Genomic DNA, 144,179 nt, shown 5'->3' with positions numbered 1-144,179 from the left:
TGTAAACAATTCCCTATTGTCAAAATGTGTGCATAAATTGGTTAAATGTGCAAAAATGCGTGTCGGCAAAAAAGTGGGCACAAATCGGATTTTACAATGTGAAATATTTATTGCACTCATTTCTGATAAGAGTGATATGGTCATTTCCAAAATCTGTAAGAACAACCACAGTCATCGACTATAACTAAAAATTTGGTCGAAAACCCAGACGCTACAGAGAGGAGTATCAATCAAATACCAGAGTATAACCAAAAACCAAACTATATTTGGTCGATAGTTTGGTTTTGGTCGGGCGTAATTTAAGACTACGCCCGACATCAGGCGCAAATATTAGTTGCGTTTCGAGCGAGGCGTAATTTTAATTTGCGCTTGGTAGTCAGGCGCAAAATAAGCTAGCTCGTATGTTTCAAACGTAACTTTAATCTACACCCGATAGGACGTAGTTTACATTTGCGCCTGATATCGGGCGGTATGCAATTTCATGCAACCAGGCGGTATGTTTCAATTGCGCCTCAATTGCGCCTCAAGTTACGCCTCTCCATCGGCGGTTTTTATATATTATGCCCCACACCAAACGCAATTTTAGGCTCCGCCCGACATCAGGCGTAAATTAAAGTTACGTCCCACCCCACCCAAGCGCATTTTATACCTATGCCCCATATCAGACGAACTCTTATACCTCGCTCCACCAAATTTACTCCAGCAGCGTAACTTCTCACCACGGACTAAAAGCATTCTTTTAGTTTTCATCTGGAATTTAGTCTTTATTAATATCTTTATAATAAAAATAAAACGAAAATTTCAAAACAAATTAATTTACAAATATATTAAGTGATTTTTTTATTTTTTTATTAGTTAACAGTATTATTAGAATAAACTAGTTGAAAGCCTAACAAGCTAAGCTCCAACAGCGCACTACGTACTACATTAATTGAACAAGTTGTCGTGCTAGCCTACAAGCGAGTCTCGTAAGAACGATGAATCACACCATTTACCGGTAAGATTCCATGGGAATATTCTCAGAAACCTTAAACATACACCAATTCGTCAACTTCGAGAAAGAAACTGGCTCCGAGATCGAAACTTAACCATATTTATCTAACACTTCTAGATCAAATATGATTATCAGTCAATCATGAAAGATAATCAGATGAATCTAATTGTGTCTCCAACTTTGCATTAAGCCATGGTTTGCAAACTTTCCATTCCTTAGATCAAAAATGTTTTAGTTCATGAGTATGAGAATCATACAATACCGGAGACAAACTCAGGTGCGAAATTTAATTCAGTTGCATTCAATTCAGTTGCATTCAATTCAGGTGCAAAATCTTTTTATTTTTCAAACTGGGATGTTCAAATCTAACAAATTTCATCTTCAGTTCATCCGAGTGAAAAACTATATTCCAACTCTAATAATCTTTGAACCTGGGATGTTTAACTCTGATAAATCTCTACCATCGAAAAGTGATGCATGTGACAAGGCATCCATCGAAAAGAAGTTTTCTCTCACCGGGATCTGTTATTTTACTAACCTCAATTTTTGATGTTAAATCCGTAGTTTTTTCGAAACAAGAAGAAACAAGATCAAATTCTTCAATCCATGCAAAAGCAAACCAGTTTTGTAGAAGAACGAAGCAGCTTTAAAGGGAAAATATTTGCGCCTGATGTCGGACGTAGTCTTAAATTACGCCCGACCAAAACCAAACTATCGATCAAATATGGTCTGGTTTTTGGATATAGTTTGGTATTTTGGGGGAAACACAATCTATATGAGCTTATCTGTAGCCATTAGATCAAAGTTTAGACAATCCCATTGGTTTAAAAAGTGCATACGGATTGAGAAATTTAGTTAAACCAAACACAACTTCAAACCGTTAGATTGGCCATGATTTGATTTCTTTAAATTTGGTTCGTTGGATTAGAAATAATTACCATAAAACCATTGTAACACACAATCTCTATGCGTTTTTTCCTCCTCTTTTGATTTCTTCGACTTTCTTCTAACTGTCGAGAGGAAAAAGAAAAACCCTTGGATCTCCTCTTCTATCCTCTCTTAGATTGTTTCTCCAGCACAAACACTTTTAATCTTAAGATCCATCTTCTTATTTTCACAATCTCAAGATTCCAGTGAAGATATCGATCTCCACGAAGACGAGATTTAGGGCAGCAAGATCGAAATGAAGAAGTTCTATTCCTGATTAGTTCGTATTTAGCTGTAGTAGAACAAAATTTTGTACGGTAAGAACCCCAATTTTGTTTGGTTTTACCTTAATTTTGCATTTGACACTTCAAACTTATAGATTCAAGCTTAGACATTCTGTAAAAAATAACCCTAGATTTGTTTCTCGTCGGTGATATTTAGGTGTTTCAATTTGATCTGTTTCCAAGTTAAATTCTATTGCTTTCTTCATATTTCTTGTTTCATTTGCAATTTATTTAGCTATATTTTCATACATTCGTAAGGGCATTGTTAATTGTGTTTATTCGTAGTTCAATATTATCCATGTAGTTTTTGTAACTTACATCAGTTTCGGCATTTCAACTTAATTATGCGTGTTTAGTACAGATATTATAGCATCGATGGATAAGAGTTGGATTAAAATGCATAGGAATGAGGAGGCGTTCCGCAAGGGAGTCAAAAGCTTCCTAGACTTTGCGTTTGAGCGTATACAACCTGGGATGGAGTCAATTCGTTGTCCTTGTGTTTACTGCAATAACAATTGCTATTTTTCTCGAGATGAAGTGCATCTACATATATTGCGTCATGGGTTCACGAAAGGATATACTAATTGGATATACCATGGGGAGGCAGAGGGAAGGGAACCTTTGGGTACTGCTAGAATAATTGAAGATGACTTGCCGGAAAACGACGATTGGGATGAGTTGCTAGGTGTTATTGGAGAATCTTCAAACTCCGATCCTGCTAATTTTTACCGGTTGTTGGAGGAGTCCGAGCAACCCCTTTATCCTGATTGTAAGAATTATTCAAGGTTATCCTTTACTGTGCACTTACTTCGTATTAAGACCCGTGGTGGATTGGCTAACAAATGGTTCGACGAGCTGTTGAGTCTTCTGATCAAGGCATTTCCAATTGCCCTAATACCGAAGAACTGTTATGAGGCTCTAAAATCCATAAGGGACTTGGGTCTTACCTATCAGAAGATCGATGCTTGCCCAAATGATTTCATATTGTTTCGGAAAGACTATTCTCTATTGGATAAGTGCCCGGTCTGTCATGCTTGTAGATGGAAAAATGATGGGTCATTGGGAGGCAATGAATTAGATATTAGTGCAAAAACAAAACCTAAGAAGAAAGTTGTTGAAAAGATAGTACGATATTTTTCTTTAAAGGCAAGAATTCAGAGGTGGTTTATGTGTCCTAAGACCGCTCCTCACATGATATGGCATAAAGAACGTATTGATGATGGACTTTTGAGGCACCCGACAGATTCTCAGAACTGGAAGAGCTTTGATGAGATGCACCCCACATTTGCAGCCGAGCCTCGTAATCTGAGACTTACATTAGCTACCAATGGGATGAATCCTTTTGGAAATATGACGAATCCTCATAGCACATGGCCAGTTGTTCTAATCAACAACAACATACCACCATGGATGTGTACGAAAGATTCTAATTTCATTTTGTCTATGATAATTTCAGGACCCAAATCACCAGGAAATGATATTGATGTGTATCTGCAATTATTAATAGAGGAATTGAAGGATTTATGGGAGCGCGGTATTCGAATTTTTGATGCTTCAAAGAAAGAGTTCTTTCTATGTCGTGCAGCACTATTAGGTACTATTAGCGATTTCCCTGCCCTAGCCATGCTTTCTGGATGGAGTACCAAGGGAAAATATGCATGTCCATGCTGCAATAATGACCCATGTTCACTTCGATTAAGCAATGGAGGTAAAAACTGAACTATTACTTTTTTTGGATTACTTTCCTTTTATGCCCAACTCTTATCATTTTGTCCAAATTTTATTTGTAGGTAAGTGGTGTTACATGTCCCACCGCCGCTTTTTGCCAATGGATCATAAATGGCGCGGTCACAAGGCAGCCTTCAATGGAGAAAAGGAGAAACGACCACCACCAAAGATATTAAATGGGGCCGAAATACTTGAGCAGTTGGATCATCTAGAGCAAGTTGAGTTTGGTAAGAACGCCAATCAACAAAGTCTAGTAGAAAAGATACCCTTTGATCACAATTGGAAGAAAATTAGCATTTTCCAGCTGGAATTACCCTACGTGAGCACGATTTTATTGTTCCACAGTCTAGATGTGATGCATATCGAAAAGAATGTTTGTGATATCGTGATGGGGACTATATTGAAGGTCAATGGGAAGACAAAAGATAACATAAAAGCTCGATTGGACCTACAGGGGATGGGTATACGGAAGGACTTATGGGCGACGAGAACAGGGGATAAGTATAGGGTGCCAAACGCTTCATATGTGATGTTGAACAAGGAGAAGGATTCATTTTGTAAACTTTTGAAGGAAATTAAGGTTCCTGACGGGTACGCATCAAACATTTCTCGATGTGTGAATCTTAAAGAGCGGAGGCTTATTGGTCTAAAGAGTCATGATTGCCATGTTCTATTGGAACATTTGTTACCTATAGCAATTCGTGGAAATTTGCCAGATGATGTGTGTGAAGCAGTGACTGAGTTATGTATGTTTTTCAAAGTTCTGTGTGCTACTGTCCTTAATATGGCTGACTTAGACAAACTGCAAGACAGTATTGCAATCACATTGTGCAAGTTAGAAAGGATATTCCCACCATCTTTTTTTGTTGTGATGATGCACTTGCCCATTCATCTAGTAGAACAAGCAAAGGTTGGTGGTCCGGTGCAGTATCGTTGGATGTATCCAGTTGAGAGGTACGAATATATATATCAATGTCATTTTACTTGGAAATTTTACCTTTTCTGTGATCTGATGGTATTGGTAAAGATTTTTTATTACGGTTAATGTATATATATACACACTATTAAGATACTTTGGAATTTATTAATGTATGCTATTTGGAATATACTATCGAACATGTAAATAGCTTGTGAATGGTTGTTACTTTAGTCAGGATCATATACGATTTGTCTAAGTGATATCACAGATTTTAGCTATGGATGAATTTCCAAATGAGGCTTTATATATGTCATAGTTACCCTGATATCAAAGATTGATTGATTTTCACTTGTTCATTTTGGTTACTGTCAATTTAGTTGAACTTTGTTTATCCTATGTATCAGGTACTTTCGGAAGTTAAAGTGTTATGTGCGGAATAAAGCTCATCCCGAGGGCTCGATGGCGAAAGGGCAAATAATAGAAGAATCCCTCGTATTAATTGAGCGCCATATGAATAGTGTAGTTACGAAGTTTAATCAACTTGGTAGAAACGAGGATAACACTCGATTTGAATCAACAGATAATAAGTTTTTTGTTTTCAGACAATCCGGTGAATTTCAAGGTAAGAAACGTGTGGCCTCGTTTTCAGAGGAAGAGTTCCAACAAATGAAAATGGCCGTTCTCAAGAATTGTGATGACGTGCACCAATATGAGGAGTACGTGTTCTCTACTTGCTATTTCTCCTTATGTACAGTGAATAATGCTAGAATGTGACATTGTTTTCGTGCACATGTAATTTGAATGATTTTCTTATGGCAATATACAGTGAACACAAAGATATGCTTGAAGGAACTAGCCACGCACATAGAAAACACACCCAAGAATTTCCTAGCTGGTTTGAACGTAAAGTTAGTCTCAATTCCAGACTATTAACATGCATGTTTTGTTCGCCGCAAAGGCTTCTTATGATTTTTGACTTCGGTGGGATTTTTTCTATAACAAACATATTTACCAACAGCACAAAGACACCGGTCAGGTGAGTGAAGAACTATTATCATTGGCCGGAGGTCCTTGTCGTGAAGCTCTGTCTTTCAACATTTACACGGTCAACGGGTACCGCTTTCAGACAAAACTTTGGGAGCAGGGAAGAATGACACAAAACGCTGGAGTATGTGTAACTATCGAGAAGGATTATTTTGGAGTGCTAACTGATATTATAGAGTTGAGGTATGTGGGTGGATTCCGTGTTGTTCTTTTCAAATGTGATTGGAGGGATGTAGATAGTGATAGGGGATGCAGGAAAGATAGACATGGAGTTGTTACTGCTGTTAATAAAACCGTAAGTTGTTGGAAGGATGACCCTTATGTGTTACCATCTCAAGTATCCCAAGTTATGTATGTGAATGAAGGAGAGGAGTCCCAATGGCATACGGTGATAAAACTAAAACCTCGGAACTGTTATGATATGCCGGTGCGTGATATTAATCCGGAGTTGAGTCCTAGTGAAGCAGCACAGGATTTGTACTCGGCTTTTTCTATGGAAGATGTACAACGTGAACCGCATCAGGATGATGATGACAATTTTGTTTGGGGTAGGTGTGATGTTCCGGAAGAAACCGTCACTTATGTTGCGCCAGAACAAGGTCGAGGGAAAGCTGTCGATGAAGATGATGCTGATATAGAAAGTGTTTATACTACTAGCGATGACGATGATTTGCTCGAATTTGAAGATTCTGACAACGAGATGAACTTGGATTAATTTTAGTTTGTTTCCTTTCATACTGCGGTGAAACTGTAAAAGAAGCTTTTTAGCTTTGTAAAAGAAATTGGTATCTTTTTTTTAATGAACAAAAGAAGACTGATATCGTTAAAATCACGCAGACAATATTACTTTTACTTCTTTAATATGATGAAAAGAGAATTCCATTTGAAAAATGCTCATTACATTGGACCCATTTTCAAATCAATATCTGAGAAAGGAACAAGAAATTTAACAAACCCATCCTATTGCATTCATTTATGCGTCCATTACAGAATTTACTGGCACTATTCACTGGCCGGAGATCTGAATTGTGGATAATTGTTTACACCGATGAGTGTTGATTGATCACGTTTCTCATTCGATCAGTTGTTTTAATTGGGGGTTTTTCTTTCTTAATAATCTGCAAAACAAGACAATTCAACTAAATGAAGCTAATTTTAAAGAAAAAGTCATTTAATCACGGGTATGGGTAATCATGGAAAATCAAAATTGAAAATTGATCAACATCGCTTACTACTGCTAATCGTGGAAGACTCCTTTTCATTACAACTCCAGTTTGTGATTTTTCCGTAACCCTTCTAGTCGATGTTGGAGTTTCCATTGACAAAGAGAAGTTTTAATTTTGAATTTGGCCATTCATGTTTTACATCAATTGCTTCGGGCTTGAAGAAAAAGTGAAATTATTTCGAGATTTTGGTAACACATTGTTGGATAAATATTAAAATCTCATATAATCTCTCTAATGAACGGGTGGTGGCTAAACTTAGTCGCTCATATAGGTTTGACCAACCAAATACTTATTGAATCGCTGGTCATCCAAGCTCGAAGTAAATAGCTACCAAACCTACAACGGCGGTTGCTCTATTCTTACCGGGAAAAGCATTTGACCGACTAAACTACTCTATGTGGTCGCTCAAATTAGTGGATATATATTAGTACCGAGTCGCTAGTTTGATGGTCGCAAGTTTAGTAGCTTTATCCTTAAACCGACCAAAATTTTGGGTGCTCGCTAACATTTTAGTTGCTTAAGCCATGTTTTCTTGTAGTGATTTTTCTCACTAACTTCTCAAACAAAATATAAAATTTATTAAGAATCTATAAATATATCATTTTTCGAAGATGAATAACCATTCATATGATAGTAATATAAATTATGATGTAATGCTATTCATCTAAAATCATATGTTGCAGCACCCAATGGTTATGGCATAAACTCCTATCAGTGCCATGATAACTTATGTAGCAAGAAGTCTATTGCAACACCTAATCTTTATTGCTGCAATAAGAGATTATACATTTTTTCTACAATCTTTTTATATTGTTGTTACAGTTGTGTGGTAAAAGTTTCATTTTGTAACAGTAAATTATAACTTTTAGCTGTAGTAGAAAAGTATTGTGACTAGAACTTTGTTTTTGCAACACCTATATTGTGGCAATATATAGTGTAGGTAATTTTCTTGTAGTTACTTATAATTGTTTTGAAAATTTATTTAGTTATTCGTTGCGCAAATATATTACTTGAGATACATTCTTGGTGGGAAAAAGAAAAGAAGAAAAATAAGTAAAATTGACTAATGTGGTTTTGATGTTAATCTAAAACCAAATCCCGTGGAAGGTAGCTTAATTTGTATCAAACATGCTAGCTTACAGTGGCCATATGCATGACCGTGCCAGACAGCACAGCACAACCCTAATCCAAATAACCACATGGTAACCAAATCTTGACGATAATGGTGCCTTAATAGAATACACCTTAATGGTGCTTTTTTAACTCTTTAAACAGCTAAGAGGTATAATACACTTTAATGGTGTTTTTTCTAGCTCTTTAAACAGCTAGGAGATAGAATACATTTTACCTACTATAGGGTTATTTTACATACTTGTATTAGACATTTAGCGGATGTGGTTAAAGAATCTTTTATCTTGCTTGGTCCAGATGAACATGTAGTGGTGTTAGTAACTAGTGCTCTAGCATTAAGGAATTGTTGGATCAGTTTAACGTGGAACTAGGAGATTTATCTGTAACAGGTTAGTAGAAAATGTTTTATGTTATTGAGAACAACCACAAAGCAATCTGATTACTTAAAATAGTTTTTATCAACCTAATTGTTCATGAGGAAGTTGCGTAAGATCTCTCTCTCTTTCGCTCCTCTCCTCCCTTTATGATGGAGATCTGACATTATTTACCCTTATTTCACATGAGCATATCTCTTTTTTAAGAAGAACATCAAAAGGTCTTAGATTTAATTCCTAATGTGTTCCTTTCTCAGTTTTTCTACCCTTAAAAGAAGAATTTGGTATAGTCGTATCTCGATATTTTTCTTCTTGTTTTACATGATATGTTTCTTTGTAATTAGTTTTTGTATCTTTCTTTGTAATTAGTTTTTGAGTTTTTTATGGTATGATGTGCTTGCCCTTGTAGACCACCATGTAACCACTCTGTTAGTATAAATGAATTGGTTAGTTTGAAATATAAAAAACATTACAAAAAATTAAATACATATAAGTTAACAATTTTCATAATTTTCTTCCCTGTATGCGAGGTTGTAATCTATCAATACTAACAAATTGCAATTTTAATTTCTTAACCGGTAAAAAAATCAGTATTGTCGAGTTTTGAACTCAGGTAATGGATATCATCAGCTATTAATTTTACCACGATATTAAATTGCCATATATAGTGAGGACCATTATTGTGGGGGATGCACTATGTTAAGGAGTAGAGATAGCATAATCGCGGCAACATGTCACCGGCTATTTACATCTTAAAGCTCTCTCGTCTCTGCTCTCTTGTGCCATGTAGAAAAATCTAATCTTTAGTGTTATGTCGAGAAATTCGAATTCCCACTTGCTAAGTACGATTTAGTTAATTAAAGAATTATGAAAACGTTTTTATCTTATTTTATTTAATTTCAGTGACCTTTTGGCGGCTATTATTGTAGTAGTAAAATACCACACACTCATCAAGTGTGCGAAATAATGATAATCAAGCCTGAGCGAAGGAACCCGCGTACAGTTAATCCATAATGACGCATCAGATGACGTCACAGTAGTCACGAGTAAAGTGTGAAGAGCTGTGCGATAGTTAGAACGCGTGCTAGAAGAGTCAATGTAAGCGTGCGTTAATGACGCACACCAGATCCGAAGATAAGGGTTTTATTAGCTGTCATCCACTATGTAAAATCCTATATAAGGGAACGAGGGATCATGTATAGGGAGAGATCTTTTTGAGAGTTTAGACAAGAAGTTTAGGAGAGAGAAAGATTATTTGTAGAGCAAGTTAGGGTTTTCTCATTACTTTGTATCTAATTTGAAGATCTTAATGAATATTCTTGTGATTCTTATGATGATTACTTAGATTGTTCTATATATTACTCTAAGGGTGTGGTTGTAGGATTTCCTGCAACTACATTTTGGCGCTAGAAACAGCTTCAGATGATATACCTTGGTGTTGAATTTTTTACAATTTTTGAAGTTTAGATCTAAAAAAAATTCAGTTAAAAGTTTCAATCTCAGAAAAATAGTTTCCAGTGTTCGAATTTTAAATTCTTTGAGAAGATGCAGATGAAACAAGAAACATCAATGGAGGAAATAAGGATTGTTAGAATACAAGGGGGGGGGGGGAGTTGTATATAATGTAATTAAATAACTAAAACAAGTATCTCTGATGCAGATTTTCACGCAGGAATAACAGGAAGGCTATACAAACGTGATTATGAAGGAAAGAAGGTCATGACGGTGGATAGAATATCTCCGTTAAAGGAATGGGAAAAAAGGGAGATAACGTTCGGAGCGAATGAAATCGCGGAAGAAAATCTAAGACGAAAGGATCCATTGGTGATTACAATAAATGTAGAAAGAAAAGTAATAAAGGAGTGAAAGAACCAGAAGAATGGGTGATAGACAGAACCTTGGTAGATACAGGTAGTTCAATAGATGTTTTATTCTATCGAGCGTTCAAAGTTATGGATACAAGGATAAGGACATGACGATTTCAACTTATAATATTCATGGATTTAATAGGACAACAACAAAACCAAAAGGAGACATAATAATGCGAATTTTGTTGGGAGAAATAGAAACGCAAATAACATTATGCGTAGTTGATATAGAATCGCCATACAACATTTTTTGGGTACGACCATGGGTGCATGCGATAAAAGTTGTAGCGTCAACACTACACCAATGCGTACGATTCCCAATTCCAAGCGGAATAGGCGAAATTCGAGGAGATACTATGAGTGCGAAAGTCTCCAACCAGGTAGATGTGAGAAACTATGAAGGACGTGCAAAGAAGCGAAAAGATCGTTGGAGAAAAGCAAAAGAGTTAAAGAAGGAGGGAGAATTCAGAATATACATGATCAGAGTGGAAGAAGGAAGGGGAATACCAAGCGAAATACCAGAAGAAGAAGGAGAACCAATTCAAGAAATAAAACAACCAACACCAATAGGAGAGCCAAGAGAGAATTTCACTGCAGCAGAGCCGACGAAGGAAGTAAATGTTGGAACAGAAGAAGAACCAAAGATATTAAAAATTGGAACAAAAATGGGTAAAGAATAGGATAGAACAATCAACATCTTGCGAGAATATAAGGACATTTTCGCATGGGGCATCGAAGAGATGCAAGGAATATATCCTTCTGTTGCATGTCACAAATTGGATATCAAGAAGAATGCACGGCCATTTAAGCAAAGAATAAGGAAGATAGCGACCACATACCATCCTCAATAGAAGCAGAGTTACAAAATATGCTTGAGGCAGGAATTATAAGACCGACAAAGTATCCAGAATGGATAGAAAATATGGTGGTGGTGCCAAAGAAGAATAAGGGGATAAGGATTTTCATATACTTCAGTGATTTAAACAAGGCATGTCCAAAGGACAGCTTTCCATTACCAGATATCCCACAAATGGTAGAAGCGGCATCAGGAAATAATAGACTCTCATTGATGGACGGATATAAAGGTTACAATCAAATTTCTTTGGCTGGGGAAGATCAAGAACATACTTCCTTTTTCGCGACCAGAGGATTATATTGTCATACAAAACTGCCTTTTGGATGTAAAATATGCAGGAGCGACATACCAAAGAATGGTAGAAAAAGTGTTTGCAAAATGGATACATACGGCATCATAGGTCTATGTCAATGATATGTTGGTAAGGAAGCTGAAGATAATGTTGATAACTTGAGAGAAATATTTGAATAGATGCGGCAATTCAATATCAAAGTAAATCCAGAAAAATGCGTTTTCGGAGTCACTAGTACAAACAGACCCTTTTGCCACGCCAAATTGGCGTGTCCATAGGGGTTTTGACACGCCAATTTGGTTTGGACTTGGCGTGGCTTCTACTTGCGTGGTTTTAGGTAAAATGGCATGGTTTTAGGTAGCTTATAGCCACGCCTTCCATGCGTGTCTATTTCTACATGAAATAGACACGCCAGAGCCATATAGGCGTTGTTATTTAGTGTCCCAAAAGCTTAAGTACTGGTACTCTATAGACAGACGATTTATTGTCTTGGACTGCCTATTTGGTTTACTATAGACACGCAAATTTATTTTGGTGTGGCTATTTGATTCACTATAGACACGCAAATTTCTTTTTGGTGTGGCTATTTGGTTCACTTTAGACACGCAAATTGCATTTTGGCGTAGCCATTGGTTATCCGATAGACACGCCATATAGGTTTAACCTGGTTATATGTTATGTTTTAGCCAAGCCAATTTCACTTACCTTCATCCAGTGGTTGTATTAGGAACCGTTGAATACCATCCACATGTAACGCTGTGAGCCGTTCATTGGATATCATATAGACATGCCCCATAGAGCGTGGCTAAATGTGATATTTAGCCACGCCAATTTCCAATTACCTTGATCCACGTGGCCGTATTAGGAATCGTTGGATCTCATTTAAGATGATGCAATATTGACCGTTGAATTATATGCATCCTTCACTAAAGCTGCACATGGTACGGGACGGTACGGGTTTTTGCCTAGCTCAGTACCTGTAACTCCCTATGACCGGTACCTTACCTGTATACTTGTACCTGTACCTGCACCTATGAAGTACGGGACGAAACCTGTACCTGTTTAACTCGGTATGGGACGGGACGGTACCGGTTCTTTATCTGTAGAAGAGAAGCCCTTACAGAGAAAATAAAAATCTAGGTTTTTTCATACGATTTTAGAGAGAAAAGAGGAAGCATCTCTCATGAATCAATTCGAGAATGAAATGAGGAGATTTTGAGCAAATTCCAGTTGCAGAAAGGAGATCTGATGTTGTTGATAATCAGAGATGGGGTTGTAGCTGAAATTCGAGTTTGAAATTTGATGGGTTTCTGTGGGTGAATTTATGAAGGATAAATGGAAGAATTGATGAGGATTAATGGCAATTTAGGGTTTGCACAAGATAGCAGTGATGGGGGGTTTGATGAATTTAGTTCAAAGATCAAGTAGATGAAGAAATCACGAATATGTGATGAAAATTGAAATGAAAGGTGTACCTTCTTTTTGCAGGGAAACCATTTAACCACAATGCACAACTGACTCACAATCAAGTAGCTAAACACATATCTCATTCTATAAGGTTCTCTAAAATAGACACTAACGTCCGTGACTCATATAGCGGATAACATATTCGTCTCTATCTCAAACAAGATACATATATAAAACTGGTTTGTGTAAAAACATATCCAATGAGTTAATAAAGCAAACAAGCCAACCAACCAACCTTTTGCTCCAAGATGGTTTGATTTGATGGCCAACTAATTTCAGCATCACCAACATCTTTTAAGTTTTTAACCCAGGTTTTCCAAAGGGTAATTTGATGGTTTCATTTAGTACTTCATTAACCCGGACGCCATAGCATGTAGCTGAACCCGTCACTCCTGCCTTCATTTTATAGAGTATCTTCTTTGTAGAGTAAGCTCTACCAAAGGCAACAATATTGTCCTTTTCTCCAGACCAAAGTTTGCATCTTATGCCCTGCAGAAACACAAGGCGCATGAGAGATAGTGAATGGAAGATTAAAAATTTAAATGCGTTGGAAAACCAAACATCAATGGTAACTTTTTCAGATGCCACATTCTAAGATTCCCGAGTGGATGGAGGAGACGGAGACTTCTTTTTTGATACTAAAGACACTGGGGATTCAGTAGAAACGGTCGGCATTTTAGTACAAGGAGAGTCCCGCTTCGCAGACCCTTTGATGCTTTCAGATGACTTTTGCGGACCGGATTTCCCATGTTTTTTTGGAAGTTGCTTAACTGATTATGGACCTATGTTATTCTTAGATCGATTGGAGTCGTTGTTAGGTCCTGCATCCTGTGACTGTAGTTGAACACATTGTTTGAAAAAATCAGATATTGTCTGCTAGTTTTTTGAAAAATATTAAACAATCTAATCAAAACTCAGTTCACTTACCTCTCCTCCAGACTTGCTGATACTGTTGCCCACAATTTTAGCAATGTCGTGACCTTGAGATAACAAGTTATTTGTTAATCTCTGATACGCATTTTTAGTAGACTTTAATTCTTTCTCCTTAGCTTTCATCTTTTCATGCAGTTCATCATTCTCTTTCAAGTGTCTTGGTTTTCTTCCATTTGGAAAGTAAAGTGTTTCCGTCACTCCAAAGCAAGCCCCCTTGGCACGTCCACCCTTATCCGGGCCGATCACAACTGTTAAGGCATCCTCGTTATGACCAACCTTTAGATTTCCCTCTTGAATCATCTTCCGCTTCTCTATCTGTTCAAATAATGTGTTAAATTCTGATATAAACCTTGCGCACTTACTTTGGTTAAAAATATGAGGACTGTAAAGTTTCTGTTTTCTCACAACTTCAGTTGTCTTCTCCCTGATAAATTTGTCTGGTACGATTCCGTCTTTGTTTTCGCGTGCTTTTGCCCACATGAAGCACCGGTCTTGAAGATCTTCTTCGGCAATCTTTCCCTCTTTGACCTAGTAGTTACCAGAAACAAGTAAGAATTTACATCCGCACAGATATTAACTGTGTAAAACAGAAAACCTACTCCAAAGCATCTAATGTGACAAAATTACAAATTGGTGTAAGAGGACACATCCCTATACCGTTTTAAGTTTTTGCATATATGAGACACGCAACACGACATACAAAACATAAGTATCTGATATGCCCGGTTTTACTGTGAAGTGTATAATAAATAAGACAACAGACTTACTAGTTTTAGTTCTAATCCCGAGTATCCTCCTCGTCCCGTCCGATGTGGGAACTTGGATTGTGATATTGCCTCTTTTCCCTTCTCCGAATTTTTCTTGCAGAGGAAATAAAAATAATTTCATTAGTATGTTGGGATAGACAATAAGAACGAAACAAAAATTAGAAAAAGCAATGTGTATTCCATACCTTAAATATAGGAGATTCTAGTAAATACTTAAGGTATTCGTCCCAGTCTTCTTGGTCCATTACCGTTTCGTACTTTTTGGGGAAAGTTTTTAATTTGTCCGGTCTTTTCAGTAAGGGTTTTACATGATTATTGTACAATTTCCTTTTGAAGTCCCGCAGATGAATATGTAGATGCTTCATGACCGCTCGCTTATAATCATGGGGCACCTCATAATGAAACTGCAATAACAACTAATGTATGTTCATCACAGACTCACAGTTAGACAACAAAATCGACGAATTGATAACCGCATATGCATAACAGATTTTTCTCCCACATATTTTGTCTTGTTTTTGCAGGAAATTCCTTCCAACATAAATGTTTTATGCCAACCATATCACGGGCCAAATAGATTAAGTAACTACTGAATTTAATTCTATAACCACCAATAGGCCGGAACATTTTGTCAAATTCAATATCCCTTTTTTTGGCTTCTTTATTCGAGAATTCTTTATGCAGCTTCAACATTCTTGTCATTCCCCTCTCTTTTCTGATCTCTTCTGTAGAGTCTTCCTGTTGTGGCTGCTTTTCTGCTTCTGGAGCATTTTTCCAATTCTTTTTTTTCTAACACTTCGAGAACTTCATTTTCAGAAACAAGTAAGTACAATATTTCGAACATTACCTGTTAATTCTTCAAATCTATCAGTGGGGACCATATCTTCATCATCACCGCCTTCTGATTGTACAATGTCATATTGACTCTCATCCAACTCCATCGTTTCTTCATCAGAATCCACCTCATCATCGCATTGGTCCTCCTCTGGGGTCACGTTGAATCATCATCTTTTCTCATGACAAAAGTTGTGTAGTTACGTGCATCTCAGTTCAGAATTTGAGCTTATTTTGGAAAATATTATCTAAACCTAACAGGATAGGAAACATGTGTTACACCTATTTTCTATTATATGAAAAGAAAACAAACATGAACTCATTGATGCATGTAACTTGAGGGTAAAACATCAATGCAACACACAAAATATCCTCATGAATATTGTTTTATACACGAAGCGAAAGGTACTGGTCAAACGGTCGTAAATAACTTTTTGTTACAAAAGCCAAGAGTACTAAAGCACCACATAATGATTATCCATTTTTATCTTGAAAATGATCGTCAAATTAGCCGACCAGCAACATGGTATCATTAAAAGTGGCAACTTAAAATGCAGACGTTACAGGCTCGCCAAGTAACAGAGACTCATTCAATAATGGGTTGTAGAAATAATACCAATAACAAAGATCGAGTCTGAAGAGGTAGGTTCCGTGTAAATATTAGAGATAGTAAAAATAGAATAAAAACCTTAATCATGCTTTAACTAGTAAACCTCTATAAGAAGTAATAGAATAAAAACCCTAATCATGCTTTAACTAGTAAACCTATAAGATCTAACATCTGATTCCATGAGATCGAATAAAAAATAACATCAATTTAATATTCATTCGATAATGGGTTGTAGAAATAATACCAACAACAAAGATCGAGTCTGAAGAGGTAGGTTCCTTGTAAAGATTAGAGACAGTAGCAGAATTATGATTTCATAGAGAGAATGAATCGAGTAATAAAAACTGAAAAAAGTAAATCGAACTCATCTTTCTTTTTCTTTTTTGTATTTAACCAAACCATCAGGAGGGAATTGATTTTCCTTTTGAAATCATCCCGCCCATTAAAATTCATTTTCATCACCCGCCAAACAAAAGATATTTGGTGTTTTTCTTTTTTTTTATTTCCAAATTTTTGATGTGTAACCAATATGGTTAGTTTCCTTATTTTATTAGAGAATATATCATAGACAGTTATGATAAAATTGTTTCCCAAAATTTTCGAAATTTAGTTTCCTATCTCTAACCAACTCGAGAAGAGGCCATAGAAAAAAATTACTTTTCTATTTCGAATAATATTTTCCCTAAAAATTTTAAGATGGGTTGTCTCCTGTATTATTCTTGGTTTAGGGAGGAAACTTATGAATTATTAGTAGCACCTATGTAGGAAACATATTATTCTAATCATGCAGTAATCTACTAAAGATAAATAAACTAAACCCATCCATTTTCATGTTCATCATTTCTAGAAAACATAAAAATTCAGCGTGAATCATTCATCACATAAATTTAAACCTATCTATCAGCGTAAGAAACATGCATCTAGTGCAGTACTTAAAAAATACGTAAACTAAAAGTTCATACATAAAAAACCTTGTTTAAAAAAGCAAAGAACTTATTAGATGAGTCAGGTTCTTTGTCGGATTAGTCTGGTTCTTTGTCATATTAGTTTGGTTCCTCATTCTCATCCAAATCCATGCAAAGATCATTATCATTAACATCGTCGTATAGCAGTACTTTACTTTCAATAGCACTTTACTTTTTCAAAATCATATTTTTGTTAAAAGTATTGGTAAGGAGATAATAAGATCAGACCTAAAGTGATAAATTGATTCTTATTGTTTACTGGGGGGAACAACTATATGTTTTTACATTTCTTTCGTTACTTCAGCTAATTATATTTATTTTTCCTAAAGAATGCACACCTCATAAATAAATAAATTTGCAAGAGTATATTGCATTTTGTAAAGTATGTGAACTTGTAAATAATTATCTGATTTATTTCATGATTCCAATACCTAAATAATAAAATAATTTTTAAACATCACCTTCTTCTAAATGACAAAATTAGCAACGAAACAAGAAATGAAAACAACTTTCAAAGCATCCACAAAAAGAAATCCATAAATCAAACCCTATCATCAAAAAAAAAACATATCAAATGAACCATCCCCATCTTCAAACAGTTCTTCTCGCAATGCTGAGGTGAACTTGATCACTCCAACCAGCAGGCTTGGGCGGCTTGTCATCCTCAGATTTGGCATTTTCTGCTTCATCAGGCTCCACATGCTTGTTAAGATCATGCTTGTTAACTTTTGGATCCTCTGCCATGTCCGGAACATCGGGATCTTCATCAATAATAGAAACAGGAGCATCATCATTCACAGTAGGAACATCAGGATAAGCAGGAACATCGGCATTCTCAATACTACTGATTACAGCATCCAGAGGAACACCATGAATAACATCAGCATTAATAGGAACATCATCAGTGTCAATACTACTGACAACAGAACTAATTACAGCGTCGAGAGGAACACCAGAAACAGTAGTTACTCCGTTCACAGTAATGATAATCCTCAATTTACAAGGACCAACCATCATTCGAGGACATTTTTGGATCCTCTCTTCAGTTTCATCTCTACAATCCCTCTTAGTAGAACTCATTTTCCTCTTAATACTCTATGTTAATTTTTTTCTATGCTTGGTGGAATTTAGATATATTTGTAAGGAAAACCCTAATTTTTTAGGTTTTCCATCATTATCTTAAGACACCTATTCTTTGGAATTTACACCGAATATTGCAATATGGAACGAATATTTTCATGTTTATCTAATTTCCTTTTGAATCAAATATATATTACGAACATAACAAATAATATACGCGATCTCATGAGATATGGAATGAATATTTTCATATTTATCTAATTTCCTTTTTAATTTAATATACGCGGTCTCTTAGGAAATACCCAAATAATTTTTCTACTTTTCAACTAATTACCTAGGTCGGTTGGGGTGGGCCGGCGGCTTGACCATAGGTGTAAAGCAAGAAAAGGAAAAAAAACAAAGGTTGGCTAGTTAAACAATGACCCAAACTAATTAAATTGTACATTTCAACATAGAAAATAATCCAAACACCAAAAAAAAAAACACAACTACAAGAGAAAAAAAAGCTACATAGATACCTGAGGCATAGACAACCCAAGGAACAAATTGTACACAGAAAAAAAATCCAAATACCAAAAAATAAAAAAAAACAATACAACTGCAAGAAAAAAATGCTACATAGATAACCCAAGGAATGTGTTAGTGGCATGGACATCATGAGTACATGTTTCCGATTGTCCACCAAAATTCTTCAACGAGAAATCGCTCCTCATATGAGGAATAATTGCAACCCTGCTTGTTTCCCACAATAGTGTCCCCCAAATTTCCGTCCAAGTTCCGGTGAGTGCATCGTAACGCAATAAACGCCCATTCTGCCATAATAGGAGGTCCTTGTTTTCTCCAAAAGCTATCGGGTAATAGGTCGGCCACCCTTCATCCTCAACCATTTCCAAGAAAATGCTTTTCTTATGATTCCAATTCCATTCGCCGCCACGTGCCCATGTATGAATATTTTTTTTGGAAATGGGTGCCCAAAAATCTATCAGGGGCTGATTAATCTCCTCATCATAGGCGTCATGGATGTAGTAAAATAAAAGGCGAACTCCAAACATAAACATTCCATGTGATGGGAATTCACTCCCAAGAATATGATGTAGGGGTCAATATCGATGAAATGTCTCAATTTCCAAATTGTAGGCTATAAAACCCTTACCTTGTAAAAGTCGGCAATTGTCAATTTCCTTTCTCACTAGTTTAGGGCATCAAAAAAAAACTTTATATATTTTAGGGTTTCTTTTTGTTAAGGTCGGTTGGTTAAGCGACAAGTAGATTCCTTAATTACCGCAAAGATTCAACTTTTTTTTTTTGCTAAGTCAAGAAAATGTATTGATAAAAAATTATTTACAAGATAGATATAGGAGAAAAGAGATCAATGTGTACCGCAAAGATTCAACTAACCTTTGTGTCAGTGGTCTTTAATTTGCACCGTTGGATTAGAAAGTCTCTTTGTTTTCTTGTTTTGGATAAATGGCTAGGAAAGGGCGAGAACATTAATATCAAGAAAATAAAAATAAAATAAAGCGAATACAAAGTGAATTGCAAATTTGACATCAGATCGATGCCTCGTAAAATTAAACACAAAACTGATAAAGCAAGAACAAGAAAGCTACATGGATTATTGATAACACGCCTAGAAGCTGAAGTGAGTCTAAAACCATTACGTACTGATTTATTTCCTTGATCATTGACAGTAAACATCAACACCCAACTTCACCATATGTCTTTTGGTAGGCCACAAGGCGTTCCTCCTCAGATACCTAACCAGAAGATAATTCAACTCTGAACGTTGTAGTACGGCCATTAGAAACTGCCATCTTAGCTTCCTCCCAAGGAACCCCAAAAGTCTGAATCTTCAAAAGATGATGCCGTGGTTTCTTGTACACATAGTACTGAGATTGTGTGAACTTCGGAATAGATATATTCTCGATGGGTATACGCATTAGAGTACTGTCACGGTGATATTAATAGATAGTGATGTTAAAAGTATCATAGTAGAAGAGGTATGGAAGTAGATAGGTCTTGTCGGTTTTGTGAAGAAGAAGATGAAACAAGTTCTCATTTGTTTTATGATTGTTGGAGAATTAAAAGAATTTGGAATTACTTTGTTGAAGGATGTAGTTTCCATTGGAACTACAATACTTGTATTGCCACAACTATTCAAACTTGGAGTTATGATTGGGCTGATGAACGACTCAACCGTATTTGAAACAATCTTCCGGTTGCGATATGGTGGTGCATTTGGAAGGAACGGAATGCAAGGATTTTCAACAACAAAAAGAGAAATTTAACAAGCATAATTAGAGATATCAAGATTCAAGCTTATTTTTGGGCCGAATCAAACACTAAGATGGTAGGGTTTTTTTTTGAAAAAGGAAGGATATATTAAAGAAAAAAAATGTATGTACAGAGTATTTACAAGGTCAACAGACCATCATTAAGAAGGGAATTACTGTAACTACAGGCTCAGTATATCCTCCATTGAATCATAACTTCATTTGCAGAGAAGTGTTTAAAAACTTCCGTGATTGAGCTCCAAAGTTAAATCCATTGCTTTACCGCTATCTCCAATTCATATCTTGACTTAGGTCTGCCTCCATGCACCCTCCTGTTGCGTTCTTTCCAAACTTCCCAGCAAATAGCATACGGCATTAGTTGCCAGACCATCTTCACTTTGTCAGATGCTCTTTCCAGTCTCCAACTAAACATCATGGATCTAAATGTATGCGCCATCACCCAATAATAATCCCATAACTTTAAAATGTTCTTTGTGGGTTGTTAAAATGTTCCGAGGGGATACATTGGTGCTTAGTAATTCATAAGTGCTATTTCGTTTTTGTTTATGTTATAAAGCATTAGACCTGTGCTACCGCTATTAGGAGGTTTGAGGTGTTGATTTCGTGTATAAGTGCTGACGGTAGTTCCCCACATAAGTAATATGAACAATTTATTTGAAATTATTCCACCAGTCCAACATATATTGGCCTCGTTTTAACGGTCATTACAAGGTAAAGTTGCACGTGGAAACCTGATTGTTTGGGCTTGCACCTGGAAACCTAATTTCAACTAACTGGTGTTACTGGATTCCAAATTTGTTCTTTCCTCTTGTTTAGTTCCCATATTGTTTATATTTAACATTCTTTATAGTCGATAGTCAATTGTTCGGTCTATATCCTACTATTCATTGCCATGTATTCAGTTGTTTCTGAAAACTTAGTTCCTATTGTGGTCTCATCGGATTGAATCCCTTAGTGGTTGCAATTCTTTAGTGGGGAAAAGCGAACAATAGAAAGAAGTGGACATTTAAGTGGGATTTAGACAACTGTCGAATTTATTTAAGTATTGCGGAAGATTAAAAGAACGTTATGTTGAATTGCAATTTTACTGTTAGTCTGTTATCTGTTTCAGTTGGTAACTATCATGTGGACATTGCAGGACAGAAGCCGATTCTTGCAAAGCATGTCGTAGCATTGTTTAAGAAGGAAAAATATATTAAAGGCCTACAAAATCTTTGTGCAGAGATGCAATTTCTCGGTCAAGGTATTTTTGGTCAAAATCCACATTTCCTATCGCAGTTTCAGTAAAGATTCTTTATTCCTACTGTTTTAAGAATACTACACTGAAATCTTTTTCTCGGTTCAGGCTAGAACACGAACCTCAACTACAAATACACAACTTGAAATCTTATAATTAATCCATGTCTTTAACCAAAATTCGGTAGATACTGATTCTGACTTGCTTCAGCATTGCAGTAAAGGTACAGTAACTTAGAAGGCACATGTTTACAACTTTGGAGTACCTATTGGTTGAACTTGTAGTGTGGAGTGGACAAACCTTTCAACATCCCAACAGATCATCCAAGAAACCTTCAAGGTCTGGTAAGTTACACCTAAATTTCATTCTTACTCAGACAATGAATTGATCAAGTATTATCCAATCCAGCATTTCAGAATTTCAGTTGTTAGGGAGACTGGAAGGTGCAAAGAGACAGATACGGATTAAAAGAAAACAATAGAGCTGCACATGTGGGTTGATTACGTACAAGCTGCTGTAGTTTGAAGCTTATTTTTCATGTTTTTTTGTTTTTGCTTTTTTTAAAATAATTGTAATTCTTTTTCTATGGATTTTTCATTTCACTTTTTTGATATGATTAAAAAAATTTGAGACATCATTAATACATTTATGAAGTATTACTTGTGCAATAGTTTGCTACTGCCTACGTAGATTGTAGTGACTTAGCTGATTGGGGTTCTGTTGTTGATTTTGGTCTTTTTAACCAATTTTGTGATAATTCTATTCAAGTACTTCAGACTCGGGTTCTGTTGTGGTAATGCCTTCATTTTGATAGACTATAGACGTGCAGCTCAATTTTTGGTTGAAATGAAAAAACTTGTAGAAAAATCAAGTTTAAACTCAATTTCGGAAGTAGAGCGTTTGAAGAATATGCCTGCAGTGGTCAAACAGAGAGCTTAAGAAAGTGATCAATTATTGAGGACCGTGACTTAGCTGGTGAAGCAGACATGGTGAGAACACCTAAATTAATAACAATACTTAGCTTTGAAAATTGAAATTTTAGGTCTCTTACGTGGAATAGGCTGTCGTTTGGATGGTTGTTAATAGTTGTTGACTAGATTTAGAGATAACTTAAGCTATCAAAAATAAATAAACAACCACAATAAATAAATAAATGATAAGGATAATCTTAAAAGATAACATTTCTTATGAAGTCGAGATCTCAGGCGGCTGGACTAGTACATAATAACACCGTGAACGGGTATCTTTAGGGGATTTCGCATTCAATATATGCATCTCGGGTATCTTTAGGCTGTCGGATTTCGCATTCAATATATGCATTTCCATACGGTTTAAAGATGCATGCTCACATGCACTTGTGTGTAAAAATATGGTGTTTCTTAATATGTTTGTATTTTTGTATTAACGACTCCAAGTGTTAACACAGGTTTGAAAGAACTGCTAATTGACACAAAAAGTGAGCTATGCTCCGTAAGCAGTCGACTGCGCAAATACTGGTCAGTGACATCGACATTTTATATACTCCCTCCGTTCCATTTTAGATAATGTTTTAGGGTTATTTTTTTGTTCCACAATACTTGAAAATTTTCATATTTTTCCACAAAACTACCAATAATACCCTAATTTTTTTCTTGGAACTATAAGTTTTTTGTTAATGCACTAATAATAATTAATGTTTGAAGACTTTTCTCAAGGGTATAAATGGAAAATCTTCATATCTTTTTCCATTTCTTAATTCGCGTGAAAACTCCAAAAACATCATCTAAAGTGGAACGGAAGGAGTATATAAATTGAGTACAAATTTCTGATCTCACATTGAAAGTTAAGCCAAAAGCTTGAATTCTAGAACTCCTGATCCCCTACCAATAGGATTGGAGGGTTACCAATGTATTCGGCGATTTTCCTTTAACGCTACTTATAAGGTGATGATTACTCCCACGGATTGTGAGTGCCATTAACAGATACCTAACTGTTTTTCCTGAAAACCCTATCTTTTTTTTCCCGGCCGCTTCGTGTCTTCTCTTCTCTCCTTATCTCTCTTCCTTTTCTCCCTATTTCTTCTTCCTTCATCGTGTTAATTTTTGATTTGTTTGTTGGGTTTATTTTGCAGGTGCGATTTTGTTTCTAATTGGTAACCCTAACCATAAGCCTTTTCCTTTTTTGGTTCTGCTTATCGGTGTTTTTATTTCTCTAAATCAATAACCCAATCTGTATTGTCAAATGATATTCGTCTTTGGTTGAAACCAATACTCTTATTCTTTATCTGTTTTTAGATTGATGCACATATTCTTATTTAGTTGTCCATCCCATTTTAGTCATTTACATTCTATGTTTTGCAAACTTATGTATTTACCCATATAAAAGCTAGCTACCAGATGAGTGATCACGTACTGAGTCTTAATTTGATAAGTTTTCTGTTGTGTGGTTAATACTCTGAAGCTTATGCTCTTAGGTGTTGTTCATGGAGTGATCACACTTAACGAGTCATGTGAGTCTTCGACTCTTTGGTGCCGATATCATTGAGTTTGAGTCAAGTAGTACCTTGCTTTTGGTGCAAATATAACGGTTTTTATGAAGCGGGTTTGATTATGCTTACTGTATTTCATACTAATTTTTAATTTGTTTTCTATTTGGGTATTTGAAATTTTTTGTTTCAGTGTTTGTATAGGAAGAGTGGATGAACTCAACGCCCAAGTTCAACAAACAACCCAAGGATATACTAACAGCAACATAAACAAGTTATGGCTTATCTCCACTCAAATATTGTGTCTTTGATTGTTTAGGCTGTGTTGGTACTTGGTATTTAATTGTTTTTTCTCACTTTCGTATTAAACCAGATTAGTATTGAGTTGGAAATGTTCTTCCATTTGTCAAATGGAAGCTACTGACACATTTTGAAATGTCTCCGGGGAGCCATACTGAAAATTACCATTTGGGGAGATTATTCCCAATAGGTCTGTGGCTAATTCTATCAGTTAGTATCATGTACCTGCTTGGATGCAAAAAGCAAAAACCATGGTTTACTAAGATATTTTAATTCTATCAGGGGAGCCATACTGAAAATTACCATTTAAGGAGATTATTCCCAATAGGTCTATGGTTAATTCTATCAGTTAGCTTATCATGTATCTGCTTGGCTGCATAAACAATAAACCATGGTTTTACTAAGATATTTTAATGTCAATCTACTAGAGGTCTAATATGAATTTTATGTAATCTAAGTAACACTTTGTAATGGTTTTGTCATATAATAACGTGGTAGGTATGTACTAATTACAAGTAATTTGGCAACTGTTAAACCTTTGTACATGACTTCGAAATATTTCATGCAAGTGTTTTAAAGATATCAGCAGTTGTAATTGCGGTCTGCTTCATCTTTGTGAAGGAGTGCCAATGTAGTACTTAATGATTGCTTATTTTTATTTCAAATTTGAATGAAGTTGCCAATAAACACAAAATAATTACCTACCAGCTACTTTGCAGGGAAGTTCTCCTCTCAACAGATGATACAGAGATGTATTTCCATCTTAACATACTGATGAAGTTCATGAATTAAGAGTTATGTAGGTCCTATTGATATTGGGAAAGGAAAAAATTCTCGAAACATCGTATTTAATTTGCCATACATATTTCTATTTATATGGTGCCTGCAGGACAATTGATGTTGCTGTAGAAAATGATAATGGAAGTGCGAAAAATTATGAAGATCAAGAAATATTTTAATATAAAGATGTGACAGTAAATGGATGGCACTAAGAACCTTGGATAGTGGTTTAGTTTATGAATGCTTAGAATTGGGCCATACCGCAGCAACTGAACCATCCCCTGTGATAATGTTGGGTACGCTCTCTCCCCCTCTTATAATAACGGTTTGTACATCTGAGGTTTTGAGAATAATGTTTTCCTAATTAATCAAGTAGATGATGAAATCCCGACTATATTGTACTAATGTTCGAATTATATTGACGGGGACCTAAATCTTCGACTCATATCCACAATCTAATGTTCGAATTGCTTTAGTGGTGGAGCATCAGCAGTTGATCTGTTATTGCTCCGCAGCATCGTTTTCTTTTTTTGATTAATTTCCCAGAAAAAATGAGAATGGTCAAGGCACCGGGCGAAAGATAACCCATTAATTTTCTTTTTTAGTGTTTTGTTTGTAACTTGCCAGCACATCTCCAATAAAGAGAAATCTCATCTCTTTGTTTCAGTTCACTCAGTTTACCCTTCTTCTGACCTTCAGCTATAAGGTCCCATGTTAACTGTGATGTTGATTGATGGTGGTTAAGGGTAAGCTGAATGAACTGGATGTTGATTGATGGTGATTAAGGGTAAGCTGAATGAATTAGAAGAGGATATGAGTACATATTCACCGACGTCACTTATTCAACATCGACAGTTTGAACAGCATTATTCGTACACGTAATTGTATATATATTCATTGAAGTTCATCCCTGCGAACATATTTACAGAAGTACACGTAATCATCAGTATCGTCTGTAGTAATTTTTTTACGGTTCATAGAATGTAAATATTAAATGGCATTGGGATTCATACTTGGTTGTTGGCAAATTGTTTGGGTGAGATATATGGTACCGACACTTAATAATGTTGTACGTAATGTATTCTTCCGATTGATCCTTAATTGTAATTTACTTGGAGTTGTTGACCATTCAGGCTAATGAATCTGGGAAGCTTTACATAAATATAGTGCTCGATGTGATTAGTTTTTTTTAGTTGATCTGTATAACAGTTACACTATCAATTTACCCATTGCAGAACAAAAAATATATGTGATGCAGGGAAAGCTGGCAGTCACATGGGAGAGGATCAAAAGAGCAACGAAGAAATGCTAACATTTTTCGACATAAGTTAAAACGAAGACGAGGGAGAGAAGACTGATGACAAAACGCCACCGTTGGTTGAAGATAGTGATGGCGAAATTCCGATATTTATCGAACATAGCAATGGTAAAAACGAAGGTGATGAGAGTGATGACGATTTAACTATTTTATAATTTTTATGATAGCAACTTTTAATTTGTTACTGTTGCATTTTTTTTTGGATTAGAACTCGATAGAAACATTAATTAGATTCCAAACTGATAATCTCTCCAAACCAAGTTGAATCTGTAAAAAAAAGTAATAATTTTTTTTTTTATTACGAAAATCTAATCGAAACTGATAGAAGAGAAAATATTTGTCAATTGGTAACCGAAGATGATTAGTACAATCTCAGAACTGGGAAAAAATTACAAAATTTAAGCTAAATCCTCGAATATAAAAACATTGAATTATTTAAATTATGCATTTATATCATAGTAACAAATTCGGTATGACAGACTTAAACCCGTGCAACGCACGGGCTCAACACTAGTTTTTTTATAATATATTATAGGTTATCCATCTTGCCTGTTCAATGTACGCGCATTCTTTCTTAATATCCAGCTAATCTAAATGTAGGCATTTATCTCACATCAAAATTTCTTTAGACACACGACTGGGTGTTTAAATTTGATGAATTCCACGGCAATTGATATGTGTCGGTGCCAACTGCCACGTGATGGCATGGATGTTTACATATGATATGATATGTTGACTTCAGCAATATCGCAACTCAAGGGTAGATTGGTCTTTGGCCATTGTAGAGCTTTGAAGAGGCAAATCAAGGGTAAATTAGTATTTCGCCATCGTAGAGCTTTATATGGAAACACTACAAAATAAGTAGCTTGTAGGGACAGGATGTTTTTTCAAAACCATCCCTAAAGAGAATTATTTGGGAAGCTCATGGAGTACTCGTCCCTATTAGTGATCAAAATTTTAAATTAAGACAATAATATGACCGTCCCTAAAAGAAATGACGACCAAATAGTATTAGTGACGGTGGAACAGGGAACGGTCAGAAAAACGTCACTAATATTTTTTGGGGACGGATTTGGGCCTCTTGGGACGCTTTTTAGCCGTCCCAAGAAGCCTTTTGTTTTGTGGTGAAAGCAAGGAGAGACAAAGTTTTTCTAGGATTGGGAACCGACTGATTTTAGGCTCTCTGCCAGGAAAACTGATTTCCAAATACGAGTCATTGCCCAACTAGACTTTCTCTTTCTTGCCCCAGAAGGCAAAAACAAATATAAATACTGCACCAAAAAGCTTTATTATAATTATTAGTACTTTATTTTTTTGTTGTTCTCTGTTGAAGATTTGTTCTCTGTTCAAGATAGAGAGGTTTTCAAGATGACTACACCATCGGAAGATCGTAAGAGGATGAAGGTTGAGAAGAAAGCGGATGAAGATTTATTGTCAGAAGAGGATTTGGCTCTTAAGCAACGATTAGAGCTATATGTTGAAAGGGTTCAAGATCCATCGCCTGAGGTGCAGAAACTAGCGTTAGAAAGTATGGGGCATGAGATTCGAAACTCAACTAGCTCAATGACTTCTGTGCCGAAACCACTTAAGTTTCTCAGGCCCCATTATGGAACCCTAAAAACTTATTTGGCAACAATGGGAGGAGATTCAGAATTGAAGAGATATCTTGCCGAAATACTATCAGTTTTGGCTATGACCATGTCTGCCGATGGAGAACGGGAGAGCCTTAGATATAGATTGTTGGGTTCAGCGGGAGATGTTTGTTCTTGGGGTCATGAATATGTTCGTAACCTTGCGGGTGAAATCTCACAAGAATACAAGATGCGACTTCTGCAGAATGAAGATGTGCCGACGGAAGATTTGATGGAGCTTGTGCAACAAATTGTTGCATTCAACATGAAGCACAATGCGGAGACTGACGCTGTCGATCTTTTAATGGAGGTTGAGGACCTTAATTTGTTAATTGATCATGTTGACGCTGCGAGTTACAAAAAGACATCCATGTACCTTACTAGTGTGGCGATTCATCTACCTGGACCTGATGATCAGTTGGTTCTAGGTATAGCTTACGCTATTTATCTCAAGTTCGGCGCGTACTCTTTAGCTCTTTGGGTTGCAATCCGGATGGATAATTTGAGGTATGTCAAGCAGTTGTTTACAGTCTGTAATGATATTCAACAAAAACAGCAGTTTTGTTATATACTTGCACGACATGGTGTTCACTTTCTGCTGGATGGGAATATGGTTTTCGATGATGACGAAAGGGAGTCGTGTCAGGAAATAATCAACAATATGAAATTAAGTGAAGGTTACCTTAACCTTGCTCGTGATATTGATGTTATGGAAGCTAAGTCTCCTGAAGATATTTACAAGACGCATTTGATTGACGGCGGGGCTGCTGCTGGAGCAAGTGTTGATTCAGCCAGGCAGAATTTAGCTGCTACATTTGTGAATGCATTTGTCAATGCTGGTTTTGGTCAGGATAAGTTAATGATTCCTTCAGACGCTTCAAGTGGTGGCACTACAGGAAGTTGGCTATTTAAGAATAAGGAACATGGCAAGGCTAGTGCAGCAGCAAGTCTGGGTATGATTTTGTCATGGGATGTGGACAATGGGCTTTCACAACTTGATAGATATTTCCACAGTGATGATCCGCATGTGATTTCTGGTGCATTATTAGGTGTTGGGATTGTGAATTCCAGCATCAAACACGAATGTGATCCTGCAATGGCACTTCTTTCTGACTATGTAAATAAAGAAGATCCATCAGTCCGCATTGGAGCAATTATGGGGCTAGGTTTAGCATATGCAGGAACCCAGAATGATCAGATATATCAGCAATTATCTCCGATTCTCGGTGATTCAAATGCGCCATTGGATGTGATTGCATTTACTGCAATCTCATTGGGATTGGTCTTCGTTGGTTCGTGTAACGAAGATGTTGCTCAGTTCATTATTTTGGCCTTGATGGATCGTAGTGAGGCTGATCTTGGGGAGCCTCTCACTCGACTTCTACCACTTGGTCTTGGTCTTCTGTATCTCGGGAAGCAGGAAAATGCAGAAGCTACTTCAGAAGTTTCCAAGACATTTCATGAAAAGATAAAGAAGTACTGTGATATGACCTTATTATCTTGTGCCTATGCTGGAACCGGGAATGTCCTCAAGATTCAGCAACTTCTGGGGGAATGTTGTCAACATCTTGAGAAGGGTGAGACCCATCTAGGACCTGCTGTGATTGGAATAGCTATGATAGCAATGGCAGAAGAACTGGGACTTGATATGGCAATTCGATCGCTAGAGCACATGCTGCATTTTGGAGAGCAGAGTACCCGCCATGCAGTCGCTTTGGCTCTTGGTCTTTTCTGCACCTCAAACCCAAAGGTGAATGTTATGGACACATTAAGCAGGCTTAGCCATGACGCAGACTCAGAAGTCGCGATGGCAGCCATTATATCATTAGGGTTGATAGGTGCTGGCACCAACAATGCTCGTTTGGCTGGCATGCTTCGTAATCTTTCAAGTTATTACAACAAAGACGCCAGCCTCTTATTTGGCGTACGGATTGCTCAAGGTCTCGTACATATGGGAAAGGGTTTACTCACACTTTCTCCTTACCATTCCGAGCGGTTCTTACTCTCCCCGACGGCGCTTGCTGGATTAATCATAATGCTCCATACTTGCCTTGACATGAAAACTTTCATTCTTGGGAAGTACCATTATGTCCTTTATTTTCTGGCTCTAGCCATGAAGCCAAGAATGTTGATGACTGTAGATGAGAATCAAAATCCATTGTCAGTGTCAGTAAGAGTTGGGCAAGCTGTTGACGTGGTTGGTCAGGCTGGTCGGCCCAAGACTATCACCGGATTCCAGACACATTCGACGCCAGTTCTTTTAGCTGCGGGTGATAGAGCCGAGCTCGCTACTGACAAGTACATTCCCCTTTCACCCATTCTTGAAGGATTTGTCATCCTCAGAGAAAACCCAGATTACCATGACGACAGGCAATTAGACCAAGTTTAAGCAGACTTGTGATGCGAAGAAGCTCGATTTTTTGAGATGGACCTGTGATCATTATATCTCAATGTTAAGTTATCTTTTCCAATATTTTGTTGATTTTTCTTCTTTATTGTCAAATGCTTCTTTAAAATAATTCAGTTATATAATCACAATTTTTAAATTTTTACAATATTATGTTTCATGCTTAATTAACAAGGCTGATTTGGGGGTCCTGGAAAAATAATTGGGAGCCCCTAGCTACAGGACAAATAAGGTCATGAAATAGTAATTGGGAGTTATCCCTTATCCCCAACTTTTTTAAATGGCTAAATTACCCCAAATTATTAGTGGTAATTAAGTTAACTAATTATTAATTAGTTTAATTAGATTAAAATCAGATTTAGGGATAAAATTTTGATAAAAGAAAAATTGTGTTTTTGTGTTGTGGAGAGGAAGAAGTTGAGTTTTTGGGGGATTCCAGTAGAGGAATCATATTGCTCAAAATGAAGGAACCAATCCTCAAAATGAAGAACCCGAAGCTCAAAACAATCAGGTAAACTTCCTATACTCTTCAAATTGTATGAATGATGCCCCAAGTGGTCGATTCATGTACACAACGCAACTACTCAGAGTGAGGGTCGTTAAGTCGAGAGAGTAATAAACGAACGACTCTAAGGAGTCGTCAATTACTTGACACAACCTTTGACGACTCAAATCTGCAACTTTTGCAGGTTATGAAAAATCGTCAACCAAGTGTGATATAATTGACGACTCCATCTAGTTAGGTCATATAGAGTCGTCAACTTAATATCTTTAGAACCCAACGACTCTAAAGCTTTTTACTCTCTGAAGATGTTACTCTTAGGATCGTTAATTAGACATTCCTATATACTGACGACCCTAGCGAGCCATTTCATAGATCAAGGGTCGGCAGGCAAAATTTATAAAACCAAACGACCCTTCAACATAGTTAACGACTTCAAAAATTTGACGTGACGACCCTGCAACATAGTTAACGACTATAACCATTTGACATGACGACCCTTCCTATTTTTTGAACATGGAACAAATTTTGTATCATATAGAGTCGTTAGTTTTGTAAAGGGGTTGTCAAACAAAGAATCATTAATGTTTTAAAAATATATTGACGACCCTGTCACTATTTGGGACAGAGAGTTGGTTCTGCATAAGACAGAGTCGTTCGTATTTAAGAAGGGTCGTCGAGAATAATCGTTAACAATTTAGAAATCCCTAGACGATACTATTCTATGGCAGAAAATCAGGTTTAGGGTCGTTATCTACTACACCCTAATGGTTAACGATTTTTCATGAATTCAACATGCATATCAAAAATCGTTAAGCAATAAAAAACCGTGGTTAACGACCCTGGAACTGTAACTGCAATTTTGCAGTTGAAAACCTAATTTTTCAATCAACAAATCAAATTAAAACGCAAACCCAACTTAGATTAAGGGGTTTTAGTTCACTTACGACGATGAATCAGTGAGAAATTTTTTTTTCTCAGAAGTCGTTAATGGAATGGGAAACAGTGGGAGAGAGGGAGCGGAGGAGAAGAAAAATGGGAGGAGAAGAAGTTATTAGAGAAGGATAAAATAGTTATTTCACCATCATTTTGGAAGCCCCATATATTTTTTGGTGTGGGTATAAAATATATCATGGCTCCCAATTAGTTTTCATGGCCACCAATTGAGCGTTGTTAATTAAGGGGTGGAAATCGAAAAGTACAGCTACCCGATGTTGTATCAAAGACATCCATATTCCGTTTGAATCTCAGAAAAATGGATATCAAGAATTGAACAATACAAGCATAGCGTGGTCGGCAGACTAACTCTTCCAAATGGTTCTTCGGTTGAAGATGTTGGAAATTCAAGCAAAACTGAGGGGTATTTGGCCTGCTACAATTAAGTTGATCATGTCTCCATTTGAGTCGTGGTTTTTTCAGCTTCAAGTCACGCATGCTATTTGATGCGTGCTTCTTAATGTATATTACTATCGCCTACTTTATATTTGCTAGCACTTGTATTTATATCGATTTCCATAATTTCTCATGCTTTCGTAGATGTACATGTAGAATCCGAGATTACAAATCCAAAGCAAGAAAACATGGCCATTTTGGACAATGTACGTTACACACTTTTGTCAGTGCGAGCACCCACAAATACACTTAATACTGTAGTTTATACTGCGAATGTCGAACTATAAGAATGAGCTGCACAATATTCTACAGACCATTCCGATATTAGAGGCCATACATATCTGGTGAAGCAAGAAGAAATTTTCAGCAACAAGTTTACAATACGAGGGTGTTCATGTAGACCAGTGTTAATTGAATGGCATTTTTGTTGGGTAAGCATCGAAACCCGCCATTTTTGTTGTTTTTGATTGCATGAATATTGAACAAACTAGTTGTTTAAAATTTAGTTTCAGAACTCAATACGGTTGGGAAATTAATATTTCCTCACCGCAAACCAATTCTACAGTTGGAAAAATATGACTTCCTAGCTGTAAAAGATTTCTACGGTTGGGAATATATGAATTCTCAACTGTATATTGCGTTTACGGTTAGGAAATCCAACCTTTTTTAACCTTTACGTTAATTTTTCAAAAAAAAAAAAGAAATTAAATTTTTTCTAATTATAAGTAGTTATTCTTCATGATTTTCCTAACCCTAAGTTATCCTGACTTGGTATACGGCTGCAGAGATATGAACTCCCAGCCGTATATTGTATTTTTGGTTTGAAAACCTAACCGTAAATTAAATTTTCAAAATATATTTTGTCCCAAATTTGGATTTTGATTTTCCAAAAGCTAACCATAATATGGCTGATGGCCGCTGGGACTTGTCGGTGCATCTCTTTGGTCCGAGTTTATTGCTTCTGAGCAAGGTGGCAAGAGTTATGATCAGCTGATATCAAAGGTTCATTCTTTTCTTAATTAATCCTTCAGTTTTGCGCAAAGCTTTAAGTATGTTACGAAGAAAAAAGTTGTTTATGTTAGCGTATCAGCCTCTAATCATGTTTAACATGTACTTCATTAACTGCTAAGCATGCTTAACATAATCAGGATTACAAGTTACAATGTATGCTGATAAATAAAGCTTACTTTATGTTTAGGATCACAAGTTATACATCTAAAAACATCAACATGATGTTAACAAAGAGAACATGCTTTATGCTTTAACTTCATCATGGTTATGTACAACTGCTTCATACTCAAACATGTTGTGTACATAGTATTAAGCATAATACAACTAGTACATGATAAACAAGGAACTGGGGGTTTAGGTATACCTTCCATTACCTTACTGAAGACCAGACAAGAGTTAACAGTAGATACCTTAGTTCCTTGAGAAACAGTAGAAAAGATAGCTTGTTGATACCTTAGACTAAGTATTGTTCGGTGTTCCTTGAGAAACAGTAGAAAAGATAGCTTGTTGATACCTTAGACTAACTCAGCATCCCTAGACTCCATGATAGTATTCAACCCTATGTCAGAAATTTCAGAACTCACAACCATAAACCTATGAGCACTAGAATGCTCAGGATACCCTATAAAAACACAAATCAATGGTTTTGGGTCCTATCTTAGTTGTCTTAGGAGGAGGGATGGCCACCTTTGCCAAGCACCCCCACACTTTGAAGTAAGCATAAGATGGTTGTCTACCTTTCCATAACTCATATGGAGTTTTATCTGATCCTTTAAAGAGTACTCTGTTCAGGATGTAATTGGCTGAGAGGATAGCCTCTCCCCACAAGTTCGAAGGTAATCCTAAACTAATCAACATGGCATTCATCATATCCTTAAGGGTACGGTTCTTACGTTCAGCTACACCATTGGATTGAGGTGAATAAGGGGCTGTAGTTTCATGTATTATGCCATGTTCTTCACAGAAATTTCCAATATGAATTTCATATTCACCACCACGGTCAGACCTAAAAGTTTTAATGGTAGCATTCAATTGGTTTTCAACTTCACGTTTATATATCTTAAAGGCTTTTAAGGCATCGTCCTTCCCTCTAAGCAAATAAACATGACAGTACCTCGTACAATCATCTATAAAAGTGACAAACCATTTCTTACCACCTCTAGTTTGAACTGACTTCATGTCAACTAGGTCTGAATGGATTAACTCTAAGGGTTTAGTGTTTCTATGGACATTCTTACTAAATGATTTCTTAGCATGCTTAGATTCTACACAAATCTCACACTTATGACTTTTATCTAAAGTGAATTTCGGTATGCATCCTATGCTAGCTAGTTTATGCATTGATTTGTAATTTACATGACCAAGTCTGTCATGCCAAAAATTCGATGACACACACATGTGAGAAGAAGAATCATTCAATTTCACTTCAGGACAGGTTACATTAAGTTTATAAAGACCCCCAGTCTTATAACCCTTACCCACATAATCATTTCCCTTAGTTACTATAAGTTTTCCAGACTCAATTGAAACTTTAAAACCTTATCATCTAAAACAGAACAAGAAACAAGATTTTTGCAGATGTCTGGAACATGAAGAACTTCATTCAATGTGATAGTCTTGCCAGATGTGAGCTTCAGACCGACCTTTCCTTTTCCTGCAACCTCTGATGCAGATGAGTTACCCATATAGAGTTTCTCGCCTTCCCCTACCTTCTGGTAGGAGGTGAACAGGTCTCTGTTCCCACAAACATGCTTGGTAGCTCCAGATTCTACCCACCAGTCCATCACATTGGTCACCAAATTAACTTCAGACACTACAGCAGAAAACTCGTCCTTGTTCTTTTCAACCAAGTTAGCATTATCCTTCTTATCCTTACGATGTTTACAGTGAAGTGCCATATGGACAGTAACTTCACACGCATAACAAGCACCCTTAATTTTAGTAATGCTAGACACTAGTTTTCGAAACATACCTTTCTTGGGAGGACCACGCTTAGAGTTATGATTGTTACTCTCACCTTTTCCAGCTTTGGAAGATCTGTGTTCAGTCATATGAGCTTTGTTACTCATATCCCTTGCAGAAGACACATTCTTTTCCTTGGTGCACAACATCTCTTTCACTTAAATTTTCTTTCCTAATTTAACCATGTTGATCTCGCCAGTTTCATGTCTTAGATTTTTCTTGTACTCATACCAAGAAGATGGTAACTTCTCAATTACCGCAGATACTTGAAACGTCTCATCAATGACCATACCTTCAGCAAGAATATCATTAATGATCTGTTGAAATTCGAGGAATTGATCAACAACATGCTTATCATTCGTCATCTTGAAGTCCATAAACTTTGCCACCAGAAATTCCATGCTCCCTGCAGTCTCCGCTTGATATTTACTTCTAACGCAGTCCACAAATCATAAGCACTGAAATTTCTTTAGCATTGTAAAAATCATACATCGCATCTTCCAAACCATTCATGATATGATTTTTCGCCAGAAAATTACACCTCTTTTTATACTCGATCGCCTCCTCAGTTAAACCTTCATCATTCATCAATTCATCATGTGTAACAAATACATAATCCAGTTCATGATGGCCTAGATAAAATAGCATCTTGGATTGCCATCTCTTGAAATCCTTTCCGTTAAACTTCTGTGGTCTTTCAACGTCATTTTTTCCCATTGTTACAGGGAATATTAATGTGTTAAGATTATTGGAATCTTGCAACAATAGAAGAAACGTCAGATGTGTCAAACAATAAATATAAAGAACCGTATCAAACAACTCTACTACGAACAAATTGATGAGGGCAGAATCATAGGTTCAACAAGTTGCCCTTAACACATTAGTTTGCGGGTATACACTGAAGTAACGCTAAACCCCAATGTGCGAAGATGTGTCCAGGATAAGACTGCCCGATATAACTTGAGTTAGCACAACGCAAGTTACCCACTCTTGAACTCAGCAACAGGGATGGAAGTAAAACGCCGCACAAAAAATAATAATAAGAAGAAAAGTAGACCTAGAGATAGTCGCTGCTTATGTGTTTTGAAAACAAAATTTCGAGTCATATTTATAGGATGAGATACTTGCAAATCAAGTTAGGTTTTGGTTTTCCTCAAAAACAAGTAAAACTCGTAAAAGGAATTTCCCACAAATAAAACTCTTAAGAAAATATTTTTGGAATTAATTTCCTAAAGAAAAATTCGCCAAAAATAAATACGAGTACAAGAGCAACTTGGTGCATGGTATACGCGCATGGGCATGTGTCAAAACATGTATTTTTCGCCCCACCCGCTCCACCCACATTGTTTTACAACATATCCATGAGCACATGGTTATATAGTGGAGCACCTCTTTAGTTTTCCACAATGTGGGACTAAAGGTTCCATTTCATTCACTCAAAAATGAGTGAGTATCCTTAGACCCTTAGATCATGAGATCAAACCACACCAAGACCAAAAATCCATTTATTAAATAACTCATATTCTCCAACAATCCCCCACATGAATGAAATATCGGTAAATAACGAAAAATCAGAGTACGGAAAATACCATTTTGGCAAAGGTGTCCATGAGGTCTTGAACCTTGCTTAGTGAGAAGTTACTGGAACTACTAGCTAGATAGTGAACGCGATTTCTTGAACTGCTAGCGTTTGGTGTAATTCTAATAAAATCCATGCATGATATCCTCCAAGTGTTTCTAAGTTCGTGTCGTTTAGTCCATTTTGGCCCTGGACATATCCTGTTTCTCAGAATGCTCTAGAGAATCGGCTCCATTCTCATAGGAAGCGACCCACTTCCTCATTCAGATAGGTGAGTTCCATCAAGAGTGTTTACCGCTACACCCCACTTCAATCTTAAATTGAAACCATAGAACTCATTAAGACTTAATTAAAAGACATCCTCCAAATGCAGTCACACTATCACATCAACACCATAAGGAAGGGACAGAGAATGAAATTTTCTGATAGTGTTTACCTTTATCCACCACAAATTAGTTGTCTCATTTGAAACCTTGATCTTGGGATCTTCAGTCAACAAGGTTGAGTATCCTTCATGGCAAGTTTAATTATTTGACCCTAAGCCCCATCCCCTTCGATGCTTTACTAACTATCTCCTTGGACAAACCTTTCGTCAAAGGGTCCGCGATATTCTCCTTGGACCTTGTCCAATCTATGGAAATAACGCCTCTTGAGATTAGTAATTTCAAAGAATCATGTCTTCTACGCGTATGTATAGACTTTCCATTGTAGAAGCTATTCTTAGATCTACCTATTACAGATTTGCTACCACAATGTATAGATATAGCTAGCACAGGCCTATGCCAGAGAGGAATATCTTCTAAAAAGTTTATTATCCATTCGGCCTCCTCTCCTGCTTTATCTAACGCAATAAACTCCGACTCCATAGTTGAGCGAGTTATACATGTCTATTTGGAAGTTTTCCAAGATACATACGCACCTGCTAGAGTGAATACATATCCGCTCGTAGACTTAGAAACCTGTGAGTCTGCTATCCAGTTTGCATCGTTAAATCCCTCAAGGACGGCCGGATACCCTTCGTAATTCAAACAAAAGGTCACTGTGTACTTCAAGTACTTTAGCACTCTAATAAGTGCATCCCAATATTTCTGCCCTGGATTACAAGTATACCTGCTTAACCTACTCACAGCATAAGCAATGTCTGGTCTCGTACAATTCATCAAATACATCAGACTTCCTATGACTCTCGAGTTTTCAAGTTGGTTAACACATACACCCTTATTCTTCATGAGTTTTCAAGTTGGTTAACACCTACACCCTTATTCTTCATGAGTTTGCAAGAAGAATCAGATTGGAAAACCTCGGGTTCAAAGATTACTAGAGTTAGACCTGAGTTTATCGCTCGGATGAACTGAAGACGAAATATATTAGAATTGAACATCACAGATTCAAAAATTACTAGCGTTAAACCTGAGTTTCTCGTTCGGATGAACTGGAAACAGAATGTATCATATTTGAACATCACAGGTTCAAAGATTACTAGAGTTGGACCTGAGTTTCTTGTTCGAATGAACTGGTGACGAAATATATCAGAACTGAACATCACAGGTTCAAATATTACTAGTGGTAGACCTGAGTTTCTTGTCCCCATGAACTGGAGACGAAATATATCAGAATTGAACATCACAAGTTCAAAGATTACTAAAGTTAGACCTGAATTTGTCGTTCGGATGAAGATGAAATATATCAAAATTGAACATCACAGGTTCAAAGATTACTACAATTAGACCTGAGTTTCTTGTTCAGAAATTGAGACGAAATATATCAGAATTGGACATCACAGGTTCAAAGATTACTAGAGTTAGACCTGAGTTTCTCGTTCGCATGAACTTGAGACGAAATATATCAGAATTATACATCACAGGTTCAAAAATTACAAGATTTAGACGTGAGTTTCTCGTTCGGATGAACTGAAGACGATATATATGAATTGAACATCACAGGTTCAAAGATTACTAGAGTTAGACCTGAATTTCTCGTTCGGATGAACTGAATACGAAATATATCAGAATTGAACATCACAGGTTACAGGATTACTAGAGTTATACCTGAGTTTCTCGTTTAGATGCACTGGAGACGAAATATATCAGAATTGAACATCACAGGTTCAAAGATTACTAGAGTTACACCTAAATTTCTCGTTCGGATGAACTGAAGACGAAAATACCAGAATTGAACATCACAGGTTCAAATATTACTAGAGTTAGACCTGAATTTCTTTTTCGGATGAACTGAAGACGAAATATATCAGAATTGAACATCACGGGTTCAAAGATTACTAGAGTTAAACCTGAGTTTCTCGTTCGGATGAACTGGAAACGAAATATATCAGAATTGAACAACACAGGTCCAAAGATTACTAGAGTTAGACCTGAATTTCTCGTTCGGATGAACTGAAGACGAAATATATCAGAATTGAACATCACAGGTTCAAAGATTACTAGCGTTAGACCTTAGTTTCTCGTTTGGAGGAACTGGAAATAGAATATATCATATTTGAACATCACAGGTTCAAATATTACTAGAGTTAGACTTGAGTTTCTCGTTCGGATGAACTGCAGACGAAATATATCATAATTAAGCATCTTAGGTTCAAATATTACGAGAGTTAGACCTGAATTTCTCGTTCGGATGAACTGAAGACGAAATGTATCAGAAATGAACATCACAGGTTCAAAGATTACTAGAGTAAGACTTGAACTTCTCGTTCGGATGAACCGAAGATGAAATTTATCAGATTCGAACATCCAGGGTTTAAATATTACTAGAGTTAGACTTGAGTTCCCCGTTCGGATGAACTGAAGACAAAATATATCAGATTGGAAAATCTCGGGTTCAAAGATTACTAGAGTTAGACCTGAGTTTATCGTTCGGATGAACTAGAAACAAAACATATCATATTTGAACATCACAGGTTCAAAGATTACTAGAGTTGGACCTGAGTTTCTTGTTCGAATGAACTGGTGACGAAATATATCAGAACTGAACATCACAGGTTCAAAGATTACTAGTGTTAGACCTGAGTTTCTTGTTCCGATGAACTGGAGACGAAATATATCAGAATTGAACATCACAAGTTCAAAGATTACGAAAGTTAGACCTGAATTTATCGTTCGGATGAAGATGAAATATATCAGAATTGAACATCAGAGGTTCAAAGATAACTACAATTAGACCTGAGTTTCTTGTTCAGAAATTGAGACGAAATATATCAGAATTGGACATTAAAGGTTCAAAGATTACTAGAGTTAGACCTGAGTTTCTCGTTCGCATGAACTTGATACGAAATATATCAGAATTAAACATCACAGATTCAAAAATTACTAGAGTTAGACGTGAGTTTCTCGTTCGTATGAATTGAAGACGAAATATATATCTGAATTGAACATCACAGGTTCAAATATTACTAGAGTTAGACCTGAATTTCTCGTTCGGATAATTTGAAGACGAAATATATCAGAATTGAACATCACATGTTACAAGATTACTAGAGTTATACCTGAGTTTTTTAGATGAACTGGAGACGAAATATATCAGAATTGAACATCACAGGTTCAAATATTACTAGAGTTACACTTAAATTTCTCGTTCGAATGAACTGAAGACGAAATATGTCAGAAATGAACATCAAAGGTTCAAAGATTACTAGAGTTAGACTTGAGATTCTCGGTCGGATGAACCGAAGATGAAATTTATCAGATTTGAACATCCCGGTTTTAAATATTATTAGAGTTAGACTTGAGTTTCCCGTTCGGGTCAACTGAAGACAAAGTATATCAGATTGGAAAACCTCGGGTTCAAAGATTACTAGAGTTAGACCTGAGTTTATCGTTCGGATGAACTGAAGACGAAATATATTTGAATTGAACATCACAAATTCAAAAATTACTAGCGTTAAACCTGAGTTTCTCGTTCGGATGTACTGGAAACAGAATATATATCATATTTGAACATCACAGGTTCAAAGATTACTAGAGTTGTACCTGAGTTTCTTGTTCGAATGAACTGGTGACGAAATATATCAGAACTGAACATCACAGGTTCAAAGATTACTAGTGGTAGACCATAGTTTCTTGTCCCGATGAACTGGAGACGAAATATATCAGAATTGAACATCACAAGTTCAAAGATTACTAAAGTTAGACCTGAATTTGTCGTTCGGATGAAGATGAAATATATCAAAATTGAACATCATAGGTTCAAAGATTACTACAATTAGACCTGAGTTTCTTGTTCAGAAATTGAGACGAAATATATCAGAATTGGACATCACAGGTTCAAAGATTACTAGAGTTAGACCTGAGTTTCTCGTTCGCATGAACTTGAGACGAAATATATCAGAATTATACATCACAGGTTCAAAAATTACTAGAGTTAGACGTGAGTTTCTCGTTCGGATGAACTGAAGACGATATATATCTGAATTGAACATCACAGGTTCAAAGATTACTAGAGTTAGACCTGAATTTCTCGTTCGGATGAACTGAAGACGAAATATATCAGAATTGAACATCACAGGTTACAAGATTACTAGAGTTATACCTGAGTTTCTCGTTTAGATGGAATGGAGACGAAATATATCATAATTAAACATCACAGGTTCAAAGATTACTAGAGTTACACCTAAATTTCTCGTTCGGATGAACTGAAGACGAAATATATCATAATTGAACATCACAGGTTCAAAGATTACTAGAGTTAGACCTGAATTTCTTGTTCGGATGAACTGAAGACGAAATATATCAGAATTGAACATCACGGCTTTAAACATTACTACAATTAGAACTGAGTTTCTCGTTCAGATAAACTGGAGACGAAATATATCAAAATTGGACATCACAGGTTTAAAGATTACTAGAGTTATACCTGCGTTTCTCGTTCGGTTTCACTGGATGCGAAATATATGAGAATTGAACATCACAAGTCCAAAGATTACTAGTGTTAGACCTGAATTTATCATTCGGATGAACTGAAGAAGAAATATATCCGAATTGAACATCACAGGTTAAAAGATTACTAGAGTTATACCTGAGTTTCTCGTTCAGATGAACTGGAGACGAAATATATCAGAATTAAACATCACGGGTTCAAAGATTTCTAGATTTAGACCTGAGTTTCTCGTTCGGATTAACTTGACATGAAATATATCAGAATTGAACATCATAGGTTCAAAGATTACTAGAGTTAGACCTGAGTTTCTCGTTCGGATGAACTGGAGACGAAATATATCGGAATTGAACATCACAGGTTCAAAGATTACTACAGTTAGACCTGAATTTTTCCTTCGGATGAACTTGAGACGAAATATATTAGAATTAAACATCACAGGTTCAAATATTACGAGAGTTAGACTTGAGTTTCTCGTTCGGATGAACTGAAGACGAAATATATCAGAAATTAACATCACATGTTCAAAGATTACTAGAGTTAGACTTGAGATTCTCGTTCGGATGAGCCGAAGATGAAATTTATCAGATTCAAACATCCCGGGTTTAAATATTACTAGAGTTAGACTTGAGTTTCCCGTTCGGGTGAACTGAAGACAAAATATATCAGATAGGAAAACCTCGGGTTCAAAGATTACTAGAGTTATACCTGCGTTTCTCGTTTGGATGAACTGGATACCAAATATATTAGAATTGAACATCACAGGTTCAAAGATTATTAACGTTAGACCTGAGTTTCTCGTTTGGATGAACTGGAAACAGAGTATATCCTATTTGAACATCACAGGTTCAAAGATTACTAGAATTAAACCTGAGTTTCTCGTTCGGATGCACTGCAGACGAAATATATCAGAATTGGACATCACAAGTTCAAAGATTGCTATATTTAGATGTGAGTTTCTCGTTCGGATGAACTGAAGATGAAATATATCTGAATTGAACATCACAGGTTCAAAGATTACTAGAGTTAGACCTGAATTTCTCGTTCGGATGAACTGAAGACGAAATATATCAGAATTGAACATCACAGGTTAAAAGATTACTAGAGTTATACCTGAGTTTCTCGCTAGATGAACTGGAGACGAAATATATCAGAATTAAACATCACAGGTTCAAATATTACTAGAGTTAGACCTGAGTTTCTCGTTCGGGTGTACTTGAGACGAAATATATCAGAATTAAATATCACAGGTTCAAAAATTACTAGAGTTAGACGTGAGTTTCTCGTTCAGAAGAACTGAAGACGAAATATATCTGAATTGAACATTACAGGTTCAAAGATTACTAGAGTTAGACCTGAATTTCTCGTTCGGATGAACTGAAGACGAAATATATCAGAATTGAACATAACAGGTTAAAAGATTACTAGAGTTATAACTGAGTTTATCGTTCAGAGGAACTAGAGACGAAATATATCAAAATTAAACATCACAGGTTCAAAGATTACTAGAGTTAGACCTGAATTTCTCGTTCAGATGAACTGGAGACGAAATATATCAAAATTAAACATCACAGGTTCAAAGATTACTAGAGTTAGACCTGAGTTTCTCGTTCTGATGAACTTGAGACGAAATATATCAGAATTAAACATCACAGGTTCAAAAATTACTAGAGTTAAACGTGAGTTTCTCGTTCGGATGAACTGAAGACGAAATATATCTGAATTGAACATCACAGGTTCAAAGATTACTAGAGTTATACCTGAGTTTCTCGTTCAGATGAACTGGAGACGAAATATATCAGAATTAAACATCACGGGTTCAAAGATTTCTAGATTTAGACCTGAGTTTCTCGTTCGGATTAACTTGACATGAAATATATCAGAATTGAACATCATAGGTTCAAAGATTACTAGAGTTAGACCTGAGTTTCTCGTTCGGATGAACTGGAGACGAAATATATCGGAATTGAACATCACAGGTTCAAAGATTACTACAGTTAGACCTGAATTTTTCCTTCGGATGAACTTGAGACGAAATATATTAGAATTAAACATCACATGTTCAAATATTACGAGAGTTAGACTTGAGTTTCTCGTTCGGATGAACTGAAGACGAAATATATCAGAAATTAACATCACATGTTCAAAGATTACTAGAGTTAGACTTGAGATTCTCGTTCGGATGAGCCGAAGACGAAATTTATCAGATTCAAACATCCCGGGTTTAAATATTACTAGAGTTAGACTTGAGTTTCCCGTTCGGGTGAACTGAAGACAAAATATATCAGATTGGAAAACCTCGGGTTCAAAGATTACTAGAGTTATACCTGCGTTTCTCGTTTGGATGAACTGGATACCAAATATATTAGAATTGAACATCACAGGTTCAAAGATTATTAACGTTAGACCTGAGTTTCTCGTTTGGATGAACTGGAAACAGAGTATATCCTATTTGAACATCACAGGTTCAAAGATTACTAGAATTAAACCTGAGTTTCTCGTTCGGATGCACTGCAGACGAAATATATCAGAATTGGACATCACAGGTTCAAAGATTACTAGATTTAGACGTGAGTTTCTCGTTCGGATGAACTGAAGACGAAATATATCAGAATTGAACATCACAGGTTAAAAGATTACTAGAGTTATACCTGAGTTTCTCGCTAGATGAACTGGAAACGAAATATATCAGAATTAAACATCACATGTTCAAATATTACTAGAGTTAGACCTGAGTTTCTCGTTCGGGTGAACTTGAGACGAAATATATCAGAATTAAATATCACAGGTTCAAAAATTACTAGAGTTAGACGTGAGTTTCTCGTTCAGAAGAACTGAAGACGAAATATATCTGAATTGAACATCACAGGTTCAAAGATTACTAGAGTTAGACCTGAATTTCTCGTTCGGATGAACTGAAGACGAAATATATCAGAATTAAACATCTTAAGTTCAAAGATTACTAGAGTTAGACCTGAGTTTCTCGTTCGGATGAACTTGAGAAGAAATATATCAGAATTAAACATCACAGGTTCAAAAATTACTAGAGTTAGACGTGAGTTTCTCGTTCGGATGAACTGAAGACGAAATATATCTGAATTGAACATCACAGGTTAAAAGATTACAAGAGTTAGACCTGAATTTCTCGTTCGGATGAACTTAAGACGAAATATATCAGAATTGAACATAACATGTTAAAAGATTACTAGAGTTATACCTGAGTTTCTAGTTCAGATGAACTGGAGACGAAATATATCAAAATTAAACATCACAGGTTCAAAGATTACTAGAGTTAGACCTGAGTTTCTCGTTCGGATGAACTGGAGACGAAATATATCAGAATTGAACATCACAGGTTCAAGGATTACAAGAGTTAGACCTGAATTTCTCGTTCGTATGAACTGAAGACGAAATATATCAGAATTGAACATCACGGGTTTAAAGATTACTATGATTAGACCTGAGTTTCTCGTTCAGATGAACTGGAGACGAAATATATCAGAATTGGAGATCACAGGTTCAAAGATTACTAGAGTTAGATCTGAGTTTCTCGTTCGGATGAACTTGAGATGAAATATATCAGAATTGAACATCATAGGTTCAAAGATTACTAGAGTTCGACCTGAGTTTCTCGTTCGGATGAACTGCAGACGAAATATATCAAAATTGAACATCATAGGTTCTAAGATTACTACAATTATACCTGAATTTTTGTTTCGGATGAACTTGAGACGAAATATATTAGAATTAAACATCACACGTTCAAGGATTACTAGAGTTAGACCTAAGTTTCTCGTTCGGATGAACTGGAGACGAAATATATCAGAATTGAACATCACAGGTTCAAAGATTACTATAGTTAGACCTGAGTTTCTCGTTCGGATGAACTAAAGACGAAATATATTAGAAGTGAACATCACAGGTTCAAAGATTACTAGCGTTAGACCTGAGTTTCTCGTTCGAATGAACTGGAAACAGAATATATCATATTTGAACATCACAGGTTCAAAGATTACTAGAGTTAGACTTGAGTTTCTCGTTCTGATGAACCACATATGAAATATATCATAATTAAACATCACAGGTTCAAATATTACGAGAGTTAGACTTGAGTTTCTCGTTCGGATGAACTGAAGACGAAATATATCCGAAATGAACATCACAGGTTCAAAGATTACTAGAGTTAGACTTGAGCTTCTCTTTCGGATGAACCGAAGATGAAATTTATCAGATTCGAACATCCCGGGTTTAAATATTACTAGAGTTAGACTTGCGTTTCCCGTTCGGGTGAACTGAAGACAAAATATATCAAATTGGAAAACCCCGGGTTCAAAGATTACTAGAGTTAGACCTGAGTTTCTCGTTCGGATGAACTAAGAAGAAATATATCAGAAATTAATATCACAGGTTCAAAGATTACTAGCGTTTGACTTGAGTTTCTCGTTTGGATGAACTGGAAACAGAATATATCATATTTGAACATCACAGGTTCAAAGATTACTAGAGTTAGACATGAGTTTCTCGTTCGGATGCGCTGTATATGAAATATAAGAGAATTAAACATCACGAGTTCAAATATTACGAGAGTTAGACCTGAGTTTCTCGTTCGGATGAACTAAAGACGAAATATATCAGAAATGAACATCACAGGTTCAAAGATTACTAGAGTTAGATCTAAGTTTCTCGTTCGGATGAACTGAAGATGAAATATATCAGATTCGAACATCCCGGGTTCAAAGATTACTAGAGTTAGACTTGAGTTTTCCGTTCGGGTGAACTGAAGATAAAATATATCAGATTGGAACATCCCGGGTTCAAAGATTACTAGAGTTAGACCTGAGTTTCCCGTTCAGATGAACGGAAGATGAAATATATCAGAATCGAACAACCCACGTTGAAAGATTACTAGAGTTAGACTTGAGTTTCCAGTTCTGGTGGACGAAAGATGAAATATATCAGAATCGAATATCCCGAGTTCAAATTTTACTAGAGTTAGACCTGAGTTTCCCGTTTGGGTGAACTGAAGACGAAATATATCAGATTCGAACATCATAGGTTCAAAGATTACTAGAGTGAAAATGACCAGACTATCCTTATCGGAAATTAGTAAAGTAAATATTGCAGATTAAGAAAATGACCATAATACCCTTATCGGAAATAAGTAAAGTAAATAGTACAAATAGTGAAAATGACCATATTACCTTATCGGATTTAAGTAAAGTAAGTAGTACAAACCGTGAAAATGACCATATTACCCTTATTAGAATTTAGTGCAATAAATATCATGGAGATAGTGAAAATGACAATACTACCCTTATCGGAAATAAGTGAAACAAATATTACATATTGTGAAAATGACCATATTATCCTTACTGGGAATAAGTGCAATAAATATCACACAGACACTGAAAATGACCATATTACCCTTACTAGGAATTAGTGCAATAAATATCATGGATACAATTAAAATGACCATACTACCCTTATCAGAAATAAGTAAAGTAAATATTACAGATTGTGAAAATTACCATATTACCCTTACTAGAAATAAGTTAATAAATATCACAGAGACAGTGAAAATGACCAAATTACCCTTATCAAAAATAAGTAAAGTAAATATTATAGACTGTGAAAATGACTATTTTATCCTTACTGGAAGTAAATGCAATAAATATTATGGAGACTGTCAAAATGACCAAACTACCTTATTATAAATAAGTGCAGTAAATATCACACAGACGATGAAAATGAGTATACTACCCTTACTGGAAATTAGTGAAATAAATATTATGGAGTCTGTAAAAATGACCATACTACCCTTATCAAAAATAAGTAAAGTAAATATTACATACTGTGAAAATGGCTATTTTACCCCTATTGGAAATAAGTGCAGTAAATATTATGGAGACTGTCAAAATGACCAAACTACCCTTATTAGAAATAAGTACAATAAATATCACACAGATGGTGAAAATGACCATACTACCCTTACTGAAAATTAGTGAAATAAATATTATGGAGACTATGAAAGTGACCAAACTACCCTTATCTATATATTTTCTAGAAACTATATAAACGCCCTTAATCCAACGAATATGGATGTCCCATGGATTTTTATAGTTACATCCGGACCCAATCCGTAATCCGTTGAATTTCAGAAATCTCATCCACGTCCAACCCATTAGTGAACGATTCAGACCTCCATCCACAAAAATACGGTTGGTCCCGTTTAAGTCCACGGATTACGGATAAAAATGCTCACCCTGCCATTAATCAATCACATTTCGAGTTTTAAGGCCTGCAAATGGGCCATCCGCAGAAGTATTGGGAGGACACATTAACGTTGAGTGATCTTAGCTACATTAATTTCTTTGAAAAGAAAACTTTCAAAATGAAAACTCTTTAACCAAAAAAAAAAACAAAAAAACAAAAAAAAAATCACATTTTCGTTACTAATAACTAATCATGTACCTTGTTGATGATTATGATCCGATGATGATGATGATTTGTCTTGGAAAACTTTGTGTTCTTTCTCACCATTTCTATAATTACTGTTTCTTAAAATCTCTATCAATTGTTGTTGAGTACTTTCTTGGGACGCTGCGAGTGTAGCCTGAGATTCAACCAGTACTTGAAGTAACGCCTCAAGCCTACCAAGAGATTCAATTACCATCGGACCTAACACCATATCCTGCAGCTGAGATTCATGAGCATCCCCACCTTGTTCTTGTTCTCTAGCAGACATGTTACGGTGGAGGCGGTCAGCAACTTTTTCAGATAGAGTGGGATAAGATTAAAGACTGAAAACACGCGTGTGCTATGAGGATTCAATATAGACTTGATCTAAACAAAATATGAAAGTGGTGTGCATGATTAAGTTAAAAGTCTCCTCCATTATCGATTGAAACTATAAATTGTTTGTAAAAAGTAGGCATACTGCAGCTGGCCTGTACCGAGTTGTTTGCCATGTGCACCTCAATAACTATGGAACAGCTCTCCGTTTTGGTCAATGCCAATTAACAATTATCTTTGCCATCCAAACTCCATAGGCTTTAGAAGAGATTTGTTTTTGTTCCAACTGATCCTACTGTTTTATATTATATCTTTGATTTTCTTTCCGTTAACATCTGCGGGGATAGCTCAGTTGGGAGAGCGTCAGACTGAAGATCTGAAGGTCGCGTGTTCGATCCACGCTCACCGCATCATTTTCTCTTTTAATTTTTATCAAAAAATCTACTTTCCTCTTGATTATTAATTTTTTATTTTTATCAAAAAATCTACTTTCCTCTTGATTATCTCCAGACTTACATGGACGTCGAAGCTGATAAGGAGGCTCTCAAAATGTTAGATACCAGAAATATTGTGCCGGTTAAAGAAATGGCAGATCTGGTTTCAGCAAAAGTTAAAGCTGTTGATATTGTCAAGGATATGTGGGTGCGAATGAAGGTTGGGGTATATAAAGGGGACAGATATTGCAGAAGTTGTTAGTGTCCCTGATATGCGACAAAGGATTATGCTTAAGCTAACCCCAAGGGTTGATTTACAAGCTGTTGCTGGCGAATTGGATGGTAGAAAAGTCTCCAAGAAGGCAATTGTTCCGTCTCAACGTCTCGTGAATTCAGGTGAAGCAAGAAATGTTAACATACCTGTAGACTTTATGTATTCCCAGTTTGATGTCTTGCCAAATTATTCTAGTTAGCAATGCCGGGGTGTCAAAATCAACCATTATAGAGATTAGAGGAATGACGATGCTAATGGAGAATCATCCATTATAGAGAAACAATATTTGACCAGAAAAAATCAGATCATAAAAAATGAATAGCAAAACGAAATTTGTTCTATAGGAGCTCTAACGGCTGAAGATATGTAGGGAGTACAATATGTTTCTAGATGGTAATCCAACGATAATATTAAAAAATTCTGTGCCAATACTTACCATATCGACCCGAACTGCTAGTATACTGCAACAATGAGCTGACTTGAAGTCTAAATAACTAGATTTGTCAGATGTCAAGATATGACTAACTCAAACAAGCTTGCCTTTGCGGTTCATCTTTTGATCCACTGCAACTGGGTTTCTCAATTGTGGAATTATTTTATAGGTTCTCTCAATATTAACTGGGCAATGTCAGGTGACTTTCAAACTCTTTTACAGTGCTGGAGAGTTCAAAGACTTGGAAGAAGACAGGCTACTATTTGGCAGGTTATTCCCTTTGCAATCATTTGGGAAACTTGGAAGGAAAGAAATTCACGTTTTCATGGTGGAAGATTGTGTTGGAATCTTGCAAAAATAAACAATAAGTTAGATGTATCAAAAACTAATATGTGAAGAAATAATCCGAAATAACTCTACCGAATCAACTTGACGAGGGTAGAATCACAGGTTCAACAAGTTGTTCTTAATACATTAATTCGCAGGTATACTCGAGTTGAGTAATGTTAAACCCTTCACAGCGAAGATGTGTCCAGGATAAGACTGCCCGATATAACTCGAGTTAGCACAACGCAAGTTACCCACTCTTGAACTCAGCAACGGAGATGGAAGTAAAACACCACACAAACAACAAAAGAAGATGATAAAAAGAATTGCTTCTTATGTGTTTTCTTAAAACAGAATTTCGAGTTGTATTTATAGGATGAAATACTTCCAAAATGAAGTTAGGTTTTGGTTTTCTTCAAAAACAATTAAAACACGTAAAAGAAATTTACCCATAAATAAAACTCTTAAGAAATAATTTTGGAATTAATTTCCTAAGGAAAAACTCGCTAAAAATAAATCCGTGTAGAAAAGGAACTTGGTGCATGGCATACGCGCATATCATATGGGTCAAAACATGTATATGATGAAATACTTCCAAAATCAAGTTAGGTTTTGTTTTTTTTCAAAAACAAGTAAAACACGTAAAACGAATTTACCCATAAATAAAACTCTTAAGAGATAATTTTGGAATTAATTTCCTAGAGAAAAACTCGCTAAAATAAATCCGTGTAGAAAAGGGACTTGGTGCATGGCATACGCGCATATCGTATGGGTCAAAACATGTATTTTTGCAATACATACATAAGAGTATGATTATATAATGGAGCTCCTCTTTAGTTTTTCATAATGTGGGACTAAAAGTTCCATTTCATTCATCCAAAAAATGAGTAAGTATCCTTAGATCATTAGATCAAACCACACCAAAACCATAAAACCTTTTATTAAAACTCATTTTCTACAACAGATTGAAGTCAGTCGAGGAACTTAAGAAGGTTATCAAGGAGACGATTTGATATATCCTTCCTTTATTCACAAAAAAAAAAAAAAAAGTGGCGATTCGGTAACTTGTGGCATGAAATCCTTAAGCTGGTTTCATGGCGTGTTCCAGACAAAACAAAGTTAATACGCTAATATTCAAATTAGTTGTTGGAATTGATTCTTTTACCGTTTATTAACATCTGCGGGGATAGCTCAGTTGGGAGAGCGTCAGACTGAAGATCTGAAGGTCGCGTGTTCGATCCACGCTCACCGCATAACCAAAAATTCCGGTCATCAATTTCTAGGCCAGTGGTTCTTTTTTTTTTTTTTTTTTTTTTGCAACACAAAGCTCTCTAAGACAACCCAGTGCCTGGCTCATGAAAAAAGGCTTATTATACATATGCATGTATATGAAGCCAAATCGCACACCATTTTGACTCATCTGCTCCTCTAAATATCTGAATCTCGAATTCCGAATCCGGCAAATAGCTAAGCTAAGAAAGGAGTGGCAATGAAAGAAAGACATAAAAGGCTCAAAATCAAGACCAAGATAAGAAAAGAAAACAAAGAGATAAAGATGCGACTTGGTTTGACCAAGTCATCAGATCATTTTCTAAATTAAAAAACCCATTTTTAACTAACTTTAACAACCAAACTTCCCAACCCTCATTTCTCTCTATCTCTCGTTCAATCAATCTCTCTTCTCTGCAACCCCCCCAACCAAATCCATAATTTTGCAGCTTTTGTTTGTTTTTGATACCCATCACGAATTTACGATCAATCTCATCTTAATGTGGACGCCATGGAAGAAAAACAACCCAACAAGAATTCACAATTCTTCACCAGACTTCTTATGTTCATCATTCAAAGACATACAAAATCTATGTAAAGAAGAAGAACCGTCATCACAAGAAAAGGGCACCAAAGTCCCGAAGAAAGTATTTCACCGTGTACGCATCGCAACATCCGTATTACGTAGTTGGAATTCATGGAACTCATTTTCACAGCAACCCAATTCTCCATTCTTAGAACCATTAAATATATCACTCCCCGGTTCGGAGAAACGTATAGTTGTTTATTTCACAAGTTTACGTGTAGTTCGTAAGACGTTCGAAGATTGTCGAACGGTTCGTTCGATTCTACGTGGATTTCGTGTTTTTGTAGACGAACGAGACTTGTCAATGGATTCTGGCTTCTTAGAAGAATTGCAGGAGATATTAGGATCTAAGGTGCAAGTTACATTGCCTAGGGTGTTTATTGGAGGCAGATATTACGGTGGTGCTGAAGATATTAGACAACTGCATGAAACTGGAGAATTAAAGAAGTTGATTGAAGGTTTTCCTAAGGTGGAACCAGGCGTATGTGAAGATTGTGGTGGGTATCGATTTCATCTCTGTGATCAATGTAATGGTAGCCGTAAGATATATCTTGAGAAAGGTGGAGGGTTTAAAACTTGTTTGAGTTGCAATGAGAATGGGTTAACTAGGTGTCCTACCTGTGCATCTTTAGAAGAGTGATGCTTAGAATCACAAAAATCAAAATGGTAACACTTTCTAATTACCAGAGTTACTTTTTTTTTTTGTTAATTCTTTCCAATGTAATTTTTCGTTTGATTACCTTAAATACAATTTCTTTTATCTCATTTTTTTCTTTTTTTTGTCCAAAAAATAATATTTTTTGTCAAAAAAAATATTCGTTCGTATGATTTTCGGTGAGTTTATTTTTTATGGGTTAATACCTAGAGTTTTGGGTGTTGACAAGTTTTGAGCTCAGATTATGTGTTCGCAAACGGTGATTCAGAAATGTTTGCTTTTGAGAATTGGCATTTGTATCATACTAGAAATAACCCGTGCCGTAACGGCACGGCATGAGACAAAATAGTTTTTGATTAGAATGATTTTAATAATTACCACACTCTATGAGTCTTAATGCGACCCATGAGAAATTGTAGACATGAAATCTTAATCCAAGTAATTATAGCTTCGGTTACACTTAAATAATAATTTAATAGTTCCTCACTATATTTTTTAGACTCCAAATAATAGTTTTTGATAAAAATTCCTCGTTGATCATTCTTTGAAAGACAAAATCCGGATTTCTCCGTTGTGGTATTGAACTTAGAGAGTGATAAGAGTCCTCCCTCATGGAGAAATGTTCGGAACTTCCAATGTCAAATTCTTAGGAATGACGGCGTGCATGGTATCTCCTGTTTTGGACGTCAAGATTAATCAGAATGCATAGCTAATATTTTTATTAAAAGAAAAAAGAACATTAGTTTGATTTGGACCGAAATAAAAATATACTCACCTTTTCATCGATCATTATTAAATCCAGAGCAGTGACTTAGTTGGTCACCATGAAATCGACATCTTCCCATTTTCTGGCAACACGAAATTTGAATACTGCAGGTTTATTTTCATCCCAATTATGTAAAAAATGATTACAAGGCGTCACTAATATTTTATTCTTTTAAAAAAAATAGTTTCATTCGGATCGAAAAAACAATATACTCAAGTTTTTATCGATCATTAGTAAATCCAAAGTAGTAACTTTGTTAGTCGCCATGAAACCGATCTCTTCCCATTTTCTTGACCTGAGTACTGTATGTTTATTTTCATCGCAATCATGCATTCTTGAAAAGAAAGCAAACAGGTTTTGGGAAACGGTTTTTATGGGACTGCGGCTAATCATGTTTGACATATTGATACTCTTAAGCTAAAAATTTCACCAAAAAATTAAGTTGGAATGAGTGAATGTGTGTGGTTGAAGAAATACACTCCTTTATTTATACATTGCTCATTGATAATTGTAATTAGGGACACGTTCAATTTTTTTGACGTTTTTTCTTTTGGAATGAGTTATTACGTGCTAGTCATAAAGGAGCAGTCGTTTCGTTGCATGCAGACCTTAGAGCATGGACGATTTTTACTTATTTATTGATAAACAACTCTCTTAATCGTAGGAGGATAACGGGAGAGTAAATAGAGATCCAAAGCAATTGAAAATATTGGAATTAAAAGAGGAGGAGATTTGTTTCTGAAATTAAGCAGACATTAAACGTTTCCAGAAAAACGTTTAAAAAAAAACTTTGACATGCACCATCAAAATTCACGTTCATGAGTTTGGAGATTCATTCATCTGTATGTTTTACTCTATGGAAGCTCATAAGTTTCATTTTTCTTTTTCTTGGAATCAATTGATATGGTGACAGTTTTCACCATTTAGTTTGTATAGTGTTATCTCTATTTTTCAATTCCTTGAAAGAGGCTAATCATGATTAATTGATTTTGTTTTGTTTTTTATTTTTACTTTTGGAGTTTAGCTTCTTTTTGTTTGTGTTGTTCTATTTTTCAATTGCTTGATCAGGATTTTTAGTTTTTTTTTTCTTTTTTGAGTTTAGCTTCTTTTCGTTTGTGCTGCAGATTTTGATCAAATTATTTATGGTATTAAAATCTGATGCAAAGATAGCCGTGATCATGATCAAGAATATAAGATTCATCTGTCGATTGGTTAAATGTTTCATTCAAAAATAAATTTATTACGAATGCTAGAAAATGATTCTAAAGTTCTTTGTAGTTTGGGTTTTACATTGTAATGTTTTTTTTTTTTTGCAGAATGATGAAAATAAGCTTATTCGATTGCTAAAATTAAAATTAAGCCCACCGCATAAGGTTAAATCTTTTGTGGGTCATTTTTTGGATATATATATATATATATATATATATATATATATATATATATATATTCATTACTCATTGTTCCATTTGTATAATGAGTATAATGAAAGAAAGTTACAAATACCGTAAATAATAATTGAAACATGGTTGTAACATTTATTTTTTCAGTTTATTAAGAGGATTATTAATATCTCCATAATGGAAGAAGGTTAGAAACACCACAGCCGCTAGATGTCTTTGGTTGTGATGAGACTTGGATGGTCGGATCACTTGTTTGACTCTCAAAATGTTATCCATCCGTCCAAAGCTCAAAAATCTATGTTGTTTTGTATTATAGATTAGTCATGCACATTGATCATTCATTCTAGCTAGGGGTGTGCAATCCGTAACCGCGGATTTCATCCACAACCGTCCGTAAAATTACGGGTGAAAACAAACTGCAAGAGTCTATGGGCCGGTCACGGATGAATCCTCAAATCCGCAAGGTTTAGCGGTTTGGTTACGGTTGGTTTTGTAAATCCGCGGATTTATCCGCACCGTAGGGTAGTGAAAGAATTTCATAAAACAAAAAAGTATCTAAGATACAAATAATGAAAGCCTATATAACACAAAGATAAAAAGTAGTAGAGAAAGGTAATTAATTAAGTGTTGTGCATTGTTAACGGAAAAGAAACTAGAGCAGATAAAAGAATTAAAAATGTGCCAGATGCCAGGATCTAGCTCCGACGAAGCTTGATGACATATGGTCCTTAAGACTTAACTTGACATTAGGTCCATTCTCGGGTTAAGCTTAGCATTGAGGGCTTACAAACAGTTTAACTCTGAACTCCATAGATAATATTACAACGATGAACCTCGTTTAAAACTCATATGGCGATAAACATGGTCAGTCTAAAAGCTCATATTAAAGCAACGACCTGTTGCCCTTATCTCATTTGTCAGGTCTCTAATTTTCTCTATATAAACCTTTTTTTTTCTTGTCTAAATCCGCGATTAACTAGCAACCTGTCCGTATAATTTGCAGATCCGCAAAGATCAAATTCGGGGTGATTGGGCCGGCCACGTTTCAATTTTTCAAATCCACAACTTTGACGGTTTGATTGCGGGTGACCCCTAATCCGCAACCGTCGATCGGTTGCACACCCCTAATTGTAGCATTTAAGCTTTTCTCTCAATAAGATTGCAACTAAGTTTAAGCCCATTAAGACAAATCCTAACAATGACTCCAGCTCAAATGGTAAAGTTATTTTGTTAAATTTTTAGTATAATTTTTTATCCCTTTATTACCGATAAAATATTTTTGTCTCACTCTTTTTACTTTCTGCCAGGGTATGAACATTACACATACGTTGTCAAAAGGATGATTAGTTATGCACATTGATTGATCATGTCTACCATTTTGTGAGAAGCTTTACCATCTATTTCTCAATGAGAGCCAATCGAGTTGAGGCCCAATATTAATTCCAGCCCAAACGTTGTCATTTTCTTAGCTGTTGGGAATCGTCAAAATGTGGGTAGTAGTCCCATTTAAGTCGAATCACTTTTGCAGGTGACACTACATTTTCATGTGTGTTGCTGCAACAAGCAAAGCAGTGTAGGGTACATTTGATAGTTTCGGGGTGCGAACTTCTCAGTGCCCTGATGGTTGGAACCCTAGTTAGCAATTCGGGATTCGGCAAACGTACGGAACGGCAAACGTACGAGTATTATACGGTTTTGTAAAATCCAGATTCGGTCCAAAATTCGGTCAACGGGACGTGATTCGTCAGTAATTCGGAACGGCATACGTACGTGTATAATTCGATTTATAAATGTGAGTTCGGCTCTGAAAATTCGGTATCTATATATAACAAATAATTTGTATTTATAAGGTCATAGACCAATTTTTATGCATATGTGTGAGTTATTTAAAGAAAAAATAAACTTAATATGATGATATTAATAATATATACAACATTAGTTATCCAAGAGGACGTCGTATGGTGGTTTAGATGCTTGGTTAGTGAGTTTGAGATCTCTCTCACCTTCACCTTCAAATCTCTTCAGTCGTTTTTGTTTCATAAAAATTACAACACGTCTAATATTCGGTCGTGTATGCTCGGAAGGCAGTAAAGCCCAAAAAGTGGAGTCTTTGAAAAGTAAAAGTTAAAGAATTTATGGCGAATTAAGCGGACGTATCATTCGGAATACGTAAAATTCGTGAACGGTTCGCAAATAATCCGGGAATACCACATAATACGCGACTTGGGTTCGGAATTGCAAACGTACACGAATTTATGTTCTAACTAGGGTTGGAACATGAGGCTTAGAGATGTTGCAATTATTTGTGTTCATTCATGGAGGGCTCCATATCCCATCAAGTCCCAACCTAATCATATGTTTGGTCTTTTTGTGTTTTTCTTTTTATTTTATTTTGCAACTTGGGAATGGTTTCGCGTAATATGTCGGCTGTTCGGCAGGTTCTTTGCATCCTATCAATGGAGGGTTCATGCTAGGGATTTAGATTTAGACTCTTGAGGTTGGAAGTTGCAACCTTTGATTGCTTTTTGGTAGTGCCCTGTTTGATTATTTTGACATGTTAAAAGGTTGGAGGTTGCAATTTCTTTAGATAAGAAAGTCAAAAAAAATCAAAAAATCGAAATTACATCATTTTATATATATAATTAAACAAAATGCAATAAAAACTTGAAACTATAATGTTAAGTCTTATATATAGCACAGAGAATAAGGTTCACAACATTGTGGATGAACTTTGCAGCTTATCGACTCAATTAAGCCAAAAAAATTAAAAGCTTATTTTTGTGTTTAGATAGCACATAAGTACCTCTTCGACTTGGTTACTTTTGCTTTCTATAAGTATGAAAAGTGAGAGGTTAGTTTAGAAACAAAAAAAAAATGTTAATAATATGTTTTGATGCATATCCAGAAGTAGCAGTGTGATTTCTAGAGGTCAAAAGGTAAGAAACTAATTTCGCTATAAAACTTCAGAACTACTTTTAGAAGTGATAAAATAAATTTTTTGTAAAACTAATTATTTTTGTTTCTGATTTCTGCTTCTGACATCCTAACATGCCATAACTTATTTTTGATTCTGATTTCTGGAATTAGCTTTTGGTGCTGGTATTACATCTGAAATTTTCTACTAAAAAAATTTATTTATAAAGCAAAAAGAAAATTAATTGTGTCTTACAAAAACTAACCAGAAGGTTAAACAATTTATTTTTTAAAAGAAATTGTACAAAACAGTCCTAGTATTAGGACCCGATTCACAAAAGCATTCAGCTGTTACAAACTATTAACAAAATGATCATATTTTTTTTTTTGAAAAGAGAGTTAAGTGGTGACTCACAGCTAAATATGTTAATGAAATTATCTATGTGTCCTTCATATTTATCCCTCCATATAAAATTTTAACTTTTGCTTTCATTATAATTTTTCTGACGGTGGCGCTATTTGTAGGTGGTGGTGGTGGTGCCGCTTACATATCGTTACACCGCATTCAGGATCGTAAAACTGCATTCAGGTTCGTTACATGGCATTCAGGATCGTTACACCGCATTCTCCAAAGGATTCACCGCTTCTCCTTTGGGGTTTAGCAGAGATTCTTAAGCTTCCACCATCACCACCACCACTCCAACCAATTAGTTATGGGGAGTGAAAAAGCACAACTCCACTCGTTCGGAGTGAAGATATGGTGTCAGCTTCACATGGTTTAGATATCATATTTTTAAGAAGGGTGTCATTTTTCCTTCTATTTTAAGATAGTTTCATAGATTCATTTCAACTCGTAGTCAACTCTTTTTCTTCTAATTTTATACTAAGAGATCCTCCATCTCACAAACTCAACCCAGAAGCAATAACTGAAAAGCGCATGTCCCCTTGCTTGCAACTATAATAGAGAACCATATATAGAAACCTACTCTTGGCTCTTGAGTGATATCCAAGTTACACTTTCTTTCTTTCTTTCTCTCATATGCATCATCATGCAACATTACAACACCACAATGATTTTCCCCTCTCCTCATTATATGAGAAGGGAAGACCATGACGAGCCAGGTTCTGATGTATGGATGGAAAAATTAACGATATGTCCATATGGCACATTGAGGGGTGCAAAATGAGCTAGATGGCTAAAGATGGGGGTAGGAGTCCGCTAATCCGGCAGTGTAATTGCACATTCATGCTCTAAGCTGGCTCCGCTCTGGAGGCAAATAACCCACCGTTCAAAAGCCATTGGTTTCTCCCAAAAAACGGGTGGCTCATTTGGGAGGAAAACAGTTCGAGTAGGACTTCGCAAAATGGGTTCCATTAGGCCTATTCCTACGCACATGCCAAACCCTTAGTTTTGCCATATATGCACCCATTATAGGTATGCCAAAGTGCCAAACTCATATGTCCATATGTTATTCCCGACATATAGGCATACACGATAGAGTTTCCAACGAGCGATAGAGTGTCCATCGCTCGCTGGTCAATCCAGCGCCAGCGCCACGCCAGTCAATCTATCGCTCGCCGTTCTGATCATCGCTTATCATATCTTTATCCAACGACTACTATTTTCCCCCTCTATAAATACCTAATTTCAATCTCATTTCAACTCACACTAGAAATTCTGAATCTCTCTAGAATTTCTCAATCTCCAATTCTTTTCATCACTCTTCCAATTCTTTAGAGAGCATGGATGATAATATGAACCTTGCTGAGTGCGTAGTAAACCAACGTGCTGTCGGAAATTGAAGAGTTGTTGATCACGTCAATGTAGACAGTGAAATTAGAAGAAGTCAAATCAGGAGACGTCAATTTATGAGGCGAAAACCAAAATTCAGTACTGCGGAAGGTGAATGTATTTGCAGGAATTATATTGATTTTACTCAGGATCCATCATTTAATCTCCAACCATTGTGGCAAAGGATTTTTGAGAAATTTCAAGAACAAACAATGAACATCTACAATCGTGATGTTTCAGAGTTGATTCAGCGCTTCGGTACAATTACGCATGAAGTTACTAGGTATGTTGTTGTACTTCAGGAAGAAGGTCCAAACTTGAGAAGTGGTGAAACCACGATGGAATTTTAGAAAAGGTGTCGTGCGGAATATCGTCGCATCTACAGAAAAAAATCCATTTTAAAAGTTGTTTCGAGATTTTAAGATATTTGCCCAAATATTGTCCAACGTTTATGTTGTAATTTTCAATTGCCCACTTAAGTATTAAGTTTTAATATTTGTTTAAATTGTTAATGTAAGATTGGATTAAGAATAGAATTAATTTTCAACAATATTCGTCAAATTTTCGACATAATCATTAATTTTAATAGTCATTTTACAAGACATAAAACTAGACAATAATTGAAAAGACTTTAAAAATAAAAATTTGGGACAATGTTCTTCATCTTGTTCATCTTCTTCATTTCACCAAACATCCAATCAATGCGCTCATGAACGGAGTCTCCTTTGTTTATCTTCTTTTTTGGCTTCAAATTTGTTTTGCCTTGATTTTCCTTGCCTTGAACTTTTCTTTACCTTTTCTTAGTTGCGGTTTTGACTTGGTTAATATCCAAAACTTGAAGACTTCTTTGCTTCTTACCAATTTCTTTATAACTATCACAAATCTTCTTAACGACACCTTCAAGCACTATTCCAGAAAAATCAAGTTGTGTTGCCGAATCAAGTTGGGTTAATTGTGCCATTTGGAGAAAATAGAAGAAATAAATTAGATTGAGAAATAGAGAATAGATTAAGAAAAAGAGAATTTTTTGTGTAAAAAATTTGGAGTAAGTTTTGAGTTTGAAAGTTACATATTTATAGCGATAAAGAACTAGCCGTTAGCGCTAGAGTCAAAATCGTTGGCGTTAAAGATATTAACGTCGGCGCTAAAGACTTTATCTCTGACGATATAGTCAATATCGCTCGCTAGTAAATCTATCGCTTATCGGTTTTTTCATGATGACGCAATTGGTTTGTCATACCACATGGTATGTCAAACTGGTTTTTTTTGGCATGTGCATAAGAATAGGCCTTAGTATTTAAATCTAGACGTCTATCTCATTGTACCACACAAATCTCTGACCTATTCATGGGGTAAGAGATTTGCGCCAACCAGGAGTCTTCTTATTTTCAAGAGAAATAAAATAGAATTACGGACTGTAAATTTGAATCATTTGTTTGTTTCAATGTTGGATCATTGAGGTATGGCTATGATTTAATATTACCAAACAAAAGAAAATAAGATGAAGATGACTGTCAATCCTTATCAATTTTGGCCTTTTACTAAGATTATTGTTTTACTAATTTGGATTAAGAAATGTAACAAGATGAACCACCGAACCAGAAAAAGAAGAGTATTGGACTTGGTAACTAAAAACAAAAGCAACGAAAATGAAATGTAGTTGTAGTGCTTTTGTTTCACTTTCAATTTCCAAAAGAGGTTGGATTGGGTAGACTTGAGTGTTCATTTGTCAAATTTTAGTAGCAAATACATGGAGTGATTCAAAGTTATTCGGATAGAGTTTGCCACTTTGAAGGTCTTTTTTTTGTCGAAGCATGTACATTCAAAATGGGAGGATTAGATTGATATTACGCGTGGGTAATTTGGTACTCATAGAGTTACTGAGAATAATCTGGTTAATAAAAGGAGGGATTGCAAGGTCCCAAATCGTTGTTGAAAACATATCCATTTGGATTCTGTTAGACTGTCAGTTGCATAGTTTGCTAGTTCATCTACCGTTTGGTTTCCTTCTTTATAATTGTGTTGAATAACGCAGGGAGAAATATTACAAAGAAAGTGTTTATTTCTTTTTCATTGTCTTTATCTTTTCTTGTTTCTTTTTGAAGCACTTTTTCGTTGTCTAGTATCTCCCAAATCATGTTTGCCTGGTTTTTTCTCACATAAAATTCTTTTAACCTACTAAAATAAATTTTCCTTGTTTTATTGGATTATATCAACAATTATCCCAATATGGGATTCCATTTTTGTGCACTTACGGGTGCACATTCCTCCTCTTCTTAATAGTCGTACACTTAATGAAGATTTCAATCGTCTTAAAATTTTATTTTATTTTTAAAAACTTAATAATTGTTACTATATATCCTTTTTAGAGCGATGAAAACTACATAACATTTGAAATTACATCATCTTATTTATCTAGGAGTATTTAAGAACACGCAATTGGAGGATATGGAAATTAATCGGGGATATAAATTAATATTCTCATCCAATTGATCCTGCAGAGGGGTGTTTTAGGGACAAAAGTACTAAGCTACCCTTTAAAACAAATAAACCTAAATCTATTCTTCTCATACCCATATTCCCTTGAAAACGTTTTTCTTCTTCCATCATCGATTTCAACACGGTTTCATCGTTGCTTCAAAATTTCTTTGGCGATTAAACGATTATATAGACATGCCTCCTCAAAAGAAACCTAATTGTCGATAATTTTTGTTTTAAAAGAACTCGTTTAAGTTAGAATCAAAAATTATAACTGAAAATTTCTAGTTACAGTTAATACGGGCATTGTACTCATCATGAATACAGTGTCGGTTTCACATACCGGCATAGTTTTAATATGAACACTATGCAGTTTTACTATGTCGGCGCTGTTTTTAGTATGAATACCTTGCGGGTAGTCACGGTTGTAGTTTTCAGAATTTTGCATGTACATATGCCGGCATAGAATATGTTTGAACACCATGTCGCTCTTCTTTCCGGGCATAAAATATGTTTGAATACCATGCCGATAACCATGTGAGAAAAACTCAAATTTCTGAAATACTTGTATCGTATGCCGACATAGCAAGTTAAGCAATGTACCATGCTGTCACCAATACCGGCATGCTCGATAATGAACATTTTGTGCCGGCAGTGTATTCAAGAAGCACTCTTTGTATATAAAATGCCGACTTCAATTTCAAAATTGGGGGATTGTGTTTCGGCATGGTAAAATCATGGATGCCATGCTGATTAGGTCCATGCCGGCATGGTATACATACTTTTACCGTGTCGACACTGAGCTTTTTCAGGCGTAACAACGACGAATTAAATGAAACAAAACAAATTTCAATGTATATTAATACCTATACATGAGTATTTTGAGCACTTGTTTACTATACTGGGTTGGTTCTTCACCTAAACCTTCATGATCATAAATATCTTGATTTAATGTTGTTGCATCAACAAATTCAATGATAATGATTTATATTAATCATTATCAAACTAATCTATTAACTTAACTAATTAAAATTAACCACTAAACATGATTAGTGAGGGGTACATTAGAAATTATAGGGGTTTACCCTTTTTTACTATTCAAATCCTTATTTTGTCTTACCGTCATTTCCCGTAATTTATTTCCATATGCCCCAATTGCGTGTCCGTATTTAACATTTTTTTCTTTTTGGATTATCTATTTAACATTTTTGAGAGTGTTCGCACACCAGCTTCCAAAGCAGAAGGCTATCTTAATAGTCAGAAGCACAAATAAGTTGCCTAAATAGAGCTTATCTTTTGTAGGAATCATTTTAATATTTTGTAGGATCTGTTCTTCTAGTGTTGTGGAGGATTTTACTACGAATTCTATTCCTTGGTTTGCAAGAGTTCATTGGCTCACAGTTTGTTCTCATTATGATTCGATCAGACTTGAACATATTTTTAGAGAAACTAATTTTTCTGCGGATAAAATCGTTAAAAGAGGTTGTCTTCTTAATGAGGGTGAAGGAACAAGTTTTGAAGGAAGACCAGATTTCTTCGATTGTATTGAACTTTTTAATGTTTCTTATTATCGTTTTAAGTAGTTTATAAGTTTTTTGGCTGTAACAAAAGGATTTGACTTAGCAAAAAAAATCATTTTAATATTTTGTTTTCAAACAAAATTCTGACTTGATTAAGTCGACAAGTAACCTATGAAAAAGTATCCAAACACCTCTTACTAATACGAATTTAAGAAAGTGTAATAAAAAGTTGAAGTTAAACACTTATTTGCAAAGAAAATGGATGATTAGAATATATAATTTTTTAAATGTTAAGAGGGACTCTTAACATTCTTAACAAAGAAAATGGTTTTCCAGCAACAACACTAAAAATGTTGTATTTTTGTGGCCAATTTCACTCGTTCAGTGTGTAGATATGGTGTCAGCTTCACATGGTTTAGATTTCATATATTTTTAAGAAAGTATCATTTTTCCTTGTATTTTAAGATACTTGATAGTATCCAGACAGGCGACTTTCCATCTCAAAACTCAAACCAGAAGCAATAAGTTGCAGCTCAAGCTAAAAAGTGCACGTCCCCTTTGGCCTCACACCATTAGAAAACCATACAAAACCTTAACTCTTTTCGAGTGACATCCGAGTTACTCTTTTCTTTCTTTCTCTCGTATGCACCGTCATCATCGTGCAACGCCACACCACCACCTATCATGAAACTCACTTTTGGCACCATGGATCCTTAGTGGGAGTGTGGGGCTGTCTAGAGGTGTGAACCGTGCCGGTCCGGCACATGAAGTCGCTTGCTTCACGTACCATATGTCGTGCTGGGTTGTGCCAACGATTTAAACGTATTGTGTCGTGTTGTGCTTTATTAGTCGAAAGCTAGGCACATCACAACCCACGAGCACAGCACGTAACGCGCTGTGCCATGTTGTGTCGTGCTGGCACACGTGCTATAAACAATGTGAGATCACTTAATGGTATACATTAAGTCGGACGTTATCACGATATCTAAATAGACAACATATAATTTGAAATTATTTCAGAATTTATTTCAAGTAAAATTAACAAGTTTATTCAATAAAATGAAATATCGCACCAAATATAAAATTGGATCATTGTCATGTGAATTAATGTTCTAGTCAAGTATATATAGGTAATGACATTTTAACAACGATATTGAAATATATTTTCCAATTTCTTAGATATTATATGTGTTGTTATAAAAATAAGCCAATATAAAATGTCAGAAACTAGCTAGAATAGTGGCTATTTTGTGAAATATACACAAAATGTGATGTATTATACCTTGTTATATTATGCATTTGTGCATGCTATAACGTGTTGTGCTGGACTGGGTCACGTGCTTACCTGTGCCGCATCTGTGCTGTGCTACTGTGCCGATTAGGTTAACCCAGCACAGCCCACGAAACAAATATATTGGGCCGTATTGGACTAAATCACGTGCTGAACTGGGCTCCGATTTTAACGTGTTGTGCTCATGCTGGCACAACCCAATTTACACCTCCAGGGCGGTCAATTGGTCTGAAAGATACGCATTAAACAACAATAAAACCAAGGAAGAAGAGGGATACAATGCTAAGTTCCTAACGTCATGCATGTATGTTTATTTGCAGATATTATGAGAAAAAACTTCAAAGTTTGTGTAGTCTAGTGCCAAACCAATATTAAGGGTGTACCATCAATAGTTTGTCGGTTCATTTTACTTGGTCCACTCACTGTTTACTCGGCAGTACTCCACAGTCAAAATTACTATTGTTTTTCAGGAATCATTGTTAAGGGACAGCTCTTCCTAGATGTGAGATCAGAGCAAACACCTGCTAAAATCTCGAGGAATTTGAAAGAAATTTGCTGCATTTTTTTCTAGTATTATTTGTTCCCTTTGTCCTATTGCAAGAAGTTTCGCGCAGGTGTGGAGCCAAAAAAATTGCCTTGGGAGGTAAAAATTGTTGAGGCAAGCAGATGCAAAAAAAAAAAAGAAAGGCTAGACTAAAAAAAATGGCTTAGGACAGGCAAAGTTGGACTTGGGTGCTATCCCGATAGGAGCACCTGTTATGGGTTGGCTCCGCCACTGGCTTAGGACAGGCAAAGTTGGACTATTATTTTTATTTTTTCATTGTAGCTTAAAAATAAGCCAAATTGAATAAATAAAAGTATCTCTTTTAAAAGAAATGTAACAAAAGCTGAACCAGAAGAATAAGAGTAATCGACTTAGTAACTAAAAAAATAAAAGCAAAGGTAGTTGTAGTACTTTTGTTTGTATCAACTTTCAAGTTCCAAAAGAGGTTGAGGTGGGTAGACTAGAGTGTTCACTTGTCAAATTTTAGCAAATACATGGAGTGACTCAATGGGTAATTGGGATAAGCTAATGAAGAAGGTGTTTGTTTCTTTTTCATTGTCTTGGCATCTACGGAATCATTCTTTTTCACATTAGATTCACACAACCTGCTATAATAAATTTTCCATGTGTTTTGGAACCATTACATTTATTTCAAAAGAAAACTCGGAATAAATTTGGATAGAGAATAAAATCTGAAAATAACTTCTGCATTAAAAAAAAAAAATTATTTGTTTGGATGACAATTAAAAAGTTTAAAAAGAAAATCAGAGATAATTTGGATAAATAAATAAATAATTTGAGACCGATTTTTAAATATAACTTTTTGGAAAAAAAAAAAATTTTGACTACTGTGTTTGATATCTACTTTTGTACCTTTCAATATTTTGTGAATGAATTTTTCTATTGAAATTAAATTTTGCTTCCGGAAAATAAAAAGAACAATAAAAATGTTTTTGCTTCCGGTATCAAAACACATCTACCTTATCCAACTACTCATTCTTCCGGAAATAAAATTCTATATTCATCTTCTTCTTTTTTTCCGAGCTACTTGATTTTGAGTAATATTTCATTTGCAGTGTACGTTGTTCTTAGAATCAAACTAGTCCAAAAATAGAAAATTAGCTAATTTTATGTTTGAGGACCATATATACACGTGACATTAAAGTCACTTGGTCTAGCTTTATCCACCACCACCCATATGGCTATATCCATCCACCTATATATATTTTGCCAAACCCATTAAATAAATATTAAAATTGATTTAAAAAATCTCACAATAACTAAAGAGGAGAGACACACAGCAGCACAGACAAGTCAAAACAGAGAAAAATGAAATAAATCTACTGGAATCTGCCCAAAGGGAGAAAAAAGAAGAATGAAAGACTAGACTAGATCCTATCAGTAACTCTTCGATTCCAGTACTTATATTTTATTGAAGATATCAGTCTCAAAAAAAAAAAAAAAACGCGTTTTTCAATAAGTTTGTTTTGTGTATTACCATGGGAGTGAAGTTACAGGTAAACTTACTTTTCTAAACTTTATCCTCTTCTTAATACTCCAAAAAACAGATGATGGGGTTTTCATTTTACATCTTATAATCATTTCTAACCATTAAATTTATCATTTTGATTCTATCTCATAAAAACAGAGAAATCTTGGTATGGAGGAACTTTGGAGGTGGAGATGGAGGAGATTGATTTGTATAGGTCTGCTAGTGTTGGGTTCTTGTGTTGATTCTTGCTTGTCTCTCAATGATGAAGGTATCCACTGTTTTGGTTTTTTTATATTTGATTTTGGGTTTTTGTGAAGTCGGATTTGACTGTGGAGATGGTTTGATTGAACATGCAGGGATATCACTATTGAGGTTTAGGGAGAGAGTTGGGAGAGACCCATATGGTGTTTTGTTGAATTGGAAGTTCAGTGATGGTGCAGAGAATCCTTGTTCTTGGTTTGGGGTCAAGTGTTCTACTGATGACAAAGTTATAAGCTTGTAAGTGGTGTGATTCTTTTGATTCAGCTTTTTCTTCTTCTTGTTCTTCAGTGGTGATTGTGAATTGTATGTTTTATTGTCTGAATGAACTTAAAATTGCGTGAATATAACATAAATTGACTAGTTGTTGGGATGATTACTAGTGAAAATTGTGTGGGAGGTGGAAGGGATTTGAGTATTTGTGTGTGTGTGGAGAGTAATTCAGAAGTAGATCTGTTGTTTCGAGCCCTTGCCGACAGAGATCTCAGTCTAGGAACGAAACAGTGATACTGTTGGTGACAGGTTGGAAATTCAATTGAGGGGAAAAGTCATATTGAGCTTCAACCTTGTGAGGGAGAATATTTAGTTGCATTTTAAGAATAAATATTATATGAAATAACGATGTGCGGTTACTTTTACTTGCAGAGATTTGAAGGATCTTTCTCTGGAAGGAACACTGGCTCCTGAAATTCGTAATCTCGTGTACATGAAGTCCATGTAAGCATCTGTGAGCGCTGGCCTAGTTTCTTTACAATTTTATGAACCCAAGTATGCAACTGAGCTTTTCTGTTGCAGAATTTTGCGCAACAACTCATTTTCTGGAATAATCCCTCTTGGGATTGGAGAATTGAAGGAATTGAAGGTTTTGGACCTGGGATTCAACAATTTCGATGGACCTCTTCCATCAAACCTTGGCGATAGTTTGTCCCTTGTCATCCTGTGAGTATAAGCTGTTGGATCTAACTTTTTATTATGCTCTTATTTCTCTGAAGCACTTGTGGAAATTCTGACTCATGATTGTAATTGCAGTCTGGTGGACAACAATAAGAACCTAGGCAGAATAGAGAAAAGTCAGCTATCAAGCTTGTGGCAAGTATCTCATTCCATTCGAAGAGCCATTACATGGTAAGATAAATTAAACTATCTCTCATCACTCACCTACTGCTAAATGGTGCACAAAGGAGATCATCTTAGATCTTGGAGATCTGGCAAAGACGTCTATTGCATAACTTGAATTATAAAATCTAAAAACGAACAGTTATTGTCAGAGTTTTAGCTAGAAAAGATTTCAGTAAGGGGTCCCAATTTATGCAGCATGTTACCCACCAAAAATTTAGGAAGTTATACTGATGTTGTATGGAACGATCATCAGAGTTTGTTTAGTATAATACCGTTCCCCAGGTAGGCTTCCTGACATGCTCTTGTATCTACTAGGAGCATTGCCCAAGTTGGAGAAGTAGCGCGCAGAAGCCTTCTTCGAGCAGTGAATGCCCCTCGTTCCCTAGAAATCGATGCTTTGAAGAGTATATCAGGAAAACAGACTCACTCGTCAGTTTCGCCAGCTTTATCTCCATTTTCCCAGCCACCTACGCCCTCTCCAGCACCAGCACATGTTCGTCCGTTCTTTCCTCCTATAGACCATTCGGCTTTTCTTGCTGCTCCACCACCGATCGTTCCCAATATACATTCAACCTCAGCATTCCCCTCGCCACCAGAAAGAACAGGTGCCCATTCTAAAAAGTACTTACCAATTGTATCTGTAGCTATAGGGGCTTCATTTCTTTCTATTGCTGCTATTGTCGTTCTCCTCTGTCGAAGCAAGAAAGTAGTCAGCGTCAAACCCTGGGTCACTGGGTTAAGTGGGCAACTTCAGAAAGCATTTGTAACAGGTAATCTTTTCCCCGAATGATGCTGCTTCTTTATATTCTGAGATTGTAATCATATTATTATTACTTTTTTCTGTTGGTCTGTCCGTTCATCACTATATATTGATTATTAAGAAAATGCATTTCAGGTGTACCAAAGCTCAAGAGATCAGAGCTCGAAACAGCTTGTGAAGATTTCAGTAATATAATAGGCTCTTCGTCTGATGGAACAATGTACAAAGGAACCTTGTCGAGTGGGGTTGAAATAGCAGTGACGTCTACTGCGGTGACATCTTCCAAAGAATGGTCAAAGCATCACGAAGGGCAATTCAGGAAGAAGGTATTTTGGAGATTATATCACAAATCTCAATGTTCTCTGTCATTTCATCTGAAATTTCCTTAACCCCGTTGCCTTGTATTTATGTTTCAGATTGACGTATTATCGAAAGTTAACCACAAAAATTTTGTGAACCTTCTCGGATTTTGTGAGGAAGAAGAGCCTTTCACTAGGATGATGGTGTTTGAGTATGCTCCTAATGGAACGCTTTTTGAGCATCTGCACAGTGAGTATTCAAGTCTTACCCTACATAAGATGACTCTGTAGTTTCGTAGTAATTGACTGCATTTATAAAGATTTTCCCATTTTTACTGGTTCATTTTTAGGAATCATACAGGACAATTATAAGTGCATAAATTCTTATTATGCGAGTTATTATAATTCCTGCAGTAAAAGAAGCAGAACACTTAGACTGGGGAGTACGGTTGAGGATTGCAATGGGTATTGCGTATTGTCTCGAGTACATGCATCAACTGAGCCCACCCGTAATAGTAAAGAACTTGCAGTCCACCTCTATCTATCTAACTGAAGACTATGCTGCAAAGATATCTGACTTAGGTTTTTGGAGTGAGGCAACTGCTGTTAAGATGGGATCATCTGACACAGAGAATCCGCTCACACCGTCTGTGGATACTGAGAGTAACATTTACAGTTTCGGAATCATATTACTAGAGATGATAAATGGTGGACTCCCTTGCTGTGTCAACGATGTCCAGCTTGTAGAATGGGCATCCGATTACTTGAGGAAGACCCGACCTGTCAAAGACATGGTGGATTCTACCTTGAAATATTTTCATGAGGAAAATCTCGAGAAACTATGTGAAGTGATTAGATCTTGCATCAATCCTGACCGAAAAGAAAGACCGACAATAAAAGACGTCACAGCTCAATTAAGAGAGATTACAGCAATGACACCAGATGGCGCAACACCTAAACTATCTCCTCTTTGGTGGGCAGAGCTCGAGATCATTTCTACTGAGGCAACCTAACAAGATGTATAGCCTAGGACTGTAAGATATTTCTTCTCTATCTATTTATATTTTGTTTGGGGCCTTCGGGCATCATATAAGGGCTATTGTCCGTGGAATGGTACAACTTGTACCTACCATTCGAGTGAAATATCATGTGTATAGGATATAGAACTGCGACAACAAACATTTCGTGTAACTAAGTTTGTTTTTTGTAAGTGTGAAAATTCACTACACTGAGAATATACTGTGAAGGTAATAAACATGTTCATTTTTCTCTGCTTGCGTCTTCTAATTTCTGCAACATTTCAGTTCTGCACTTTTTCAAGTTTCTGCAAGATATCGGGACCAGTTTGCTTCAGGGGGAGCAGTATCTTCCCTGAAGGTGGTGCATTCGAGGCTCGAAACTGTGACCTCTGATCTTTTAACTCCTTTACAACCAACTCTTACAGGATGTTAGTTTTTGCTGACTCAGCGTCCGGATCTGACTCGGCACGAATCAGATGTTAGACTGTTTGCTTTCTAGTTTAAGTCAAATCTAACTCAAAGAAAAACAAACATAGTGAGCCAGATTCAGATGAGTCAGATTCTGAAAGTCAGATCCAGATGAGTCGGGTAATTTCAGTCAGATCCAAAAAAAAAAATAACATGATGTTAGTTGTTAGACTACTCTGAAGTCCTAAATCCTTCTTGATGATTCAGTGTATCTTCTAGTAAAAAATAATGGCCTTCACGTATTGAATAAATTCAACTTCATAAAGAAAGAAAAACAAAAGTCAAGCAAATATTTGAACTTCAGGAAAATGAAGGTGGTCTTCACGTTTGCTGAAACTGAATGCTATAAATATGTGCTCAGAACAATTCTCTATTCATCAGCATCTTCTTGTTCTTTCTAATTAGCTCCATTGTTCTCTCTAATCTTCAAAGACATGGCAAGCCAAAAGCTTTTCTCAGTTCTCTCATTGCTTCTGTTGTTATCTATAGCTTTTGCTTTTGCAAATGCTTCACCATTATACAAGAAGCCAGAAGCAGCACCAAAGATGAAAGTCGGGAAACCGGAGTATCATAAACACGAGGTGGAGGTTGCTTCGACACCCTCGTATGATGATGAAGACGATGATGAAGACAAGAAGATTTCCGTAGTTGTGGAAGGTGTTGTTTACTGCCAATCCTGCAAAGCAGCAGGCACATGGTCTTTGACGGGAGCTAAAGCGATCGAATATGCGAAAGTCAGTGTTGTTTGTAAAGACCATAAAGGCAGAGTTAGCTTCTACAAGACTTTCAATACCGATGTGAACGGGTACTTTTACGCTGAGCTTGAAGGATTCAAGATGGATCATTACATCTTGGATCATCCTCTTCATTCATGTGGAGTTCATCTTGTTTCTTCTCCACTTTCTCATTGCAACAAACTTACCAATATCAATTATGGAATCAATGGGTCTCCTCTTCGATACGAAAACAAGAGGTTGTTTGGATCACATTATGAAGCTGTTGTTTACGCTGCCGGACCGTTAGCTTTCCGCCCTGAGCAGTGCTACTGATTGTAATGATCCTGCTATGTGAATTGTGTTTTGTTTGATCTTTTTCGGTTTTGGTTTCTTTTTTATACTTCCATTTGAGTTTTTCTACTGAATCGAGTGATTCTGACCTGATGAATGAATCAGAGTCTTTCACGTAACTTCTATACCAATCTAATATCTATTATACAGTTATACATGTATCAAAAATATTCAGATAGTTCTGCGAGTTCTCATTTTTGTCTAAAAATCAAAACTGAAAGTATCACTTTTCCTGAAACAGATGTAGTACATAATAGGATCTCGTCATAAAAAACTGAAATTCCCATACCTGACTTATGTACAGATTACAGACATCAACCTCCAATACTTCAAAAATCGGAAAAGAAGCACAACAACTCTGAAATTCTCAAATTTCTCTCATCACACAACGCCACTGCAATACAACAAAATGCACAACAGAGTTTGACTATCATCCAGCTGACACTTGCCTAGTCTAATTCTTAGAATGTCAGGAATACAGATCAATGTTAAACTTCTTCAGAATGAAAAGATCGAAATGATCTGTGACCACTGTTAAAGTTCTGGATCAAACAAATACTTGGTTTCTTCACACAAAGGTAGACTTCCGCTACCACAATGGTTTGCCAAACATCTCATTTATATCATCCATGGCCTGCTTTGTAAATACAGTTGGCTCATGTAAATCATACTCACTGCCAGTCTCCATTTTATTAGTTGGTAACTTCGCTTGTTTCTTCAGTTGTGGTTCTGGTTGCTGTTCCACATCATCATCAGGAAGTATGGAAAACCCACCAGACTCCATTTTGTTATTTGGTAACTTCGCTTGGTTCTTCACTTGTCGTTGTGGTTGCTGTTCCATATCGTCATCAGCAAGTATGGAAAACCCACCAAAATCCATTTTGTTACTTGGTAACTCTGCTTGCTTCATCGGCTGAGCTTGTTGTTGCTGTTCCATGCTGTCATCTGGCAGTATGGAAAACCCACCATAATCCTTTTTCTTATTTGGTAAGTTCCCAAACTTCTTTGGTCTAGTTGCCCTCCCGAAATCTAATGGTTTCCCAAACATGTCATTTATGTCGTCCATAGCTTCCTTCATATTGACTGTGGGTTCTACTAATCCATGGTGGCAAGCATTCTCCACCTCCACATGATCGTCTAAAATAGTAGAACCAACAAACCGACCAACAACTGTGTCCTCTCTCCGTAGCAAGCGTGGCGCCGGTGCACTCTCTGCAACTTCATCATCAGAGTCATCCGTGGCAAGCGTGGGAGTTAAGAATACGAAACCATCACCATTTCCTTCACTACTTCCACTACCTTCCTCATCATCAACAAATATTTCAAAGGTCTCCTGTAGAGGTTTTCGTGTTTCAATCTTCTTCAACGTTGCTTCTTTTACAGGATTGGAAGCAACTGCAACAGGTGGTGCATCACCGTTTTCTTTGCCCTGACCAGAATATTTCTCTCCATCATCCATGCCTTCATCAACAAATACCTCAAATCCACTAGTCATTCTCTCTTCCACTTTGGTCGGATTTTTATTCAGTTTCTTCCTGCGAACTGGTTCTATATCTAAAGGTTCCCGAAACATGCTATTTATTGCATCCATGGCATCCTTCAAGTTGATGGTGGGATCCACTAAACCATGATGACATGCAGCTTCTGCTTCAGATTTTCCGACAAAGGCCGTCCCTACAAACTTCCCCACAACCGTTTCATCACTGCAAAATGAGCTCTCTTTACTTGATTTCCTATCACCGCTTGCTAACGGCTTAAAGAAAATTTTAGACTTTGTAGCTCCCAAGACTTCCTTGGCACTAGAAGAATCACCGTCGCCAAAGCCTTCTCCAGATTCTCCAATCTTCTTGGGAGGATGCAATATGCTCTTACAAACCTTGCCTGCTGTTAATTCATCCCGCTGAACTTCAACAGGTTCTCAGTCAGCTAATCACAGAACCACACAAACAAGAAGCAATGAACAAACAAGATAAAACAACAGTATTACCTGAGCCTTCTTTTTCTTCCTTTGTGCCATGCGTTCAAGGAACTCAATATACGTTTTCTTCAATTTTTCAATAGGTTGTGCAAGACTGCAACCGACAGTAGTAAACACCATCACATCTCAACCCTCACACAACAAGTACTTCAAGAGAACTCAAAGCTCACATTAACTATAAGCTTTTCAGTATATGCAAAATACAATGAACCCCATAAATACAAGAACACTTTTATTGAATCATTAAGATGTTAAAGAATCAAACCTACGATACAACTACCAGGATATAGTAAATCAGATAGGTTAACCAAAATTGACATCTAATTGATATAATTGAAGGCTTGAAGCAACATTACAGCTGATCCAAATCGAAGACAGATAAGCACTCACTTGATACAACTACTCGATGCAAATGGGATTGGAACCCCCACACACAGTGCACTTCTTGGTACAACTACCAAGCACTCTACTAACTCAATTGTCAAACACTCAAGTGGGATAATTCATTCGCAGTATTATAGAAAATCCTAGATTCTGTAATGAAAATCGACAGGGGCATGAAGCAACATTCCAGCTAATTGGATCAACTTAATATTTCAATCGAAAAGAGATATACATTCAGTTGATACAATCAGAATAGAACCCCTTAAACCTAAAATTGCAAGTGAAATTGGAGCCCTTAAACCTAAAATTGCAGCAATAGGATCCCTAATTCATTCTCAAAATTAAAGAAGAACTCCTACAATCAGTAATCGAAATCGACTTAATATTTGAACCACCCATAGAGAGAATGATAAAAGGGACTTACTTAGTGACTCCCAAATGATACATATTCTCAGCCTCATCGTATTTCTTCCTCTTTTCAAAATACAAAGCATAAGCTTGATAAAATAGAGCTTTTTTTGCCCCAATTTTATTCATCTCCATTTTCTTCAATAACCCTTTTGGATCATCCACCAGATCCATCTAATACACGGACAAAAACAAAACAAAAACCTAATCAAAATCAAAATCGAAGAGATGAAATCTAATGTAATCTTTGCTTGAATGATTTTAAACTTACCAGTTGAATCCAAATCTGGATATAACGAGTATCATTTCGATAAAGACGATCATTCTGGAAAGTCTGAACACATTTCTGTAAGAATCTAGGTAATTTTTGGTTGTAGATTTGAGGTGGTAATGATTGTTTCATTCTCCGAATTCCTCTGAGCCATGGCCGGAGCGGATCATCTCCGGTGTAATTTTTGATGTCGGAGATCGTGGAAGATAGTAAGAGTTGCTGTTGTTGCTCCTCCGCCTCTGCCATTGTTGAAGAAGACGAAGAAGAGGAAGCGGACAGAGCCGTTGAGGTTTTGAAAATTGAAACTGGAAATCCCTATTTTTAAAACCCTAGAGAGGGAGATTAAGGAATCCAAGAGAGTCGCATGTAATGTCATGTGACCCTCAAACATCAGATCAGAAATTTGCTTAGGAGGACGATTATCGAATTAGACCAACTATACCCTTGAGTGGGTTCCACCATTCGGTCCACTCCCAAACATTTCTTAAAATTATGGGTATAATTGGAATTTAATTACACAAAGCAAGAAGCAAGAGCGAGTGGTAGAGACTTTTTTTTTTTTTTCTTTTTTCTTTTTTTTTTAAGCATTCGATTTTTATTAAAGGGAGAGCAAAAATGGATCCGAGTCATCGAGTTGACTAAGATATTTGCTCTTTTCGGATCCGGTTTTGCACTCCCTTTAACAAAAATCAAGCATTTTAAGCTGATATCTTTCATCTTTCAAAAACAGTTACCACCACAGCGTGGAAGTGAAAAGGAAAGTTTACCAAGGGTAGAAAGGGTTCAAAAAATGTTCAGAAAATAAAGTTTCAAAGCATGAGGTCTACTGATGTTGGGTGTTAGAGCGTCCACAGTGGGAGAGTAAACCCAAATATTTGGTCTTTTGAACAGACGTAGTGGAACGTACTATCGATCAAATTTTGATCAACGACTAAAACCCAGAGTATATTTGGTCTGGGACCAAGACTAGACCCAGATATAGTCGAGCGTTGATATACTTCACGCCCCACCACCAGGCGGACATATAGTGCACGTCCCACATCAGGCGTTGGTATAGTCTACGCCCCACACCAGGCGTTGGTATAGTTTACGCTCCACATGGGGCGTACGTAAAGTCTACGCCCCATTTTTTTTTTTTTTAATTATTTTGTATGGGGCGGGCATTATACCCCCGCCCCATTCTTTGTTTTCAAAATCATTTTAGTGGGCCGGGCTTTATACCTCCGCCCCACTTCTTTCATTTTTTATTTTTATTTTTTAGTGCACGTCCCAATCAGGCGTTGGTATAGTCTACGCCCCACACCAGGCGAACGTATAATGTATGTCTGACCAAATTTAGTCTTTCCACCGTAGCGCCACACACCATACTAAACCCAAAATTTGATCTTTTTTTCCCTCTTTGGTTATACTCGCACCACTGCAGTTGCTCTTAAGAGACTATATGATCAACATTAGAAAAGGAACTCGAGTTAAAGCACACACCAAAACTGTCAAATTGAGAGTGGAGAGAATAGACGTTCCAGGTATATGTATATATAAATTAAAGCAGAATTAGATAAGTTATGAAAATCTGCATCCCAGATCCGAAGATTTTGGTTCAAGCTACCGATTACAGATAAATTAACGTAGTCCATTTGGAACATTGCATTATATTTATCCGCTACAAATACTAGCCTCCAATCATATTTCAGACTCGAATGTAGTTAAGATTAAATCGACCCTCCGAGAAATTCAACTTAAGTCGTGCTAGCTCCTTGCGTATCTGAATCCGATTCCACGCACTTGATTCCCCTAGTCCTTTACAATCGTGGGAGTTGCTTCAACCTAAATGAAGAGTTTCCACCATATAACCTATTGATTTCCTTTAGAAAGGTATACAATCACGATAACGGAAATTTGTTTGCATGTGAGGGATCTTCAAGGCAAAGAAGATATCAAGCAAACCTCAATAATTTGAATAGCTTACTCTCTTCAAAATGTCATAGAAATTCCAAATAGATTCTATCTCACAAGATCAATTTAAAAATATGACACTTGTGGAATTACAAATTCTGAAATTAAGAGTACTTCGTAATTTCTATCAATTTTGTTCCTTAACCGATAATTCTTGAATGACAGTGCAGGTGAAGAAACAGAAATTTAGAATAGACAAGAATTACGATGATCATGATAAGATTCCGGATATTAAGAACTATCAAGTAAAAGATAATCTGACAAAGCTTCAAGAATCCCTTAGTGAAGAGTTTAAAATTTGTAACCTAACACAATTTTACGAAGAAACATATGTCTTTGGAGGATGATTCTAGCCGCAACTAAGACACATAGGTGGCATGATTGAGATTCTGGTTTCCAAAGAGTCATTTATTTATAATGATGAATAAGGATAGGTAAATTACAATAAAAAATGAGTTTGTGAACTAGTCTCCATGTTTATGAACTACCTTGACACCAAGTAAGCTCAACTTCTCAATATATTTTAATCATGCAGGCATGTGAGAGATTTCCTTGAATTACAAAAAGAAGAAAAGAAAGTGCACTCATGTATCTATCTATATAAGATTTGTGTACAAAATGGTTAGCCCAAGAACAATAGTTAAGTTGTCCATGAAACATCAAGCATTCCTGGAGTTCAATAATTAATTCTCAAAGACTAAATGAGTTCGTGAACTGTTTGTGAACAAATTGTTGTCTGGAAGTTGAGGAACTTTTCATATCCATAAGTTAGCGAACTTCCCGAATTAGTTCATGTACTCAACTTACAAAAGTATCTAAGAACCTCTTAGAATCATCCAGCTGCAAATTGACCAAATCAGTTCGTGTCTTGAGGATTCAAAAGTGTCCAGGAACATCTCAAAATCAACCAGCTTGCGAATTGATCAAATCAGTTCGTGTACGCGAGTTAATAAGAGAGTAATTCATCAAGTCTTATTCCTTATAAGTTCCAACTTCCTATACCATATTGTGAACCTAACAAACTAACTTGATGACTCCTATGAACTTTGTAGAAAATTACGATATGTTGGAAAATAAATTGTTATCAACCTATATATTATGAGAGTTCTTCGATGCTTGAATTTATGATTCGAAATTTATTAAGTTGGTATGCTTGCAATTATATTAGGTTTTTTCCATATAGGTTGCCGAATGAAAAAAGTTTTTGGTGTACTTGGTACCGTTTCCTTTTCAATGTTTTCAATCCAAACGACTTGAACATAGATAGAAATAGAAAAAATTCAAGTCCTGTATTACTAACCTAAAATATAAGGACCATGTCTTCGTTGATGTCGATATGTCTTCAGATTCTTCAGGTCTTTAGAGTAATACTTGTATGTCTCATCATTTCTAGACATCCTAGTTTATCCTAACGAAGTTGACTCTAGTAATCTAGTCAAGCAAGTTTTGAGTTTTGATACTAAAATACGACAACCAACCTTGACATACCAATGCTTGGTGGTACAACCGAGCAATGCTCTAACAAAGAACATACAAGTCAGTGTTTTTCATGATAAATTAGTAAATATTTTTCCATAAGCTTAGATTTTTGACTTAAAATCAGAAACTACCACACTAACTTCTCTATATTTTTGGTTCTCAAAAGGGCTTCTGAGAAGTATATAAGCAGAACTATTTTTTTCTAGTATCCAAAGTTGTTATAAAATACCAATTATGCATTAAAGAGAATACGTTCATTTTGTATATTTGATATGAGTTATATAAATCCATTTCGAAAAAAATATTCGGTCGAAATATAATCCTGGAAGTAACATGTTTTGTAATCTAATTAATGTTGAATTAAACCTACTATAATTTTAATTTAAGTTATTCATGTGCTTGTTATATGTGTGTATTGTGACATCTTTTGTTTGTATCTTTTGCCTTTTCATGATTTTCATTCAACCGTTGCCTTGTTTCGCAGTAGGGCTCTCGATTACATCTTGGGAAAATTGTAAAAAACTTGATACAACCTCAGTAATCTATTTCTAAACAACCTTGAAGCAACTGCAATAATGTTTCACCTGCAAAGTGAAATTCCTTCTCTCAATAAGCTTCGCAAAAAAAATGTCTACACATATAAGTGAAATACTTATACATAACTACTTACAAATATTTATTTATAAATTGTATGTTATAAAATAAAACTTATATGCAAAAAGATATTCATATTTAATTATATGATCTTCACCTAATATGTTTGTATGTATGTCTAGCACATCGTATTAAAATATCTTGATATTACGATCCGTGATTTAGGAAATATGACCTTTAATGTGAAATATTTAAGATCTAAAACTACATAATTATAGTTCTGTTAATAATTTTCACGCACTTTTTATAGACCATTTGAACTTAGAATACTATTGGAGTTATTAGTTGAAATCCGACTTCAAACAAAGTTTAATGAATCTTGCGGTTATAGGTCATCATAAATTCATATTAACTATATTATATAGGGCTGGCAACGGATAGATATCCGGCGGATATTGGAAGTTCCGATAAGGTTAAGGTTAAGGATTATCGGATATCCGATAACATCCGGCGGATATCAAAAAATCCAATTCGATAAGGTTAAGATTAAGCTATCGGATATCGGATTTTTATCCGTTAAAATCCGATAACTAGGAAAAAAACTAAATGCTTGAAAAAAACAGACTCTTTGTCTTTTTAAGTTCAAAATGTTCACTGAGAAGTACAACCCCACACAAGCACAATGTTTAGAGTTAAATAGTCTACTCCCGGTCTAGTCAATGCAAAATAAAGTATACAACAGGCTACAACAAATCCAAGAAAGAAAAAACAATGTCTAACAATCACAGAGGCTAACAATGTCAACACGCTAGTGAGTAGTGTAACTTAGTGTGATCTTGCTTGGCTGCCTAGCATGTTGTATCATTGCATCAAATTCACTTCAGTCCACGATTTCCATTTCTGCATTGACAAACCACAAAGAATCACTTGATAAGAAAATTCTGACATCCAACATTTCTCAAAGCTTTCACCATTATAAGCAACAGTACAACACAAGGTGAGCAGAAATTTAATAATAAAGTTGCAGATGAGAGCAAAAATTACTACAAAAGGTCTTTCAATGTTTCACAGAAGATAAATTCAGCTGCAGGGCCTGGTAAAACGCTTGTTACCCCCAAGATCTGGTCTAGCCAATTAAAAATGAACTGCATATGCCTTTCAAATTTATCCAAGGGTCAATTCTAGGGGGTTCAGATTTTCAAGATTTCACATTTGGGTTTCTGCAACAGCAAATCCCAAGTCAACGGAACCTTAAGGTCATTCTCACTACTACAAGGAACTGAATCACCAAATATACCACTATTATGAAGAGTGTAATCAAGCAAAATGCATAGGATTTCACTCAAAAAATCGATATCTAGTCTCTTATTACCCGAAGAAGGTGATGTTGAAGCAATTGTTGAAGCAACACTTTGATCTTCTTTTTCTGGTTGCACGGAGTTGGGTTGACTGCTTGAAGTTCCAACTCTATTGGATGCTCTTTGACTTTCAGACATTCTGAGAACACACAAATTTGCATTTTTTCATCAGCACACACATGATCATATATCCTATTCCAAGAACTAATAAGCAAAAATACTTTGTGAAAATCAAAAGATCCAATTTCAAATTAGTGTATCCACCGTCTACTTATCATGCTTCTAGGCTCACTTTCAATAATCAAAACTAATGGAGTTCTTAATGAACTTTCTACATAAACCCCTTAATAATAAGAAATCAAACAGACCCATAAATCAAAACACCTCTAAAACATAATCAAATTCAATCACTGGATGCAAACCTGCAACTAAAGCAGATGTATGCAGTCGTGAAGCAGTGCAGGTTCCTAGAGATATAGGGGAGTTCTTTGCTGCTACTGGTGTTTCCGAAAACCTTTCTTGGGATCCTGCAATAAACATTAACAGCAAGAGATTAGCCCAGATTTCATGAACAAGACAATGATAAAACCATGAAAACCATGAAACTGAAAACCCTAGAAGACGAAGGAATTTAGGTCGAGCTGAGATCGCACTTTATCAAACCCTAACTATCAATATTAAGTTATTCTTCGACCACATGTTCTAATTCAGTTTAAACCCATCTCAAATCTTTCATCCATACAGAAACCCTAGTTTTTTATTGCAACACAGAAACCTTAATTTCATAAGAATCGAACATAGAAATCGAACAAGTTAAAAGAGAAATAATTACAACAAAGAGATGGGAGCGAATCAATACCTGATTGAGTGATTAATTATTGGAGAGGGGTAAATTATTGGGAGCGAGACTGAGAAGTGAGAATTGAGAAGAGAAGAAAAAAATAAAAGGGAAATGAGTTCTGTCTTCTCGACTCCTCCTCGACTAGTAGACTGGGTATGAGAAAATTACATGTACGCACCTACACTATCGGATATCGGATATTAACCTAACGGATAGAGCCCAATCCGATTCCGATAGGTTAAGGGGAAATATCCGACAAGTTATCGGATTCGAATATCCGGTATCCGATATAACGGATAAAATCCTATAGGATTTCGAATAATCGGAAACGGATCCCGGATATCGGTTATCCATTGCCATCCCTAATATTATATATTTATTTTATTTTGTATTTTATTACATGATTAATAATACCTCGTTGAACTCAAGGAATATTTAACATGCTTTTTTCTTTACTTAAAAATAAAGGATCTATTGTGCCGTAAAAACTTTTAATTAGATTTTTCTGAACAAGTTAAAAACAAAATATCTTTATCTTGTTGTATACAAAAAACATATCTAAATATTAATAGAATTCATCTCATTCTTATTCATAATAAAATACTTTATTTTAGAAGATTTTAGTTGTTTGTTGTTTAAGTCGATCGGTTTTACTTTAAGTATATTCTAGGAAAAAGTTTCAATATAGTATTCATCTAAAAGAAAAAAATGTGGTTTTATTATGGTCGAACATAGGGACATTTACTTAAATATGTTCGTATCACAGGAAAATCCGAAATGCGAACTGGTCATGTTTTACTATAATTATTTGAAATGTGTTTGTATAACATAGTTTCTCGATTATGTATGTGTCTGACCATTCCTAAAGACCGTAAATTAGTTTAACCATAAACATATTTCGATAATGGCCATAACATTTTGGAAATACTTCTTTCCTTTTCCTAAACATAGAGGATCTATTATGTTGCAAATGTTTTTGGCCAGATCTCTACCGAAAAAATTGAAAAGAAAAAAATCATTGTTTTGTTATATATAAAACAAAAGAGTCTAAATTTTGATACAGTTCATCTCATTCTTTTACTACCACAACATCGGATGGAGAACTAAGCTAGACTAAATATGTATGGAAACTAAGCAAGATGAAGCAACAACCTCATGTCTTCTTTTTCTAGCACCATCGACATACCTAATTCTACTAGTTGTAATAGGAAATGAAGCTTGTTACTATGATTTTTATGCAGAATTCCAAAATTAAAGTATGAATTCAAAATAAAAAAAAAATTTACATCCGAGTATCACTTTTATCAAAAAAAAAAAAAAGTTACATAACATCTTTAATATGAGATTATTAAACAGTACAACTTACTCATGGATATTGGTTGTTCTGGTTATTCCTAAAAGATCGATTTCTTGCTTTTGGGGATGAAGAGGAAGATATGTAATTAATAAATGTAACAGAAAAATACAAAAAGAAAAAAGAAAGTCAGACAAGAACAGTATCTCTGTAAAACTTCGCAAGTTAGCCACAAAACCCTGTTTGTAAACTAATGCTAACCTGCGTGGTAGGTCGGGAAAGTTCCCTACAAATACTGCAAGTGCACAATGTCTATTATAACATGAAAATTACACGTCGATCCCATAGGGAGTCGTTACAGAGTGATGCTAAACTCTTAAGTTTTACTCATACTAATTTAACAAACGAAAGGGTTGTCGATATGACTAGATTATGTTTATATAACACAAATTAGATAAAAAGAATGCAAATAAAATGGAATTAGGGCACTCGAATCAACCACACATCATGATGAAGTATTAACTAAGGGAGGGTGATACATATCACCATAGTATTGTTGTCAAAGTTGTGATACAATTGGACTTTGATGTTGTATAATTATACTATGACACTGTATAACAATAGTTGAAAGCAACTGTTTTCTCATTGTTATTGCTAAGGATCTTCAACAACTATGATGCTGAGTTGAACACGTTCAGAATCACTGGAGTACTTGGAAGTGACGAAGATTTCGAGTAATGTAAAAGAACCAAAGAGATCAAGCATTTGGATGAGATGCTACAAAGATTATTTATTTTGTAATCCATATGTATTGATAATTTCAAATTGACAAAAGAGGAGATTGTTAGAGTATTGCTCGGTCGAACTCGCAAGCGCTGCTATCTGAAGCTTGTTTTTCAATGTTGGTGATCAAAACTATAAGTCTTGATTTCTAGTCTACTTATAGATGTCTCGGACTAGGATAAATTGTGTAGTTGAGCATTAGACTTCACGACGTTCATCAATTGATGACGAAGAATTACTAAGGAGAGCTTGTGGAACTTCATAAAAAAAAGGTATGTGAAGACTGAAACTCATCTATCACTTGGAAAGTCTATTTCTACTTTATCTCCTATATTGAGACAAAAGTCATGGTGCTATATAGTTTTCTATTATGCAATTTGATATTTCGAGCTGAGTTTAACTCGCTTACACATTTCTCGAAATATGTGTTGGTAAGCTTTCGCTTCGACCAATCTCATATTCTTGATGAAATTCAAAAGATGATCATGTGAAAATTGCCGAGTAGCATCTTACATGGTTTGTGGGATACAATCATTTGGTGTAGACTTGGAATTTTCGTTATGATTATTTCAATAAATTGAAAATATCTTTGATGCTAATCGTATGTGAGAACGGCTATTGTCATCCTGTAAGAAAGTGTCAATGATTAAAATAGAGTTTAAAACACTTAACCAACATTGGATTATGAACATGTTATGCATTCTTGCATATATGTAATCCATGTCCGGAAACCATAGTATGCATACCCGTATGAGTACCTCTTGGTTTCTGAAAGTCCGGGAACCTAAGTACACGTACCCGTACTCGTAATGGCGTAAGGTTCAGGTCCGGGAATTTCTGCTGAGGTTAAAGGTACGCGTACCCGTTCGCATACCGGCGAAACCCAAACTCAGTCCGGTTACTTAGGTATGCGTACCCGTTTTCATACTTGAGTGGCTAAAGTTCTAAAAATCGGTTGTGACATGAACTAATACATTTACATAATAAGGAATGCATTCTTTGCAAACCATGGCTATAATATTCATGAATTGATTCGAGTGAATCAAACCGATTTTGCTTCAATTGTGTTCTTGTATACTTCTATGAGAATATAGCAATTGAACAACTCTTTAACTAGTTTCATTTGAGTCATTTGAACTAGTTATGGTTAAGATGAACAAGATTGATATGAGAGTGTTCATACGGCTAACTTCGGTTGACTACTGTTGAGCCAACATAGTGTACACATTTAGGTACGGTTACTCAAACATAAATGAAGGTACATTTCATTTGTGTATAACAAGTTATGTTCGATCTAATGTTTGAAAGATATTAGCGTAAGTCTAATTAGGTTTTCATCTAACGATGAATATTGACTTCTTTGTTACCAAGATAACTTACATTCCAAACCCTGATTTGAAAACTATATAAAGGAGAACTCTAGCAAATGGGAAACCTAATCCCCTCACCTTTTGTGTGATACTAGTTGCGACTAGATTCGATTCTCCTTTAACCTTAGGTTTTCCATGAAACCCTGTAGGTTAATGACTTAAATACTTCATTGGGATTGTGAAGCCAGACCCAATTATTTTCTCTATAGTTGTGTGTTCTGGTCTTACTTCTACTATCGTGATTGAGTATTATATTTGCTAAGATTAGCTTGAAATTTATCTCTGATAGGTAATATTAAAAGAAGTCACAAACATCTTCATCTCATCGTTTGAGATTCCATAATATCTTGTTTCGCTTCCATACGATTAAGATTATTGTGAGGTGATTGATAATACTTGGTTGTTCTTCAGGAATATAAGTCTGGTTTATCAATTGGTTCCTGTTCACCTTGATTTATCAAAATACGGAACAAAACTCGTAGGTATTTCTGTGGGAGGCAGATTTATCTATTCCAATAGACTTTTCTGTGTGAGACAGATTTGTTTATCAAGTCTTTAACTTTGGGTCGTAGCAACTCTTAGTTGTGGGTGAGATCAGCTAAGGGAATCAAGTGCGTAGAATCCTTCTGGGGTTTAGAGACATAAGGAGCACAATTGTACCTTGATCAGTGTGAGATTGATTAGGACTCAACTACATTCATGTCCGAAGTTCATTGGTAGAATGCTAGTGTCTGTAGCGGCTTAATACAGTGTGGTGTTCAAAGATGAACTAGGTCTCGTGGTTTTTCCATCATTTGCGGTTTCCTCGTTAACAAAACTTCTAGTGTCTGTGTTATTTCTTTTCCGCATTATATTTTGTTATATAATAGAAATATTGGTACCGTTCAAGTTATTTCTCTTATTCAATCGGGCTCGTAAATTGACATTTGTTTGATTGCAGATTGAATCGAGAAATAGAGATATTGCTCTTTGATATACTTTTCTATAGATTGAGTCTGACTGTCTAGTTGATTCTCTAGAAACTATATTGGAGTTTGTCCTTTCATATTGCCGAACAAAAAATTGGGTGTGGTTGTTAGACCCCCGCTTTTTCAATTGGTATCAGAGCAGGCAAACACGTTAAGACCTTATAAGTCTGTGTTTGTAGCGATCTGAATATGGACATAAGTGTTATCTCCATAAAGGTACCACCAGTCTTCGATGGCTCAAATTACTTATGGTGGAAAATTTCTATGCATGCCTTTCTTCAAGCGCGTGATTTTCAATCATAGGTTTATGTTGTTAATGACTATAATCCTCCGGTTGTTGTAGAAGGCGATGTAACTATTCCGAAGGATATTGGTACATATGATCCTGCCTAGATTCTCGCTGCAAATCGAAATTCTAACGGATTAAATGCTATCATCCATGCCATTACCCCAAATCTTCAGCACCATGTGACTACGTGCACTCGGTCTAAAGATGCTTGGGATATCTTAGAAACCGTATTTGAAGAAAATACCTTTGAAAAGGAAGCTAGGCTTCAAAACCTAAATTCTGATTGGGAAAACCTTCGTATGGAAGATGAAGATTCATTTGATGAGTTTAATCACAAAGTGTCTGAAATTGTTAATGCATCTTTTTTCGTTGGGTAAGACTATTCCTGAAAAGTACATTGTGATGAAAATTCTCAGATCGCTGTCATCTTGAAACGATTCTAAGAAGCATGCCATCGTTGAGAGAAATAATCTTGCAACTCTTTCCAGAAATACCCTTGTTGGGAAGCTAAAAATCTTTCATCATGAGCATATATCCAAATCTGGAAAGGATATTGCTTTCAAAGCACTAAAGAACACTAAATTATTTAATAAAAGTAAAAGTGTTTGTGTCTCCGAAGATGATCTTCTGAGGCTGATTCATCACATGAAGATCTTGATAATTCAGTCGCTTTGATCACAAGACAGTTTAGAGATCTTCTTTTGAAGAGAAGTAAACAGTTCTCCAGAGATACACCTAGGTCATCAGTTAAACCTCATAATCGTGTTCCTCCTAAAACAGGGATATTGACATAACTGATGATGAGGATATGCCACAGTGCTTTAAGTGTAAAGGATTTGGTCATTTTGCAAATGAGTGTCTGAATCGAAGAAAATACACTGGGAATAAAGGTCTTGCTACAACTCTTGATGAAATGTCTGATCACTATGATTCTGATGAGGATGAAAGTCAAGTGTTGCACTTATTTGTGAAGATATTGATTATATAATTGTAACAATACCAAAGTAGTTAATATCGTATATCGGTATCGTATCGGCTCGGCTCGATCCGATACACCTATACAAATGATTATATCGGTTTTTACAGGTGATACGTCATTAAGACCAAGAATTTTAAATATTTATAAATTTTTCAATCTAAATTTTTTGGTGTCACATGTTGCATTAATTCTCAAGATTCAAAGCTTCACTATACAAATTCAATCATATTCCAACATCATTACTGAATCAGATTGAGTTTTCAAGGGTATAGGGGAAGAGTATAATTAAGAGGACAGGTTCTGTTTATAAATTTTAATATATAAATAATTTATTCTACCAAATTGCTCTTGCCGATATTATCACTGTACAGGTGACCCAATATATCAGTTTGTATCGGCCGATACGAGCGTTCTTATAGTTTCATCCTTGTATCGCCGATATTTTAGATATCGTATAGTTTTTTTGCCGATACGCGATAAAATCTATAATACCGGCCGATACAACTGATATTTACTACCTTGAGAAATACATAAATCAATCTTGATATTCTTTCAGAAAAAACCTCAACCAGTCTGGAAGAAAAAATTGACCTTACTATTGGAAACTCTCTGTCTGATTTTTTAGGTTCCACTATGTGTCTAGCAGCTTACACATCCAAGGCGTCTGAATCATCCTCCATATTGACATGTTCTTATTGTTCTCTCAAAGGTCATGAACTCTCAAAGTGTTTCAAGTACAAACATAAAATAAGATACGTCAACAAACTTCAACGAAGAGCAAATCGATTAGCAAACAAGCTCAAACTTGTTCAAAAATCACCTGAGGAAAAATGTTATGTGAATTCATCTCGTCTTCAAAGAAGTTAGTTTCTAAAGAAAATACTAGACCTCTAGAGAGAAGGGTTCGGTCTGAATTGTCGTTGAAATAGGGTTCAATGAATTCCTTTCAAAAGCGTTATGGTGGACAAATTATTTTTCACTGCAGCACAACTCGATTATACTGTTTGGTACATCTTGTCTCATGTGCCTGATCAAAAGAGACAAGATTGTGCATACCTCAGGCTTTAGGAAAAGAGAAATGTTTTATTTTACCTTTTTTTTTATCTTTTTGGGTTTTCTTGTTTTTGCCAGTTTGGAATTCGTTCATCTGTTCATATCTAATTGATATCGAAAGGAACTTTCCTGTTTAATCAATAAAAGAGGGTTGTTCATGGAAATCTACCCTTTTTAGGGTTGTAAGTTGTGCGTGCATTAACTTGTGTTTAAAGGTTCCGTAACCCTACATTCCTTTTTCCTTCTTCTAAAAATCTTTTTATCATAAGACTGCTTGTTGAGATTATCTTGTGATTTCCTCTCACAATCCCGTACGTATATGGATACTCCAAGCATTATGTCTGTTAATGGAAAATATGTTAATATGATTGTTAAGCCATCAATCATGAAGGAAAAAGATAAATATCTGTTACCTCCAACTTTGAAAAGACAAATAAGGAATGTGAGGAAGCCACGAGTTGTTCCTTCAAATTCTCAGAAGTTTTATAATGTTCTTGAAGAGTTGAAGGAAACAAAGAAGTATATTTAGGAAATAAAGGCTATCGTCTTGAAATTCAAAAGTCTATGGTTCGGCATCAGTCTAAAAGGTTCGTTGAAATTGACTACTTTCTTCATGAACCTTATGTTCCCATGGCTGTTGACGACAAGGAGTTCGGGACGATAAAGAATTCTTCAGAGGTCTCAATTTCTAGGAAACTTCTTATGAGAATTTATTCTAGTATTTTTAAGAAGGACAACTAGGGTTTGGAATAAAAATTATTGTGAGCACACGTAGATATTGGCAACGTTTTCATCTTACAATGTTTTAGATTTATTTAAATTCTAAGTTATTTAGAAGATGATTTTTTGTAATATTAATCTTTATGGTTTTTTATATTGCAAATTGTTATGGGATATGTTGTTTACGTCCGTGAACCTTGATTGTCCCATACGTGCTCAAAAGTTAACTCTATTATATGTCGTTATGTAAATATTGATAAAAGATAGAAAGAACTTTTGATAACAAAAGTTAAGCCTATTATGTCTTTATGAAAATATTGATGGAAGATAGGATGAACTTTTTTTTACAAAGATTAAGTATATTATATATCATTGTGCAAATAGTGATGAAAAATAGAATGATTCTTTGTTTATTCCGCGGTATTGGTCTTTCCCTGATCCACTTCTTTGTGTATGTACTGTGTTGCTCCGTAAGGTTTATTATGCCAACCATGTCCAATTGAATTGATCATTTTATTTGTGGTTAATTCAATTGAGATTTTTTGGATACAAATTCATATTCACATGTGATTTGATTATGTCAAAAGAAATCCTTCTTTTCTTAAAGTAAGATCGTTCATGTTGTTCTTTCGGGATGATATTTTAGGGGGGAGAGTTCTTAATTGAACTTGGGATTAATTGCCAAATCTTTGTGGGGAGTGCGGCTGTGGAATATTTTAGGATTTTTCTTGTATCTTTATAAACTCCTTGATGAATACACTAAGTTTCGTCTATCTGAAATCGTCGAAACAAGTTGATATGTTATTCTCTTTTGATCATGAAGTATCTCTATGAAAATTTTATTAGGATCCCACTAGTTTTCGTACCTTTGCCAATTTATATTGAAAAAAAGAGGGAGAATTAATGTGTACTTTCATACTACAAATGCATATGGTTTACAGATCATTATGTAAGGGGGAGTGGTTTTCATCGTGAGATGAATTATTAACTAAGGGACGGTGATACATATGACCATAGTATTGTTGTCAAAGTTGTGATACAATTGGACTTTGATGTTTTATAATTATACTATGACACTGTATAACAATGGTTGAAAGCAACTGTTTTCTCATTGTTATTGCTAAGGATCTTCAACAACTATGATGCTGAGTTGAACACGTTCAGAATCACTGGAGTACTTGGAAGTGACGAAGATTTCGAGTAATGTTGAAGAACCAAGGAGATCAAGCATTTGGATGAGAAGCTACAAAGTTTATTTATTTTGTAATCCATATGTATTGATAATTTTTTCAAATTGAAAAAAGGGGAGATTGTTAGAGCATTGCTCGGTCGAACTCGCAAGCGCTGCTATCTCGAGCTTGTTTGTCAATGTTAGTGTTCAAAACTATAAGTCTTGATTTCTAGTCTACTTATAGATGTCTCGGACTAGGATAAATTGTGTAGTTGATTATTAAACTTCACGACGTTCATCAATTGAAGACGAAGAACTACTAAGGAGAGCTTGTGGAACTTCATCAACAAAAGGTATGTGAAGACTGAAACTCATCTATCACTTGGAAATTCTATTTCTACTCTATCTCCTATATTGAGACAAAAGTCGTGGTGCTATATATTTTTCTATTATGCACATTTGATATTTCGAGATGAGTTTAACTCGGTTACATATTTCTCGAAATATGTGTTGGTAAGCTTTCGCTTCGACCAATCTCATATTCTTGGCGAAAGTCAAAAGATGATCATATGAAAATTTCCGAGTAACATCTTACATGGTTTGTGGGATACAATCATTTGGTGTAGACTTGGAATGTTTCTTTATGATTATTTCAATAACTTGAAAATATCTTTGATGCTAATCGTGTGTGAAAACAGCTATTGTCATCCTGTAAGAAAGTTTCAATGATTAAAACAGAGTTTAAAAAACTTAACCAACATTGGATTATGAACATTTTATGCATTCTTGTATATATGTAATCCATGTCCGGAAACCATAGTATGCATACCCGTATGAGTACCTCTTGGTTTGTGAAAGTCCGGGAACCTAAGTACACGTACCCGTACTCGTAATGGCGTAAGGTTAAGGTCCGGGAATTTCTGCTGAGGTTGGAGGTACGCGTATCCGTTCGCATAATGGCGAAACCCAAACTCAGTCCGGTTACTTAGGTATGCGTACCCGTTTGCATACTTGAGTGGTTAAAGTTCTAAAAATCAGTTGTGACATGAACTAATACATTTACATAATAAGGAATGCATTCTTTGCAAACCGTGGCTATAATATTCATGAATTGATTCGATTGAATCAAACCGATTTTGCTTCAATTGTGTTCTTGTATACTTCTATGAGAATATAGCAATTGAACAACTCTTTAACTAGTTTCATTTGAGACATTTGAACTAGTTATGGTTAACATGGACAAGATTGATATGAGAGTGTTCATACGGATAACTTCGTTAACTACTGTTGAGCCAACATAGTGTACACATTTAGGTACCGTTACTCAAACATAAATGAAGGTACATTTGATTTGTGTATAACAAGTTATGTTCGATCTAATGGTTGAAAGATATTAGCTTAAGTCTAATCAGGTTTTCATCTAACGATGAAAATTGACTTCTTTGTTACCAAGGTAACTTACATCCCAAACCGTGATTTGAAAAATATATAAATGAGAACTCTAGCAAATGGGAAACCTAATCCCCATACCTTTTCTGTGATACTAGTTGCGACTAGATTCGATTCTCCTTTAACCTTAGGTTTTTCACGAAACCATGTAGGTTAATGACTTAAATACTTCATTGGGATTGTGAAGCCAGACCCAATTATTTTCTCTATAGTTGTGTGTTGTGATCTTACTTCTACTATCGTGATTGAGTATTATCTTTGCTAAGATTTGCTTGAAATTTATCTCCGATAGGTAAGATTAAAAGAAGTCACAAACATATTCGTCTCATCGTTTGTGATTCCACAATATCTTGTTTCGCTTCCATACGATTAAGATTATTGTGAGGTGATTGATAATACTTGGCTGTTCTTCGGGAATATAAGTCTGGTTTATCAATTGGTTCCTGTTCACCTTGATTTATCAAAATACGGAACAAAACTCGTAGGTATTTCTGTGGGAGGCAGATTTATCTATTCCAATAGACTTTTCTGTGTGAGACAGATTTGTTTATCAAGTCTTCAACTTTGGGTCGTAGCAACTCTTAGTTATGGGTGAGATCAGCTAAGGGAATCAAGTGCGTAGAATCCTTCTGGGGTTTAGAGACATAAGGAGCACAATTGTACCTTGATCAGTGTGAGATTGATTAGGACTCAACTACATTCATGTCCGAAGTTCATTGGTAGTATGCTAGTGTCTGTAGCGGCTTAATACAGTATGGTGTTCAAAGATGAACTAGGTCCCGTGGTTTTTCCATCATTTGCGGTTTCCTCGTTAACAAAACTTCTAGTGTCTGTGTTATTTCTTTTCCGCATTATATTTTGTTATATAATAGAAATATTGGTACCGTTCAAGTTATTTCTCTTATTCAATCGGGCTCGCAAATTGACATTTGTTTGATTGTAGATTGAATCGAGAAATAGAGATATTGCTCTTTGATATACTTTTCTATAGATTGAGTCTGACTGTCTAGTTGATTCTCTAGAAACTATATTGGAGTTTGTCCTTTCATATTGCCGAACAAAAAATTGGGTGTGGCTGTTAGACCCCCGCTTTTTCAATTGGTATCAGAGAAGGCAAACACGTTAAGACTTTATAAGTCTGTGTTTGTAGCGATCTGAATATGGACAGAACTGTTATCTCCATAAAGGTACCACCAGTCTTCTACGGATCAAATTACTTATGGTGAAAAATTGTTATGCGTGCCTTTATTCAAGCGCGTGATTTTCAATCATGGGTTTATGTTGTTAATGGCTATAATCCTCCGGTTGTTGCAGAAGGCGATGTAACTATTCTGAAGGATATTGGTACATATAATCCTGCCTAGATTCTCGCTGCAAAGCGAAATTCTGACGGATTAAATGCCATCCATGCCATTACCCCAGATCTTCAGCACCATGTGACTACGTGCACTCGGTCTAAAGATGCTTGGGATATCTTAGAAACCGTATTTGAAGGAAATACCTTTGAAAAGGAAGCTAGGCTTCAAAACCTAAATTCTGACTGGAAAAACCTTCATATGGAAGATGAAGATTCATTTGATGAGTTTAATCACAAAGTGTCTGAAATTGTTGATGCATCTTTTTTCGTTGAGTAAGACTATTCCTGAAAAGGACATTGTGATGAAAATTCTCAGCTCGCTGCAATCTAGATACGATTCTAAGAAGTATGCTATCGTTGAGAGAAATAACCTTGCAAGTCTTTCCAGAAATACCCTGGTTGGGAAGCTAAAGATCTTTGATCATGAGAATATATCCAAATCTGGAAAGGATATTGCGTTCAAAGCACTAAAGAACACTAAATTACTTGGTAAAAGTAAAAAAATTTGTGTCTTTGAAGATGATCTTCTGAGGCTGATTCATCAGATGAAGATCTTGGCAATTCAGTCTCTTTGATCACAAGACAATTTAGAGATCTTCTTTTGAAGAGAAGTAAACGGTTCTCCAGAGATAAACCTAGGTCATTAGTTAAACCTCATAATCGTGTTCTCCTAAAAACAGGGATGTTGACAAAACTAATAATGAGGACATTCCACAATGCTTTAAGTGTATAGGATTTGGTCATTTTGCAGATGAACGTCCGAATCGAAGAAAATACACTGGGAATAAAGGTCTTGCTACAACTCTTGATGAAATGTCTGATCACTATGATTCTGATGAGGATGAAAGTCAAGTGTTTCACTTATTTGTGAAGATATTGATTATATAACTGTATCAATACCAAAGTAGTTAATTTCCTATATCGGTGTCGTATCGGCTCTATCCGTTACACCTATACAAAAGATTATATCGGTTTTTACAAGTGATACATCATTAAGACCAAGAATTTTAAATATTTATAAATTTTTCAATCTAAAAATTTTGGTGTCACATGATGCATTAATTCTCAAGATTAAAAGCTTCATTGTACAAATTCAATCATATTCCAACATCATTACTGAATCAGATTGAGCTTTCAAGGGTATAGAGGAAGAGTATAATTAAGAGGACGGGTTCTGTTTATAAATTTTAATATATATAAATAATTTATTCTACCAAATTTCTCTTGTCGATACTATCAGTGTACAGGTGACCCAATATATCAGTTTATATCGGCCGATACGAGCGTTTTTATCGTTCCATCCTTGTATCGCCGATATTTTAGATAACATACAGTTTTTTCTCCGATACGCGATAAAACCTATAATATCGGACGATACAACCGATATTGACACCTTGAGAAATGCATAAATCAATCTTGATATTCTTTCAGAAAAAACCTCAACCAGTCTGGAAGAAAAAATTGACCTTACTGTTGGAAACTCTCTGTCTGATTTTTCAGGTTCCACTATGTGTCTAGCAGCTTACACATCCAAGGCATCTGAGTCATCCTCCATATTGACATTTTCTTATTGTTCTCTAAAAGGTCATGAACTCTCAAAGTTTTTCAAGTACAAACATAAAATAAGATACGTCAACAAACTTCAACGAAGAGAAAATCGATTAGCAAACAAGCTCAAACTTGTTCAAAAATCACATGAGGAAAAAAGTTATGTGAATTCATCTCGTCTTCAAAGAAGTTAGTTTCTAAAGAAAATACTAGACCTCTAGAGAGAAGGGTTCGGTTTGAAGTGTCGTTGAAACATGGTTCTATGAATTCCTTTCAAAAACGTTATGGTGGACAAATTATTGTTCACTACAGCACAACTTGATTATATTGTTTGGTGCATCTTGTCTCATGTGCCTGATCAAAAGAGACAAGATTTTGCACACCTCAGGCTTTAGGAAAAGAGAATTGTTTTATTTTAACTTTGTTTTTATCTTTTTGGGTTTTCTTGTTTTTGCCAGTTTGGAATTCGTTCATCTGTTCATATCTAATTGATATCGAAAGGAACTTTCCTGTTTAATCAATAAAAGAGGGTTGTTCATGGTAATTTACCCTTTTTAGGGTTGTAATTTGTGCGTGCATGAACTTGTGTTTAAAGGTTCCGTAACCCTACATTCCTTTTTACTTCTCTTAAAAATATTTTTATCATAAGACTGCTTGTTGAGATTATCTTGTGATTTCTTCTCACAATCTCGTACATATATGGATACTCCAAGCATTATGTTTGTTAATGGAAAAGATGTTAAGCCATCAATCATGAAGGAAAAAGATAAATATCTGTTACCTCCAACTTTGAAAAGACAAAGAAGGAATGTGAGGAAGCCACGAGTTGTTCCTTCAAATTCTTAGAAGTTTTCTAGTGTTCTTGAAGAGTTGAAGGAAACAAGGAAGGATATTCAGGAAATAAAGGAAACTCATAAGGCCCTGGTTCGACATCAGTCTAAAAGGTTCGTTGGAATTGACTCCTTTCTACATGAACCTTATGTTCCCATGGCTGTTGACGAAAAGGAGTTCGGGACGATAAAGAATTCTTCAGAGGTCAATTTCTAGGAAACTTCTTATGAGAATTTATTCTTGTATTTTTAAGATGGACAACTAGGGTTTGGAATAGAAATTATTGTGAGTACACATAGATATTGCCAACGTTTTCATCTTACAATGTTTTAGATTTATTTAAATTCTAAGTTATTTGGAAGATGATTTTTTGTAATATTAATCTTTATGGTTTTTTATATTGCAAATTGTTATGGGATATGTTATTTACGTCCGTGAACCTTGACTGTCCCATATGTGCTCAAAATTTAACTCTATTATATGTCATTATGTAAATATTGATAAAAGATAGAATGAACTTTTGATAACAAAAGTTAAGCCTATTATGTCTTTATGAAAATATTGATGGAAGATAGGATGAACTTTTTTTTTACAAAGATTAAATGTCTATTATATATCATTGTGCAAATATTGATGAAAAATAGAATGAATCTTTGTTTATTCCGTGGTATTGGTCTTTCCCTGATCCACATCTTTGTTTAAATACTGTGTTGCTCCGTAAGGTTTCTTATGCCGACCATGTCCAATTGAATTGATCATTTTCTTTGTGGTTAATTCAATTGAGATTTTTTGGATACAAATTCATGTTCACATGTGATTTGATTATGTCTAAAGAAATCATTCTTTTCTTAAAGTAAGATCGCTCATGTTTTTCTTTCGGGAATGACATTTTATGAGGGAGAGTTCTTAATTGAACTTGGGCTTAATTGCCAAATCTTTGTGGGGAGTGCGGCTGTGAAATATTGTAGGAGTTTTCTTGTATCTTTATAAACTCCTCGATGAATACACTAAGTTTCGTCTATGCGAAATCGTCGAAACAAGTTGATATGTTATTCTCTTTTGATCATGAAGTATCTCTATGAAAATTTTATTAGGATCCCACTAGTTTTCGTACCTTTGCCAATTTATATTGACAAAAAGAGGGAGAATTAATGTGTACTTTCATACTACAAATGCATATGGTTTACAGATCATTATGTAAGGGGGAGTGGTTTTCATCGTGAGATGAATTATTAACTAAGGGAGGGTGATACATATCACCATAGTATTGTTGTCAAAGTTGTGATACAATTGGACTTTGATGTTTTATAATTATACTATGACACTGTATAACAATGGTTGAAAGCAACTGTTTTCTCATTGTTATTGCTAAGGATCTTCAACAACTATGATGCTGAGTTGAACACGTTCAGAATCACTGGAGTACTTGGAAGTGACGAAGATTTCGAGTAATGTTGAAGAACCAAGGAGATCAAGCATTTGGATGAGAAGCTACAAAGTTTATTTATTTTGTAATCCATATGTATTGATAATTTTTTCATACTACAACTGCATATGATTTATAGATCATTATGTAAGGGAAGTGGTTTTCATTAAACATACGTTGCAAACTTATATCGGAAAATCAGACGTTTAAATTTATTTATTAACTAAGGGAATAAATAAACAGACAATAAAGATATAACAAAGTTTAGCATAAAGTCTAAAAAAGATGTTAACTACAATTAACAATATAAGGAACGTTACACATTTGAGATACCTTTCACCAAAAACACAGAATAAGTTCTAGATTTTTTTTTCTTCTTAATGTCTTTTAAAAACATAGATAACCTTAAGTTGTATATCACTAATGGATGGATCGGTAAAAGGACTCACCCGGCATAAAATATTGATTAAGCATAAAATCAAATGGTTATCGACATAACAATCTAATCCTATTAAGAAATGTACATTGTGATTAATCGAAAAATAAAATTAAAAATAGAAAATGTTATCAATCAAAACAGGCAACGACAAAAGTCATAGAAACATACTATGGACTTCAACAAACACGTCATGGTATAAATCTATCTAAACCTAAGGTTTAGTTCATGGTATAAATCAAACACGTCATGGTAATCCATGTGAACATAAAAAAAAAAAATGGTGTGTAAAAATTACACTAGATCATATCACACGCAATTGCTAACGTACAAAATGGTGTGTAAAAATTATAGATCATATCACGTTAAATCAATCAAATTAATAATCAAGGGATACACACAGGAGTATATGAGACAAGTATATTGTGAATCAATGGGGACTTTATTAAAGGTTTGGATTTTGGAGTATAATACCTTTGATTGAACGCCTATGGCAGAGAAAAACAAAATAATAGAAGTACTAACTGAGATCTCCAAAAACAGACAGTGATTCAACGATTACCACGCCAGGAGAAATAGAAAAAAAAAATTCTCTCTTTGCGGCGGCGGGGCTCTTGCTCCAGCTAGTGCAGTTGATTGATCTTGGTACCAATGAAAATTGAGCTTCTTTGTTCGACGATTTGATGATAACTCCTTCTTTTCTTAACGGAAGATTGACAAGGAGAAAAAACAAAAATCTTTGATAGGGCTTCCGAGAAACTGATTGATGAGAACTAAAAAAAAAAAATCTTTCTTTATCAGCATGGAAGAGCTCGTGCTCGAGAATGTTTGGTAGTGGAAATGTAGGAAAGACAAAGAGAGAGAGTTTTCATTCATCATTCTTTTAGAGTTACACTAGGTAACTAGATGGACCGCACATCCATGGATTGTAGGCCCTGTAACATATATATATATATATACCTTAAAACAAACAGAGCCATTGCAGCAAAGTTTTAAATTTCTGATAACAATCCAATCAAGCAGAACCAATAATGTATTTTTCCACCTATTACACGACATGTTCGCCCCTTTTTGTAATGGATAATAAAACATGTTGGCGCCTTTGTGTAACGTATATAACAAACGCCGGCGCCCCAATCTTGTCTGCGACGTTTCAATCTCTTTCATGTCACTGCCATAATAATAATCATGAGTCGGCTCTTTCATGATGCTAAAAATGACCTCAACTCTGATGACACAAGTATCATCTACGATATACCCTTTTTTCGTGTAGTGGAGTTTACTAAGACGCATGAATTTACGCCAACACATGCCGTAACTAGCCCCCCGTGCTTTTTTTTGTTCTTGCGACCAGATGCTGATTTTGTCGAGTAGACAGGGATTAAGCACAACGATAAGTCCCTTGGGAAAAAATCGTGCTTTCCTACCGAGGATTATGGCAAAGCAAAAGAAGAAAGTGAAGAAACTAAAAAGAAGAGCAGCCAAAAACTATGCCATACAATTTTAAAGTACCAACGTAGAAAAAATCGTAGGTGTATGAGTTCAACTTGGAAAGTTTTCGATCTTCCATATATATCACCTGAGAAGAAGCAGAGACTTCTACTGTTACAGACGATGACATTGTTAGAATTACAACAACAACTTTGTTTGAACAAAAAAGTGAAATACAATAAGGGTGTTCATAAACTTTACACATGACACATATATTTTGATCGTCTTAGTGGGTATTGGTAATCTTCCAAAGTAAGTAGTTTCCAAAAAAAAAAAAAAAAAAATTGCCCCCCATGAGTTAACGTGACTCGATCGAAGTCTCCATCCTACAGAAAACCTTTGAAGTTGCAAAAACACCCACCTGATCAGCCCCCAATCTACACAAATACTTCTCCAACACCATACGTCTTTGCTGCATAAACTCCTCTTTCTAATACAGACTTATCCAGTCTTGGTGGTATTCAAATTCCTCTATAATCCTCCACTAAGGAATTTAATCTAGACATTACAAATTTTATACTGCTTATTACCAATCCTACATTTGATACCTTTGAACTCGTACGTAAAGATACGTCTATTTTGGGACATTGTACCTGCAGACAGGTCTTCCGTTACCCTTTTCTTGAGCAGATCTCCGACATTACCTGATGCCCACGCCAGTGAGATATGTGGACGAGGATCCTGTAATCAAAAATCAATCCTTTATTTACTTGTTACAATCAAAGCAGATAAACCAAGCACAGAGATGTTGATTATTTGTAATTTCATCAGAATAAGGTTCTATGGACCAGGTTGAAAGAAAAAAAGTATGATAGAATTCTGGAAGATTGTGAAACCTATAAATCTCATTGACGGACTGAATTTGCCTAGTTATCTGAAAGCAACTGAAACTTATAAGCTATTGCTCAAACAGGATAAGAAAGAGATATTTAAATTCACCAACTCTACTCCATACCTCGGCTAAACCACCTGCAATGACTTCCATTGCAAGAAAGGACCTTGTTTGTTCGTCATTGACAAAAACCTCCCACTTGCTAAAATCTATCCAATATCTGTTAAGCAATTAAAAACAAAGAAACTATGCTAAACAACCAGTACAAGTGGTAGACCTACAAAGTTTAAAAATATATGCAAGAGAAGACCTTACTATTTTGACGATGAAAATTTCTGACGCAGCATTGCCAAAAAGGAATCTATTTGGTGAACTCGGATAGGAACAGTTCTTCCCAAACTTATGTGGAACTCCCTTCCTAGAGCAACTTGTTCAAACTTTTGATTATCTTTGCATAGGATGCAAAGTGGGATGTCAACGTCAACAACATGGAGGTCAGGAACCACTTTCGCAATTCTGTTCAGAAATATTGCTTGGCTTTTCATTGGTGTAGGTGGTATATAAACTGTGAAACCAAATAACTCAGGATAATGAACACATGAAAAAGGTAAAAGTAACGAGTTTGGAGAAAAAATAAAAATAAAGGAAAAACACATTCACAAACAATAAACTAATTGTAAACAAGGAAAACAAATGTGTGGTATCCCAGGACAAGTAAATCCACAAAATATTCAGTATGAGATCACTGTAGTTTAAACTACATCCCAACCGGCAAAACCTTTCTTTATAAGAGCTCAACGTAGAAAGCAAGTCATAAGTGTTAGACTTTGGGTTGGTTTAGCAACAAATCAGGTTTAGCTAAGTTAATTTATGATTAGTTCTAATCTAAACTGGATTAAGTATATGTCGGATTAAGGAAAGATTAGAATTAAATATAGGAATTAGATTAGCTTAATGTTAGCTGAGGTGTCATGTTGACTAAGCATGACTCACCTAGTGAGGTGTCATCCAACTAATGATGGACAGGTTGGATGACACATAGATATCAAGTGATGACTAAGCCCTCTTCTATCCTCTTTCATATATATCCGGAATTTTGTGATTAGCCATTAATCTAGTAAGAGGAAATAGAAGTAGAAGCTAAGTCAATGAACCCTTAATTACTTGATGTTTTGTTTTCTTACTTCTGTACTTGTGTGAAATTGTGTATTATGTTGTTATGCTGCTATTGAGGATGCCTTATTCAGAAACGTAAAGTACAAGTTGTATTGATACATATTTATCATACTTAAATCAGAATTCCCTCTTATGATATTCATGTACCTAAATCAGAACATACCAGATGTTTAGAATGGAAAGAATGCCTATGGTGGTTTAACTTGTAGGATATGCTAATACTAGGGCTATGAATGTTTTCAGCATAAGGGTAATTTTATAGTCATGTTTAAGCATAATAAACGATGATTATGTAGCTGAAATTCCAACATTCTACTTCTATTTCCCCTAGTTACTTCATGTTCTTCAACTAGGGCATATACTTTTTTTGTTTTGATTTAGTTACACATGGAGTTTTCTATGTGTCGATTGTTCTACAGTTCATCATGGTCTTCCTGTTCAAGCTTAAGTTTGTTGGGTCGACAAATCTAGATATTCATGAACAGAAGAGCAGTTGAAGTTGATGAGTTCTAGTGGGAATGGTTGTGTACTGAATTTATTAGCAATATGGATGGAGTAACAGTGGAAAGTCTGAAACTATGGGCTGCAGAGTTATATAAGCAACTGTAAAGAAGTTACTAAAATCTATATTGATGAAGCATGTTTACCGTCATCACCTATTGTTTCTTAGGCAGCAAGTGACAGGCACCAAGAACATGAAGTGCAAGAAAAAGCTTCATTTGTTATTTCAAAGCCGGAAAATGGCAATGCTTTTGCGACGGATGTTTCATCTTTCTTTTTCGCTACAAGTTTGTAGAGATTGGTAACACTGGTTAGAGAACTGAGACAAATAACTCCGGAAACGCCCGTGTTAATAGTCATGTCATAGCATTTAAGTAGAGCTGAACATGGTTTCGGTTTTCCGTTGAGACAGGACCTAACCAAACCGATTAGGAAAAAACCGAACCAAACCATTTACTAATGGATTGGTTATGGTAAAATAAATTGGAAGTCGATGTTAATGGTTCGGTTTAGGTTTGACCTGAAAACCGAACCAAAAACCAATGGAAAACCGATAAGTATAGGACGTTGATTAAAATCAGATAGATTTAATCTACCCTGTCCATCTCACTCTTTGTAAACCTAAGTTCTACCGCTACCCCAGACGAGTTCATTTTTTCTCTTCTGAGATATTGTTCTCTTGGTGCTGATGTTGGAGGAACTATAACTCTGGTCTCACTGAGATATTGTTCTCTTGGTGCTGATGTTGGAGGAACTATAACTCTGTTTTGGGGAAGATTGAAAAAGCTTGATTATTTAGAGCATCTTGCAGACTAGGAAGGAAGAAGCACAAATACGGAACCCTCAAAACAGATCAAAGATAGCAATGAAGATCATTGAGACACAACAGATCAGAATGTTCCTAGGTTTCAGAGTCTGCTGATTGTTAGTCATATGGGTGGCTGATTCCTGAATGTATTTGACGTGAGTACTTCCCTGGTTCAGTGGGAGCAAAAGTTTTTCCTCTGTTCAGGATTTCCATGGGTTTACGGTAATCAATCGGAATCTGTAATATAATGAAGGCAAGGAAAGTCAGAGAGATGTCAGAGACAATACTGGTTGGCTCTTTGAGTTTTACTACGTACTATGGGAATCGCTCAATCGTGGCTTGTTGCTGTGTAGCATCCGAGTGTGGTCATTGAAGGGTTTTTTTCTCCATGTGACTTCCTCTACTCTGATGTCAGGTATTTCAGCTACAGTCACATTCAAGGTATGTTTTCTTTTGTGGTACAAATTTAGACTTCATATTATACTAACTATGTCGTTTAATTTTCAGTTTTCTGAAAATTTTAATTGTATGCAATCTGTACTTTTTCATTATTTGACTAAGCGTTGCCAAAGTGATGCTTTGAGAGTGATGAAAGAAATTTAATGAGAATAAGTGATAATTGTAGTAGTCTATGTAACTTATATCTTTTCCATGTGTCGCCAAAGTGATACTTGGGAGCTGATAAAAGCTACATATTTCGTTATGAAAGGACTATGTAAACTTGCGTTTTAGATTTTGTTCGTATGATGATACCCAAAGGTTAATCATACGTGTAACGTATGTAATGGAGCAAGATGATCCATTTATACATAGTAAATGATAGTTCAAAGACCCAAAGGTTTAAAGATTTCGTTGAGTACTATGTATAAGCTGATTAGTCTTGTTTTTTTTTGTTTGGACTTGGTATATCACAAGTTTACCCAAAGGTGAAGTTGTGGTTGTAGTCTGGAATCAGAATTTTGCTATCATGAAGTTTCAATGACGATTGTTAGTTATGATTTATAGTTATATGAAGTTTCATATGCTATTATTGTTAATATCATTCATATGGAATACATGCTATTTGTTTCCTCTGTATGTGTACAACTGTTTGACTGATAATAAGCATGTATGTTTTAGTTCGATGGTGATTCATTTCAGATAACTTTAGAGTGAATGTACCCAAAGGTAATTCATACTAGGAATAATCTTTGAAATGAATCATATTTCATACATTGTTTTTGATGCGTGTAAAAGTTTTTACTTAGTAATTTCAGATTCTTGTATCACGGGTTCACCCAAAGGTGAATTTGTGATGGTATTGAATTGTTCTAAAGTTTAAATGTGTATGGTTTTAAACTCCGAATACTGTGACAGGGGTTATGCCATCTTTTGGTAGAGATGATTACTACCTTGACAATGTAGTTCATGTCATCTAAACAGTGATGGTTATTGCTGTTGAAAGCAATTCATATTATCTGTAGATTCTGTACAAATAGTGATAAAGTATAAATAATGGCAGAACTCTAAGGAACAGTGGAAGTATGATAATTTTGTTTCTTATCATTTACACTTGTTCATGTTGTTTATATTTTATTGAGAACACTACAGAAAGTCGACATAGCTCATATTAAGTACAAGAAGTCGACATAGATCATATTGAGCACAGAAAGTCTCTTCGGAGACATCTCATAAAGAATCTGAGCTCGTTGTAGTCTCTTAATTGAGGCATTAGAGGATCTCTTTTGTAGATCATTTACTGTAGTCTCTTAACTGAGATATTAGTATAGATCATTTGTTGTAGTCTCTTAACAGAAACATTGGTAGATCTCTCAGTTGAGATCATAAATAACTTGCAGTAGTCTTTTAACGGAGACATTGGCAGATCTCAGTTAAGATCGAGACACTTACTGTAACCTCTTAATTGAGATATTGGTGTAGATTTCTTCGGAGATCATTAAGAATTTATTTTACTGTATAGTCTCTTAATTGAGACATTAGTGTAAATCCTAAGTTAAGATTATAAAGAAATCTCACAGTAGAGATATAAACAATTATTTCGAGACTAAAGAAGTTTTTTGATTAAGACTTAAAGAAGTCTCTCGAATGAGATACAATCTCAGTTGTAATAATAAAGATAAATAAGTCTCTTAAATGAGACATTGGCAGATCTTTTGAGATCATGGGAAAACCTCTAACATCGGATATAATGATCTCAGTTATGATTATAAAGAAGTCCCTTAATTGAGACGAATGATCTCTTCAGAGACCATTTAGAATATTTAAATTTGAAGTATACAAATCTTTGTAATAAAGATCAGTTAAATGCATAAATTTTAGCTCAGAATTGTTGTACGTCATAGTTTTCTGATTATGGAAATGGCGTATGTGATAGACACATTTTTGTGTCTAATTTGTCCCGATTCTATATATTGACAGTGCCCATTTTTGTACTTATTATGGTGTTTTATGTGTGTGTAGGTATTTTTGGCCAATAAACATTTTTGAAAAAATCAGCTCTAAAAGTTGATAAAGGCATCCAAAGGAAGCGATTTTGGCACCCACACTCTGGATGGGGGCACCCCCTCTTCAAAATTCAAATTATCAAAAATGGCGGGAAAACTTGGCAAACACGCTGTTGAATTTGGACGTGAATTTTCGGGCAGTTTCAAAGAGATTCAATGGCCGAAATTGGTTTGTATGAACTCTAGAAGACATTACAAGCCCAGTACAATCAATTGGACCCGGAAAATTGGGCAGGAATACCCGTGAGAAGCAAAGAAAGGGAAAACAGAGTACGTGTTCTCTGTTGGGTTTTTAGAATATTTTTGAGAGATTTCTGGAGGACTTTGACGCTGGATTAACATGTACATGGTCCTATTCAAGATTATGGAAGAGTTTGGTTGCTATTTTATAGCTAACAGCACGTGAAAAAGCTAAACAGAAGCGATTATCGTTTCAACTGCATGAGAAGAAGAAAAAGAATAATCGCATATTTAGTCGAGATTTATGGATCTGTTGGGCTATATAAGTGTTGGTTTACATCAAAGAAATTTTTTTAGAAAAGTTTAGAGAGAAATGGGAGAGAGTTCAGAGCCGAAACGAGGAAGATACCATTGATTGTTGCTGCTGCTGCTCCTGCTGTTCAAGGAGGAAGACGAAGAACGAAGAACAGACGCTTCTGGAGCGTCGTTCTTCAATAGTACCTACAGCAAAATAACTGTGTCGTTATTTTGCTGCAGTTCAGAAGTATCGTTTACAGGCAGTCTTATTCGAACATTGTAACAGTGACGCTGTAACATTTATACAGCGTTATAAAAATTCTGTTAAACACCATATCATCAATAAAAACATCTATTAAGCCATTTTGATCAAGTCTTTGATATGAGGAGCTAAACCCAATCCCAGGGGTGACAGAGGAAGCCATTCTCACAATAATTATGTGGTAATCTCTATTTTATTAATTTATGCAATATTTTTATATGATTAATTGCATTGATAAAAATGATTTAAATGGTTTTTATTAATCAACTGTGTTTTCCCTTGATAATGCATGCTAAGTTTTAGACTCTTGATGCATTATACTTGTGATTAACATTTGATATTTTGGAAAATCTGCTTTTCAATATTTAGAATCAACCCAATTATTTAAATTGCATAGTAAAAAAATATTAGATCACATAAGTATTGTTGAATGGTGGAATCTTAACCCCTATTTCTCCATAAAATTTTACGTCAGTTTGCTATTTTCCTAAATTTTATTTAAATCTAGAAATTTTGTTACCTTCAAAAGTCTGAAAAGAACCTTTTTACCACTATCTCTACAACCATTTGAAAATACATCAGTATGCATCTCCTAAATGGTGTGTAGGTCTTCATAGTCGATTGCTAACGTACTTTTATCTTGAGCCTGCAGTTTTCAGTAAAGAATTTGTTGCTAACCAAAGTGGGAGATGTTAGACTTTGTGTTGGTTTAGCAACAAATCAGGCTTAGCTAAGTTAATCTGTGACTGGTTCTAATCTAAACTGGATTAAGTATATGCCAGATTAAGGAAAGATTAGAGTTAAATATAGGAATTAGATTAGCTTAATGATAGACACATTTTTGTGACCGAGTTGTCCTCAATTTTCAGTGTTGTTGGTACTCGATTTTCTACTGATTATGGTGTTTTATGTGTTTGTAGGTATTTTTGGAAAATTCGGCTCGAAAAGTTGGTATAGGCACCCGGAGGACACATATTATTCGGACTCTCAGTTTTGGATAAGGGTCACTTAACTGATAAGGGTCACCCCAGGGATCCAACTGCTAATCGCACCCCATTACTGGTTAAGGGGGCTCCATCTTCTTCCTTGATTTGAAAAGAAAAATTGGAGGGAAATTTGGTTTCAACGATAAAGGATTTATTATCTTTAAGATAAGAATATCTTCTTGCCTTACAAACATGAAGTTTTGAAGAAAAAGGAAGTTATCTTGTATTAAACGAGCAAGATATCCTTAGAAGATTTTATCTTGGATTTTATTCTGCGAATTAAAGAAGATATGGGTTTAGTAAAGACATACATAGAATAAAGAGAAGGAAAAATTCTTGAAGATATTTTTAATTAAAAAGAAGAAGATTTTGGAGTTATGGAAGAATATATTTGAGTGATGTGTATTTGTGTGTATAAATAGAGAGCTAGAGAGCACATTTGGGGAGAGTTTTGGAGAGAAAAGAAAATCACTGCTTTAATAATTTTCTCACATTTTCATCATTTGTAAACCACTTTTTGAGCCATGAATAAATATTTTAAGTGTGTTTTCGACGTGATGAGCTAATCCCCAACACTGAGACGACGGAGGTAGACGAATTTCATACATGGGTAAAATTATTTAATTCTTTTAAGACTTTTGCATTAATTTTAATTGAAATATGATTTGAATTAATTGGTTGTCATTTAATTTTATGAGGTATGCTTAGCTTAAATATTTTGATACATAATGCTTAGGATTTACAACTAATCTTTTGAGAATCTACTTTGGAAAAATCAGAGTCCATGTTAATTTTATTTATTGAGCTTTAATTATTGAGAATAAATAAATTGAATCATATGTTATGAATTCGACGAAATCCTAGTCCCAGTAACTCTCTTCATCTTGTGACAATATTTTGTATATATTTTTCTTTTATTTTAGTTTAGTTTATTAATTCTTAAAATCAATCTCATCAAGTCCGAGTGAACGACAACTCTATTTACCACTATATAAAATTCAATCACTTAAAACTAGTGGAAAACAGCAATTCGGCGACCGTCAGGACACGTCCTAGATACGAGTTAAACGACCTGTTCTAGGGTTCTCTGAATGGGTTGTTTATAAAGCGTTTTTTAATTGCACGACCCTTATTGCGTGGGTCTCTGAACAGAGGCCGTTTCTTACAGTAACTAGATGTTAACCCGCAATACTGGTCGTAGATTTGAATTATAATATAAAAAAAATACAGATTCAGATCAGCTGAAATGTCTGAATTTGAATTAATCTTACTGGCATTTTAGTCAAACAGTCAAGTCAAGTTAAGTCAAACAGTCAAGTCATGTTAAGACAAACGACAGTCAAGTCAAATCAAAATGAAATTCAAATGCAACCTCAAATTTAATTGAAATTCAAATGCAACTCAAATTTAACTGATATTCAACTGCAACTTCAAATTTAACTGAAATTTATAATCAAACTGAGAATTTTAACATTCATTCATTTTATCCATTGGGTGTAAAACTACACGAAAAAGATGAACTACTGAGTTCAGTGAATACATGTCCAAGATAACTAAGTTCTGACAACAACATGCTAAACTAATAGACAACTGATGAAAAAACAAAATGATAATTCAGCTCCTCCTACGACAATGAACTTAATTAGCCAATCCTTCACAAATGATATCAAGTATAGCATCCATGTGTTATGTCCTTGGTTCACATGCGACTTCCTGCAAAGCAAATCAACAGTACAATGACTTTGTTCAGTTCATAATACACGGTAGAACAAAATAAGTTACTAGATATAGGTCATGTACAACAGTGTAAGGTAATTTGACAGACATTCTAGCAATGGATAGTAGCTGAAAGAACATGTGTGAGGTATTTTGACATATAGGTCATGTAGATAACAATTGGCTCATTAATTGTAGGGATCAAACCATAATCATTTCCATTCTACCAGACTAATCAAGACCACAAAAATAATTCACATCACTTGAACAACTTATACAATCCAAGCAAAACTCATTGTAATATACAATGATAAACTCAGCTTACTTTCCAATCCACCACTCAGCTTACTTTCCAATCCACCCATAGCTGCTATTTCAATTTCCCATTTCCCTGAACTACTACAACCAGATTCAACAACCTCATCATTAACAGTACTAAAAACTTATTTCCTGCATCATTTCCATACATACAAATTCTCTGTGACTCAACCATAACTTTAAACTACAAACATGACCATAACCTAATCTAGGTCACGTGTGAGGTAAGATTCAGTATGCTATTTGACCCAAATAAGTACCTAGTTGTCAAGGTTCTGATTATACAATGCCTTTAAGATGCACAGGAAAACTCAGAATCAGAGGTTCAAGGTTTGTTGTCAACTCACATGTGCGCAGGGGAGCTACATGATTTCCACCAGTTGAATTATAAGGTGTTGGTCAAGTTCATTCACGTACGTGTATCCTCATTTCTTGTTCCCTTGAAAAGATAACCAATTGTAGAAAATGAAATTAAAACGAAATTAAAAGATCTAACATAACAAATATGGAATCTACTAGAAGATACATGTAAGAAGAAATATAATGAAACCTTACCTGAGCTTCTCCATCCAATACTCATCATCTCCAACAGTTGTGTCAAAATTGACGGAGCTTCATTCTCATTTGTTATAAAGCCCCTATCATGAGTTCCAAGCACCTATGAAGAAGTAAACAAAAACATTTATCTAGCTAGTAATTGACAAGTTTTTTTTTTCAAACTGCAATATGAATCCGTGAGTTCAGAACAATACGCAAGTCCTAGTTAGCTAATAAGAAAACACTTTCCCTAGTGTCACTCTTTAGAGCAGCTTTAGCTGAACTCATGTTACACCGTACACTTTCTCTAGATGCAGAGCCAGACACAAGATACTTAGCCAAAGCATACAGATAGGGGCGTAGAGTAAACATGTGAATAATCAGGTGCACTCACCAATATGCAAGTTTCTTGCCTAGACTAAATATACAAAAATAAGTAAAAGAATACCCTTCTTTCAGAGTCAAAATAGTCGTGTGAGTAGCATCTTCAAGCCCCATATCATCAGTATACATACAATGAGAGGAAAACTTAAACAACTTAGCAAGGCTTGGATCCACGTGATGCTTGTAAAAAAAATTCGCAATTAACCATAAGACCATAAAAATACATTATGCTAGTCAAAAATACTGTAATCCATTAGAGCAATTGCTCTATGCGATTTCAAACTTCAAATCTAAATTGACTTAAAACTCCAATAGTTAACGAAGTTGAGTAGGTTTCTGAATAATTTCTTACCTAGATTGAGTAAACTCTTGCATGACAGCAGCAGTTTCTCAGACAATTTGTGTAATAAATATTGGTTCCTACACAACCAGAATACAATGAAGTTAAAATATTTCCATAAGTACTGTAACTAAAACAGGGTAAGTAGAAATTAGTGTTTGAAGGAAAGAGAAAAACACAAAATGCTATAAGATGCATTTTCTTGTCAAAAGACGGTTCTAACAACACAAAAGTAATGACAAGAAAACCACACATCAAGGATGTATCAGTACTTGTATAATCTGTAATACTGTTGTGCCTGCTTCCTACTTTTATGAACCAAAACTCTAGAATCGTGACCCATCCCTGAAACCAAAACAGAATGTACTTAGGCAAGAAAGAGCATTTGATTACAGCATATTGAAGATAGTAAAGAAACATACAAACATTCTCTGTTGAAAGTATAATTGTGCTCTGTTATAAGCATACATGAGACTCCCAAAAGACTAGCTATGGCAACTCCTGCAGTACCCTGTAAAAATGTATTACCAAGTCAGATCAAAGATGAATTAAGGATCAAAGATACCAAAGCTAACACGAGGACACCCCCAAACCGACCTCTCCTCATATCATATACTTGTCTACAAGAAAAGTACTTTGAAAGATTAACAAAGTAACACAGAAACCTAGTCAACTTGGATTAAAAATCATCATTCTAAGTCATATTGGAACTAAGAATAACATCATACATAATCAAATACTAATATACGTACAACCACTGAAGTATTCATTTTATAACTATCATGTTGTTAGAAAAGAAATCATGTTACATTTGACATCAACCAAAACAAAATAACTTCGAAGAAAACAGAACGTGCTTGTACATTAACATCACCAAACCAGTAATCCTTTCACATGAATTGAGACAAAATCAATTAAAATTAAACATATTACTTCATTACCTAGACCCTAATATATGATCAGTAGACTAAATCTAAACAAACAAACCCCAACTTCAGTATCATAAAAACAACTAACACCACCCAAATACCAAAATCAGATAAAACTTTTACCTGATGAAGATGTTCCTATAAGTTAGTTGTCTGACAGAAATCAAACAACAAATACCTGAAATCAAACAAATACAAATAATGGTTAAAACCCAATGAAGACAGCCAACCAAAAAGAAAATCAAGTTGAAAGAAAAGAAAAAAAAAATAAAACTCAAATGTTGTACCTGATGAAATTTGTAAAATCAAACCCTAATAACCGCACCAAATTGAGAAATCAACCTGAAATCAACAAATAATCAAAAAAAGATTAAAACCCAATGAAGAGAATCAACCAAATCAACAAAAAGAAAATAAAAAAAAATTAAAACTTAAATTTTGTACCTGTGCAGTTTGCAAAATCAATCCCTCATAACCACACCAAATTGAGAAATCAACCTGAAATCAACTAATAATTGAAAAATGATTAAAACCCAGTGAATAGAATCAACCAAATCAACAAATAAAGTTATAAGAAAATAAAATAAACAGAACTTTAATTGAAACCTAACTGTACCTGATGTTGTTTGAAAAATCAAACCCTAACTTCACAAGATTCATTGATGTGGAAGGTTTATCGAGTATCTATTAGATTTTCAGATGAACAAATTCATGGTGGACTCTGGTTCATGGTGGTGTTCGTAGAGAAGGCATTTTCTGCTGCGACTATAGGGTTTGGGTGAAGTGAACGAAGTGAAGAGAGAGAAAGATAACAAGATATATATAGGCTCAGAAACTACCAGATTTAAATCGCTGGCTGAGGGTCGTCGAACCGGTAGTTCCATGATGGCAAAATAGTAAATAAAATTTCTAATTCAGAGACAGCTTATTAAGTTCTCGGAATTTTTCCGTGTTTTTACCAAACCAGAGACGGCTATCTTTGGTCAACGATCTAAGTACAGTCAATGAGGGTCTCTGATGTGGGTTGCTAAATACCCATTTTCCACTAGTGTAATGTTAGTTGAGGTGTCATGTTGACTAAGCATGACTCACCTAGTGAGGTGTCATCCAACTAATGATGGACAGGTTGGACGACACATAGCTATCAAGTGATGACTACGTCCTCTTCTAGCCTCTTTCATATATATTCAGAATTTTCTGATTAGCCATTAATATAGTAAGAGGAAATAGAAATAGAAGCTAAGTCATTGAACCCTTAATTACTTTGATGGTTTTTTTTTCTTACTTCTATACTTGTATGCAATTGTGTATTATGTTGTTATGCTGCTATTGAGGATGCCTTATTCAGAAACGCAAAGAGTACAAGTTGTATTGATACATATTTATCATACTTAAATCAGAACTCCCTCTTATGATATGCATGTACCTAAATCAGAACATACCAGATGTTTAGAACGGAAAGAATGCCTTGTTTATGGTGGTTTAACTTGTAGGATATGCTAATACTAGGGCTATGAATGTTTTCAGCATAAAAATAATTTTATAGACATGTTTAAACGTGATAAATAATGATTATGTAGCTGAAATTCCAACAATAAGGTCATCAATGGGTTATATAGCTGCTGCAAGTTTATCCTATACCCAATAAAGATGTACTATCTAGTAAGCCCTTTCTTCCCATTAAACAAAAGATTGGTACGCACAAATCGCTGTAAATAAAATAAAATTTTGAACCTAAACTAAAGAGTGCGACTCCCAACATGGTGCAAACCCAAATGATGCATTTCTTTAGCGCCCCAAACTGTTTCAGCACCATAATTTTATCTAATGTTCAAATCAGAATCAGGGTAGAAAGCCAGTTTTGTCGAGCTCAAACTAGCAATTGCATGCTTAATAATGTCTGTTGATTTAGAAGAATAAGCCAACACTTTCACCACTACAAATAATAGCTTACTAGAAAAACACCAACTTTCAACAATTAATTTGAACTACTCCACCTACTGATGAATCCAGGGCTTGTCAAAAGAACGAGTAAAGCGTAGAATCCTTATGGATCAAGAGTTTTTCGAATTGGATGGCACCATAAATAGCGTCTAACAAATCATATATTGTGGTTTAGTAAAACATATTTCAATTTTGACTAGAAGTGAACCAAAAACAGTGCTAAAGACAAGAACGATAAATTTAAGCGGTAAAGAAAGAAGAAGAACACCTGGGATAAAAACATGAAGAGCATAATTTCCTTGAATATGTGGAAAGCTCCTCACTCGGCTTCCTTGACCAATCTCCATATAATCTCAAAATCAATAAATAAGATACTTCAGACAAATTAATACATAAACCATTTGTTAGGTCCAGACGTCCAGAAAAAACAATGGATATGACTTATTAATTTGGGCTTTTACCTAGAGGGTTTGGAGAGTTGAGTAGAGATGGTGGAGGTGGTGGAACACGAACTGGTTCTGATTTTAAATCTTCAGAATTTAAATTATGATGAAAACTAGGGCTTGTTGAGGTGAGGCATCTGGGTCTGAGGAAGAAGAAGAATCGTCCCCATAGGTTGCTATCAGAGCTTCCATCCTTCATGCCGTAATTTCTGCTCCTCTCTTTTATAACTATCAGAGATACGACAACAGCAGGGCCGTCATCTTTTCCCAAACAGCATCATACAATCAATTACCAACAAATGTATAGTAATAGGAGGTCCACTGTCAGGTTGTTGAAACAATTACTGCGAGGTGACATGAAAACAACAGCAATGTGTCTCCACTGCACCAACCAAACCCTAAAATTGTATGACAACTTCAAATTTCACTGTATACAAAAGAGCAATAAAATGTAAGCACCAGGAAAACAAAAGGAAGGTGAAGTTATCATTCTCGAAACAAATACAAAAAGCTACATCTAAATTGTTGAAACCATTAGTTATTTTAACAATGTTACAGTTCATTGAGTTTATCTTCGGATTGATTTCTTTATTTTTGGACTTATTTTGTGTGGGGAATATTCTCACCTACCATATGCAATTGTACATAGTATAGGGAGATAAACATGACCTTGGTAGTGGTTGCATACCTAAACATTCTAGCAATTGTAAGAAGTGATGTACTTCCATTGTTTATTGGTGAATCTCATGCCCTGGTTTTAGACTTTCTCATGCGCTACTTTTAGACTTTACCGCACTCTTCAGTAAAAACTCTTTACAAACCTTGCCTAAGAGGCCGATGAACTAATCAATTGTAACACATCAAAATGGTGTGAGCTCCTTATTGGCAGAACAGACATGGTCTGGAGGGGTTTTAAATGATTCAGATGAGTGTGCCATCAGATGACCTTTACGTTCATGTGATGATTCGACACTCGAAACTAATCAACAAAATCTTATATAAACGAGAAAACTAATCACTATAAGTACCTAGGATGATTACCCTGTACCTGTTGGGATTGTGATCTGGTGCTTCTAGTCCATTAAAAGGGACTTTCTTCTGCTCTTCGTTCTCCTTCGGAATCGAGATAGTTGGCTGTAAGAAAAGAAAATAGAGAGTTTAACACAAGGCAGAAGAACAAGAAATGTATTTCTAAGTTTAAATTACAAATAAGATACTGAGAAATGAGGAAGAATTACAAGACGATGAACTGATGGGTAATTATAGAACAATATGCCCCAATCAGTACCACTCCACACAGTTCTATTTCTTCTAGTTCCTACCTCTTGGACAAAATCCCAAGAGTTAATTAGACGTGTTCAATTCCAAACCTTGGGAGCAATGCAATGGTGACCCTATTGGTCCTACTGGTAATTATACCGATGCTAATACTAAGCTGATTTCAGAAGATAAAGATGGTACAAGGGATAGACTATTGTTCTCTGGTTCTGTCATTTTAGGTGTTGCAGTATGGTATTGGGGTCTATTCTTGGTTTACTTTGTAGAAAAGAAAAATGACAAAAAATAACAAGTTGTAACTGAACAAAGGGATAATTGATAGCACATCTGAATCTTCATCTCCTTCCTCTCCTAGAGTATTTGTTAATCTTCACAATGATCCGAATATGAGTTATTTCTTAGATGGTGATTGTATTCTTCCCCAAACTCAATCTCAAGATGAAAATGATGGATTTTACCGACCACAACCGGAGGAAGAGCATTTAGGTTATCAAGTATAATTCAAACTTAGATAATGTTGGTTTAATTTCTCCAAACTTTCAAAAAAATGAAATTTTTTATGTAGATTTGGGCCAGTTCGGTTACCATATGTCAAGAACATGTAACAAAACACACCCGAAAGTGTAGTTTGGTTACGTTTTTCCAAACACGCAGGTTACCGAACTCGCTCGTTAATGGAGGTTATGGTCGTACAGCGTAATGTTCGGTTTTCCCGCAATGTAACCGAACTTTAGGGTCTAGAAGTTTGGTTGCTTTGCAAACAATAACTAACCGAACTTTACGTGAAAATAAAATTTTACCAACTGTACATAGTTCGGCTGGTACGCAAAGTTCATACCAACCAACTATCCAACCGAAATTTATGTTAAAAAAAACCTCCATTAAACCTCTCTGCAACTTTCATTTTCAACTCATTTTGGTGATTGCTTGTCATTTATTCAACCAAAAACGAATGACGAATAATGGGTTTGTGAGAATATCTTTGTTAATGTTTTAAATTAAGTTATATATATAGAGGTGGTGGTGGTTGGTGGTTGTGGTAATCGGAGGTGGTGGTGGTAATCGGTGGTTGGTGGTGATGATAATCGGCGGTGGTGGGCGGTGGTGGTGGGAGGAGGTGGTGGTTATATATATATATATATATATATATATAGGTGGTTATTAGGTTGGTTTTAAATTAAATTAGGTTAAGGGTAGGTTAGTCATTTCAACGCTTTAGGACAACCCTTATAACTATAGGGAAGGTGGCCTAATAAAACCATGGTTCCCTCAAAAAAAAAAACCATGATCCCTAAAAAATCATTCTTCTGAAACTACTTATGAGGCCCATTAATATTTGGGTATATAACAAAAAAACCTTCTTTGCACCAGACTCATCCGAGTTGTTTGGATCTGACTGAAATCAACTTAATTCATTTGGGTCTGACTTAATATGTTTATTTAGATCTGACTCAAAAATATGTAAACCAGTGGCTTGGTCCCATAAGTCAAGGGCATTTCTATTCTTGACTCAAACGCGTCTGAATTAGGGATTAGATATGACTCAGAGATAGAGTCAGATCTGGCTCAAAATAGAAAACAAAAGGTGTGACAGCTTATGACGAGTCATGAATTGACTCAAATCCGAAGCGCCATTCAGATGCAAACAAACATGGTGTATGTCAAGCTAAGTACCTTATCAAGAAAATTGTTTCGAGGCATTGCTCGGAAGTTTTGAGCATATTCATTAAAAAAAAAACAGAGCCACGAGGTAGTAAACCAATCTATCAATTTAGAAAATACTTTTTACCGTACATTTCTTTCCAATAAGGATTTGGTTTTTGCTCTCCAACTTCTTGCAATTTGATTTATACTTCAACTCCTTTTTCTTCACTAATTTTGAAAAGAAAATGAAAAAAATAAAAAGATACATTTAAAAAAGTATATAAAAATAAAAGTACATTCAAATCCTCTTTTCTTTGAGATAAAAATACAAATGTAATTTAAAATTTAAAAAAGAAAAGAAAATACTAATTAAATAAATTTAAAAAGTAAACAAATAAAAAAAATCGCGGTACACTAATTAAGATAATCATTTTGTGGGCCTCAAAAGAGCCTTCTTAATCAAGCACGGAAGAGAATCCTTCAAGTCATCAACTTGCGTACTGAAGCCAAATAATGGCCATTGCCTTATTGTGGGTAGTCACTGGAATGGGGAAAATTTACAGCAGTTGTTCAATTATTTCTAGGAACCAATGTTGTCAATCTCGGCCGAGATGACCGAGATCTCGCCGGAATTCCAGTTTCGGCACTCAATGTAGTGAAATGGGTTTTGTCTTTCAGGCAAAAATCCAATCATTTTATCCGCGATGTATTTAGAACCATTAAAGAGAAACCCCATAAGCATCAAGCAACCTGGTAAGTACTACTCCATAAAGCAATAAGCAGTACAAGTTCCAATGTGAGAAAAGAGTACAAATACTAGGAGGAGAATTGTAGATCACCAACGAGGAGGATGACTCACATAAGCAATACCTTCCTTAATAACTGAGTTTTTTGTTTTGATTATGTAAAGGAAGAACTCGAAAATCGCGGATAAAGAAAACAAAACAGATAAGAAAACAGTGAAAACAAAAATAAGCGTTCCAGAATTTGGCCGGGTATATCTCTGTGTCTAGCAGAGAAAGCCCAAGAAGCGAGATTACTACATTGCTAGGAACCCAGTACATAACAAAAACTAAACTAAACTGAAGTAGTCCACTTCACAGCAGAAGCAGTTGTTCAATTCATAGCATATAGGAGTTAGTCAGGTTTATACGAGAAGTAATCAACAGCATTTAAATTGAAAATGTAAATTGACAAAAAATCTCATATAACTTTCTGACTCTGTAAATTTGAATAAAAAAAGATGAACAGAAATATGACACAACAACGAAACCACCGATAAGTGGATACATTGACTAAAAAACCAGAATCAATTGAATTTAACAGTACCACTTTCCGAGCAGTCTTTTGACTTTCAACTCTCTGTTCACAACTTGAGGACTTTACCCAGACTACCCCTCCAAAAGGAAACAATGAAACAACCAAGAGTTATGTCCTCATCTCCACTTACTATATAATACACATCACAGACAGACAAACTCACAACCCACCACTCTATAAACTCCACCCATGACCTCTTAAAAGAAAAGCTTGTAAAATAAATGATAAACAAATTAAGAGCCCATTTCTAAACGACCAAAAAAAGAGTAATGGGCACAGACACCTGATTATAGATCAACGAAGAACCAAGAGCCCCATATTTGAATCACCCATTTAAGTTACCAGAACACGTCCTATCATTCCCTGTGTCCAAACTGCTGTTTCCTTGAGCTGATCATCTTCTGACTCCATACACTCTCCTAAAAACTCATTATAAAAGACTCTGTCACTGAACAATACCTTCAGATTTGGACCCAGTGTGTCAGCTAGATCACCCAACACCGCTACAGCAGCTTTAGAAACACTTTCATCCCTGAGAAGAAGCGACAGAATATAATGGTATAAGGACACTCCCTCATCGCAAAAACACAACAGAAACTAGAAAAGGATGGAGCAAGATTACTGGATTACCTTGTCTTATCATTGAACACCAATTCAATAAATTGCAAGAGATGACCAGCATGTGGCAACAAAAGATCTGCTTTTGAACCCTTCATACCCTGGAGGACACCCGAGTAAGCTTCAAAGATACCACGCCTCAGTTGATTCCCATAATCCATCATCTCCTCATCATCATTGTCTATCTGAGCACAAACCTCAGAGGCTTTCTGCATCATTGGGATTGCGTAGGCGAGGTACTTCTCAAAGTGCTCGCCTATTGCAAGAGCAATATCTCCAAAGCATGAAAAAATTGGAGGCTTCACAGATCGATGAAGAACACCATTTGACAAGTCACTAAGAAGAAGGGACATGATCCCATCACAAAATGGAACAAACTTGTCATCCAAAGCACGGCAAATATCACCTACGACACCAACAGATATGGCGCAGACCTGATACTCCTCATGATTCTGCAAACCCATCTCCAAGTACTTGTAGAATTCTGGCATGTATTTGACAAATTCAGAACCTGTAGCATAAGCCAATGCCCCAATAGCAAGCATAGCTTCTTCATGTACTGTAGAGCTGCGGCAACTAAACACTTTGAGGAATAACATCATAATTTGATCTGCTGCCTGAAGAATAACAGTCTTGCTCTCATCTGAAGCACTTAATTTCTGGATGATCACCTGAAGAACACCGCAGAGCAGAGCTTGTAAATCTCCCTGCTTTACTCTATCATCTGTTGATAGGATCTGTACATCCATAGTCTGGGACAACTTGGTCATAATAACAGGTAACAGCTGAGAAATGATGTTTGCTGTCTCCGCAATATTGGAACATCTAACAACCTCATTGAGGGTCTCATATGCAGAAGACCTAAGCCTAGAATCATGGGTATCAGTTCTCTCTGTTGCAGCAAGCAGGGCAGATATTGTGCTTGGAAGATAAGGTGAGAGGAGAGAGGAACTTGGACCAGCATCCTCATATCCTTGGGCAAGAAAGTAAATTGCCCCACAGACTTTCTCTGCAACGTTTGGAACATCCTTAATACTCTCTAGCAACACAGCCATGATGTGAGGAAGATTACCAGGAGTGATCACAGAAAAACCACGAGCAGGGGAATGCAATGTCTCAAATATCCTACTTAAAGACCAAGCTGTAGTATCCTTTACATGGCTGTTCTCATCCTTCATCGAATTAAGCAAAAACTCCAAACCAGCATTTACCAATGGAGAGAGTTTCTCTTCTGAAGGACCTTCGAGAATAGACCCAAAAGCATAGGTGGCTGCTTCACGACAACGCCAATCAGTTGTCTTAACTATATTCTCCTGCACAAAGGGCATCACAAGAGGAACTACTGCATCCCCAACAGTCCTTGCAACAAGCCCAAGGCATGTCCCACCAGACATAGACAGATTCCAAGCACCATCATCCTGATCCTGATCTTCTTCCTGTTTCAATAACGTCTCTAACAACATAGGAACCAGCGAGGTTAAGGCCTTCTCAATGAAGCAGGAATGTACACTCTCATCCCCACCATACTCTTGAATCTCGATTTCTTCATCACAGATGGAACTCCAGAACTCGATAGCTTGCAGGGCAACAGGTTCTGCATCCTCCTTCACTGCCTTTGAAGTAAGTTCAAACAGAGTCTGCATATACTCTTCCAGCACTTCATAGTAAGTAGATGAAATGGAAACAAGGCATTCAAATGCAGCTTGTCTGATATCTTCTTCTGCAGCCATGGCAGTCTCGCAGACAACCTTCATTATGTAATCGCGCTCCATCTTGTTCTCAAAGTTAGTCTGTGCAAAATCTAGAGCATTATACAAGGCTCTTGTAGCTGCAAGTCGAACTTCAACACCATGATTACCAAGTGTCATACCCTGAACAACAGCAGTTAAGACGGTGTTGACCTCATCTTGAGCAAGATCTTGATGTGATATTTCCTCACAAACATATCCAAGAGTTTCCAGTGTGGCCTGCTTCAATGTGGCAGGCGATTCTTGCTGTGTCATATTAGATAATAACGAAGCAATGAGATTTGGCCACTCCTTGCGAGGGATCTCAATGGAAGCGATCTTCGCAATAACCTGAGAGGCAGTATGCCTTGCTTCAGTCACACCAGAACCTAGAGTCCTCAATAACATTTCTTTAATCTGTCCCTTAACACCACCATCAATTGCCACCCATTGCTGAACCAGTTGTTCCTTCCTACCAGACTCTTTAGCATCTAATGAATTCTTAAGAATGATACCAGCCAACCTTCTTGACTCTGGAGGTTTCTGATCATTTGCAAGCTCAACCGACAAAGAAACCAAAAAACTAGGTAGATTCTGCTCTTGAAACTGCTTCAAGTTTCCCTCTGCAGCTGTTCTTACATTTGCATCTGGCGATTGAGCCGCCAACAAAAACTGTGTAATCTCCATTGCCATTTTTATCTTCTGAAAACTACAAAACCAACCACCAAACAAAAGAGGTCAACAACTATTTCATAGATCTACAAAACCCCTAAACCCTGATAACAATGTAAAAAACCAAACGTTTATAAAGCAAAACACAAATAACAGTATAATCAAATTGATTCAACAGTAATACATAAGTTACAAACACTCAATTGATTCATCAATACATCTACAAAACCCCTAAACCCTTATAACAATGTAAAAAACCAAATGTTTATAAAGCAAAACACAAATAACAGTATAATCAAATTGATGCAACAGTAATACGTAAGTTACAAAACACTCAATTGATTCATTAATAAACACAGAAAATCCTGAATTCCTTCATTAAAAAAAAAAAAAAAAAAAAAAAAAAAAAAAAAAAAAACTCTAATTAAAACCCTAAATCTCCATCCAAATAAAAACCAAATCGATTTCAATACTATAATCAGACCACATCATTACATAGACGCAACTCATACATCATCAATAACACACAAAACAAAATAAAACCCTAAAAATCTAGGGTTTATTACCACTTCTGAAAAAAAAAAATCAATCATCGTAGTAACAAAACAACAAATTCTAATCAATACCGATTCAAACAATTGATTCACAAAAACTAATCGATTCAACAGTACAAAAAACAAAAAAAAAATCCCAAAAATCAAATCGATTCAAAATTTTCCAATCCAAACCTAATCCCCAAAACTAACAACAAAACACACTAGATCTACTCATAAACACATCTAAATCAACAAACAAAACCTCAAAACAATCAAAAACGATAAGAAAAGAATCAATCATTACCAGAGATTGAACTTTGACTCAGCGAAACACTGAACTAGCGCTGTTGTTGTTGTTGACGGCGGCGGTTGTGGTTAAGATGAGTCTTCGTTGACGGTGGTAGTTATTCAAGTCACCGCCGATTCAAAGCTGCGAGTAGAAGAAATCTCTGTAGAGAGAGAGAAGAAGAAGATATTTCGAATGGGAAGAAGAAGCGGGAGGGACGATTACAGAGAGAAAGAGAAATAGTGGAGAAGAGGAAAAAACAACTAAAATACGGGCAGTTTTTGTAGAACTGACCGTACTGACCGAGAAAACAAAACCCTAATTTTTTTTGTATTTTGAATTTTGAAAAAGGAAAAGAGATTATTATACACTGTTGCACGTCTGTTGTTAGTGTACGCTATGTGTATACGCGTGATACGTAAGCTATAGTGTTGATATTCATAGGATTTGTTACACGTGTTTGGGTTAGAGATTATATTTGATTTTGACGGTTTGTCATGTTATATGTGGGGCATTGAATGATGTTAACCGTCGAGGTGTGTTTTGTGATTGGTTTGGGATATATATTCCTTAAAACTTAAGTTGGTTCTGTGACGATAGACGGTTGCGGTTCCGGGCCCAGATATTGTCAATGGTTCTGCGAAGTGGTGCGGTGCAATGTGGTCAATCTCCAATCTCGGTCATCTTGGTTGACATGGCTGCTAAATGCGATCTGAAATCGAAATTAGCTGGGTACCATTTGAGTGATCCGACGATCAGAATTGGATATAAATTTTTGTCTTATATGAAACGGTACTCATGATAATTTCGGTCCCCCCCTAAGCAGTCATGTTGGTTGAGGTCGAGGCATTTGAGATAATCTCGGTTGAATTTGATTTTTATCACTAATTTTTTGTATATAAAATTTGATTCGATGAGATTTCGGTGACGTCTCAGCCGTTTAGGTGAGATCTTATGGATCTTGGCCGAGATTAACTATGCTGGTGCAGTGATATCCTAATCCTACTTTAGTATAATATCTTAGAGCAAACCATGTGAGAAGGTAAGAAGCTTGTGTAATATCCTCCTACATCATCAAATGAAGAGGATCATTAAGAAACGGTTGTGGTATTGAATACGTGAAGAAACTAAAAATAGTCCCACATAGCTTAAGACTTTTAGCCTAGATCCCTGCATAAGTTGTATGGGCCACTCCAATTGGTTTTGAGTTGGAAACTCATACACTTGTTTGACATGGTATCAGAGCTAGGTAGACACATTAAACGACGTGATCAGTATTAGGCCAACGACGTACGAAGGTCCACGTGTTAGGGTTAAGCCAAACGGCTTAATGCCCTACACGTGAGAGGGCGTGTGAAGGAACTAAAAATAGTCCCACAAAGCTTAAGACCCTTAGCCTAGATCCCTACATAAGTTGTATGGGCCACTCCACTTATTGCCAATTGATTTTGAGTTGGAAGCCCATACACTTGTTTGATACCTTTTCCAAAACCTAATTAATTCAACACCTTCATTATCATATTCTTGTTCAACATAATTCAAATGGCAAAATTAGATTCAAATAAACATATTCCATTAACTTTCAAACCACCAACAAAACTATCTGCAACGAATTACCCTATATGAAAATCACAAATTGCTCCTCTCTTGCGTAGTTATGATCTACTTCGATTTGTTAATGGCTTGTTTCACTATCCTGTAAAGTATCTCCGGCGAACATCAACTGCTGGTGCTGCTATTATCGTCGATCCTGAGTTTGTTGATAATGATCCTGAAAATGAATTTGTTCCGAATCCAGCATACAATTATTGGGTAAATCAAGATTCTGCTCTCTTATCCTGGTAATTTTCATCTTGCACTGAAGAAATTCACTCTCAGGTTATATATTGCACTTTTTTTCATCTTGCACTGAAGAAATTCACTCTCAGGTTATAGATTTCACTTTTTCTCACGAGATTTGGAATCGAATAGAACAAAATATAACTCTACTACTAAATCTCGTCTTTTACAACTCAAAACTGATTTGATATGATTAAAGAAAAGCTCAGATTCAATGATAGTTTATTTCAATAAAGCTCGTTCAATTTCCCATCAATTAGCTCAAATTGATAGAGTTGTTTCAAATGAAGATTTAGTAATTCATATCCTACAAGGTTTACCTTCTGAGTTCAATACTTTTAAAACTTCAATTTGTACTCACCAATTGAAAAATGAGAATCTCATTGCTTCATTTGAGCTCTTAGGTTTACTCTTATCTGAAGAAGCTAGAGTTAATGCTGAATCCAAACTAGATCTTAATACTGCTTCTGTCAATGTTACTCAGAAACAAAAGTTTACCTCGGGACCTAATTCTTATGATCAATAATATACTAGCTCCAATGGTTATTCAAACAATACCTATCCACACAATGATTATCCACGTCACTCCTGTCTATCTTATGTTGGTAATATATTTTGGTCAAGTCCTCCAAATCGTGGTAACTTTGGAAGATCTGGTAATTCTTGTTTTAGAGGAAATAGAAATGGTGGTAACTTCATAGGAGGTTTTAGAGGTGGGAGAAATGGAACTAGAGGTGGTAGACAGGACAACTCCAATTTTTATCCTCCAAGGTACAACTATTATGTCAAATGCCAGCTCTACAAGAAACCTTGTCACTTAGCTCCAGAATGTAGATACAGATATGCACCAAGTGACTACTCAATGCAAGCTTACTATACCTCCAATGATTCTTATGGTGATGATTATGATGATTATTGGTGTCCTGAACCGGAAGCATTTGTTGCTTATAATGATGACTCTACTCCTTCTTCTTCTTCTGGTTGGATACCTGATTCAGGGGCTACTCATCATATTACTTCTGACTTATCAAATCTCAACTTACACTCTGAATATTAAGGCACTGATCAAGTCAGAATTCGAAATGGATCAGGTTTGCACATTACTCATACTGGTTCTTCTACATCACACAATGACTTTGTTAAGTTTACCTGTAGCGCCCCCTAAGCTAGCAATTGATTAATCCAAGAGATTAACTAAATAAAGAGGCACTAAGGAAACTAAATCATAAACTTAAGCGTTCAATTAAGAAATCTGCTACAAAGATTAACCCAAAAACTAGCCCCGCTCTAAAATATATATACAATAACTCCTCTCAAATAATACATATACAATAGTCATTTGGTTTGCAAATAAAAATATGCAACATAATAAACATAGCAGTTGACTCAACGCCACAAAGCTTCCGCTGCGCAACTCTGATCTGTCTCTGAAACTGAAAGTGGGAATGAGTGAGAACATCATCCCTAAAAGGGGTGCCCAGTAGGAATAACATTTAACTTTTAATTAATCATATGCCAGATTTGGAAAACAATACATGTTATCCGAAACAACAAACAATAACCATGTTACTGAAACAAACAAACATGTATATGGACAAACTCCTTCTTCAAACAATGTATACTATGGTTGTGCAATTCCGAACTCGCAAATCCACAACTAATCGTATGTATGGATGTCGAACTCGCAAACTGCCGACCAATATATTATAAAAGCTCTAGGTATAAATGTGAATGAGCATATCCTATATACCACAGGTGGAATCCTTATTTCCCATAAAAATTCATATCGACATTCAAACATTACAAGTCCTTTCCAAATTGTGGAAAGATTCAAAGAATCAACAAAACAATCGTAATGCAACTAAACAAAGCATGGAATGTACAATCAGACAATGCATGAGTTGATAAACAAGACTTTTCTAAAAGAAACAACAATGGTTACAAAAGAGTCGAATGTATTTCCACCTATTTTGATGACAATCCACGCCTACCTCGAGATCCTCGATCCACTGGTTCATCCTTTGAATCGATCATTGTTAATATAGACTAACCGTTAATCACACAAGAAGTCTAAGAATCTAGACAAAAAGGCTCACACAAGAATCATACAGGTCTTTCTAATGATTCTAGGCCCATTTAAGGTTCTACATCTTTTATTTAACTATCTTTAGCATGGCTAAGGTTTACAAATTGATTTGGGTTGGTTCTATAGTCCATTAGATAAGTCCAGTGAACATCTATAACTTTGTAGAAGAAATCAAAGGTTAAATCAAACCACAAAGGTCCAATACATGTTCCTTAGGAAAACTGGCTATAAGCCCAAGTTCACTAAATAGGCCCATTAAACTAAGGCCCAGTCTAATTGGATCAACTAACGGTCACTAACTGTCAAACTAACAGTCAACGGGTCTATAACAGTCAACGTCTAAGGTCAAATCAAGGTTAGGTCAACTGGTCAAGTCTCTCAGTCGAGGAGTCGACTCAGTCAGCTAAACAATCTAGTCATGCATCTGACTGATTTTGGCTTGAGCCTTTGCACAGGCCAAAGAATTCTAATGCACCATCATGGTACAACACATAAACTTCTAAGAATAGAATGATGTAATCAATACAATTACACTAAATAAACTCAATACAATTATACTAAAGAAACTCTGAATTCCAATTACAATTGAAAACTACGCCTACCTGCAATTGCAGATTTTCCAAGCTTTCACTGCTCTCACTAAATACAGTCTTGCAACTTTCGTTATCAATTATTTCTCACAACAACTCAATTCTTCTCAACTCCATCTCCACACTCAGCAGAACCCATCAACAATTCTTGTATTCCACACACACTATTCAAATCAACAGCACCACAACCATTGTTATCTCATTAACTAGCCATGAGATTTGCACCTGCAATTTTAGTTCCACTGACATCTCAACTCCTAACTATCTGCCACCAGACTTATCTCAATTCAATCACCCTTTTCATCTATAACTCATATACTTAGCCCCAAAACCAATCTCTGCCAATTAAACAATCTTCACTGCTGCGGTACCACTCAGAATTCACTCAAACCATGACATCTCATTCCACCTGGAACTCAGTTCAACAACAAACTCCATTCTCATTTCATACCAACACCAACATAACCAAAGCAACGCCAGCAGTTCTCCAAAATCTCAAGTGCAGTCCATACACACACATCTATCACAATTCCATTTCAATTAATAAAGCTCAACCCTTGCACCATTCTAACATATATCATCTTCTTACAACCAACACAAACTAAACCTCATCACATCCATAAACAGATTCATACCACATCAAACTTCATTTACAGTTCATGGAAAAACTTATAAACCAACTGATTTTACTATTAAGAAACATTACCTTAAAGCAGTGCTGCTCAGGCAACTAAGGTTGAATTCTTCCTTCCTCTGCCTCAACTGTACAATCAAATCAAACTAAAAACACCCAACAATCTTCATCACCATCTTTGATTTACATAGGAACCCTAATTTCATTAACGACTTCAAATCCCAAACCCTAACTCGTGATTCTTCACTAACACAACTCTACCGGATCAATTAGACAACAATACTCTTGAATCCCCTTTTGTAGAACATCAATTTCATCTTCAAAAGCTTCTATGAGTTATTGTTCAAGAAACCCTAACTCACGATCTCAATCTTCAAATCAAAACCATCTCATCAATTAATTGATAACCCCTTTATTCTTCATCTATCATAAACCTAAATAACCTGTCGATTCCACAACATCATCAAAACAGACGAAACTCTAACTTCAGCTTGCAACAGCGTTAATCACTTCTTTTTCTGAAACTCAAACATCTTCAGTATCAACACAAGCTTCCTCGATTCATCAGGTTACAAAGCTTTCACGAATCAAAAACACAAATATCGCTAAATCCTCTTGACTTGAGATCGACAGAAGAGAATAAGAGAAACAGAAAGAAGGAAGAAAGAGAAAATATAAGAAGAATAGAGAAGAATAAGAAAATGATTGAGTTTATCTTCTCGGATCGTGGGGATAAGGCCGACCAGAAAATACTGAGGCACCCAAAACTTGGATAAGGGTTGCCAAGTCGTTTCCTTCAAACTAAACCGGTGATATCTTCTTTGTCCGGAATCCGAATGACACGTTCGAGTAGTCCATTTCGCCTAACTTTTCGAGATCTATCGAGTGGTACTAAATTCGAATCTAGATCGTTGTTAGATTAATTTTTATTAATTAACGTCCGTGTTAAATTAATCGAGCTATTAACAGCTAATCGTATCTTGACTGGTCTAATAGCATTGACGAGCTTGAGGGTCCTTACATTCTCCCCACCTTGTATCATTTTAATCCTCGAAAATCGAACCATCCTTCTGGTCTTCAAAAACTCTCCACCTTAGAATAATCATATCTCTTGTCTAAGCGCAAACAACAAGAAATAAAGCACAAACCTATATGGCTTTCTACAATAAAAATCTGCGGCTCTAGGTTCAATTACGTTGATTTAAATTTTATCAAATAGGAAAGTCTAAGTTTCTTACACAATTTCTATTTTATGATATATCTGTCTCTAACTTTGTGGAAGAATCCTACGAATCATTCTAAATGAAATCATATCTATCGGTTTCCTAAAGAATAATACCAAACTTCTATGATCGGTCATCTCTGAATGCAGTGGCCCTGTTAAGGTTGGCCAATCCCAACAATGCCTTCCTACGAACAGAAAAAACACAACCTTCACTATTCCCCATTGCTGGATTAACTAAGTATTAATTTATTTAAAATTAATTAGTCTTTAAACTTTTATCGTAACTGGTGTAACTTTGATAAATTTACTTCGTAAAATATATATAAATAGTTCACATCATTTTAAGCAGTTTAATCATCAAAATTGATCTTACCTTATTTTTAATTATTGTTATTATTATTACCATCTATTTATTTAATCAAAGTAAGTAATCCAAATCCGATTTTACGTCATCTTATAATATTTGATAACTTTAACTTTATTATAATACCATATATAAATTTTCCAAAATATAATATACTATAAATTTCTTACTGGCTTAATTATTCGAATACTATTATCAACTATATTATTATTCTCATTATTCTTAAATTGATAGTTCCGTTGGTGAACTAAGCCTCAATCTTCTAAATATAATTTTACATTCACGTAAGGATTGATATAACAGATTTTTAGTTATTCATCTGGAATATGTATACTATATCTTTTTAAAGATTGACGTTGGTAATTCAACGTGGTTTAAATTTGAGTCTGGTAAAATTATAATATTTCCTAATAGTCTTTGGATTTTACTATTAATGTAAGGTATCCTTTTAATATAAGAATTTATTTATTTTTAACTCTGATATTACACTAAGCATCAGAATAATATTGTTAATAGTTCATGTACATTTGTTTGATTTTAAAGATTTACTGAGTCATCCATTAGACTAAAAATAATTTCGATACAAAATTACTAACAAGTTAAGTATTTATATTTTATACATTATATCCTCACCTTCTTACGTCTGACGCCTAATAAGTATTATATTAGCTATTTCGTTTAAATGCAAAATATATATTTCGAATTTGTCATTAGTTTAATTTACAAAATTTAACCATAGATAAACGTTATTAATTTTTCATAACTATTTAATCAAAAATATTATTTATCGTATATATCTTTAATGAAATTTTAGTTAAGTTGAGTTCCATATGATACTAATTGATAAATGCTAACATTTCATTACTAAAATTATTATTACTAAATTTTCATTTATAATTATTATTATAATATTTTTGTTATTAACATAACATTGATGGTCAACAAGGATTCTAACTACTCTTAAAAATATTATTGAGTCCCAAAAATATTATTAACATTTATGTAATTATAATTTGTTTACTCTTCTTATAAGTCAATGTGTTCAGTAAATTTCCATGTGAGTTACAAGTTCTATCAATAATACTAGTCTCACTATTATTACAGTATTAGATTGTCTAAGTGTTCATACTTTTTAGATTAATTATTCTCATTCCTTATTAGCTAACGTTATTGGTGTACCCTACAACTTTTACTTTAATACATAAACAAAACAACCAAACAAGCAAATCAATCAAATAACTCTTTTAATTATTGATAGCTTTTAGTGATTAAGATTTATCTCACAAACCCAACCAAGTTCTAACTAATCTAGTTCACTAACTGGCACTGGATAATTCTAACTATTCCCATTTAAGATCTAATAGTGAGCTCTGATACCAACTTGTAGAGCCCCCTAAGCTAGAAGTTGAATAATCCAAGAGATTAACTAAATAAAGAGGCACTAAGGAAACTAAATCATAAACTTAAGCGTTCAATTAAGAAATCTTCTACAAAGCTTAGCCCAAAAACTAGCCCCGCTCTGAAATATATATGCAAGAACTCCTCTCAAATGATACATATACAATAGTCATTTGGTTTGCAAACAAAAATATGAAATATAATAAACATAACAGATGACTCAACGCCACAAAGCTTCCGCTGCGCAACTCTGATCTGTCTCTGAAACTGAAAGTGGGAATGGGTGAGCACATCATCCCTAAAAGGGGTGCCCAGTAGGAATAACATTGAACTTTTAAGTAATCATATGCAAGATTTGGAAAACAATACATGTTATCCGAACCAATAAACAGTAACCATGTTATTGAAACAAACAAACATGTATATGGACAAACTCCTTCTTAAAACAATGTATACTATAGTTGTGCAATTCCGAACTCGCAAATCCACACCTAATCGTATGTATGGATGTCGACAGTTCTGAACTCGCAAACTGCCGACCAATATATTATAAAAGCTCTAGGTATAAATGTGAAGGAGCGTATCCTATATACCACAGGTGGAAATCCTTATTTCCCATAAAAATTCATATCGACATTCAAACATTACAAATCCTTTCCAAATTGCGGAAAGATTCAAAGAATCAACAAAACAATCGTAATGCAACTAAACAAAGCATGGAATGTACAATCAGACAATGCATGAATTGATAAACAAGACTTTTGTAAAAGAAACAACAATGGTTACAAAAGAGTCGAATGTATTCCTACCTATTTTGATGACAAGCCACGCCTACCTCGAGATCCTCGATGCACTGCTTCATCCTTTGAATTGATCGTTGTTAATATAGACTAACTGTTAATGACATAAGAAGTCTAAGAATCTAGCCAAAGAGGCTCACACAAGAATCATACAGGTCTTTCTAATGATTCTAGGCCCATTTAAGGTTCTACATCTTTTATTTAACTATCTTTAGCATAGATAAGGTTTACAAATTGATTTGGGTTGGTTTTATAGTCCATTAGATAAGTCTTGTGAACATCTATAACTTTGTAGAAGAAATCAAAGGCTAAATCAAACTACAAAGGTCCAATACATGTTCCTTAGGAAAACTGGATATAAGCCCAAGTTCACTAAATAGGCCCATTAAACTAAGGCCCAGTCTAATTGGATCAACTAACAGTCACTAACTGTCAAACTAACAGTCAACGGGTCTCTAACGGTCAACGTCTAAGGTCAGGTCAAGGTTAGGTCAACTGGTCAAGTCTCTGAGTCAAGGTCCACTGAGTCAATTCCGATTCAACACTAGTCGACTCAGTCAGCTAAACAATCTAGGTATACATCTGACTGATTTTGGCTTGAGCCTTAGCACATGCCAAAGAATTATAATGCACTATCATGGTGCAACACATAAACTTCTAAGACTAGAAGGATGCAATCAATACAATTACACTAAATAAACTCAATACAATTATACTAAAGAAAGTCTAAATTCCAATTACAATTGAAAACTACGCCTACCTGCAATTGCAGATTTTCCAAGCTTTCACTGCTCGCACTAACTACAGTCTTGCAACTTTCGTTATCAATTCTTTCTTACAACAACTCAATTCTGCTCAACTCCATCTCCACACTCAGCAGGACCCATCAACAGTTCTTGTATTCCACACACACTATTCAAATCAACAGCACCACAACCATTGCTATCTCATTAACTAGCCATGACATCTGCACCTGCAATTTCAGTTCCAATGACATCTCAACTCCTAAAGAATGCATATTCATCTGCCACCAGACTGATCTCAATTCAATCACTCTTTGCATCTATAACTTATATACTTAGCCCCAAAACCAATCTCTGCCAATTAAACAATCTTCACTGCTGCGGTACCACTCAGAATTCACTCAAACCATAACATGTCATTCCACCTGTAACTTAGTTCAACAGCAAACTCCATTCCCATTTCATACCAACACCAACACAACCTAATCAACGCCAGCAGTTCTCCCAAAATCTCAAGTCCAGTCCATACACACACACATCTATCACAATTTCATTTCAATTCATAAAGCTCAACCCCTGCACAATTCTAACATATATCATCTTCTTACAACCAACACAAACTAAACCTTATCACATACCATAACAAACTTCATTTACAGTTCATGGAAAAACTTATAACCCAACTGATTTTACTATTAAGAAACATTACCTTAAAGCAGTGTTGCTCAGGCAACTGAGGTTGAATTCTTCCTTCCTCTGCCTCAACTGGACAATCAAATCAAACTAAAAACACCCAACAATCTTCATCACCATCTTTGATTTACAGAGGAACCCTAATTCCATTAACGATTTCAAATCCCAAACCCTAACTCGTGATTCTTCACTAACACAATTCTGCCGAATCAATTAGACAACAATCCTCTCGAATCCCCTTTTGTAGAACATCAATTTCATCTTCAAAAGCTTCTCTGAGTTACTTTTCAAGAAACCCTAACTCACGATCTCAGTCTTCAAATCAAAACCATCTCATCAATTAATCGATAACCCATTTATTCTTCATCTATCAGAAACCTAATTAACCTGTTGATTCCAAAACATCATCAAAACAGTCGAATCCCTAACTTCAGCTTGCAGCAACGTTAATCCCTTATTTTCTCGAAACTCAAACATCTTCAGTATCAACACAAGCTTCCTTGATTCACCAGGTTACAAAGCTTTCACGATTCAAACACACAAATATCGCTAAATCCTCTTGACTTGAGATCGACCGAAGAGAAGAAGAGAAACAGAAAGAAGAAAAGAAGGAAGAAAGAGAAAATAGAAGAAGAATATAGAAGAATAAGAAAATGATTGAGTTTATATTCTCGGATCGTGGGGATAAGGCCGACCAGAAAATATGTAACACTATATATTTCAACCATAATTATTTTTTTCCCAATTAAGTTGCAAGTACAAAGTTCTACATATATTTCTTGACAAAAAAATAATTAATAAAATCTATTAACAATGCATATTAAAACAAAAAAAACAACTATAACTTAGGACAATAAAATCCTTTATATGTTGAAGTTGCACATGTAAATAAGCATCCAAAACTGTGCTTTTGTTTGATCAAATTGAAATATCGTCCTTTTGAAATAGAGGTGATAAAAAAAAATTAAACAAAAATGAGTATAACATGTTTATGTGTGTATATATAAAACACATGATGAAAAAGTTAAAACTGTTTCTTATAAATACATGGAGTTGGATATAATGTGATAAAATACTATTACTCTTGATTAACCCAAAACTAAGGAGGAATAATACACCGATTTGAAATCTATCAAGATGCACACCAAAACTGTATGAATAAACAAATTTTTTTTGTTTACCGACAAAAAATTGTGCACTAAAGGAATGAAAGTTAACATTTTAATTCGCTATACCACTCTGGAGACATCAACAAATGAAAGTTAACATTATGGCAGCTGCTTGAGTAGAAGTTAGGGATAATGAATCTCCTGGGACTTATCAGTGAATGACCCACCAATTTACTCTCCTCCTCAACAATCAACGGCCTACAATAGTTCTCATCAATATTGAGTTGGTGTAGATGTCCTACTTTCGGTGTGGTAATATCTCTCTATAAAACTCATCCTCAATTTTATTTTATTTTTGTCCAAAAATAAATTTACAAAACCTCCATCACCTCTGTTCTCTAGTTCATTCATATTTTCTCTGCTATTAAAACTTTTCAAAGTAAGAAGATTTTTTTTTTAAAGTTTCTTTTGTTCAAGTTTTCATATGTATGTTTTGTTGATTTTTCTAAAAAATCATGTGATGTGCTATTTTCCATATATGTGCTGGTAGTAACATCTCAAATTTATATGTGAAGTGCTATTTTTAATTTGCTCTGGGTGTTAATTTCAAATACTTTTGAAATTAGAACTAAATGGGGAAGAGAAAAGATAAATGTATTTACTAGCAGTTTCAATTCTGAACTAAATGTTAGTAGTTAGGAGACTTTCTTATGAACTATCTTTTATCAATTGCTAAGTCATGTATGTTGTTTTTCTTAAGATGAACCAATATTATTAATATATACTTTTGAAATTAGATCTGTGGTAGAGATAACATGCTAGCTCAAAATATTATTAGTTGATTTTTTTCTTTTCTTTCGCGCAAGTTATGTTTATTTTTCATGTTATATATGTTGTGTTGATTGTCCAAATATCATGTCATCTGCTATTTTTATGTTAGTAGTAGCATCTCGTATATACTATTGAAGACCCGTGGTAGTAACTTGTTCAATATATTATTTGTTGAAGATAATTGAGGGTTGTATATTGGGATATAATGGTTATGTTCAATTAGGGTCAAGTTCTGTGTAACATAGATGGAAGTTTGGTTAGATTATTAGTTGGCAACAAAATTTGTATATCCAAAAGGAAATTAGTCTATGGTGCAACATCCTAATTTTACATCAGAACGTAATGGGTTGAAATCAATGTCTTAAAAATGTATTGTGTCTAGGAGAAAAATACTTGTATGAGCTTGTTCAAAGCTCATGAGATATTTTTAATTGCATATCTTTGTGTTTCAATTTCGTAAATTTTGTGTTTCAATTTTGTGAACTTTATGAGATCTTACATGATGCGAATTTTACATGTTTCAATTTCGTATTTACAAAGGGAAATTAGTCTCTGGTGTAACCAAATAATGATGTCAATTTTGCATGTACAAGCGAACATACAAGGTTAACCGCCATGGACTGAAATGATTTTTTTTTAAAAATAGTGAATACCTAACCTTGTAATTGGTATCAGATTGGGTGCAGTTAGGTTTTGTTTTAGCAACATTGTTTTGGCATCTTCGCAATTAGGATTTTTCGCATTTTGCAATGTCTACAACTTACTACACTTGGAATGAAGCTCTTCCTATATTTTTCTTACTGTCATTATTTATTCGGGAGACATTGATCGTGCGGTTCGTTGCTACAAGGGTCGCGGATACGTCAACAACGACCAAAGAGATAGAATATAAGGTTACTAAATTTTGACTAGTTTTTGAATATGCATCACAGAAAATCAAGTAATCATCAGGAAAAGTAGATGACATACTTGTTTGAGCAAACGTTCGGTTGAACCTATGGTTTGGTATGTCAATTTTGTTTCCAAAACTATTTTTAGATTTAACATATTAAAATCAGCTTCGTTAATTTAGATTGGCATAGCTAGTAGAGTCTTAAGGTTTTCCAAATTACTTATGAAGATTCAAGAATTAAAGATTACACGAAGACTACAATTTGAAGAGCTTCATCGAGGTTAGTTACAAAACTGGTCTTTCCTTTTAGACTCTTTATTATGTCTTTCTATCTATTGGAGCAAAGTGCACACTATATAGATTATACATATGGGGGTTAATATAGGTTTCTTGTATATGCATCTTTGAAGAATCAAGCCTTAGACTTTAGTAAGAATGACCATTGACCTTGAAAAGATCTCCATTTTGTAGAGAATGAGAAGACGAAATCAAAAAGGCAAGAATCACTTAACTCTGTTGTACGAAGAAGTTTTCAGTTACAATATTTCAAAAAATGTGGCTAAAATTTGATTTTGGATATAAGAGAGAGAAATATTTCACACTTTTGAAACATTAGGTTCGCAAACCTAATGTCAAAAATGTGACTGAATGTTTTTTTAGTCAAGTTTTTAATACTTCCTTATACTAGGGAAGGCAATCTCAGAAACAAACAAAAAAAATCATAAATTAGTTTGGCAACACAGATTCATAATTGCTTCTAGAAGTAAAAAAATTACTTTTGGCGAAGGAAATTTATGATTATTGCTTCTAGAAGTTTTTATTTCTGACTTTTGAGATTGATTATTTTTGTACTATCCAAACATACTATTACATGGGGTTAGTCAATTGAGATTTGTGGAGGTATTGAAGAATTTTAGAGACTTCTAAAATCTCTTGTTAGTCAATAAAAAGTATTTCAAAATCTCAAACAATCTATATTATTCGATCGTAACTTTCTAAAAATCTTCATAATTCTCTGTTATTGGATTTGGAATTTGAAAACAATGACTTATGGTTATGAGAGACTTGTAGAGACATTTTTTTACAAAACATGCCATAAATGGCTAAAAAAAAGTCTCTCCTGAGTAGTTTGAGAGATTTTGTTTTTTCTCTTTTCTTTAAGGATTAAATTCAAATATTAAAAACAATAATCAGATAAGCTATAATTAAATTCGTAAAAAATGAAGAAAAAAAATTGTTGTCTTCCAAAACCCAATAAGTTTACTAGAGATTCAAATCCCTTAATTTTCGTCTCGTTTTTAATTTATTGGCAAAATGATTAGTACAATTTATATTAGCCATGCATGGACTAATACATTTACATTGAAATATTCTTATATTCATTTTGTGAAATAAATAAATATATTGTTTGTCTCATATGTGTAAGCTGAAATTCATATGAGTATGTTTTATTGTCTCAATGAATCACCATAATTCCTTGAAAATCATTCGGAAAGTCTCTCAAAATCTCCAAATTCACGAAAAATCATCCAAAATCTCTTGCATAAAAAGTCTCTAAATATCTCTACTAACGTGTGTTAGTATCTGATGATCCCATCAATTTCGCAATTGCTTAGCTAGTACATCTGAAATTCGATCATTTGCAAGAGTCCATAAAAATAAGCCAAATTCTCTAAAATGCATTAAACTAATTCACCTTATTATCCCAAAATTTTGGGTAGTGCTCCGAGTTTTCGCAGGGCACATGAGTCCATGACTCCTTTTGCAATCCCTTCTCTCAAGTTAACCAGATGGGCTCGAATCTCTTAAAACTAGGCCCATATAATCCGCTTTATAAAATCTCTCCAAATCAGATTCCTCTGCGAATTATCATCACCGTCTAACAATGGCGACTTCAGCTGAAGAAAATGAACAACAAAATCAAAACCCTAAAACCCTAAACGAATCAATCAATGGCGAAAACGAAATCGAAATCGAAGAAGATGAAGATTACGAGGAAGAAGAAGAAGAGGAGGTGAAACCAATGAGTAAAGAATCAAGACTACGAGCTGAAAGAGATAACTTGAGTGCATTAGTGAATAGATTACAGAAAGAAAAAGTAAGTTTAAGAGTTCATGATTTGATTATTAAAGGAAATACAAAAACTAAAGATTCAGTAATTGAAGCTGAGATTGAAGAGATTTTGAAAAAGGCAAATTCTATGCAAGGATTGATACAAGCTGCTGGTATTGCTAATGCTCGTCTTCGTAATCTTGAGATATTTGAATCTGTGGATATTACTTTAGATGCTGGTCCTTCTGAGCTTCCTGGTACTACTAATGTTGTTATCAGTGTTGTTGAGACTAAGAATCCACTTACTGGTGATTTGGGCATCTATACTAAACCTGAGGTAATCACTTTTATAAATTCTAGGGTTTTTTTTTTTGATTGTTAATCTTTTGATTGATTTTAGGTTTTCTTGTTATTCAAGTTAAAATTCTAGGGTTTTTCATAATGATTGTTGTGTATTGGTTCTGAATTGGATTACTGATTATGTTCTTCAGTGCAAAATGTGCTAGGTAGTAGTTGCTACATGTTTACATCAATTTGCATTGTCCAAATAATGGTACTTAGGACATGGATTCAGCTTTGCATATACGCCTGAAGAAGTATACATAAACACTTAGGAGACGAACAAATAGAATTAGAAAAGTTTGGAGTGTTATTATCTCGAAAGGAAACGTGTACAGGGCGTAAGACTTTTAAGTTGCTAACCCAAATTGGAATATACACCAGTGATGGAAAGTGTGATTACTTGCTGGAAAATTTGAGCATTCTCTGAACTCTTTGAAATTAAGATTTCTCATGTTCTCAAAAGAGAATACATAAGTGCATTTGTAGTATTTAACTGCTTTTGGTATTATATATTTAGATTGACAGTGTTTCTTTGTGTTTTTTCCCCTTCTTTGTCTTAGCTTATGGTTTCAGCTTTGTCAGTACACCTGAAATGCATAAAAAAGTGTTCTGTATAGCCATTGTTCTTCGCCAATGAGAAATGTCTACAAGTATACAAAAACACTTAGGAGATGAGCAAGTAGAATTGAAAGTTCCAGTGTCTATATCTCACTGATTATGTGGTAATTTCTATAGCAACATAATAGACCACAAAACTTGTGTTTGTTAAGTTCGTGACCTAGTTGGCCTAATGTGGCAAGTTTATGTGTTCGATCTCACTTTTAAATGCTTTAAGTCATTCTCCTCTATTATTTTAGTCCTCGATTTTGTTTAATTGTTGCTCTGTGGTCTGAAAAATGTCCCCTGGTGACAGAATGAATGGATTCAGTATTGTATATACACCTGAGATGCATGAATTCAATCAAGTGTTCTGTATAGCTATAAATTCTCTTCCAATCAAATGTTTAAGTATGCAAAAACGCTTAGGAGATGAGCAAATAGAATTACAGGTGTCATTATCTCGCTAATTCTGTGGTCCATTCAACGCCGTTAAAGTGTGCTAAAAGAATCATGTCCCTTGAGTACATGGTAATAACTAATAACAGCTTTCTTAGTAAGTGGACTGAAAATTTTGAAGTTGATATTCGGTTTGATCTTTTCCATTACTTGTTAATTTCAAGACGTCGAAAAACATTGTGGTTAGTAACAAGTTACAAGTTAGACTAGTCGTTACGAACAAGTTGGATATTAAACATTGTGGTTAACAAGCACATGCAATTTGGACTTAACGCATGTGGTGTCTTGTGTATCCCTTTGATTGCCTGCTAAAATCGTTTTTGGATGTTGATATAATATGTGAGTCCCCATTTCAAATTCTTTGGCTGTTTCTGTCTTCGTATTCTCATTAATGGCCTCTGCACTCAAGGGTTATCAGGCCATCAGTCAAGCCATTTTGCCTGCTGAAATGATATTCAGTTTTTGCATCCTGTTTATGGATTGGCTGATAACTTCCACTTTCTGACCTGAGTAGTTCTGCATTATATGACCAATGATTACATCTGTAGTATTTTTACTTTCTAACTACTTTAATCGTTCAGCATCTTGTTGTTGATTTCATGTTCTAGAGCTCATTCTTAAATGACCTCAATCATCCTTTTAAATTATTCTAGTTCGAGTAGTGAAGTATTGTGAACTTACATTGTTTTCCATCATATGGTTTTAAAATGTTCCTGTTGTTGTAGGCTAGATCTTGGTCACTTGAAGGATCACTCAAGTTGAAGAATTTACTTGGGTATGCTGATATTTGGGATGGGTCTGTTGCATATGGTTGGGATCAGGCATCAGAGATAAGTGCTGGAATTGCTTTGCCTAGATTTAGAGGTCTAAAGAACCCTGTAACAGCTCGTGCGATGCTACTTTCCCAAGATTGGTTGAAGTTCTCATCTTACAAAGAGAGAATGATGGGTATATCATTGGGATTAATTTCGACAAGGAACCACAACTTGGCTTACAACCTTACATGGCGTAATTTAACAGATCCAACTCAAATGTGTTCGAAAGCAATCAGGGGACAACTTGGACATAGTCTACTTTCAGCTCTGAAGTATACATTTAAAATTGACATGCGAGATTCGCCTCTTAGGCCGACTCGAGGATATGCTTTCGCTTCAACTTCTCATATTGGTGGCCTTTCACCTGATAGTCGAAGCTTGCGATTTTTGCGCCAGGTAAAAATGGGTTCTTTACACATATTTGATATGTCGTTTATTTAGTCGCTTGAATTTAAGCTTTGTACTTCCTACATGTGTTGCATTATCATGAGAGACTGAGATATAGGATGCTAAACCAGATGATCTATCATTTCTGCTGATAAGTATCTTTAAACTTGAAATAACATGTTGAACTTAATAATAGTTTCATTTTACCTCTTGAATTCTTTCATATTACTCCTTATTAGTGTTTACCAGATTGCGACATGTGAGACATATTACCTATAGTTATAGTGCCAAATTTCCACCGTGGTGCACTCTTGTTACTTAGGAGCACTTGCTAATATCTGGTGGAACATTAGCTGGCGACCTAGACTAGGCATGTCTATTAGTGTTTGCCAGATCACGGCATGTGAGACATATTACCCATGGTTATAGTGCCAAATGTCCACCGTGATGCGCTCCTATATTCAAGAGCACGTGCTAACATCTAGTGGAACATTAGCAGGTGACCTAGATTAGACTTGATATGATTCAGCATAATCTAGTTAGGCAATTATGCACACACACCCTGGTTTTTTCGTGTATTTGGTTCCAATATAGAACCAACACTAAATGAATATCTTCTGTTCTCATCAGGACTTTGATTTTCGTTATGCTATTCCTCTGGGCTTCTGTAAATCAGCACTCAACTTAGGAGTTTCTGCTGGTCTTATATTTCCATGGGGAAGTGGGTTTAGAAACATGGCTTCACCTTTACCTGATAGATATTACATGGGTGGCCATACTTCTCCAGTGAGCACTTTGGCGGGGACGACAACATTGTTGGGGTTCAGGACAAGGGGTTTGGGTCCTTCTGAGCAGAGAAGGGTAATTGTTGAGAAACCTGAAGGTGAAAGTACGACTGATGTTCCAGGGAGGGATATCGTTGGTGGCGACCTTGCCGTTACTGCTTTTGCAGACCTTTCTTTTGATCTCCCATTGAAGTTGTTCAGAGATGCTGGAATCCATGGTCATATTTTTGCTTGTACTGGAAGTCTCAATAAACTTACAGAGAACGAGTATAAAAATCTCTCATTTCAGAAATTCAAGGATTCATTCCGGAGCTCTGCAGGTGTTGGGGTCATTATCCCCACCAAGCTGTTACGCGTAGAGGTATCTATCTCACTTTTTCTTTCACACTCATCTGGTGAGTTCTGCACGACAAACTCTAACTACTGTTTCGTCTTGCAGGTTAACTACTGTTACATACTGAAACAACTTGAGCACGACCATGGTAAGACGGGCGTGCAGTTCAGTTTTTCATCTCCCGTATAGAAAGGAGTACTGAAATTACCCCCCAACTCCCATGCTTAAATTGAGGTTTTTGTCGTATGGTCAACTCTGAGAGCTCATCAGGGAGAAGTTTTTTGATTATTCTTAGCAGACCTTCCCTTAATCCCCACTTCTCAAAATTTCAGTGTTTACATTATCCTGAGACAGTTTTTTCATTGGAAAATGTGGGATATTAAAGCTTTGCTTATGCTGTTTTAACAGAGCCCATAATAATACAGCAAATACAGGAAGGAACATGGCTTTTTTTTTTTGTGGTATATGTTTTCTTCTGACTCAACTTACTCATTTCGCTTTCAGAAAAAACAAACTGACTCATTTCAGATCTTACTTATTAGGTCGGACTCTTTACATCTGACTTAAATAACTCTGAGTCAGATGTATGAGCTGATTCAAACCTCTAAAAATCGTGACGCAAATTTCGTAGTCTGTGGGGGAGCATGGTACAAAACTGAGGACAATGAATCTAGGTAGCTTTGTTTTTATTAGGGGTCACTTCTGGTGGACCAGGTGTCACCGTGGCAGTGAGTGACTCTTGCGGACCGTGAAGAGCCAATTAGCCTTTTCCTCCTTCACCTAATAATTTTAAATATCTAGCGACTACCCGATACAGGATACGCGGCGTGAGGTAGTGTGTACGCTAAGAAGATTCTCATCCTTAACAATCGCATGATTCTCGCATCTCTCAATGTTATCCTAACATCATCCTCGAGATTCACGTTTGGTGTTGTATCGTAGGGTATAAAATTCAAAATGAATGTGACCTAATTTTTTACTCCCTAAGGAGGACGGTATGAAAATTCAAGAAATTGTTCTTTGGTCTTATCTTCCTTACGGACGACGACACCGCCAGCCCACACATTCAACCAACCGAATCTTATTTCCGGATATTCAACATTCCTATACGCAAAATTCAGACAACAAACTCTATCCTGAACATCTGGACATCAAACTCTCGATGGGATAGGGTTGCTAACCATACACGTACGTAAATGTAATATCAAAAATCATGTAATCATCTTTTTTTTTGTCCCACAAGTGTATTAGAAGAAAAACAAAATTAAAAGTTAATTACAAACGGGAGGTGCTGTATGTAGCAGTGTTAGGGAACCTTTGGAAGGAGGGGAATTCTAGAACCCTTCCGAGGTAGACAAAGAAGGTGGATGCGGGGAATTCTCAGATTTTGTTGACCCGAGGTAAATTTTCAAATGTTGTTTCATTGGTTGTGCATTTCCATTAGCTAGTATTTGTGTCAAAAATGACTCCAGAATAAAATTCTCAGTTTACTAAAATGTCACAAATTCTCAGTTTACCAAACTGTCACCAAAGTACTTGAAGCAGCAATTGCTTCCAGTGAAAAAAATATATCAATACATTAACATGAAACCAAGCCTTCACAAATTCATCATAACCACAATTACAAGGTCTATAGATCATGTTAATGGTGGATTTTCACTCTCTCACTCATTGGTTGATTTTCAGTACATCATCCATTAATCAATAATCAATCAAAAAATTAGATTTTCAAACCAAATACTCTGCAAATCATAATTCCGAACAAGTTCAAACACCAATAATCTTTTATTGATCCAACAACAACATCTTATTTAGTTATAGAATATTCGGTCCAGCTACCAGTATTTTTAATTAATATTTTATTTGGCCGCGCTACCAATAATTCATTAATCGAGCAATATTTGCTCAGACTAGCAGTATTGATTTAACGATCAATATTTAATTTCCCGGCCGAGCAATATTTCTCATGTTGATTCAGCTATCAATATTCGACTAACAGTATTCCTCATCCTGATTCAACTATCAACATTCGAGAATTCCACACCGATCCAACTATCATATTTCATTGGTTTATCAACCAAATTTTGGTTTGTCAGTCGACCATTATAACATCGCTTTGTCATCCGGTAATTCATGACAAATCGAATGCCCAACAACATTTTCTATCAATAGGTCCATGATCGAGCAATCTCATTAGACCGATGTTTGTCTATCCAAATCATGAACACCATTATTACTTCAACTGGTAAAATGATATATCACAGTTTATCAAGACTCAACGTCTATGTATCTATCCCAGCAGACATGCTCATTCCATGAATCATAAAGCATGCACTCGTCAATCATGCTTGACTCGTCAAGACTAAGACTCATGGTCTAGTTAGGTCAACAATCGACCAATTAAATACACGTATGCGTTGCAGACTCCACATTCATGAGACATCAATCATGTCACATGGGGGGATATTCACTAAGGTTTTGGTCTGGAGGCCTACGACAGGTGTGTACACCCACGATGAGAAATATGAGTAAGTCGTGCAAGCAGTTGAGGGAGTTAGGAAAGTAGTTGATGGACAATCAACGAATTCTTCCACGCACGTGGAACTGGTTTATCCACGATTTCCCACTTTCCCACTCTTTCACTCCAGCAACCGTCACACTTACTGGGATCAACGTGTCTACTATTCTTGCAATATAAATAAGTTTCTGAATCCACGATTGAAAGAGGAAGAATTCTCATATGAACAACAACTCTCAACAGAGCAGAATTCAATCAATCAGAACTTATCTTATTCGGACTCAACAGTTCACAAAACTTACAAAGTCTACAACACATCCACAATCCTTGATCATCACTGATCTCACACACTTCTTAGCTTCCCTCATGCAGATCGACCTTCATCCCTCTTTGTGTCCTAATTGACTATGGAAATACCATTGTCTTGGTTTAGGCCAGAGTCTTACAGATTGATCTCTTGAACTCAAAGCACTCCCCTGCAGTGCATCTGTTTGCAAAAGGTTTAAGCAATTTGATCACTCGAGGAATCGTTCGTCCCTCCATTTTTCTTCAAAAACCAGTGAATCGTTTTCACCCATCAACAGATTCTAAATCCATTTGAAACATCAAATGCATTGTACGAGAAATGCCTTATATTGAACCCAAATAATAAAAAAACCTCATTTAAACGCTCAATGCTTCAAAATCTCGCAACTGAATCAGAAAACAAATAAGATATGATGCAGATTTGCAAAGTAGATAACCAAAACATATAAGGAGAGGAAAATAGCAACACTAAATCAAAATTTAGGATTATTGAGATAATCACAACTATTTCCAAATAAGAAAGAGATGCCGATATGGAAAAGATCTTTTCATTTAAAAAGGTCGAAGACCTTTTACAAAATACCTAACTTGTTATCCTAAAATGCCGTGCTGCCCAAGACAAAGTCTTGATAAATTTGGCTCAGGCGCGGTTCTGGGTGGATGAATTGTGCCTGATAATTAGACAAGCTATAATTTTCTGGCTCTCGGAGATTACAAGGTTTGAGGATATTCCTGTAACCCTAATTTGGTTCAAATGGTGCACCGTCTTACACACATAATTATCATTTAAGACTTGTTCCAAGATCGTAATCCTATACAGATTCTCTATTTAATACAGCGTTACAAGGTGTAGTAAACAAGACAAACAGTTCTAGAAACTTATTCTCTGACTACAACGAAAAATTATCTATATATTTACAATGAAGTTTTGTAATCCGAATGCAAATCACATATCCTCGTGGCCAAATCATCAGCTGTAAAATTTACTTCTCCGTATGCATGTTCAAAGTTGATTGCATCATACTTCTCTGGGTGCCTTTATACTCCATCTAACAGCTAGTATAGCCACACGTAGATTCTGTAGTATCGAACTTGATGCACACATTTACAGCAAAGAATTGTGTGTTGCCATAAAGATTCGATACTTATGCGAGGATTCGATCTTGTTCACATTTTTCCTCCGTTGTCCGTTTTCTTCATTTATATACTCTCACAACAAGAAATAATGATTCCCCTGTTTCTTCTTTAAATTCCTTTTTTTCATCTCTCTCTCTCTCTCTCTCTAAATTCCTCTACAAAATCTAATCTCTGCTTCCTCAAATCTGTAAAAGCTAAGCTCAAAATTATAGATCTCAGGAAAAAAGAAATGAAGATGAAGATAATGAAGAAATTTGAAGCGTTAGAAGAAGAACGAAAGAAAATTCAAGTGTTTCGACGTGAATTGCCTTTGTGTTTAGAACTCGTTAGTGAAGGTAAAAACAACAACATAATTTAGCTTTGATTATTAGTTTTTGATGTGTAATTTTGTGTTTAATTGTTGTTGTTGCTGTTGTTGGTGGTGTGTAGCAATTGAGAAATGTAAAAAGGAGATGCAGTGTCATGGAGAGAAATCTGATTGTGAAGAAGAGATATTGAACAATGAAGGTCCAATTTTAGAGCAATTTCTTCCACTTAAAAGGACTAATTCATCAT

The 144,179-nt window shown here is 35.4% G+C and overlaps 8 protein-coding genes, 3 long non-coding RNA genes, 2 other non-coding genes and 1 pseudogene across 13 annotated transcripts in view; 8 read left to right on the top strand and 6 right to left on the bottom strand.

Annotated features, from left to right (window-relative positions):
• The first annotated feature begins 28,060 nt into the window (after positions 1–28,060).
• Positions 28,061–30,712, top strand: LOC113329194 (26S proteasome non-ATPase regulatory subunit 2 homolog A-like). Its single transcript, XM_026576158.1, has one exon. The coding sequence runs from the start codon at positions 28,061–28,063 to the stop codon at positions 30,710–30,712; it is 2,652 nt and encodes an 883-aa protein (XP_026431943.1).
• Positions 30,713–49,192: 18,480 nt separating this feature from the next.
• Positions 49,193–49,265, top strand: TRNAF-GAA. Its single transcript has one exon. It is a non-coding gene; the product is annotated as a tRNA-Phe (tRNA).
• A 2,238-nt stretch (positions 49,266–51,503) lies between these two features.
• TRNAF-GAA lies at positions 51,504–51,576 on the top strand. The gene has a single exon. It is a non-coding gene; the product is annotated as a tRNA-Phe (tRNA).
• A 388-nt stretch (positions 51,577–51,964) lies between these two features.
• Positions 51,965–52,943, top strand: LOC113328987 (uncharacterized protein At3g28850-like). The gene has a single exon (XM_026575967.1). The coding sequence runs from the start codon at positions 52,093–52,095 to the stop codon at positions 52,816–52,818; it is 726 nt and encodes a 241-aa protein (XP_026431752.1). The 5' UTR covers positions 51,965–52,092; the 3' UTR covers positions 52,819–52,943.
• Positions 52,944–66,807: 13,864 nt separating this feature from the next.
• On the top strand, positions 66,808–70,737 carry LOC113329130 (probable inactive receptor-like protein kinase At3g56050). The gene is made up of 10 exons (XM_026576091.1): positions 66,808–67,054; positions 67,186–67,297; positions 67,386–67,527; positions 67,933–68,004; positions 68,083–68,226; positions 68,317–68,412; positions 68,722–69,176; positions 69,302–69,492; positions 69,583–69,715; positions 69,880–70,737. Exons 1-10 carry the CDS (start codon positions 67,037–67,039, stop codon positions 70,476–70,478), a joined length of 1,962 nt encoding a protein of 653 aa, XP_026431876.1. The 5' UTR covers positions 66,808–67,036; the 3' UTR covers positions 70,479–70,737.
• Positions 70,738–71,152: 415 nt separating this feature from the next.
• On the top strand, positions 71,153–72,172 carry LOC113329275 (non-classical arabinogalactan protein 30-like). Its single transcript, XM_026576236.1, has one exon. It carries the CDS (start codon positions 71,387–71,389, stop codon positions 71,999–72,001), a length of 615 nt encoding a protein of 204 aa, XP_026432021.1. The 5' UTR covers positions 71,153–71,386; the 3' UTR covers positions 72,002–72,172.
• A 91-nt stretch (positions 72,173–72,263) lies between these two features.
• On the bottom strand, positions 72,264–75,444 carry LOC113329274 (probable inactive serine/threonine-protein kinase bub1). The gene is made up of 4 exons (XM_026576235.1): positions 75,061–75,444; positions 74,806–74,963; positions 74,007–74,091; positions 72,264–73,919 (listed from the first exon to the last, which is right to left on the bottom strand). Exons 1-4 carry the CDS (start codon positions 75,304–75,306, stop codon positions 72,609–72,611), a joined length of 1,800 nt encoding a protein of 599 aa, XP_026432020.1. The 5' UTR covers positions 75,307–75,444; the 3' UTR covers positions 72,264–72,608.
• A 23,433-nt stretch (positions 75,445–98,877) lies between these two features.
• LOC113329193 lies at positions 98,878–114,101 on the bottom strand (annotated as a pseudogene).
• Positions 107,426–109,365, bottom strand: LOC113329040. The gene is made up of 4 exons (XR_003349711.1): positions 109,304–109,365; positions 108,586–108,688; positions 108,378–108,469; positions 107,426–107,709 (listed from the first exon to the last, which is right to left on the bottom strand). It is a non-coding gene; the product is annotated as an uncharacterized LOC113329040 (long non-coding RNA).
• Positions 110,343–110,728, bottom strand: LOC113329041. The gene is made up of 3 exons (XR_003349712.1): positions 110,665–110,728; positions 110,508–110,562; positions 110,343–110,398 (listed from the first exon to the last, which is right to left on the bottom strand). It is a non-coding gene; the product is annotated as an uncharacterized LOC113329041 (long non-coding RNA).
• A 2,631-nt stretch (positions 114,102–116,732) lies between the features above and the next one.
• LOC113329039 (importin subunit beta-1-like) lies at positions 116,733–121,001 on the bottom strand. The gene is made up of 3 exons (XM_026576013.1): positions 120,707–121,001; positions 117,480–119,903; positions 116,733–117,381 (listed from the first exon to the last, which is right to left on the bottom strand). The coding sequence occupies exons 2-3, from the start codon at positions 119,885–119,887 to the stop codon at positions 117,183–117,185; spliced, it is 2,607 nt and encodes an 868-aa protein (XP_026431798.1). The 5' UTR covers positions 119,888–119,903; positions 120,707–121,001; the 3' UTR covers positions 116,733–117,182.
• Positions 121,002–123,804: 2,803 nt separating this feature from the next.
• Positions 123,805–126,521, bottom strand: LOC113329248. Its single transcript, XR_003349770.1, has 2 exons — positions 125,216–126,521; positions 123,805–123,960 (listed from the first exon to the last, which is right to left on the bottom strand). It is a non-coding gene; the product is annotated as an uncharacterized LOC113329248 (long non-coding RNA).
• A 9,228-nt stretch (positions 126,522–135,749) lies between these two features.
• Positions 135,750–140,127, top strand: LOC113329241 (SAM50-like protein SPAC17C9.06). The gene is made up of 4 exons (XM_026576205.1): positions 135,750–136,281; positions 138,068–138,553; positions 139,175–139,690; positions 139,769–140,127. The coding sequence occupies exons 1-4, from the start codon at positions 135,778–135,780 to the stop codon at positions 139,850–139,852; spliced, it is 1,590 nt and encodes a 529-aa protein (XP_026431990.1). The 5' UTR covers positions 135,750–135,777; the 3' UTR covers positions 139,853–140,127.
• Positions 140,128–143,675: 3,548 nt separating this feature from the next.
• Positions 143,676–144,179, top strand: part of LOC113329014 (transcription factor HHO2-like) — a 2,138-nt gene continuing 1,634 nt past the window's right edge. Inside the window, exons 1-2 of the mRNA XM_026575982.1 lie at positions 143,676–143,959; positions 144,054–144,179. The exon at positions 144,054–144,179 is cut by the window's right edge and continues 134 nt beyond it. Coding sequence (XP_026431767.1) covers positions 143,854–143,959; positions 144,054–144,179 — 232 coding nt within the window. The 5' untranslated portion in view covers positions 143,676–143,853. The remainder of the gene's footprint in view (positions 143,960–144,053) is intronic.

Source organism: Papaver somniferum, unplaced genomic scaffold (assembly GCF_003573695.1).
Source record: "Papaver somniferum cultivar HN1 unplaced genomic scaffold, ASM357369v1 unplaced-scaffold_115, whole genome shotgun sequence".
Taxonomy (NCBI): domain Eukaryota; kingdom Viridiplantae; phylum Streptophyta; class Magnoliopsida; order Ranunculales; family Papaveraceae; genus Papaver; species Papaver somniferum.
This window is presented reverse-complemented; position numbering and strand designations above follow the sequence as displayed.

Bases quoted from the DNA above. Each gene is read 5' to 3' on its own strand.
- LOC113329194 (XM_026576158.1), top strand. From the start codon at position 28,061: ATGACTACACCATCGGAAGATCGTAAGAGGATGAAGGTTGAGAAGAAA.
- LOC113328987 (XM_026575967.1), top strand. From the start codon at position 52,093: ATGTGGACGCCATGGAAGAAAAACAACCCAACAAGAATTCACAATTCT.
- LOC113329130 (XM_026576091.1), top strand. The intron at 69,493-69,582 runs GTATTTTGGAGA...TTTATGTTTCAG, and splicing joins AAGGGCAATTCAGGAAGAAG to ATTGACGTATTATCGAAAGT. The intron at 69,716-69,879 runs GTGAGTATTCAA...TAATTCCTGCAG, and splicing joins GCTTTTTGAGCATCTGCACA to TAAAAGAAGCAGAACACTTA.
- LOC113329275 (XM_026576236.1), top strand. From the start codon at position 71,387: ATGGCAAGCCAAAAGCTTTTCTCAGTTCTCTCATTGCTTCTGTTGTTA.
- LOC113329274 (XM_026576235.1), bottom strand. From the start codon at position 75,306: ATGGCAGAGGCGGAGGAGCAACAACAGCAACTCTTACTATCTTCCACG. The intron at 74,964-75,060 runs GTAAGTTTAAAA...TCCGTGTATTAG, and splicing joins TCCAGATTTGGATTCAACTG to ATGGATCTGGTGGATGATCC. The intron at 74,092-74,805 runs GTAAGTCCCTTT...TGTCGGTTGCAG, and splicing joins TATCATTTGGGAGTCACTAA to TCTTGCACAACCTATTGAAA.
- LOC113329039 (XM_026576013.1), bottom strand. From the start codon at position 119,887: ATGGCAATGGAGATTACACAGTTTTTGTTGGCGGCTCAATCGCCAGAT. The intron at 117,382-117,479 runs GTAATCCAGTAA...GCTTCTTCTCAG, and splicing joins GTGTTCAATGATAAGACAAG to GGATGAAAGTGTTTCTAAAG.
- LOC113329241 (XM_026576205.1), top strand. From the start codon at position 135,778: ATGGCGACTTCAGCTGAAGAAAATGAACAACAAAATCAAAACCCTAAA. The intron at 138,554-139,174 runs GTAAAAATGGGT...TGTTCTCATCAG, and splicing joins GCTTGCGATTTTTGCGCCAG to GACTTTGATTTTCGTTATGC. The intron at 139,691-139,768 runs GTATCTATCTCA...TTCGTCTTGCAG, and splicing joins CCAAGCTGTTACGCGTAGAG to GTTAACTACTGTTACATACT.